Source organism: Lethenteron reissneri, chromosome 31 (genome assembly GCF_015708825.2).
Source record: "Lethenteron reissneri isolate LAM-NWPU_2019-01 chromosome 31, ASM1570882v1, whole genome shotgun sequence".
NCBI lineage: Eukaryota > Metazoa > Chordata > Hyperoartia > Petromyzontiformes > Petromyzontidae > Lethenteron > Lethenteron reissneri.
Window position 1 is genome coordinate 13,401,584 of NC_083809.1, and position 144,179 is coordinate 13,545,762.

General features: G+C 50.0%; 1 protein-coding gene across 1 annotated transcript; it reads right to left on the reverse strand.

Moving 5' to 3' along the window:
- Nucleotides 1-11,282: 11,282 nt before the first annotated feature.
- LOC133349825 (beta-1,4-galactosyltransferase 2-like) lies at nt 11,283-85,212 on the reverse strand. The gene is made up of 5 exons (XM_061563621.1): nt 84,912-85,212; nt 83,045-83,232; nt 54,534-54,656; nt 30,688-30,792; nt 11,283-12,825 (listed from the first exon to the last, which is right to left on the reverse strand). Exons 1-5 carry the CDS (start codon nt 85,137-85,139, stop codon nt 12,681-12,683), a joined length of 789 nt encoding a protein of 262 aa, XP_061419605.1. The 5' UTR covers nt 85,140-85,212; the 3' UTR covers nt 11,283-12,680.
- Between the last annotated feature and the right edge of the window lie 58,967 nt (nt 85,213-144,179).

The window sequence follows — 144,179 nt, forward strand, 5'->3', positions numbered from 1 at the left end:
CTATACACTCACATCAAAGCCTTTGGAACCAAACTGCAACTTTTCCAAATACACTTGTCCCAAACAGAACCCTGCATCGCGCACTTCCCAGCTTTGACAGAGGTCATTGACAGTTTCCCACAGGACATCGGTGCGGAAATGAAGAGTTATGCAACAGCTATCGCATCTCTTTCTGTGGAAATTAACAAACGCTTTCTGGACTTTGCAGTTATTGAAAAGGACATTTTGCTTTTCTCTTCTCCCTTCTCCGTGGACCCTGATGATGCTCCTCCACAACTGCAGCTGGAGCTCATTGAGCTGCAGTGTGACAATGAGTGCCGCGGAAAACACCAGCAGTGTTCTCTTGTTGACTTTTACCGGCAGCTGGACAAAAGCAGGTTTCCAGAAATGCGGTCATTCGCTAAGAAAATGCTGAGCTTATTCGGCTCCACATATTTGTGTGAGCAAACATTCTCAGTCATGAACTTAAACCAGAACCAATTGAGGTCAAGAATGAGTGACTCCCACTTGCATGACATTTTACGCATCTCAACCACTGCCCTCAAGCCAGACCTGGTCTCTTTACTGAAATCTACATCTCAGTATCACCCTTCTCATTAGTGTCAGCAAGTTATCTATTCCTTGATCAATCTGAAATTGAGTGTTTTGAACGGTAACATCTGTCACTATTAACAGTGAAAAGCCTAACGCAATGCACTTCGACTTATGGCACTTGTTTTATTAAACTCTTGAATAAGATTTGGTTATAACTGTTGATGTTAAGTACCTGTAGATGTGACACAAACTATTGCTTTCTGAAAGATCTTGTAAAAGACAAGGGCAAATTCACTTGTTTTAAAGTTAATGATAACATACCACTTTGCATTACTTATAGCTCCTGTTTAAAATGTTCATGAGGCACAGATATTTAACTCATGGAAATTTAAGGTATTCTATACAGTTTGTTCAATGTTATCTGACTGAATGAAAGGCAGAATTTAGTTTTTAGAGTTGTTCACGTCTGCCTGAGTGGCTTATATTTAGTTACATTGTCATTTGAAAAATAAAGGTAATTGTGACAATGAAAATTGTTTCATGACGGTGTGTATTTTCATGTAACTTTTGTGGTTAAAAAAATGTCAGAAGGAACTATTGGCCCCCGGGCATTTTCACTTTATCAAATTTGGCCCTCTTTGCAAAATGTTTGGACACCCCTGACTTACAGCATGGTGCCATCCATCGAAGTCACTCCACGCACACCGTGCCCCTCTAGGGCTGGTAATGCACCCACAGCATGGTGACATCCAGCGATGTCACTACACAAGGTACAGTTAAAAATAGTGAGTGTAAAGCTAATGTTCCTCCTTTCTTTTTTTTAAATATACTTCAAGTCCCACAACGATGTATAGAATAGCAGGGTTGGTCCACAGCTGCAGTGCGATCGTGGCCCCGCTGTCCGCTGCTCACTGCTCCTTCATGCTCGATCCACACTGGAGGGTGCTCGGGGCTCCCAAGTCAGCACGCTCGTGGTCAGCCATTAGCTGCTGCGCTGCACGTTTGCAGGTGATCTGCACGCCAGGCTCGATCTGCAGTTGGAATACTCTGTGGCCATGCTGCTCAACACATTGCCTATCAGCAGCTGCCTGCTTCGCGCGAGCACCCTTGGTGCCACCCCTCCCTCGGGAGGTCTCCTGCTGTGTGCAGGCCCCGCTGTTCCTCACTCACTCTCTAAAACTCATAGAACATCAGTTACTTAGACGACATAACTTTCCAGCCTATAGCTTGGACAACATTTCATGCACACTCGATATTGGTGTATAACTCAAATCTCCACTTAACTTCTCACACGTCTTAGCTGATAATAGTGTAATGCGGTTGTAAACGGCCCTTCTGAGGTGCCGTCAGGGGGGGAGGAGTTAGGTCACGTGGGGGGCAGAGGGGTTGAGTATAGAAGGAGGGGAACCGGAAGAGCAGGGGGAGTGACTGGGAGCCAGGAACAGAGGAAGGCCACGTAGGGCGAAGCGGGGTGTGGCGAGATCGCCACGAACACGGGGGAAGCGAGGATCGGCACCGTTGGCCAGCGGTGACCGACCCGAAGCAGCAAGGAGGCTGCAGTCAGCAGCGGGGCTGCACAGAGAGGGTGGGCAGCGGGTCTGCATACAGTGACAGCCAGAGGGTCTGCACATAGGGGTAGCAGCGAGTCTGCAGGGAGGAGGTTACAGTAGATGAAGCAGAGAGTCAGAGGGGTGAGGAAGCTATAATAGCAGTGAATAGCCGGGGGCTACAAATACAGGAGTTATAACAGAGTGCCGTGTGGGTAAAGACGTGAACCTGAATAAAGACACGAAGACAGAAAGAAGTGTTCGAGTCCTTTTATTACACTGGAGTCAGAAGTGAAACGGCATGGCGAAACAACTGAGGAAGAAGAATATCCCATCTCCGGCGTCGGCTTCATCATCGGACGACGACGATCTTCCTCCTGAGGTCGGCTTCACTTCGGCGGAGGGAGAGATCCGTGAGGGCCCGGGTGTGGAGGAGGTTGCCGCTGCGCCCGACCCATCTGCGTTGAAGGACGAAGATTTAAGATGGACCCGGATGGCGGAGCAACTGGCGACCCTAAAAACCGTCATCACGGAGTTGTGTGACCTTGTCACGCCAAGGGCGGCGTTGGAAGGTGATGGTGGTGATCGGCAGGAGCCCGGGTCGTCTTCGATGGCGCCGCCATCGACCACGCGGCGTGAAGACGCCATCTTGGGCGTGGCGCACCACGGAAGGCGGGAAGCCGCCATCTTGGGGCCGCCACGAAGATCGTCCGCCATCTTGGCGACACCGCGTTGCGACGCCTTGCTGAACTTGCCGCCGGAAGAGTCGGTGACGGACGGAAGCAGGCCAAGGAGCCGCAGTCGTCACCTTACAACTGTTAAGGAGTTCTCCATCGGGGGCGATTGGAGTGCGTTCGCTTGTCGATTTTTGGCGGCGGTACGAACGGCAAGGTGGACGGACGCCGAGGCGCTGGAGGTGCTTCCGACTCTCCTTGACGATGAGTCTGTTCGTTTTTTTCGCTCTATAAAAGCTGCGAAGAAGAAAACATTGCGTGGAGTGTTCGACGAAATGGCGGACGCGTACGAGCCACCGGATGACGCCCATCGCCGCTTCGTGCAGCGGCAACGCGCACCGGAGGAGTCGCCTGTAGCGTACAGGGGCGCCGTGCTGGAACTCGCGATGGCCGCTTACCCGGAGACGGAGCCTGACCTGCTGGAACCTCTCATCTTGGGGAAGATGTTGGAGTTATCCCGGGATCTGGGCATTCCTATGCCGGCTTGCGGTCACGAGAAACTCACGTCCCGGACCGCGGCTAAGTGTTTGGACGCCCAGTTCAATCTCCGCCGCTGGAAACAAGTCACGGCGTGGACGGGCGGTCCTGTCGTCGATGGGGGGGCCGTAGGGTGGGACCCTACAAAGGCCGTGTACGTGCCGGATGCGACCGGCCCAAAGGAGCTGTCGGCCGCCTCCACTCTGTGGCCGGCTCGAAGCGAGCCGGGGCCGCGGGCTCCGCCGCCGGCGCGGCCACGTCGGGACGGGGTGCCTGCTGCGCGCCGACCCGACGTCGACTGTTTCCGCTGCGGCCGTCGGGGCCACTATGCCAGGGACTGCTGGGCCCGGGTTCCGGGGCCGCCCCAGCAGGAGGCCTCGATCGCGGACGTCCCAAAGAAAGACCCTCCGGCACAGACAAGCCGGCCGTGACAGCGCAGGGAGGAGGACCTTCCGCTTGTGGGACGCCGACCGGAGCCGCAGAACCCACGGGACCTGCAGCTCTTCCTATCCCTCCGCGGACGCGAGTACGGGATGTTTCTGGACGCGAGCGGGACAGTGGCGGGCCTCCAATGGCGACGGAAGAACTTGCGCCCGTCGCCCCTAAAACCCTTCCACGTTCCCGCTCGGCGGGTGGGCCGCCGACCGTCCGGGACGGCCCGGCTACCCGTACTCGCTCGAAATCCCTCACGTTTCGTTAGATTGTGTTGTGTTGTGTTATTGTTATAATGTTCTTCAATGCTTCGTGTCTTTTTGCGTGTTGGCCCTTTACACCCGCATTGCTTTTCAGGTTGCAATTCAGCCGAGGTCGGCTGGATTTTCTTTAGGGGGGAGGGTGATGTAATGCGGTTGTAAACGGCCCTTCTGAGGTGCCGTCAGGGGGGGAGGAGTTAGGTCACGTGGGGGGCAGAGGGGTTGAGTATAGAAGGAGGGGAACCGGAAGAGCAGGGGGAGTGACTGGGAGCCAGGAACAGAGGAAGGCCACGTAGGGCGAAGCGGGGTGTGGCGAGATCGCCACGAACACGGGGGAAGCGAGGATCGGCACCGTTGGCCAGCGGTGACCGACCCGAAGCAGCAAGGAGGCTGCAGTCAGCAGCGGGGCTGCACAGAGAGGGTGGGCAGCGGGTCTGCATACAGTGACAGCCAGAGGGTCTGCACATAGGGGTAGCAGCGAGTCTGCAGGGAGGAGGTTACAGTAGATGAAGCAGAGAGTCAGAGGGGTGAGGAAGCTATAATAGCAGTGAATAGCCGGGGGCTACAAATACAGGAGTTATAACAGAGTGCCGTGTGGGTAAAGACGTGAACCTGAATAAAGACACGAAGACAGAAAGAAGTGTTCGAGTCCTTTTATTACAATAGTATTATATGAAAATGCATTCGCACACCTCTTAGCATCTGACAACTCTTAGCTTAGTACAGTACAACTTCTCAAAGTCCATAATTTTGCAAGTGACTAAAAACATAAGGAAAACGTAGAATAAAAACTTTTAGCAATACTCAACACTTGACACAGAGCCTTTGCCTCTGGAAGACTCAACACTTGGCTGATTACGGGTGCCAGTCCCGGAATTTGCCGTTGCAAGACTCAATACTTGGCTGATTATATCACTGGTCTACAGCCAAAATGCTTCCGAAATAAATGTAGTCAAACTTTACTAATTCTGGGTCACCGAAAATGAAAATGCTTAAAATTGTTTATTGGCTCTGGTTTTCAAAAAATGCTACTGGGTCAGTATATACGACCCTTGATTTGGGAATGGCGGAGGATAAGTGAGTTCATCTTCTTGGTTCTTTCGGTAAAGTCACGTAGAAGGGAAATAATAAAATAATAAAAATAAAACCTAATAAAATACAATTCTCACGACGTTTCGGCCACAACACAAGCAGCCGTCCTTAGGTGAAGAACAGGTCTGTCGGAAAGACAGCGTCTGAATTAACACCACCAAGCTTGGCAGCGTATATTTAAGCTGGGTTAGAGGAGGAAGGGCGCCTTAACAAATGAATGTGCATATCAACAGTGGAATTTAGCATATTTATGAAAAATGCAGATATGGGATTAGTCACTACTTGTGGAATGCATAGGAGCGTTTTGAATTAGCTCAATTAAAAGAGGGATGACATTGTCATCCTCTCAGCCAACAAAGGCAATGCCACTGTCATCATGAACAAAATAGAATACAACAACAAAATTCAAGAACTACTCAACGATGACAGCTATACAAAAATAAAAAGAGACCCCACCAACAGCCTCGTCATTAAAACCAACAAAATCATTTCTGATTCAACCACACTAATTGATCAAACTAAACAGTTCTCGTTGAAATCTTCTGCAGCCAGGCCAACAAGATTATATGGCTTGCCAAATATACATAAAGAAGATACACTCCTTCGTCCCATTGTCTCTACTATCAACTCCCCCACCTACAAACTGGCTCTAATTTCCCTGTCCCCAGACGACCTGCTTGTCAGTTTTGATGTGGTTTCCTTATTCACCAAAGTTCCTGTACCTGAAACCATCGCAATCATTGAAGACTTGGTTCATCAAGGACTGAATACTGAGGTAGCCCCCCTGGTAAGACACTGCTTAACCAATACATATGCAATATGAGGATATATCCGGCTCACTGACGTATCACAACTTGTCATGGTGATTTGCTCTGCCGGTCCTGGTTTACAGCCAATGGGGGGAAGCCTGGGGGCATGGCCCTGACGTGATGGAAAGGTGACAGCTATAAGGATTGGTTCTGCTGGCTTTGGCCTCAGCCAATGGGGAGATGAGTCAGGGGCGTGGTGCCGGGAGCTGACGAGGGAGCCTGGAAGATTCGATGCAGGCTAACGAGGATTGGCGGAAACGTACCACGTGACCCGGGTATTAAATAGGGGTGGAGACGAACAACACGTGGTCAGAACGGGAACGAACAGAGGAAGAGGGCCACGCGGGAGCGGGTCTCCGAGTTGCCACGTGGCAGTGCGTCTCTCTCTGTCTATCTGTCCCTCTCATGCTGCCTATCAGCAGCGTGAAGTAACTAACATAGGTTGAATAAAAGACGGATTCCAGAAGTCGTCTCAACGAGCTTTATTACACATACTTCACCTGGAATGGAACTTTCTACAAACAAACTGAGGGCACCCCAATGGGCTCCCACCTATCTCCGGTTGTAGCCAAACTTTTCATGGAGAAATTTGAGACTAACGCGATCCAGACTGCCACTCTATGCTCGACCTTATGGAAGAGGTACGTAGATGACACTTTTGTCATCTGGCCACATGGCCGGCCTGCTCTAGACCAATTCCTCGACCACATCAATTCCATACACCCAGCCATCAGATTCACCATGGAAGTCAAAAAGATGGCAAGCTACCCTTTTTGGATGTCCTAATTAAAAGGAGGCCTGATGGTTCAATGAGCCACTCTGTCTACAGGAAAGCTACCCATACGGATGCTTACCTAAAACCGGATTCCCACCACCATCCATCCCAGAAGAATTCCCTCATGAAGACTCTACACCATAGAGCCCAATGCATCTCCGACCAGGAACACATTGCCAGTGAACTCAAGCATGTACGCCAAGCTCTTAAGGCTAATGGTTACTCCGACTGCACAATCCGCAAATCCATCACTCCAACCATCAAGAAGGATCCTGGTGAGGAGCCATTCAAAACCATCACCTTACCCTACATTGCGGGGGTCACAAAAACGATCTCCAAAATCCTGAATAAACACAAGATCCAGGTCCGATTCAACACAGTACATAAAATCCGTGATCTGGTCCCGTCTGTTAAAGATGTGGTTCCAGACATACAGTACCCTGGCGTCTACAAACTAAGTTGCTTCTGTGGCAGCAGTTACATTGTAGAAACCAAACGACATGTCTCGGACCGCATCCGTGAACATAAAGCAGACCTGAAACACGGTAGGACAAACACCTCAGCCGTGGCAGATCACTGTTACAATTCAGTGGGCTCACATGACATTGACTTCTCCAAGACAGAGGTTCTCTGCAAGGCATCTGGCTACCATGAGAGATTCGTTCATGAGACGATCCACATATACAAACATGGAGACAATTTCAACCGAGAAGATGGATTCTGGCTCAGCAATCATTGGAAGGACGTAATAAACCATTTCGGATCTTAACTGATTGTGTTCACGTTTACGGTGACTTTCAGACTGCAGTCCACTCACTGGCATTGACTATATATCTTTTGTATTCTCTGCAGGGAATGGAGTCTTTGCTCCACTGCAAGTCTCCCCACACCACTCTCCCATTGACATATTTCGTTGCTTCCTCTTAGTACCTTTCACGCGACGGTCAATGGTATAGTGTATAGCAGATTGTATAATAATAAATAGTATTAAAGTGTAATGTTTAATATAATGTATAAGGTAATATATAGTATCGTAATTGTATAGTGAATATACAGCAGTGTGGTATACATTAGGATGGATAGAATAATACATAGTGTAATATTACAATGTATAGTCTAAGGTATAGGGTGGTGTATAGTAATGCAGTATATAATTTAATGTTAGGTTTGTCTATGGCAGTATATAGTACGGGGTAGATCCGTGTGATGTAAGGAAAAGGTTTAGCTGGAGGCATATTATATTTTTTGCGACGTAGAATTGTAATGTATGACATACTCTTAGTAGCTCAGCTTATTGGAGAGTATATTTAGTATATTGATGATATTGATGTAGTTTATATTTTAGTTTTTTACGTGGTGGTTTAGCTGCAGCAGCTCCTTACTATTAAAATTCCTTCCCTTTATTACTGCTAACCCTACTTCCTCCCTTTGTTGCTGCGTATCCTACATAATGCACGGGCATAATATTACTTTGAGACCCCGCCCACCTCCTACACATTCCACAAGTAGTGACCAATCCCATATCTGCATTTTCCATAAATATGCTAAATTCCTCTGTTGATATGCAAATTCCTTTGTCAAGGTGCCCGTCCTCCTCTAACCCAGCTTAAATATATGCTGCCAAGCTTAGTGGTGTTCATTCAGACGCTGTCTTTCCGACAGACCTGTTCTTCATCTGAGGACGGCTGCTTGCGTTGTGGCCGAAACGTCGTGAGAATTGTATTTTATTATGTTTTATTTTTAATATTTTATTATTTCCCTTCTACGTGACTTTACCGAAAGAACCAAGAAGATGAATCCCTGCAGTCACGAAAGCTTTCAATCGAAAGATAAGTGAGTTATAAAGTGAAGGAATCTCAATTTAAACTATAAACGACTAAATACATATTTGACTGGATCCATGCATACATCTATTACTGGGTTTGGACAATACTTGCTTTTTGAGCAGCACAATAAATGATGCAATCTGAACCTGGTATTGTGTCATACATGATATGAATTGCAACATCTTATTTTGTTGTATATGTAGTGGGTTCCATGGAGACTTGAGACTTGACTTTAAAGGCAACACATTTATTTGAAGGCTCTCTAGGGAGGTATAGCCTCCGGGCTAACGTGCCGTATTACTGGGACTAACTCAGAGCCCTCTGGCTAAGGGTGACCTAGGGGAGGGTAAATGACCCGACCCAGCCAAGGTGCGGGTCTCGACCACTGGTCCGTGCTCGGCCCCGGCCCTTAAAAGGACGTCAGTCCCTAGGTCCCAGGGTCCTAGCTAGGGAGGCTATGCTGACCCGACCCAGCCAAGGTGCGGGTCTCGACCACTGGTCCGTGCTCGGCCCCGGCCCTTAAAAGGACGTCAGTCCCTAGGTCCCAGGGTCCTAGCTAGGGAGGCTATGCTGACCCGACCCAGCCAAGGTGCGGGTCCGACCACTGGTCCGCGCTCGACCCCGGCCCTTAAAGGGGTTCCAGGGTCCTAGCCTAGCTGGCCTTCTGTCTTCATCTTCAGAGCACTGCCAAGAGCCGACCTGAGAGACGTCTTTTATACACACCTCGGGGACTCTCCACCCCCGGTACCGCCCCTCTCTGGAACCTTCCAGGGGCCTCTGGAAAGACCCCACCAACCCCTCACCTGGGGTCGAGAAAGGGAACCCGGGCCTCTCCATGGTCCAGTTCTCTATCCCTTTGTGCAGGGTGGCACCCCCTACAGACCCCTGCTCGTAACTGCAGGTAAGTAAGCATAGGGCGGTGTGCGCATATGTATTTCCCACGCTACATCACCCCCCCCCCTCCGCTCGTAGCACCCAGCTGTCCCAGCTGTCAAATAACAATAAAAAAAGACTGGCGAGAACGAAAACGAGTATGTGTGCCTCAATAAAACCATTATCAACAAGAAAAACGAACATCCCTCATATAAATAACCCAACCCGCCTGTACAAATATACACTATATACACCAATATACAAAACTCACAGCAACACGACGCACCCCCCCTCCCCCCCCACATACGACGCGACCCATGTGAACCAGCCGAAAAACAGCGGAGGCCGGATGAGCATGGCAGTGTTCATGAAAAAGTTTTCGATTTGGATCGGGTTTTGGTCGATGGACCACCGTAAGCAGTGGGGGGAAGACGTGGCCGCGGGGTTGCATGAAGTGGAGGATGGCAGTCCTGCAGTGATGTGTCAGCTGAGCGGGAGGTGTCCAAAGTGTCGGTGCAGTGCACCGCCGAGGCGCTACTCCCGAGGCATCTGAGGGAGCAACAACATGGCTGGGCTGAAGGTTAGGCTCGGCGATCGCACGACTCGGCTCGTCGGACACGTCACGCCCTCGGCCCCCGCGTAGAGTTGGTGTAGTGTGATGAGGAAAGAAGGGTTTGAGATGTGATGGGTGCACAAACCAGCACCACTTCCCATGGCGGATCTTCACACACTGCGGTCGAACGACCCGCACAATTTCGACCGGGCCCTGGTGATGTTGACAGGGGCACTTGGGGGCAATGGAGCCACGCCCTGTTACCCACAGACCACTTGTGAGTGGAAACCTCGAGGTTCTGCAGTCGCTTGTTGGCCAATTAGCGGGCCTCCAAATTGTACTTCACCGCCTCTCGCGCCTCTACCAACTTTTGGACATTGGACCGAATATGTTGGGCGATCTTGGAATTTGGGGAGGCCTGCGTGACACGCAATTGAACATCCACTGGGGGATTGGCCTCTCTGCCATACATCAAATAAAATGGGGAAAACCCCGTGGACGCATGGGGTGCCATTTGGTAGGCAGCCAAAACCACGTGGATATGGAGATCCCAATCCTCTTGCAATTCGGACACCTGGTGGCTTGACATGGCGGTGAGCATCCTGTTTAGCCGCTCAACCATGCCGTGAGTTTGTGGGTGGTAAGGCGAGGTGCGAACTTTGTGTGTGCCCTACAGATTGCAAACCTCCCGTAGGAAGGTGGACCAAAAATTATTCCCTTGATCGGTCAGCAGCCGCTCCAAAGTGCCCTTATCCAGGACATAGCCCTGGAGAAAGGCCAGGCCATAGGCCACCGGGTGAAGTACTCTACCCTGTACCAATAGGTACTTATTACCGCGGGGAGTGACAGGAAAAGGCCCCAAGATATCAAGGGAAACCAGCTCATTCACGCTATAACTTGATTTGAAGCTTTCGTGACTGCAGGAATTACTCTTTGGTTCTTTCGGTAAAGTCACATAAAAAGAAAAGAAAAGAAGTAATAAAAAACAACGTTTCAATTGCAACACAAGCAACCGTCATCAGGTAGAACTAAATTTGAGAGAGAGACAAAACACAGACACGGAGTCACACAGACAGACACTCCAGAGACCAGGTTTACTTGATGGAACTTGAAATGAGACTGCCTCCCCCCGTCCCCCCACTTTTCCCCCATTCTTTCCCCAAAGAGAAAGCATCTGCCACACGTACCACATAACGTTATGGTCCTACACATCCACGTTGGTTTTCTGTCCGAGCAGCCTATCCCGCTATACACCACTCACCTGTCACTGAAGTTGTACACCGTGGTTGGATGAATCAAATGTTACAAAACACAATCTAGAATGAAAACTCTTTTATTTGAAACAAATATTTGTGTTTAGGTTGTTGTCTTTCTCTCGCACCTCCGTTTAGCGCGTTTGGCTACATATGGTGCGAAAGAAGTTCAAGATTCATAAACTACAACCCGTGGCCAGTCGACACCAACTACCACTTAGAAACGGGCTCAGGACAGCTGGGTAATAACGATGATGTAAACCCGTGCGTTATCATCACACAGGAGCAGCTCATTGCTCGCGTAGAGAGAGAGGAGAGGACTCAGAGGCACCAGGAGGAGGAACTTCTGATGAGCAGGATGGCAGCAGCACCAGTGATAGTTTTAGGCCCCTGTTTTTTTTTTTTCTGGTAAGTTTTAATCCCTCTGAGTTTATGTAATTAAAACAAATACTTTACAAGCAGTCTTTTCAATATTGTGGATCTTTAAATGTGTATGTTTTATTTTAACTTGCGTGGTGAAGTAGCATTGAACTCGTTACCGTACAAGTCAACAAAGCAAGTTGCACCAAAACACACGCACGCCATAAGCACTGCCTAGGAACCCTACGATCATGATCAAATATCGAACTCTTGATGGTGACTGCTTGCAGCAAAATGCGGTCTCGGGAGTAAATTGTGAGAGAAGTGGCATCATTGGGTCTTAGAAAAGCTGTTTGGTACAGACCCTACTGCAAGAAGAAGGAAGCAGAATGAGAATTCCAAGAGAGTTCATTAAACGGTTTTGAGATATCGATTGCTCTACTATGTTAATGAACACCTATTAAGTCCGGCATGGCAAACAAGGGGGTCGGTTGGCCAACACCCCGCCCGGCCACCTTTGTCTCCTAAGTTGCAATACTTACATATAATATAGGTTACTCATTTAAGACGGTCAATTTATTTGAGGCCCAGGATCAGCTCGGATAATTGTCACTGGTGTTGGCCGTGAACAGGAATAAAACTCGTGTTGCCGGGTTCGTCGAGCAGGATAGTAACCATGCACCACCGTTCCCCACTCGCGAACAAACACATACACACGAACCCACTTTGGAGCTACTACAATGTCTTTGAAGGATAGTTTCGACTAATCACCAGCTCCATGCTCAAATAACCATTTGACAATGTGAAGTCCAAGAAACCTGTTCCCTGCAGATCCACAATTGGATTGTAAATGAGTTTTTTTTCTGTAACAAGTTGCTGTTGTTCTTTGCGTGAAATGTTCTTAGCCCTCAGACGCGTTGACCAATGAACTCGTGCTTAGTGACTGATCGATAACGAACATCGTCTCACGTCCTGTGACCAACGATGGCCATTCTCAAATTCCGGCCTCAACATTCCAAACCAGCTGCTCGGTGAAGTCTCACGCAAGAGCGTGTGTCGTTAGAACGTTGGTTAATGGACAATAATCAAGGAACACGTCGGTACAGCGTCGTTAAGATGCTTGACTGGGTGGGAAGCACGACCTGGGGGATTGTTTCAAAGCCGGCTTCCCTGCGGCCCGCCGATGTTCACGGTGAGGTTGGTGTAGAGGGGGCTCATCGTCCGTTTCACCAGCAAGTAGTGCAAAGAATTCAGCCCGTCCCACTTCATCCGTAAAACCGCCCGCCGGATCAGGTTAAACCTGTGGAATAAAAAAAACAAAGATCCCCCCGTATAGCTTTTAACAGATTGTTCGGGTAAGTGCTGTTAGTGAGCAACGCCTATGAAGGCCGGCACGGCACACCTATGAGGGTGGCCACCACCACGCCCGGCCACCTTTGTCGTCCCAGTGGTCATGGGTCATGTTTGCGATGTTTACACAGCACACCTGGTAATAAATTGAGGCTGAGTCGACCAAGGTAGGCTCAGGACCACTTCAGATAATCGTCACAGGTGTTGGCCATGAGCAAAACCTAAACTCTGGTCACTGCTTTCATAGCACAGCATGCTAACCGCTATATTACTGCTCTGCACACAATCACGTTCACACACTAACTTTCACATTGGTTCACACACACACAAACACTCCCAGCACGATGCCGACTCATTACATCTAGCGGAGGATTGTTCCGCTGAAAAAAAGAGTTTTTGCGCTTGAGTTTGCAAGTGCGAGTTAGCATTTTAATCAATGTTAAAACATATTTCATGTAAACTGGTTCGTAAGTATACTCTTTCGTTCTGCTGGATATTTTTTTTCCGCCTGAGGACGACTGCTTGTGTTGCGATCGAAACGTCGTGATATATTATTTTTTTATTATTACTTTTTTCTACCTACGTGACTTTACCAAAGAACCAAAGAGTATCTTTCTTCTTTCTTCTTCTTATATATAAAAATCTCCGCACGCTTGCGCTTGCGGGGGATTTTGCTCTCGGACGGTGGGATTTAAGACCGAAATAATTTGCCAGCCGGCACGCCCTAAGCCCCGTGGTGGGAATAGGCTATTCCGTTTTCACGTCCGTAAATTTTAAAGTCGTTTAATGAACGAATTAGTAGCATTCTTATTTTAATTATTTACTTATTGCACGACATCGACCGTACCAACTCACGACAATTGCCTGGGGGGGGGGGCGGACTCTGCCAAGTGATGTGCGTTCGCTCCAGCTCACGGGGGACATTTTATTTTACGCCTTTAACATGCATTAAATATACAAATCACGCTGCCGATTTCTCTTCACAGTGTGATGTCCTCTTCCCCACCCCACCCCAATGCGTGCAGTCACTGCTATAAAGTCCTTAGATATGAATTTAATATTATTAAAGCGCTTACATAGTACTGTATTATTCTGCCTCAGGCGGGGATGGTGAGGGGGGCGGGAGTAGCGGCACAGCCAGCAGCCTGGCAATGTCTCACCTCCTCCGGCTTGCCAATCTAGGCGAGGCCGCGGGCTCTGCACGGGACGAGGCGTCACCACGCCAATGTAAAGTACAATTTTATGCATCTTTCGCTAAGAATTGAAGGTTTATTGTTTACTATTATTAAACAAATAAGTTTACAAATATTACAATGATAATGTTTGTGTGCATGTGAGTCGATGGGTTTCTATGTGCGTGGCTCCATGTCTGTGTGTAAGTCCATGTGTGTGTCTGTCTTTTTCAAACGGACAACACCCCATGTGTACGTACGTACAAGTGTTTGTGTGTGTGTGTCAGTCCATTTGTGCGCGTATCAATCGCTGTGTGTGTTAGTCCACATGTGTGTGTAAGTCCATACCTGTGTGTTTCACTCGATGTGTGTGTGTCTAAGTGAATGCGTGTGTATGAGTCGATGTGCGTGCATGGCTCCATCTGATTGTGTAAGTCAATGTGCGTTTGTGTGTCTATGTGTGTCAGTCGATGTGTGTGTGTTAATCCATGTGTGTGTATCTAAAGTAGATGTCTGTGTGTCACAGTCCATATGTCTATGTGTGTGTAGGGCAATGTGTGTGTAAGTCCATGTGTGTGTGTCTAAAGTGCATGTCTATGCGTGTGTGAGTCCATATGTGTGTGTGTGTGTAAGTCCATGTGTTTGTGTGTGTCAGTCGATATGTCTGTGTGTGTCAGTCCACGGGCGTCTGTGTTGTCGCTTTGTGTGCATGGCTCCATGTCAGTCAGTGTAAGTCCATTTCTTTGCGTGTCTGTAGGTCCATGTGTGCGTGTGACTGAATGTGCTTTATTGACCTGCTCAAGGCCTATGATACCATCAGTAGGCGTGGTCTCTGGGTTGTTCTTCATGCTTTCGGAGTCCCTGACCAGCTGCTCATGATCATCAAAGATCTTCATGATGGTGAACGGACCCGGGTAAAACTACCTGCCCAGGAGTCAGAGCCATTCCCTGTACACCTTGGGGTGTGACAGGGATGTCCTCTGGCTCCCTCATTGTTTAACATATCTTTCGACCACGTAGTTCGTGAAGCCTTCAATGGCTGTACCTGAGGAATTACCATATGGTACAGAAACAATGGGAGGCTGATCGATGCCCGGGTGCGGTCAAGGGATGGCTACCTATTGCTCAACCATGTTAGGTATGCCGATTCTCTGGTCATTGCTGCTCACTCAGAAGAGGAGTTGGAGGCACTGCTGCTGAACTTGGAGCTTGCCACTAAGAGGTGGGACCTTACCATCAGCCCCACCAAAACTAAGCACCTGCTTGGGTATTTTGTACCATCGGACAATTCACCCCCATAACTCACAATTGCTGATGCGGCAGTTGTGGAGAGATTGGAGAGATTCCCATACCTGGCCAGTGTGCTCATAACCGGCTCCGGTTTAACAGCAGAGGTTTCACTCCAAATCAGTCGAGCGCCATATCTTTTCATCGGCTGCGTTACGCTGTGTGGAAGCTACCTGGTCTCTCGCTCCGCATGAAGCTCCAGGTCTTTTCGGCCACGGTAATTCCCTCCCTTCTCTACGCTTGCAAAACATGCACCCCCCTAATGGAACAACTTCATCGGTTAGAAACATTTAGGCTGGCCTGCTAACGATCCATCCTGGGTTTCACCATATGTGTGTGTGTGCGTCTAAGTCATTGTGTTTCTACGTGTGGGTCAATGTCTGTGTGTAAGTCCATGTGTGTGTCTGTCTTTTTCGCCCGGGCAACGCCGGGTACTTACCACTAGTGGATTCATAAGTGTGGGTGTTCATATGTCAGGTATTAGTAAGTTCAGGACTGCCTGTATTAATTGACAGCAACTCATGTTATGTAATCTACCACGCACCAAAACCTTAATTTTGTGAGCTGTCAAAGAGCTAAAGCAACTTGGTCTTCTTGGAAATTACTGGGTTTTGTTAATAAAAAAAAAAATAATATGAATAACGATGACGTCTTCTTGTAACTCTGCGTCACCACCACACAGGATTCTAATCTTTACAGAGCACCTTCACACTCAAGGCGCCTAATAGAGTAAAAAAAACGGTTACAGAATATAATTTTTATACTGCAGCGGCATGCAAGGGTTGAGGAATTAATAAGTATAACCCGTAAAAACAAGTTTTTCACTATAAATCCTTTATATGCGTGGCAGCGAACTTAATATAAAGGATTTAAAAATATATTCGCCTGTGGAGGACGCGGGGATCGATCCCGCGACCTTTGGCATGGGAAGCGAGGGCGCTACCAACTGCGCTACTCCGCCACGGCCTGTGGAGGGGTTACGCTCTGGGCTCTTATACTGTGATGTTCAGCCAAAGCCATGAATGAGTTATATTTGAATATATGTAAAATACAAATTTTTTGCCTAAAAAGTGTAAAATTTTGGGAATTTTTTTTCACGAACATTAATTGTCTGGCACAACGAGTCTGTGTGGAAAATGTCAGTTCGATTGGATCACGGGAAGTGGGTTAAAAAACGACCGAAAGATTTGCACAGTCGTAAGCAAGCAAGCAAGCACGCAAGCAAGCAAGCACGCAAGCAAGCAAGCAAGCGAACTTAATATAAAGGATTTAAAAAGGATACAGGTGTAGGGGTGTTAAAGAGAGGGCCCGTTATGCATGGCAGCCTATGGAAAACAAACACAGTGGGCGGGGCTACGTAAGTGCACGAGCAAGTGCCCTCTACGACGTCCGAGCCAGACACCCTGGGGGGGGCTGGTTCGAACGTTATGATCCCCCGGGGCCCCACCCCTCAGGGAGGGGTTGGGTATAAAAGGGGATGTTTCAAAGGGCTCGGCAGTTATGTTTAAGCTAAGGGAAGAAGATTGAAGACGTCTTAGATAGAGCCCTGGACTCCCCTGGTTCGATGTCCTTTTCAGGGCCGGACAGGATTGAGCCAGCGGCGTGGTCCCGGAAGCCAGAGCCGGTGCTCTTGTAAGAGCTGGTCTGGAACTCCGGGTACCGGGCCCAACTTACCAGTGTTGGGCCAGTTAGCCTCCCCTAGCCCATTAGTGGAGGATTCGGGGCTAGGACAGAGTTAGCTAGGGGTGTATCCCGAGTTATACGGGTGAGGGGGCCGATACCCCCTCGAGTGTGTATATGCCCACTGTCATATTGTGAATAAACATACGTGTGCCTCAACCTCGGCGTCAAGCGTCCTCACCGGTACTTCAACTGGTGTCAGAAGTAATTCGAACATGGACACGCGGAAAACAGCGCGGGCCAAAGTACCGCAGGAGGAAGACACTGCCGAGATCGTCGAGCCCGAGACGGCTCCACAAGACAAGGTGCAGCCGGGGCCTGACGCCTCCTTACCGGGGCATCGAAATGAAGAGGGGCCGCAGCCAGACGCGTTACGGCTGGCTCACGGGAGGCTGGCGGAGCTGCTGTATGCCGCTGCCGCCACGCTGGAGACCATCACGCGACTAGGGGCCGGTGATCCAACACGGGGCGAGGCGAGCCAACGACCAGGGCGCCTTCCCGCCATTTCGGAGCAGTCCGAATTTGAAATTCCCGCCATCGACGCTACAGCTGTTCGGGGCGTGGCCAGCCTAGACATCCGCTCCGACATCGCCTTCGCTGAAGCTGCAACGTCATCACAAGCGCGACAGGCGATCCCATCGGCCGTTCGCACCGACGCACAGCCGAGTGGTGTTGACATCAGCCTGCGGGAGTCCACAACGACCGCTGCGCTTCATCAGAGACTGCCCCCGCTGAAGGAGTTCATCGGCGCGGAGGGGGACTGGGCCGGTTTTCGCTGACGTTTCCTCGCCCATCAGGAGATGGCGAAATGGTCCGATGAGGAGGCTCTCTGCGCGCTGCCGGCGCTCCTCGACGGCGACGCGCTCGCCGCCCTCACATCGGCGCCGAGAGAGAAGCGGTCTACGTTACCGATGGCACTACAGCTGCTGGGCGGGGTCTATGGACCATCGGCTGAATGCCGACAGCAATTTTACGACCGCAAGCGGGGTGAGAAGGAGTCGCCCCTAGCATATCGGACGAGCCTCCTGGCGATGGCTAAGTCGGCCTTCCCTCGTATGGACGACGACGGCGTGGACGCGATGGTCACGGAGAAGATCCTCCTCCTGGCAGACGACCTTGACATCGCGGTCGTCGCCCGGGAGGACGAGGAGATGACATTGCTCCAGGTGGCGCGGCTCCTCCACGCCAACCTCCTGTCACTGCGGCGGAAAGCCAGCAGGGCATCGGTGGGGCGTGCGGTGGCTGCAGCCACCATTCCGACGGAGGAGCTCTACGCCGTCGACCACCGACCGCAACAGGCGACAGGAGCACGGTTGGGCCGGGACGGGCCGGGCCGTTTCAACCGTCCGTCTCCTCCAACGGCGCTCCCGCGGTGTTTCAACTGCGGCGTCCGGGGCCACGTCGCCTCGGGGTGCCGTGCTCCTCGATAGCGCGGGACGACACCTCAACGGGACGACGGGCCTCATCACAAGCTCCACCATCATAACCCGGCGAGTCGCGGCACCCCACATGTTTGGCCCACGCACACACCCGTCACGCACTCAAACACCGCAACGAGAGGGGGGCCGATATCGCGCACCATCGCACCATCACGCACCACCCCGGGTACTCATATCGAACCCGGCCAGTGGTCCGTGCTGGCCGATCGTGTGGTAGCCGCATCGTCGGGGTCGTCGGCCGTTGTGGGGCACATCGACGGGGTTGAAGTGCGCATCCTGGTCGATACGGGAGCATCGGCGACCATTATTTCGGAGTTGATTTACAATATTCTCCCTGTCCGGAGTCGTCCTTTGATGCCTGTTAACGTACCATTCTATGCGGCTAACGGGGGCTCACTTGGCATCATCGGACAAATTCGTGCCCAAATTTGTATTGGGGAAATTAAATTGTCTGGGCCGATTTTTGTTTCCTCCTCGCTGGCGGTTCCGTGCCTGCTGGGGACGGACTTCCTGGCCAAAATGCCGATTAGGATATTGATCGACCAGGGATGTATTGAGCTCCCGTCGGGCAGACGCATGGCGTTTCTGCCATCGCCTGTTACGACTCGGACGGCGTTCGCGACGGTGCCGGCATTCGTAGAGAGAACGGTGCGCGTCCCTCCGGGGGCGCAAATGTTGATTCCCTTGAAACTTCAGCGGCCCTTCGCTAAGGGTGTTGGGGCCCAAGGGGTTCTGCTGGGGCCGTCTAGGGCCGGGGTTAGTGGACCTCATTTACTTCCGGCCCAGACCATAGTAAGAGGGGACGGTGAACCCTTCATCGCGGTCCTCAATGTGGGCTCGCAGACGGTGGTGGTCCCACAGGGGACCGTGCTTGCTCACGCAACGCCGGTGCCATGTGAGGAACCCGTCACAAATCACGTCAGCGTTGTCCCTGCGCCGCGACCGCATTCGGACAGCGATGAAGGGTGGCTCGAGGCGCTTTGTGCGGGATCGACGGACCTGTCAGATTCAGAGCGTCAACAACTTAAAACACTACTGCGGGAATTTTCCGACGTCTTTAGTCGGAATAAATACGATTTGGGTTGTACTCACCTGCTGCGTCACCATATTGACACGGGTGACAGCGCGCCAATTCGCCAAAATCCGTTTCGGTTGAGTCCCGCCGAAAAGGACCATGTCAAATCGGCTGTTGATGACATGTTGGCCGCCGACATCATTTCTCCTTCCACCAGCCCTTGGGGAGCGCCGATCGTCCTGGTTAAAAAGCAGGACGGTTCGTTGCGGTTTTGCGTTGATTTCCGGCGTCTTAACAAAATTTCGGTTGCCGACGCATACCCGCTCCCTCGGATGGATGAATCGCTGGACGCCTTGGCGGGAGCGCGATTCTTTTCCACACTGGATTTACTTTCGGGATTCTGGCAGCTTCCTCTGGACGATGATTCAAAGCCTAAAACTGCTTTCCGTACACCGCACGGCCTGTTCCAATTCAACCGGTTGCCGATGGGCTTACACTCAGCGCCGGCAACTTTCCAGCGTTTGATGGAATTGGTTTTGGCTGGATTGCAATGGGAGTCGTGCCTCATTTATTTGGATGACGTTATCGTCTTTAGTAAAACTTTTGACGAACATCTCCAGAGGTTGCGGGCGGTTTTCCTAAAGATGCGGGCTGCTAATTTGAAATTCAAGCCCCAAAAATGTCATTTGTTGCGCGATTCGGTGCGTTATTTGGGGCACATCGTGGGACGCTCAGGTATTGCTACCGATCCCGTCAAAACGCAGTGTGTCAGCTCCTGGCCGACTCCCACCTCGGTGGGAGAGGTCAGGAGTTTCATTGGGTTCGCGTCGTATTACCGACGGTTCGTCGCTGATTTTGCGACAATTGCAAAACCCCTGCACGCTTTAACATCTAAAGGGGTTCGGTTCCACTGGGGTCAAGAGGAGGAGGCTGCTTTCTGCTCCCTTCGGGACGCCCTGGTAAAAGCCCCTCCCTTGATTTACCCAGATTTTTCTAAGCCCTTTTTGCTCGACACCGATGCGAGCAACACGGGTATTGGGGGTGTGCTTTCCCAGGTGGTTGATGGCGTGGAACGGGTGGTCGCGTACGGTAGTCGGGTGTTGTCTCCTGCGGAGCAAAGATATTGTGTCACCCGTAGGGAACTGTTGGCAATTGTCTATTTCATCCAACAGTATCGCCCATATCTGTACGGTCGGCATTTCACCGTCCGCACAGATCATGCGGCACTACAGTATGCCCTGCGAGTTCAACAACCATCGGGACAGTTGTCTCGATGGTTGGAGGTTCTCCAGGACTTTGATTTTGAAACCACCTACCGTAAGGGCGTTCGCCATACGAATGCGGACGCTCTGTCGCGCATGCCAACCACCTCCGAATGTGCATGCCTCCTGGGGTCGGGACGTTGCAGGCCTTCAGGGGACGCATCGGTTCCGATCTTGGCAGCCACCGACGACGACGAACCATTGGTTACTAATTCGATCGAACAACAGGGAAGAGATTCCCTGTTGGGGTTGCCCGTCACTGAATGGGGGCGCCTCCAAATGGAGGATACCTCCCTCCTCGGGTGGCGTCGTCGCGTCGGGGGTGCTGGGCGGGTGAAGGGGGATTCGGATGCATGGGGAATGGTGCAAGGTCTGCTGATGCATTGGGACGGCAAATCCCAGCGACATCGGCTGGTGGTCCCTTCTGAGTTGCGAGGCAAGGTGGTGTGGGCCGCGCATGAGCGCCTATTACACCTGGGGACCCAAAAGACTCTTGCACTGCTACAACTTGATTATTTTTGGCCTGGTATGACGAGGGATGTTGGGGATCTATTGGGATCATGCCCTCGGTGTGCGCAACGGAAACCGCCGGCGCGGGAGTCTAACCCGCCCTTGCAATCGATCAAAGTATCCAGAATAAATGAGCTTGTCGCGCTGGACATTTTGGGCCCATTTCCCGCCACCCCCAGGGGCAATAGGTATTTGTTGACAGGTGTCGAGTATTTTACGCGCTGGCCTATGGCCTGGCCCCTTGCCAACCAGTCGGCAGCAGCCATCGTGGAGGCCTTTGTTCAGGGATACGTCCTGGACAAAGGTGCTCCGGAGCGGCTGCTGACCGACCAGGGCAGAAATTTTTCCGGTAAATTACTCAAACAAGTCTGTGACCTCTTAGGCACGAAGAAAATTCGTACCTCCCCGTATCACCCGCAAACTGACGGAATGGTCGAGCGCCTGCATCGCACCATTACGTCAATGATGTCACAGCAGGTCTCGGACTCGCAGACTGACTGGGACCTGCATATTCAAGGGGTCTTGGCGGCATACCGGATGGCACCCCATGCAGCTACGGGATTTTCCCCCTTTTACCTCATGTACTGGTCGCGAACCCGACCCGCCTGTTCGCGCCCAGCTGCACATCCCCGACCCGCAAGGGAAAACTAAATTGGCTGACCACGTCAAATTTAATCTGGCCAAATTAACAGAGGCGCGGGATGCTGCTATGCTAAACTCGGACCTCCGTCAAAAGGCGAATGAGCGCCTCAGGCTGGGTCGGGCGCACGTAATACAGTGGAAGCCGGGGGACAAGGCATGGTTGCACTGTCCCCAAGTGCCCCTGGCTACCTCCCCTAAGCTGGCGCGGCCGTGGCGGGGCCCTGTGGAGGTGGTCGAGGTTTTGCGACCACAGTGCGTGCGCATTAAATGGGGGAAGCGGCGATGGTTCGTGCACCCCTCTAGGTTAAAACCCTTCGTTGCGGTACACAAACCCACTTCACACATGCGTGGCCAAACGTGTGGGGGGTCGACCGACTCACTGGGTCCGTCTCCGTCGTTCTCACCTAATGCCTTGCCGGCCGTGCCACCTCCAGGTGCATCAGGACTGACGGGCTCACGCCCGACCACCCCTCCTGGGGATACCGACGGTCGCGCGGCATCGGATGAGGTCTCACTCCGGGACGGACAATTGCCACCTGACGGTCCGCCACCCAGGGTTACCCCGTGTGAGGGGCCCGCTGCAAGGACGCGCGCAAAAATGCGCAGACTGTTATGAGGCCGGAAGATGTGTACATAGGTTGTGTTCATCGTGTGTTGTGTGGGTGGTGTGTTCCCTGCCCATTGAAATGTACATAGGTTGTGTTCATTGTGTGTTGTGTGGGTGGTGTGTTCCCTGCCCATTGAAATGTACATACGTTGGGTTCACCTGGTGTTGTGTGTATGGTGGGTTCCCTGCAAATTGTATATAGGTTGTTTTTTTTACGGAATTCGTATTTATTCAAGGGGGGGTGCGTCGGGTTGTTTTCTCTTCTTGCTGTTGCATTTTGTTGTGTTCTTGTTGCTGTTCTTGTTATTGTTGAAAAATAGTGAGGCACACGCGCGGTCAAGGTGTAAATGCACTTTTATTGTCACTTTTGTATGTTGGCAGCCGGGACGGCTGCAAGCTATGCGGGGGGGGGGGGGGGGGGGGGGGGTGATGTAGGGGTGTTAAAGAGAGGGCCCGTTATGCATGGCAGCCTATGGAAAACAAACACAGTGGGCGGGGCTACGTAAGTGCACGAGGCAAGTGCCCTCTACGACGTCCGAGCCAGACACCCTGGGGGGGGCTGGTTCGAACGTTATGATCCCCCGGGGCCCCACCCCTCAGGGAGGGGTTGGGTATAAAAGGGGATGTTCAAAGGGCTCGAGTCAGTTATGTTTAAGCTAAGGGAAGAAGATTGAAGACGTCTTAGATAGAGCCCTGGACTCCCCTAGTTCGATGTCCTTTTCAGGGCCGGACAGGATTGAGCCAGCGGCGTGGTCCCGAAGCCAGAGCCGGTGCTCTTGTAAGAGCTGGTCTGGAACTCCGGGTACCGGGCCCGACTTACCAGTGTCGGGCCAGTTAGCCTCCCCTAGCCCATTAGTGGAGGATTCGGGGCTAGGACAGAGTTAGCTAGGGGTGTATCCCGAGTTATACGGGTGAGGGGGCCGATACCCCCTCGAGTGTGTATATGCCCACTGTCGTATTGTGAAATAAATATACGTGTGCCTCAACCTCGGCGTCAAGCGTCCTTCACCGGTACTTCAACTGGTGTCAGAAGTAATTCGAACATGGACACGCGGAAAACAGCGCGGGCAAAAGTACCGCAGGAGGAAGACACTGCCGAGATCGTCGAGCCCGAGACGGCTCCACAAGACATGGTGCAGCCGGGGCCTGACGCCTCCTTACCGGGGCATCGAAATGAAGAGGGGCCGCAGTTAGACGCGTTACGGCTGGCTCACGGGAGGCTGGCGGAGCTGCTGTATGCCGCTGCCGCCACGCTGGAGACCATCACGCGATTGGGGGCCGGTGATCCAACACGGGGCGAGGCGAGCCAACGACCAGGGCGCCTTCCCGCCATTTCGGAGCAGTCCGAATTTGAAATTCCCGCCATCGACGCTACAGCTGTTCAGGGCGTGGCCAGCCTGAACATCCGCTCCGACATCGCCGTCGCTGGAGCTGCAGCGTCATCACCGCCGGAGGGTGCGTCATCACAACCGCGACAGGCGATCCCATCGGCCGTTCGCACCGACGCACAGCCGAGTGGTGGTGACATCATGCCTGCGGGAGTCCACAACGACCGCTGCGCTTCATCAGAGACTGCCCCCGCTGAAGGAGTTCATCGGCGCGGAGGGGGACTGGGCCGGTTTTCGCCTGACGTTTCCTCGCCCATCAGGAGATGGCGAAATGGTCCGATGAGGAGGCTCTCTGCGCGCTGCCGGCGCTCCTCGACGGCGACGCGCTCGCCGCCCTCACATCGGCGTCCGAGAGAGAAGCGGTCTACGTTACCGATGGCACTACAGCTGCTGGGCGGGGTCTATGGACCATCAGGCTGAATGCCGACAGCAATTTTACGACCGCAAGCGGGGTGAGAAGGAGTCGCCCCTAGCATATCGGACGAGCCTCCTGGCGATGGCTAAGTCGGCCTTCCCTCGTATGGACGACGACGGCGTGGACGCGATGGTCACGGAGAAGATCCTCCTCCTGGCAGACGACCTTGACATCGCGGTCGTCGCCCGGGAGGACGAGGAGATGACATCGCTCCAGGCGGCGCGGCTCCTCCACGCCAACCTCCTGTCACTGCGGCGGAAAGCCAGCAGGGCATCGGTGGGGCGTGCGGTGGCTGCAGCCACCATTCCGACGGAGGAGCTCTACGCCGTCGACCACCGACCGCAACAGGCGACAGGAGCACGGTTGGGCCGGGACGGGCCGGGCCGTTTCAACCGTCCGTCTCCTCCAACGGCGCTCCCGCGGTGTTTCAACTGCGGCGTCCGGGGCCACGTCGCCTCGGGGTGCCGTGCTCCTCGATAGCGCGGGACGACACCTCAACGGGACGACGGGCCTCATCACAAGCTCCACCATCATAACCCGGCGAGTCGCGGCACCCCACATGTTTGGCCCACGCACACACCCGTCACGCACTCAAACACCGCAACGAGAGGGGGGCCGATATCGCGCACCATCGCACCATCACGCACCACCCCGGGTACTCATATCGAACCCGGCCAGTGGTCCGTGCTGGCCGATCGTGTGGTAGCCGCATCGTCGGGGTCGTCGGCCGTTGTGGGGCACATCGACGGGGTTGAAGTGCGCATCCTGGTCGATACGGGAGCATCGGCGACCATTATTTCGGAGTTATATTACAATATTCTCCCTGTCCGGAGTCCGTCCTTTGATGCCTGTTAACGTACCATTCTATGCGGCTAACGGGGGCTCACTTGGCATCATCGGACAAATTCGTGCCCAAATTTGTATTGGGGAAATTAAATTGTCTGGGCCGATTTTTGTTTCCTCCTCGCTGGCGGTTCCGTGCCTGCTGGGGACGGACTTCCTGGCCAAAATGCCGATTAGGATATTGATCGACCAGGGATGTATTGAGCTCCCGTCGGGCAGACGCATGGCGTTTCTGCCATCGCCTGTTACGACTCGGACGGCGTTCGCGACGGTGCCGGCATTCGTAGAGAGAACGGTGCGCGTCCCTCCGGGGGCGCAAATGTTGATTCCCTTGAAACTTCAGCGGCCCTTCGCTAAGGGTGTTGGGGCCCAAGGGGTTCTGCTGGGGCCGTCTAGGGCCGGGGTTAGTGGACCTCATTTACTTCCGGCCCAGACCATAGTAAGAGGGGACGGTGAACCCTTCATCGCGGTCCTCAATGTGGGCTCGCAGACGGTGGTGGTCCCACAGGGGACCGTGCTTGCTCACGCAACGCCGGTGCCATGTGAGGAACCCGTCACAAATCACGTCAGCGTTGTCCCTGCGCCGCGACCGCATTCGGACAGCGATGAAGGGTGGCTCGAGGCGCTTTGTGCGGGATCGACGGACCTGTCAGATTCAGAGCGTCAACAACTTAAAACACTACTGCGGGAATTTTCCGACGTCTTTAGTCGGAATAAATACGATTTGGGTTGTACTCACCTGCTGCGTCACCATATTGACACGGGTGACAGCGCGCCAATTCGCCAAAATCCGTTTCGGTTGAGTCCCGCCGAAAAGGACCATGTCAAATCGGCTGTTGATGACATGTTGGCCGCCGACATCATTTCTCCTTCCACCAGCCCTTGGGGAGCGCCGATCGTCCTGGTTAAAAAGCAGGACGGTTCGTTGCGGTTTTGCGTTGATTTCCGGCGTCTTAACAAAATTTCGGTTGCCGACGCATACCCGCTCCCTCGGATGGATGAATCGCTGGACGCCTTGGCGGGAGCGCGATTCTTTTCCACACTGGATTTACTTTCGGGATTCTGGCAGCTTCCTCTGGACGATGATTCAAAGCCTAAAACTGCTTTCCGTACACCGCACGGCCTGTTCCAATTCAACCGGTTGCCGATGGGCTTACACTCAGCGCCGGCAACTTTCCAGCGTTTGATGGAATTGGTTTTGGCTGGATTGCAATGGGAGTCGTGCCTCATTTATTTGGATGACGTTATCGTCTTTAGTAAAACTTTTGACGAACATCTCCAGAGGTTGCGGGCGGTTTTCCTAAAGATGCGGGCTGCTAATTTGAAATTCAAGCCCCAAAAATGTCATTTGTTGCGCGATTCGGTGCGTTATTTGGGGCACATCGTGGGACGCTCAGGTATTGCTACCGATCCCGTCCAAAACGCAGTGTGTCAGCTCCTGGCCGACTCCCACCTCGGTGGGAGAGGTCAGGAGTTTCATTGGGTTCGCGTCGTATTACCGACGGTTCGTCGCTGATTTTGCGACAATTGCCAAACCCCTGCACGCTTTAACATCTAAAGGGGTTCGGTTCCACTGGGGTCAAGAGGAGGAGGCTGCTTTCTGCTCCCTTCGGGACGCCCTGGTAAAAGCCCCTCCCTTGATTTACCCAGATTTTTCTAAGCCCTTTTTGCTCGACACCGATGCGAGCAACACGGGTATTGGGGGTGTGCTTTCCCAGGTGGTTGATGGCGTGGAACGGGTGGTCGCGTACGGTAGTCGGGTGTTGTCTCCTGCGGAGCAAAGATATTGTGTCACCCGTAGGGAACTGTTGGCAATTGTCTATTTCATCCAACAGTATCGCCCATATCTGTACGGTCGGCATTTCACCGTCCGCACAGATCATGCGGCACTACAGTATGCCCTGCGAGTTCAACAACCATCGGGACAGTTGTCTCGATGGTTGGAGGTTCTCCAGGACTTTGATTTTGAAACCACCTACCGTAAGGGCGTTCGCCATACGAATGCGGACGCTCTGTCGCGCATGCCAACCACCTCCGAATGTGCATGCCTCCTGGGGTCGGGACGTTGCAGGCCTTCAGGGGACGCATCGGTTCCGATCTTGGCAGCCACCGACGACGACGAACCATTGGTTACTAATTCGATCGAACAACAGGGAAGAGATTCCCTGTTGGGGTTGCCCGTCACTGAATGGGGGCGCCTCCAAATGGAGGATACCTCCCTCCTCGGGTGGCGTCGTCGCGTCGGGGGTGCTGGGCGGGTGAAGGGGGATTCGGATGCATGGGGAATGGTGCAAGGTCTGCTGATGCATTGGGACGGCAAATCCCAGCGACATCGGCTGGTGGTCCCTTCTGAGTTGCGAGGCAAGGTGGTGTGGGCCGCGCATGAGCGCCTATTACACCTGGGGACCCAAAAGACTCTTGCACTGCTACAACTTGATTATTTTTGGCCTGGTATGACGAGGGATGTTGGGGATCTATTGGGATCATGCCCTCGGTGTGCGCAACGGAAACCGCCGGCGCGGGAGTCTAACCCGCCCTTGCAATCGATCAAAGTATCCAGAATAAATGAGCTTGTCGCGCTGGACATTTTGGGCCCATTTCCCGCCACCCCCAGGGGCAATAGGTATTTGTTGACAGGTGTCGAGTATTTTACGCGCTGGCCTATGGCCTGGCCCCTTGCCAACCAGTCGGCAGCAGCCATCGTGGAGGCCTTTGTTCAGGGATACGTCCTGGACAAAGGTGCTCCGGAGCGGCTGCTGACCGACCAGGGCAGAAATTTTTCCGGTAAATTACTCAAACAAGTCTGTGACCTCTTAGGCACGAAGAAAATTCGTACCTCCCCGTATCACCCGCAAACTGACGGAATGGTCGAGCGCCTGCATCGCACCATTACGTCAATGATGTCACAGCAGGTCTCGGACTCGCAGACTGACTGGGACCTGCATATTCAAGGGGTCTTGGCGGCATACCGGATGGCACCCCATGCAGCTACGGGATTTTCCCCCTTTTACCTCATGTATGGTCGCGAACCCGACCCGCCTGTTCGCGCCCAGCTGCACATCCCCGACCCGCAAGGGAAAACTAAATTGGCTGACCACGTCAAATTTAATCTGGCCAAATTAACAGAGGCGCGGGATGCTGCTATGCTAAACTCGGACCTCCGTCAAAAGGCGAATGAGCGCCTCAGGCTGGGTCGGGCGCACGTAATACAGTGGAAGCCGGGGGACAAGGCATGGTTGCACTGTCCCCAAGTGCCCCTGGCTACCTCCCCTAAGCTGGCGCGGCCGTGGCGGGGCCCTGTGGAGGTGGTCGAGGTTTTGCGACCACAGTGCGTGCGCATTAAATGGGGGAAGCGGCGATGGTTCGTGCACCCCTCTAGGTTAAAACCCTTCGTTGCGGTACACAAACCCACTTCACACATGCGTGGCCAAACGTGTGGGGGGTCGACCGACTCACTGGGTCCGTCTCCGTCGTTCTCACCTAATGCCTTGCCGGCCGTGCCACCTCCAGGTGCATCAGGACTGACGGGCTCACGCCCGACCACCCCTCCTGGGGATACCGACGGTCGCGCGGCATCGGATGAGGTCTCACTCCGGGACGGACAATTGCCACCTGACGGTCCGCCACCCAGGGTTACCCCGTGTGAGGGGCCCGCTGCAAGGACGCGCGCAAAAATGCGCAGACTGTTATGAGGCCGGAAGATGTGTACATAGGTTGTGTTCATCGTGTGTTGTGTGGGTGGTGTGTTCCCTGCCCATTGAAATGTACATAGGTTGTGTTCATTGTGTGTTGTGTGGGTGGTGTGTTCCCTGCCCATTGAAATGTACATACGTTGGGTTCACCTGGTGTTGTGTGTATGGTGGGTTCCCTGCAAATTGTATATAGGTTGTTTTTTTTACGGAATTCGTATTTATTCAAGGGGGGGTGCGTCGGGTTGTTTTCTCTTCTTGCTGTTGCATTTTGTTGTGTTCTTGTTGCTGTTCTTGTTATTGTTGAAAAATAGTGAGGCACACGCGCGGTCAAGGTGTAAATGCACTTTTATTGTCACTTTTGTATGTTGGCAGCCGGGACGGCTGCAAGCTATGCGGGGGGGGGGGGGGGGGGGTGATGTAGGGGTGTTAAAGAGAGGGCCCGTTATGCATGGCAGCCTATGGAAAACAAACACAGTGGGCGGGGCTACGTAAGTGCACGAGCAAGTGCCCTCTACGACGTCTGAGCCAGACACCCTGGGGGGGGCTGGTTCGAACGTTATGATCCCCCGGGGCCCCACCCCTCAGGGAGGGGTTGGGTATAAAAGGGGATGTTTCAAAGGGCTCGGCAGTTATGTTTAAGCTAAGGGAAGAAGATTGAAGACGTCTTAGATAGAGCCCTGGACTCCCCTGGTTCGATGTCCTTTTCAGGGCCGGACAGGATTGAGCCAGCGGCGTGGTCCCGGAAGCCAGAGCCGGTGCTCTTGTAAGAGCTGGTCTGGAACTCCGGGTACCGGGCCCGACTTACCAGTGTCGGGCCAGTTAGCCTCCCCTAGCCCATTAGTGGAGGATTCGGGGCTAGGACAGAGTTAGCTAGGGGTGTATCCCGAGTTATACGGGTGAGGGGGCCGATACCCCCTCGAGTGTGTATATGCCCACTGTCATATTGTGAATAAACATACGTGTGCCTCAACCTCGGCGTCAAGCGTCCTCACCGGTACTTCACAGGGATCAAAGAGCATAAACCATCAAGTGAACTCCGGTCATTCTCGAAGCAGTGGCTTTTGGCTGGCCATTGAACAAAGATGGTCACTGCATCGCACGCATCGCACGCTGTCAGATGTGCTTTCGATATTAAGTAGCCGCTAGAGTTATGCACTTGCAAAGCATTTAGATTGAAAATATATATTTTTTACTATTTGTGTTTGGTTTGTTGTCCTTCCCCCGCACCTCTGATTAGCACGGTTGGCTACGTACTATGCGAAATAAGTTCAACACACATACATCACGAAAGGAAAGGTGATGGACGGGAAAGGAGTGGATGGGCGAGAGGAGGGATGAGGAAGATAATGGACGCACTCTCGCAGAAGGCAATTCAGAGGCGTGAGGAGGAGCAACTACAGACAAGTGGAGAGGCAGCAGCAATGATGTGGTGATGAACTAGGGGTACCAACAATTTCCGAAGCTTTGCGTCCCTTTATAAATGAAAGTGTTATCTGCCAATTTATCATGAGAGTTTATACATATGGGAGGAAACCAGAATACGCTGATAAACTGTGTATTGGCATATGGGTAAACACTCTATCCCGTACAGATGAAACAGGTGTGGTTAACATTTTTTGCTGTACCGCCTACTGCTAGAGTGAGGGAATGGCTCCTCCACGCCGCCCACCCACGGGGATGGGACTTTCACAGCCCATCCATGCGTGATCCATCAACCCTCGGCAATGCTGCCTCCGCAGTGCTGGATTACCCTGCTGACACTTGGAACACAGCCAGCACCACTACCACTGCGCATACTTTGAGGACACAGAGTCATGTTGATTGCGATTCATGATCAGTCCGAGCGACCTCTATACTGACCGTTGGGGGTTGGGCTCGTTGTGTGCATCGGCCTTGTGTTTGACCATCGTGTACCTCCCGATCCCCGCTCTGGGCCGGGCGACGTGCATGCCACTCGCCACTGTCCTGCAAAGGGGATTTCAGACAACGGTCGTGAGATGTTAACTCCCTTGCCTGGTATACAGGAGGTCGTGGGTTCTATCCCGACGCCTGTATATTTGGAGTTTGCATGTTCTTCCCATGGCGGCATAGATTTTCCCTGGGTCCTCCGGTTTGTCCCTCGACAGTTAGACATGTCTGTTTATATTATTTGGCTGCTGCTATACATTTGCTAATGTTTATAAGCTATAATTTGTGATCGCCAGTTTGCTTTTGAAAAAGAGCAACATAGCTCAGTCGGCCTTACCTGCTAAATAAAAAAAATATTTTAGTTTAGTTTTTAGAACAGGTAACACCCACTTAGCTTGGTTCTTTTTCAGAGGCGACCTGTCCACGTGTCTTGATAGCTCATCATCATCGCAGTCATTGATGTAATGTGATTTGGTTGTGGAGCGACTGCATAGGAAAACGCGCTGCGAGAGTGGACGCGGAGCCGCGGCACGGGCGCGCGGTGAGATAATCGCTCGCAGGTGTGGCCGCTCGTGTGCCGCTGTGGACTGCGTTAACGATATATGCGGTGTGCACGGACGATCGTTGAGATAATACCTCGCAGGTGCGGTTGTACCGCTATGCGCCGCGTTCGCGTGAGTGGTGGTATGCACAGAAGAGTGAACGCGGAGCCGCAGCGTGTGCGCGCGTGCTAGGAGATAATCGCCCGCAGGTGCGAAGGTGGTCGCGGCCCTGCATTAGCGTTGGCTGTGGTGTACACGGGTGAGTGTGGGTTAACTCCGTGCAGCGGTGAACCAGCAATTTAGTTATGTCCCTCAGAGAGGGCGCTAGCGCAGGGGGGCCGATCACCCGGTGGAGGAGGGAGCGGACGTCGCGCCCCACCTGCCCAGCGAGGGCGGTGGGGTGTATGTCGGCCCTCACACATCTCCTCGCCACCGGCCACCTCCTATCACAGTAATCATCCCAAGAGGCAGTCGTTGTGAATATCATCAAACTATACAGGCAGATCAACACGTCTCATCCTTCACAGCCCGTCTTTGCGCATGAAAAAAGTTTCACGTGCACATCCCGTCAGCCACACGCACGGCCTGAACGTGCATACAGTACTATCATCTCTAATGAGCATTTGAGGCAACGCTAGTTACAGCCTTGCACACAAAGGCCAGTTAGTGGAAATTCCATATTTTTATGGCAGAAGGGAGGCGGGGTGATTCTCTTCGATTTGACGTCTGTTGATTTCCCTACCACAAAGTGCGGCTCATTATCTTTATTCATACCTGATTTTTTCGTAAAATTGCGCAAGTAAAATGTTGTGTTGTACACCCTCCTCCACCCGAGGCAGACAATTTAATAAAGTTTCAACGTGAAGTACTATTAATTACTGCTTGCGTAGCATCGGCTCAGCACGGGCGCGATGCTGTTTAGCGATCCACATGGACACCATGTTTAACGAATACGTTATAAGGTCGGACTCATTATAAACAAAGTGCTTGCCACAAATTAACCAAATATCTTATTCATCTGGTCAAGAATAATAAACCATCACGTAAACTCCGGTCATCCTTGCAGCAGCGGATTTTGGTTAACCATTGAATAAAGATGGTTACCGCATCCCGCACTTGCAGATGTGCTTTTTTGGCTGCCTGGAATGCTCTTCCTTCTGATATTAGGAAGCTACTGGAGCTATGCAATTTTAAATATAAATTGAAAACTAATTTCTTTAGAACTGCTTTTTGCTATTTGTTTGTTGTCCTTCTCCCACACCTCCGATTAGTACAGTTGGCTACATATTGTGCAAAAAAGTTCAACATACATATGAAAGAAGACGCTGGGCCTCTTTGTCCATGAGGTAAGTCTTTTTTTCTACGGGAGGGATTTGTGATGCCACAGCCGCGAAGCCGCTCTGCGGGCGCCCCACCTACGATCTCACCAGCAAGCGACGGGACCGACACTGCTTCCCCCTCACCACCCCCCACATAAACACACACACACACCCCCACATAGAGCCCCGAGGGGAGGTCACCTGGCCGACAGGTTTTCACCCAGAAGCCCTCTCATGAGGATAATCTTCACGGTTTCTTGCGGCCAGGGAATTGGGCGATCTCCCCCGATGCTAACTCGCACCGCGGCGCCGTGACTTGGGTTGAAATTACATGGTCACGACGGGGCTGCCCAGCCACCGTGGTTAAGACACACATCACACACACGGGTTGGCAGGCAGGAAGGGGGGCGGAGCCACGAACAGCGGGGAAAAAAGGGCAGGCCCTCTGATTAGTCAGGAGCGTAGCGACAAATCTGGATGCGGACGTCGCTGAGAGCAACGGCCCAGGACTGGAAATCCGAGCGATCTGATTGGCCGGGAAGGCCAGCGGATCAGCGGCGAAGTTTCTTTGATGTAGGTAACAATAAAGGTGAGAGAAGGTAAAGATGAGTCAGTCGTGCTCTTCTGAAGTCGGAGATCGGAGTAATCATCGAGCCAGCCACTGGATCATCCGTGAGACGCTTCCCAGCGCAGCCAGGCACCATGAGAACTTCGTGCAGCCTCGCCTCTCCACGGCTTCCCGCACATCCGAGCTTAACCGACCCGACAACTCGTGGTGCCGCATCATGGGGAGGGGAGCCGGAGAGCGGCAACCCTCTCTCCGAGAACGAGGAGTCAAGCAGCAGCGGCTCTCACATGAGTGAGGAGTCCGGTGCCCACAGCCTTCCCGATATCAGCCCTCCGCCGGGGGAGGACTCTGGGGCCAGCAGCCTCAACAGATTCACACGTTTACTCGCTTTCTCTTGCAACGTCTCGAACTCCACCTCCCCTCTCTTAACCTTTTCCTGGCTCCGGCCTTCGATCCACTGTTTCCACCAATCCTCATCTCTTCCCCTCTCATGAACTAACCATCCCCCCATCTCAATCACCGACTTTCCTGCTATTTTCTCTTTTGAACGTCCCAGCCAATCCACTTGTTCCCCGTGCCGCACTATCCGCCAAGCTGTTTCTCCCACAACACAAACAAACGCTCTGAACTCGCGGACCTAAAAAAAAGAGATGATATAGTCATCCTCTCGGCAGAAAAGGGCAATGCCACGGTCATCATGGATAAAGATTCATACAACAACAAAATCCTGGACCTTCTTAATGATGGGAGTTACTCCAAAATAAAAAAAGATCCTACTTAAAGCCTAACGACAAAAACCAACAGTATCATTACGAGTTCGACTTCCCTAATCGAACCAAGCAAACGTGCCTCTCTAAAACCATCGGCGGCTAGACCTCCCAGACTCTATGGTCTTCCCAAAATCCATAAAGAAGGCACCCTGCTACGACCCATCGTGTCGACGATAAATTATCCTACGTACAAACTAGCCCGTTTTCTATCAGATACTCTGCTTCCCTTCACAGGCAAGACCTCTTCGGCAGTACCCAACTCAACCCAATTAGTCTCTATGGTTAAGGACATGGTACAATCTCCTGATGACATCCTCGTCAGCTTTGATGTAGTATCTCTGTTTACCAAAGTCCCAGTACCGGACACCCTAACAATAATTGAGGACTTAGTCCAACATGGATTGAATTCTGATGGCATTGCCTCACCAACACCTATTTTACCTGGAATGGCACCTTCTACAAACAGAATGAGGGTACCCCTATGGGCTCCCCCTTGTCACCAGTTATAGCCAACATGTTCATGGAAAAGTTTGAATCAGACGCCATCCAGACATCCACCCTGCGTCCTTCCCTGTGGAAGAGGTATGTGGATGACACTTTCGTCATCTGGCCACATGGCCTACCAGCATTGAACCACTTCTTGGACCACATCAATTCTAGACACCCATCCATCAGATTCACCATGGAAGTGGAGAAAGACGGTAAACTACCATTCTTCGATATTCTGTTTGAGAGGAGGCCTGACGGATCCTTGGGACATTCCGTCTATAGGAAAGCCACCCACACAGATTCCTACTTGAAACCGGATTCCCACCACCACCCATCTCAAAAGAATTCTCTCATCAAAACGCTATACCACAGAGCCCATGGCATTTCTGACCAACACCACCTGACCGGTGAATTAAGACATGTACATCGGGCCCTCAGGATGAACGGATACTTTGACCGCACTATCCGCCAAGCTGTTTCTCCCACCACACAGAAACAGCCACATGAAACTCCGACCAAAACTATCACGCTACCATACATAGCAGGCGTGACCAAAAAGATTTCCAAAATTCTAAACAAACATAAGATCCAAGTCCGATTCAGTACAGTGCATAAAATCCGTGATCTGATTCCATCTGTGAAGAATGTCGTTCCTGACTTAAAGTATCCTGGAGTCTACAAATTGAGTTGCATTTGTGGTGATTGCTACATTAGAGAAACGAAACGTCATGTTTCTGATCGTGTCCGCGAGCACAAGTCAGATCTGAAACACGGCAGAACTGATTCTTCGGCCGTTGCCGATCATTGCTACAACTCGGTGGGCTCTCCTGAAATTGTCTTTTCCGAGACCAAGGTTCTCTGCAAACCTCCTGGCTACCATCAAAGGTTTGTACACGAAGCCATACAAATATACAAACACAGACATCATTTCAACTGTGATGATGGGTACAAACTTAGTAATCATTGGAAAGATGTTATCAACCACGCAAAAAAGACTTAATTACACATTTTTGTACCATCTTATCTGACAGGCACTATTTTACTTTACTTTACCTAGTGTTAAAATCCCCAGTGTTTAACAGTACTCTCTTTATTGTTCAGCCAGCACTGGTATAAACATGGGCATTTTCGTTCTTTTCTATCATGTGTATCAACAGGTGCTTGTACACACACATGTCCACTTACACTTGCACCCCACACTCTCTTTTGGCCTCCCCTCCCCCTCTCTGTCCAATACGTTGGCGTGTGCAACAATAGTTGCTTGCGCACAACCACGTCCACGCCGCCGACACTCGTGTACCACGTCGCCCATCCTTTTGGCCCCGCCCCCCTCCCCCTCCTGATACGTTCTACGTAGCACTTCGTGCCTTCTTTGAGCCCCGCCCCCCTCCCTCCCGATACGTTCCATTCATTGGCTACCACATTCTGATGAGCTCCCCCCCCCTCTCCTCTCCCCCCTCAACTTGCATTTAAGGGATTACATCTTGAATCCTTGCCTCACTTGATGCAGCAAATCTGGCTGTGACGGTCCCACCTGATGACGGAGACTTGTGTTGCCTCCGAAACGTCGTGATTTTTATTTTATTTTACTTTTATTAATTTTAATGTTTTACCTACGTGACTTTACCGAAAAAACCTAAGAATATGAATATCATAGCAGGTACCACCACAGTCAGTATGCACTGCTGCAATCATAGCAAGTACCACCGCACGGGACTAGGCCTCACAACGCCACTCTGTCAGGGGAGTACTTTGTGCTATACAGTCGATAAATACTGCTATAGAGTCAGCATGTACTACTGTAGTGATAGCAGGTACCACCACAGTCGCTATGCACTGCTGTAATCATTGCAGGTACCACCACAGTATGCACTGCTGTAATCATAGCAGGTACCACCAGTCAGTACGCACTGCTGTTAGACTTTAAAGAGTAGTTTTAAATTATTTTGAAGACCCGGGCAACGTCGGATACTTCCCGCTAGTTATTTTATACAACACAGATATGCGTTCCGGACAGTATAGTGCTATGCCACTACATGTATTAAGTCATGGCTATATGATTACTTAATAGTAGCCAAATGTGTTGTAGAGCCCTGACATGAACATTGCAGGACCTGACAATATTTTGCACGTGGTGATCAAACGACATATTCTTGATAATTGGTTCTTTACCCTTCAATCTGGCAACAAAACTGACACCTTTTTGCAAGTTTTGTTGCCAGATAGAAGGGTAAAGAACCAATTATCATATTTTTACTGGCAAATGAGGTCCCCATAGTGTCGACATATTCTTGTCGAGTAAGGTGCCGATGCTCTTTAGTGGAGTAGAAAACTGAATCCTGAAGTCTGCAACTGCCACACCTAATCTTCCCACACTTATTTTCACCTGAGCCAAGAGGGACAACCAACAGTACTTTCTATTTTCTTGGATTAAGCAGCATTTACTTTCGTGCAAACCATACAAACACCACTTGTGTGCAATCTTCGAGATATTGCTGAGGCTCTCCATATCTAACTTTGACTTCACTGTGGTGTATAATTTTGTATAATCAGCATATCTATGGAACTGGATGTCATGTGATGAGATGCCATCGGCGATCAAAGAAACGTAAAAAATAGGAAGGGCCTGAGGGCGGTTCCCTGTTTTATGACAACTAGGAATGGCATAGGAGATGACTGTTCATCACCCAGCTTGACGAACTGTGATTGACCATGCAGGTAGAACTCAATCCATCCCAGTGCAGTACACAATACACGAACCTTTAACTTAGCCCCAGGATGAGTATCTCATGGTCACTGGTGTCGAAGGTGGCTGAGAAATCGAGGCCAACCAATGCTGCGGTAGACTGGTCATTCATGACCTTGTAGAGTTCATAATCGATCTTTAGTAGAGCTGTCTTAGTGCTGTGGAACTTCCGGTACGCCGAATGCAACCTGTTGAATCTGCCCATTGCAAGAATGTGGAGAAGTAACTGCTGCCGCTAAATGCACTCTGTTACTTTTTGAAAGTTTGCAGATTTGAGATTGGGTGATAATTGCGGGGTGACTAAGGATCAAACAAACCTTTTTCAGGAGTGGTGTTAGCTGTGCAATTTTAAACCAGTCTGGGAAACAGCCCTCGCTGAATGAAAGATTTCCGAGGTTAACAATCAGCAGTGCAAGCACGTCCAAGCATGATGTGAGAATCGACGTGTGGATGTAGTCAAGCGGCGATGTCTTATTTGGCAGCCATGCGATGAACTTCTACACCTCAGCCACTGACATTGGTGCCAGGGTCTCGGGTTTTGCATGGGTTCCAGGTTGATCAAGCTCATATAGCTGACTGTGTAGCCTTCAAGTTTGAAAATGCCGTCTTGAACGTCGCACGTACTGTGCACAAATCGGGGTGACTGTTTGATGGGTGGTTGGAGTGCACTTCACGACACGGCACAGAGCACGGAGGTTCTGTAAGTAAGTAATACTGTCTTGAAACTAGTTTTCTTCCAAGGATGCTCTAGCCTCCTCCGGGTCTGCTTCGGTGTGATCGCTTCCGATGAAAGTGACCATGCACTTTCCCCATTTTATTTGTGCTTGTTCAGATGGGCACGAGTTCACTAAAAACAGCAGTTATGTAAATTTAAATTAAGCTGCAAATTAATCGACCATCGATGGAGGATTAGACACACTGATAATGACTTGGATGTTCTGACCGAAAGTATGGTGGGGTCAAAACGTTTGCAGTCTCTGTATGATATCGTTGTCATCAACTGTGATCTCAAACACCCACACCTCCAATAACATTGGTCACAATTACGACATTGGTGGATGTGAAGATGTAATCCATTATATTAGGCCGCTGTACATGAGCTGTATCGTTCAGTTTCGTTCCGACAATCGGGGCACTACTTTTTCTTTTGTTCAATATGTTCAACGTTAATAAAAGGTATCCAAGCAAAAAGTTCTCCACGCATTATCCTGCAGTTAATGAGAAAAGTGTAATTTATTGGCGCACTATATTGACTGCGTATTGAGACATATAAAACTGTTGAGCTAGATTTTCAACCAATCAGCATCGAAAATGTTAGTAGGTCAGAGCCAAAATCAAGCCAATATCACTACGCACATGTAAACATGGAGGAGGACGTAAGCAGCGCAGCTTCATCTGATAGCGGCGATCAAGCTCGATTAACACCCGTAAAGTGTATTCTTCATGTCGGAAAAGATGGTGGGAAAGGTCCGCAGCCCTTTACTGAAGTCCGATGGAAAAAAATCAAGCAATGTGCGAAAGAATGGCTCAAAACGTCGGACACTACGGAGCTAGCTATTGCTAATAAACATGTTGCCCTCCTGGACAAACCGGTCTCTGATGTCCCAACAAACTACGGGTTTCACCCGGCCTGCTATCGGCGTTTTATAGTCAAAAAACGCTTGACTTGTGCACTAAAGCGTCAAGATAAGACTGAACGGTTGAAAAGACTTGTAACCCCGGTTGAAAGCTCTGAAACAGTTTCGCCAAAGAGGCTGCGTTCCAAGTACAGCTTGATGAAGGTTACCCCTACCACAACAACCACTTCTTCAAAGCCATCAACAAGCCAGCACGTTCTGCCTAAATTATGCATAATTTGCAAAATGTTTGATCGGTTTATTACAATCAACAGAAAGCACCAGCTTGACAAGTTCGGTGCAGTCTGAGACAGAAAATGCAGGTATGTTTACTCACTTGAATTGAATGTTACGCAAGCTAATATTTTGCCAACTGGGTTTATAATTAATTCTTCATATCTTTAATATAGGACTTCTTCGTGAGGCAGCTCAAATGAAATCAGATGAGAGCATTCTGACACACATTCGTGGGAAAGACTGCATTGAATTCGAGGTCCGATACCACAAATCCTGCTATATAGATTACACAAGATTTCTCAGCAAAACTGAAAAAACAGATAGGTAGGTACAAAAAAATGTTTGTTCACAAATCTGTGGGGTCACTCCAATTACATTTACATATTGCGTGTGAATGCAATGTAATTCCATAATCAAATTATTTCTCTATAGAAGGTAGGGCTTTAAATATACATGTCCTATCTAATGCTCTTGGTGCCCTTCACATTTTTCTATACATATGTAGTAAGTTCGAGGAGACGATGTCGAAGTTGAGGCACACTCTGTTTATTAACCCAGGGACAGGCACAATAGTTGAAGGGGTATCGGCCCCTTCACCCGTACTATGGGAAACCCACCCTAGTACTAAGCCCTCTGTCCTGTTCCCCAGTCCTCCTCTACTGGGCTACGGGAGGCTGACTGATCTGGCCCTGGCAAGCACAGATCTCGGCACCAGCTAACCAGCCTTGCCCTGATAAAGGCAGCGGTCTGGAAGCTTTTGGGCCGCGCCGCTGGCTTACCCGGCTCGGCCCTTATAAGGACGGCGAGACCGGGGAGTCCCAGGGCCTAATCTCCGAGTCTTGGATCTTCACTGGTCAGCTTCGTGTCGAACTGCCTCGAGCTCTTTGGGTCTCCACCTTTTGTAGGGATCACCTCCGAGGGCTGGGGGCGTGGGCAATAACGGATGCGGACGTCGGTGTGACCATCCGTGTATGTGAGTGCCGACACCCCTGTGTTTGTTGTCCGCCGTTTCTCCCGTAATAATCCCTACATCACCCCCCCCTGTACAGCTCGCAGCTGTCCCGGCTGCAACGATCCCTCAACCCCCAAGAATAAAGATTAACACAGTCAACACACGTGTGCCTCGTAACAGTAACAATAACAAGAACAAGTGTAACAACAACCGATGGTCCCTTATAAAAAAAAAAACCCCTCCCCAAAATGCAACACATATACAGAACGCGGTTCGCCATCCCCTACGCACAAGAAGCATCCATACACACACACACACACAACAAAAAATATATATAATGAGCGGGTTCCGCAGCAACGGAACACGCGCGGAAAGCTATTCATAACAACCGGCGCGTTTTGGCGCGTGTCCGTGCAGCGGGCCCGTCACAAGGGGCCGGCTTGGTAGAGTCGGCGGCAGGTGTCGCATCTGCAGGTGCCTGGTCGTCCGGCTTCCCGGACGTGCCAGCGCCGACCCCCACGGGGGAGGCTGGCAGCCAAGAGGGCTTCAGTCCTGGGGCTCCTGAAGACGGGACAGTCATTAGCGGATCAGAGGCTGGCGGTGACCCCGCCCTCCCGGAGTCAGTGGACTCCCCACATGTTCGGCCATTTTCGTGAGAGGAAGCGTGCGGAGCAAAAAATGGCTTTAACCGTGAAGGGTGCACAAACCACCGACGCTTCCCCCACTTAATGCGCACACATTGAGGCCGCATAACCTGCACAATTTCTACGGGGCCCCTCCATGGTCGCAACAACTTAGCCGAGGTGGCCAATGGCACCTGGGGGCAGTGCAACCATGCTCGGTCGCCCGGGTGCCATTCGTGCGTGTGTGTCCGGCGCGATCGCAATCTCTCGTTTTATTTCTGGCGAGAGTCAGAGTTTTGCATGGCCGCCTGCCGTGCCTCCGCCAACCGAAGGATCTTAAATTTAACATGGTCCGCGAGTTTGGACTTAGCATGAGGCGCGGCAATCGTCAGCTGAGTCACGACAGGCGGGTCAACCTCGCGGCCATACATAAAAAAAAATGGCGAGAATCCGGTCGCCGCGTGAGGAGCCATCCTGTATGCTGCCAGGACTCCCCCGATCCGTAGATCCCAATCGGTTTGGGACTCAGATACCTGGTGGGATAGCATGGACGTAAGAGTCCTATGCAGGCGTTCCACCATCCCATCCGTTTGTGGATGGTAAGGTGAGGTACGAATTTTCTTTGTACCCAGAAGGCCACATACCTCGTGTAAAAGGGTACTAGTGAAATTCTTTCCCTGATCGGTCAACAACCGTTCCGGAGCGCCCTTTTCGAGGACGTAGCCCTGAACAAAAGCCTCCGCAACGGCTGCTGCGGACTGGTTGGCGAGGGGCCAAGCCATAGGCCATCGCGTGAAATATTCCACGCCAACCAGCAGGTACTTATTACCCCTCGGCGTGGAAGGAAACGGTCCCAAAATATCAAGGGCGACAAGCTCATTAACCCGGGTGACCGAAATAGACTGGAGCGGTGGACTGGCTCCCTTTGCTGGCGGCTTCCGTTGTGCACACTGGGTACAGGACTGCAGCAGATCGTCCACGTCTCTTGCCATGCCCGGTCAAAAGTAATTAAGCTGGAGCATGGCAAGTGTTTTGAGGGTACCCAGGTGCAGGAGCCGTTCATGAGCAGCCCATACAGCCCTACCCCTCAACGTGGAAGGCACCACCAGCCTGTGACGGCGGATCGTCCCGTCCCAATGCATGAGTAGGCCCTGGCACCACCCCCATGAGTCAACACCCGACTTCCCTTGACCTGATCCTTCCGCGCGACGTCGTAGCGCCAGGAGGGTCGCATCCTCCATTTGGAGGCGACCCCACTCAGCACTTGACAAGCCTAGTAGGGAATCTTTCCCTCCCCCCGAAATAGGACCAGCGTCCGAAGGGGTATCAACTGCGGCCGCAAGAACCCGATCCCAGCTGTCACTTGCCGATTTGCAACGGCCCGAACCCAAGAAACAAGTGCAATCCGGAGCGATCGGCAGGCGTGATAGGGCATCGGCATTGGTGTGGCGAATCCCCTTTCGGTAAGTTGTCTCGAAATCGAAATCATGCATGACCTCCAGCCATCGGGACAACTGCCCCGATGGCTGGTTAATTCGTAGGGCATACTGCAACGCCGCATGATCTGTACGGACGGTGAAATGCCGGCCGTACAGATATGGCCGGTACTGTTGGATAAAGAACACGATAGCCAACAGTTCGCGGCGGGTGACGCAGTACCGCTGCTCGGCCGGAGACAATACTCTACTACCATAAGCCACAACGCGCTCCACGCCACCCACAATTTGTGACAGCACGCCTCCAATCCCGGTATTGCTTGCGTCCGTGTCGAGCACGAAGGGCATGGAAAAATCGGGGTAGCTTAACGGCGGGGCCCCCACCAGGGCATCCCGAAGAGAGATAAAAGCGGTGTCCTCCTCCGGCCCCCAATGAAATTTGACCCCTTTTGACGTTAAGGCATGTAGTGGCTTAGCGATGGAAGCAAAGTCCGCGACAAACCGGCGGTAATATGAAGCAAATCCGATGAAGCTTCTAACCTCCCCCACCGAGGTGGGAGTAGGCCAGGAGCTGACACAACGCGTTTTGGCGGGATCGGTTGAGATGCCTGACCGGCCGACGATGTGACCCAAATATTTAACAGATTCGCGCAGCAAATGGCACTTTTGTGGCTTGAATTTCAAATTAGCAGCGCGCATCTTGAGAAAGACGGCCCGAAGCCTATCAAGATGTTCCTCGAACGTCTTACTGAATACGATAACGTCATCCAGGTAAATCAAACACACCTCCCATTGCAAGCCAGCGAGGACCAATTCCATCAGGCGCTGGAACGTCGCGGGAGCAGAGTGTAATCCCATGGGTAAGCGATTGAATTGGAAGAGGCCGTGCGGCGTTCGGAAAGCTGTTTTGGGCTTAGATTCGTCGTCCAAGAGAAGTTGCCAAAATCCTGAGAGCAAATCCAAAGTGGAAAAGAATCGCGATCCCGCGAGGGCATCCAGCGATTCGTCCATTCGAGGAAGCGGATAAGCATCGGCCACCGAGATCTTATTTAATCGCCGGAAATCAACACAGAACCTTAGGGACCCGTCGTGCTTTTTAACCAACACTATGGGTGCACCCCAAGGGCTGGTCGAGGGAGAAATGATGTCAGATTTCAACATGTCATCTACAGCCGATTTGACATGATCCTTTTCGGCGGGACTTAACCGAAAAGGATTTTGGCGGATAGGAGCGTTGTCACCGGTGTCAATATGGTGGCGTAGCAATTTGGTACATCCGATATCGTATTTATGTTTACTGAAGACGTCGGAAAATTCTCGCAATAAGGCGCGTAATTTAGCACGTTGTGCGTCGGACAGGTCAGGTGACTCAGCACACAACGCCTCCAGCCAACCCTCGTCAGTGTCTGAGGCTAATCGCGTTTGAGAATCGGTGGCCACCTGGCCAATGATCGGCGTTTCCGCAGGTACCGGAACCGCATGTGCGAACACGGTACCCTGCGAAACCACTGCCGTCCGTGTCCCGACATTGAGGACCGCGATAAACGGGTCCCCATCCCCTTTAACAATAGTCTGGGCCGTCACCAGATCTGGCCCACTCACCCCGGCTCTAGATGGTCCCAACATAATGTCCCGGTCAGAGACCCCTTTATCGAACGGTCGACGCAACCGCAGGGGTACTAACATCTGTGCCCCCGGGGGTACACGCACCGTTCGAGCAACGAGCGCCTGTACCGTAGCACAGGCAGTATGCAAGGCAGGGGTGGAAGGCAGGAACGTAATACGTCGGCCCGATGGAAGCTCGATGCATCGCTGGTCAATCAGAATTTTGATGGGCAATTTGGCCAAAAAGTCTGTCCCCAACAGGCACGGAATAGCCAGCGAGGAGGAGACGAACACCGGGCCAGATAGTTTAATGTCCCCTATAGAAATTTGCGCTCGAAATTGGCCGATAATACCCAACGAGCCCCCATTCGCAGCGTAAAACGGTATGTCGACAGGGAGCAACGGGCGACTCTGAACGTGCAGGATATTATAAATCAAATCCGAAATGATAGTTGCCGAAGCTCCCGTATCGACCAGTAGCCGTACCTCCACCCCGTCAATATGCCCCGTGACAACGGACGACCCCGCCGATGCAGCCACAACCCGGTGAGCCAACTCGGACCATTAGCCCGGTTAGAGCGCCCTCCCCGACATGCCGCGACCCGACGCACCAGCACCCAAACCCCGAGAATCGTGTGTCGGACCTTGTGAGAGGAAAGTGGGTGTGTGTGCAGGCCGAACATGTGGGGTGCCATGACTTGCCCGAGGATGTTGCGAAGGCTTGTGGGGAGGGCCGTCCGCAGCTCCAGGTCTCGCTCCGCGCTGTCGAGGAGCCCGGCATCCGGACGCCACATGGCCCCGGAGGCCACAATTGTAGCAGACGACGAGCGCTCCAGAGGACTTGGGCTGATCTCGGTGGCTCGGAACGTCCCGAGCCGGTCGCTCGGCAGATCGCCATCCTGCAGAACGGTCCGCAGCGAAGGCCCCCTCCATTCCGGAAGAGGTCGCCGCCACGGTGTGTCGTGCAGCTGCCTTGTTTGCCTTCCTCCGCTGGGAGATGAGATTGGCGTGAATGTGCCTTGCAGCCCGCAATGATGACATGTCCGCATCATCCTGTGCTAGGATGATGAAGTTCAAGTCGTCGGCCAGCAGCAAAATTTTCTCGGCCACCATCGCATCGATCCCTTCTTCGTCCATACGCAGGAAAGCGTCTTTCGCCAATGACAGCAGGGCCGTGCGATAAGCAAGTGGCGATTCCTTGTCGCCCTTCTGCCGTTCATAGAAGAGCTGGCGACAATCGGAAGGCGGCCCATAAACTGTGGCCAGCAGCTGCAGCGCCGACTGAATCGTGGAGCGTGCCGACTTGGGTGCAGCGGTGAGGGTGCACAGGGCGTCGCCATCCAGCATCGCCGGGAGAGCACACAGCGCCTCGTTGTCCGACCAGCCCGCCATTTCTTGGTGGGCAAGGAACCGGCGCTGGAACCCCCCCCAATCGCCGTCGCTTGCTACGAATACCTGCAGGGCCGGCAGGCGTTGCTGGAATGTCGGCTCCGTCTCCGAACCTCTTGCAGCATCCGTATCGCGTCCCCGTACTGTACGAGTAATGGCGGACTCTAATGGGTGTCGCGCCGTCAGTGACGTGCTGGTTGGGGCTTGGTCGGTGCTGGCGTCCGATGATGGTGACGTTGCAGCCCCTGATAGGCAGCCACTGCGACCCGCCTCCGCCGATGACGTGGCGGCTGCTGGCTGGGCTCCGTCCCCCGCGTGACGAGCTGGGGCTCCTCCCTCTGCCCCTACTGTCTTTGTGGCGGGAATTTCGAGTCTCCCCTCTGTTGTAAAGGCGGGAGTTTCTGGCGGGCGTTGTCCATCTTCCCGCCGCGTCGCTCCTCCCGGCCCCAGGCGAGTTATTTGTTCCAGCATGACGGCCGCTGCATACAGGAGTTCCGCCAGCCGCGAGTGAGCCAACGCCAACTCGTCAGTCGACGTCCCGGCCCTCTCCGACGACCCCGCCGATGTCGGAGCCGGCAGCAGTTGTGCAGGTACGTCGGCGGTGATGTCTTGCACCGCCCCTCCCTCGTCGTCATCCTCTCCTGGGTCTTGGGCACGAGTCGTCCGTCTCGTATCCATGCTTGGACCACTTCCAACACCAGATGTAGTAAGTTCGAGGAGACGATGTCGAAGTTGAGGCACACTCTGTTTATTAACCCAGGGACAGGCACAATAGTTGAAGGGGTATCGGCCCCTTCACCCGTACTATGGGAAACCCACCCTAGTACTAAGCCCTCTGTCCTGTTCCCCAGTCCTCCTCTACTGGGCTATGGGAGGCTGACTGATCTGGCCCTGGCAAGCACAGATCTCGGCACCAGCTAACCAGCCTTGCCCTGATAAAGGCAGCGGTCTGGAAGCTTTTGGGCCGCGCCGCTGGCTTACCGGGCTCGGCCCTTATAAGGACGGCGAGACCGGGGAGTCCCAGGGCCTAATCTCCGAGTCTTGGATCTTCACTGGTCAGCTTCGTGTCGAACTGCCTCGAGCTCTTTGGGTCTCCACCTTTTATAGGGATCACCTCCGAGGGCTGGGGGCGTGGGCAATAACGGATGCGGACGTCGGTGTGACCACCCGTGTATGTGAGTGCCGACACCCCTGTGTTTGTTGTCCGCCGTTTCTCCCGTAATAATCCCTACACATACAAAAGGACCAAGACTATTTAAAATTAAATTTTAGTGACATCTGATATTCAAATTTTATTAATTAGTTGTTTATTTGGTCGTGACAATGCATGTTAATTAATCTCTTACCCCCTGCCTAAACCGAGTGCATTTTTTCCATTTTGGCTTTACCCAAATCTAAAATCTTCTCAACTGGAGAGCAACAGTGTAATGCCTCAAAAAACATAGAAACCAAGGCACTCTCAGCGTAATGCCTCATTTGAAAGCTATGACCTACTAAAGTGATTGTAACTTTGTTGTCACATTGTTGCCTGAGTTTTAGTCACATTTTTGTTGCGTTTTCGTCACGTTTTTGTGTCACTTTTTTATGGCTTTTTGTCATGTTTTTGTCGTTTTTTTGTTGCTTTTTCATTGCTTATTTTCATTGATTTTTTGTCATGTTTTCGCCTTGTTTTTGTCACTTTTTTGCTGTGTTTTCATCCTGTTTTTCGTTGTTATTTTGATGCTTTTTTTTAAGCTTTTATGTTTTGGGTTGCCAAACTGGAGAAAATGTGCTCGGTTCAAGTGGGGGTTAAGAGGTTAACATACATCAGACTCATGCATGTAAACACGCCACACGGATTGTATTCATGGACTAATTTGTATCTGTTTACCCGCACTCACACTCTAAAACACACAAACTCATTCATCCTGACATATTTTACATGTTTTCATTTGCCTATCAGAGAATAGTTGCTTTTCAGATGACTCATTATGACTTTCTGTTTTCCTATTTCAGAGCACGTTACTCAAATGTCCTGCAGTATCAGAGAGGCTACAAAGCATTCTGCAAAACAGTGATTGAGGATCGCCTAATCGAGAAGCAAGAAATTCTCCGGATGACGAGGCTTGTGCAGTTGTTTTGTAAGGCTATAAAAGAAGAAGAAGGATATGACGTTAGATCATACAGGTAATAATTATACAATTGTGAAGTTTGTGTTCCCACATAAATGTTGGCTATAAAAACCCAAGTTAGAACAGTGATTTGTTTTCTGTGAAATTATGAATCGTTGTATTGTTTTCTTCTATGACAAATATCTCTTATACCTCGTATCTCGTGCTCCTGGTTAAATGTGAAATTGAAACATTTTATTCACCCACAATTAAGTCACTATAAAGGTATCTCTATTTTACAGGTCCGATCTGCTGAAGCCTTTCCTACAGCGAGACTATCCACAACTACTCTTCCATAAACCTGTGAGACGGAATCTCAGCGAGATGGTGTTTTGTGAAGGACTGTCAGCTACAGACTTTATGGAGCCAATGTCGACCTCAAGTACTGAGACTAAAAAAGATAGTGACAGTGCAGAAGATCACTCTTTGGTTCTTTCGGTAAAGTCACGTATAAAGATAAAATAATAAATTAAATAATAGCATACTACGACGTTTCGATTGCAACACAAGCAATCATCATCAGGTATAAAAGAAAGAAATAGCAACAAAAATCTAACCAGAAAACTATAGACAGACATATACGCAGACAGATATCACAAAGATACACAGAGAGAGGACACGCATCGGCACAAAGAGAGAGATCGTCTCTGTGACAGGGCCTTAAATAGAGAGAGGGGGGGCGGGGTCGGAGAGAGGGAGGGGGCAGAGGAAAAATTTGCATGTCAATGAGTAGGGCGACGTGTGGTACGGTACGCAAGCTTGAAAATTAGGAGAAAGGGAGAAAGGCACACTAAAATTAAATAACCTAGCAAAATATCGAAATGTAATGTAATGCAACACAGAGAGTCGGTCAACACACAATTAACGCATAGCCTGGTCGATTACGTATTTCAAAGATTGCTAAGTTAGAATTTAAGTGTGAAAATTCCAAAGAGAGGACACAGGCAGAGAGAGAAAACAAAAAACCCAGAGAGAGAGAAAAAAAAATCGAAACGTCGTAGTATGCTATTATTTAATGTATTATTTAATCTTTATACGTGACTTTACCGAAAGAACCAAAGAGTTATTCCTGCAGTCACGAAAGCTTCAAATTAAGATTGAACCACTTCTACGGGGAAGTTTTAAGTTTGTTTTTTTCTTTTTTTCTCTCTCTCCTCTCTCTCTGGGTTTTTTTTTTCTCTCTCTGCCTGTGTCCTCTCTTTGGAATTTTCACACTTAAATCTAACTTAGCAATCTTTGAAATACGTAATCGACCAGGCTATGCGTTAATTGTGTGTTGACCGACTCTGTGTTGCATTACATTACATTTCGATATTTTGCTAGGTTATTTAATTTTAGTGTGTCTTTCTCCCTTTCTCCTAATTTTCAAGCTTGCGTACCGTACCACACGTCGCCCTACTCATTGACATGCAAATTTTTCCTCTGCCCCCTCCCTCTCTCCGACCCCGCCCCCCTCTCTGTATTTAAGGCCCCGTCACAGAGACGATCTCTCTCTTTGTGCCGATGCGTGTCCTCTCTCTGTGTATCTTTGTGATATCTGTCTGCTTATATGTCTGTCTATAGTTTTCTGGTTAGATTTTTGTTGCTATTTCTTTCTTTTATACCTGATGATGATTGCTTGTGTTGCAATCGAAACGTCGTAGTATGCTATTATTTAATTTGTTATTTTATCTTTATACGTGACTTTACCGAAAGAACCAAAGAGTAATTCCTGCAGTCACGAAAGCTTCAAATTAAGAGTGCAGAAGATATCGGTGAACTCTCTCGTGACACTGCAACTTACACAACACATGAGGTCTACAGTTCAGACAGAAAGCATACTTTGTTCTCTGCTGGCATCATAGTGCAACAAGCTACGCGAGGTACTTCTGGTATGACAATGCCATGGCCACCAATGTCAACAGATCTGAATATTGATGCAGCAGATACCATGGTACATGTGGAGCTGTACAATCTGATTGGCTGGTGTACTGGAGCATCAGATGAACCTATGTTTGATAAGAAAGTACAGTTGCCTGAGGATACCAACAGCAGATTACTGTCCATCTGCCAAGACATAGTATACCTGGCATCAAGTGGTAAAAAGCCTACACCTAAATCCCTTGCATTAGGACTGAACGTTAGGCACTTAACCGGCTCTTCCCAATTGTTAGATATTCTGAGCAGACTTGGACACTGCATATCAACATCAAGTACCATTGGTTTTGAGACAGCCTTAGCCGAATATCAGCTGGCTACCGGAACAGATATACCAAAGTGTATGTCAAAGCAGCATCCAACCGTTTTGGTGTGGGATAACATTGACTTTGGGGAGGAGACCCTGTCTGGACGAGGTACTACCCACCACACCAATGGTATAATGGTTCAGAGTAAAATGAAAAGCGAAGACCATAGGAGAACTGTGTTCATCAGAAAAGGTGTAAGGACACTGCAACCACAAAAGAGTGTTCTGGACCTATACATTCATACCAAGAGACAGGGCCCTCAAGAGCTAAATGTTCCTCTGCTGGAGTATAATACTGTCCCATCTATGGAGCTGGCACAAAAACTGATACAATCTATGTACTGCTAAAATATAGCTGGCATGCAGTATCAGACACTTCTCTTCCAGGATGGACCGGGTTTAATTGTTCTACTCAGACTAGCTCACTGCCAAAATCTGCTTTCTACTATCTACCAGTTATAGAGGCTTCCCCTACAGAAATGACCACTGTAAACACCATACTCACTAGAAGTGTGGAAATTGCTGATTGACTAGATTTGGAGAGTATTGTCACTGTGTATGACCAGGCTATATACGCTAAAGCACAGCAAATAAGGTGGAAAGACCAAAATCTGATGCAGCGTATCATCCCAAGACTAGGTTAGTTCCACACAGCCATGTCCTTAATGGCAGTGATAGGCAAACGTTTCAAAGAAGCAGGACTACAGGATATGCTGATTTAATCAAATGTGGTAGCTGTTGGTTCAATAAATGGAGTCATTAGTGGACATCACTACAACCGTAGCATTCGTGCACACAAACTCCTATTTGAGGCAATGCATATCTTGCGGTTGAGGTCATTTCTTCAGTCCCTTTCTGAGCAACAGCACACTCGTTACATATCAGCCATGGAAGATCTAGTACGAGAGTACAAGTCTGAGGCAGGATTTTCATCTAACTCAGTGTCTGACATATTATCAGATATTCTGTCCTGCTATGATAGATATGTACATGAGATGAACTCTGTTAATCCCACCTTTGGACTTTGGAGCTCATACATTTAAATGGTTCAACTGTTACTGAGTTTCATTAGAGCAACCAGAGACTCTGACTGGAGCCTTCACTTAGCAACAGTGAGACGTATGCTGGCATGGTATTTTGCATATAACCGCCAAAATTATGCAAGGTACCTATCAGCATATTGGGTCGAGAGGATCAATCTTCCAAAGACTCATCCACACTGCTATGAAGAAGTTACTGCAAAAAGAAACTGGACAGTACAGCGTAAGGATGCTAACAGGTTCTCATCCATAGCTTGTGCCCAAGCAATAGAACAAACCTGCAACCGTGATTCAAAGACCAAAGGCGGCATAACTGGGATAACATTGAACAGAGGTGCCATCCAGCGATGGATACTGTCTCATCCTGAACGTTCTGCAATCACAAGGCAGTGTGAAATGATGGCTGGAATGCAACATGAAGAGAAGGGTCATAAAGAGTTGGATGCAACAAGAATTGCAAAAGACAATGCTGCTGTTATATCTTTGGTTTCAGCGGTTGAGTCTATGATCAATCCATTCCTGCCTCGTGAAGATATTGTATGTATTAGCTCTGGTGTTGTTGCTACAAAGACTGTCAGAGATGACATACAAAGTGCTTGTGATAAAGGTGAAACAGCTCTGAAAATTTTCATCCAAGATCGAGTCAATTAATAAAAAACAGACTCTCCAATAAAGTCCTTGAAGCTCACTACGTTTGGGGATCAAATGAAGAAATCATCCAAGACAAAAGATGGAAATCAAGTCATTCTAAAAAATGACAGGAGACTCTTTGCACGACTGTTAGTGATAAGTCAATCCCGGTCTGTAAACTAGAAAGAGATTCTGACATATTCACTTGGCAATATCTCATCCCCGCTAGCAAGCACTGATGGTTCATTAGCCAAAACAAATAAGGCTGCTCTTCTAGCTTGTTTAGAATCAAAGAACAAGGACTGTCATGTGAACAAGACTGTTGGTGATAATGGTGTCCTACTGATAGATGGCATGGCATTGATCAGGAGTCTCAAGAATATACCAGACACATTCGGTGAGCTTGCTGATGATCTTCTTCAACTTATGATTAAGATGGGTACAAAGTTGAGTTGTCCAAGGGTCGATTTTGTCATTGATCGCTACCCGGCAGTAAGCATCAAAAATGCTGAACGATCAAGACGTGCTGTTGTTGGACAACAATTACTGCAAATATACAGCATCAAGCAGAATACTCCAAGTCAGTGGACCAAGTTTCTAGCCAGTGGTGAAAATAAAGAAGCATTGACAGACTTTCTCTTTGAGACATGGAGAACTGTGCCTTTACAAGCAGCTGGAAAAGACATAGCTATCTTTGTGGCACACAGAAATGTATGTCATCAACTCACTCTTAAAGATGGCATTATGTCTGTCAAAGAGGTAGAATATTTGACTTGTGACCATGAAGAAGCTGACACGAGGCTCCTACTTCATGCAAAACATGCCTGCAGTGAACGTTATAATAAGATAATCATCCAGAGTCCTGACACTGATGTTGCTATCATTTCACTTTCAATAATGGCTAAGCTTCCCTCAGCAAAGATGTACTTTCTGACAGGAACAAAAGACAGGCAAAGAATGTTAGATCTCCAGGCTATTGGTTCTGCTTTGGGTCCTTCACTAACAGAGGCACTGATAGGACGACACACATTCACTGGCTGTGACTCAACTAGTTCCTTTTATGGGAAAGGAAAAGAGAAACCACTAAATATAGTGTCTGGAAATGCAGAGTACATCAGTGCATTTGTTGCTCTTGGGAGGCAATTTGAATTGGACAGCACCACATTTGTGACCATAGAACGTTTTGTGTCTGAGCTGTATGGAGAAAAGGTATCAGATGTTAATTTGGCCAGATACAATAGGTTCTGTGTCCAGGCCTCTTCCGAACAGGCATTACCTCCAACAAAAGATGCACTTACAGAGCACTTCAAGCGTGCTAACTACCAAGCTGCAATCCACAGGAGAGCATTGGATCCTTTTATAAATGCTCCCAGTCCAGACGGCTTTGGATGGATTGTCAAGGATGGTGATCTCATCATATCATGGATGACTAAAGATCCAGCTCCTCAACAGATTTTGGGGTCACTCCACTGTGGGTGTAAGTCTGGTACATGCCACAAGGCTGACCTGGCCTGCACTGACCTATGTAAATGTGTTCATTGTGACAATGTGAGATTAACTGAGGATATTGTTTCATGTGAATCTGATAGTGAGGACAGTGATCTTGATATTTAGTGATGTGTATATGATAATAATATAAAATAATAAAAATAAAACATAATAAAACAATGTTATGTTTTATTTTTATTATTTTTATTATTTTATTACTTCCCTTCTACGTGACTTTACCGAAAGAACCAAGAAGATGAATCCCTGCAGTCACGAAAGCTTTAAATCGAAATATAATAATATAAATCAATCAAAATTAAATCTTGTTTACAATAATCATTCCTGTGAATATGTACATGTAGTGCAGTTACTGCTCGTGTATGCGAATTGACAATTCACCATTAAATGTGTTATTTTAAAAAGTGTTTTTTATATATTATATTTTGGCTTAATTCTATTTGTTATTCAGATTTTACCTCAAATATTACCTTTGAATTGGAACAACATAATGAGAAGTAATTGGGATGTTAATGCTACAGTAGAAGTTTTCTTGATAATCTTATCATGTTTACTGTGCATAGATAGCAACTTCAGGTATATCACACATTTCAAACTGGTTTATTTTGTAATTCAAGTGGTAATTCTGCATTTTTGGGTTTATATGATAAACAGGTTTGAAAGTGCAAAATTCCCTATGGTTTCCCTTTTTTTCAAAATGGGCACCTTTAGCATCATTTTTCTCAAAAACTGCAAGGTTGTGTGCGGAGAACTTTTTCCTAAGGAATCTCTATATATTTCTGATGTTAAATATAAAAAAGTAGGTAGTGCCCACATTGGTGGAACGAAACCCTATTTCTAGGCCTCTTTTAGGTTACCGACAGCGGCCTATATTTCCCGAGCGACATGTTGCGTTACTTACATCATGGGTTAAACTATCTGTCGATAATATAATCTAAGCGAGATCACTGTTGATTTTACCACAAGAACGGGTCGGTCTGGGACAGTTCAGGTAACCTACAGTCTAGCAGACTGGAAAGCTCGGAAAATAATTCCTACAGAGGTAAAGACAGAGGTCGATAGATGACAGTGGTCATAAGCGACCGTATTCTGTTTGTTATTTTCATAAGCAGCAGCTCAAATGACGTGATTGTTGATTAATCTCTCAGGATTTTCACGCAGATTTCTTCACAGTGAATTGGTGCTATCCCTCCAACATGCGAGCTACCAGTGACAGGCTTCCTGCAATTGTGCTGATGTACAATAGCGTATCCATTCGGTGCAGCCTCATGGTCATATACCCAGGTTTCAGGAACGACCAATATGTACTGTCCACAATCGTTAATCAAATCGTGGATCAGCGCCGTACCATTGACTATAGAGCATGCATTGGCCAATCCAAATTTGAGGAGCCCTGTTCCAGGGCTTGTATCGATATCTGACATCAGCAGCAGTATGGCTATGAAGTTGCTCTTCCATGATTGCGTGGATGTAGGGCGGAAGAAGAACCGACTAGATCTGCAGCACAACCATGTGCGAAGCATTGCAACAAGTGACAAACACATTCGGTTAGGGGTCAGCATTTCCATAGCAGATCGTAGCACATTGGGTGCAGAACTCGAGTAGTTTGAATTGGAAAGTGGGCCAGCACTTCCTTTAGCACGTTGGAAGCTGGGCTGAGTCTGTTGGCGAGTCCCACTGAATTATAGGCGACGTTTGGATGAGATAGAATTGGTTTGTCGATATAAGCCAAGATAAATTCCCGGTATGGCCCCCATTCTCCCCGGAAGATATGAGGCATTACTTGACCAGACCGCTCGGCTCGCTCAGCGGGAATCCCACAAGAGCAGGGCCCAGCTGCAAGCAGCCAGAAAGCAGAAGTCATCACAAGGTGTTGTTGCTGTTATTGCTGCTGTTATTCCTGCGGGGGGGGGGGGGGGTGCAGGGGGGGGGGGGCGCAGAGGGGTAGTCTCTCACCGTCTAAAGAAGTCATCATCCTCCCCTCCCCAGCCCCAGTAGAGATTCGAGAAGCCGTTGATTGTCTTGAACTGGGCCCTGGACAGGGCAGAGACCCCTCCGAAGGACTGCAGGTACGGCAGCCTGGGAATGCACAAATGAACACCAAGGACATAGATCCCCATAAAAAGTACCATAAATATTAAACATCTGTTTTGTTTTCCTGATGGTGGCTGGCTTGTCTAAGAAAGAGCGCAATAAGTAACCCCAATTGCATACACGGGCACGCGCGTACTGTTCCAAAATTGATATTAAGAATAATTATTCCAATATTTTTTTGTATAATTGATCGGGGCGAGCATGGGACATGAAAGGGTAAGGCACAACGCTCCCCACACAGCAGCTGCCCTTCACACCCGACCGCGAAGGAAGGAGCCAGGCCTTGAGGAAACAACTTTTCACCCCAATAAAGTAGAACAAACACACACACATACCCAAAACAGTGGGGGACACAACTCTCCCCGGACGAGAGATGACGAAACAGACAACGTTTTGTTTTGGTTAACTGATTTTTTGTTTCTTCTAACAACAAGTAAAAGTGTAAAACTTAGCGACAAGAATAAGTGAACATCATAGACCCACACACTCCGATTAAAAACCAGGCTACAATCTACATTAGTGGGTTATTATTTTTCATTTATTATTTTAATACTAATGTTATTCATCTTTTTTATTATTCTTCTTCTATCTACGCAACCTTACCAAAGCACCAAAGAATGAATTCTGGCAGTCAGGGATGTTTTAAGCCAAAACGTAGTTACATCTCCAACCTCTGGATATCAAAAAAATTAATAATCATAATAACTCGAAAATAAACAGCACAAATCCCTGGATACAGACGGGGGAACAAATGTTAATACAATCCTAGGAATATACGTGGTAATAACAATGATAAATCACAAATCTTGGATAAACATAAACTAAATAATAATTATGAAGTATTAGACCAAGTGTCATCGAAAAGAAAAAAAAGGCGAAATAGGTCAATCACGCGCAACCAAGATGAAATGTATTCCATAGAGAAAGCCTCCCAGCCGCCATTGTCTTCCAGAAACATGTGGTAGCAATAAAATCACAACGGGAAAAGGGGGTAGAGCAGGAGAATAGCACTCACAAGGAGAAACTCCCTCAAAGAGAGTTTATTGCAATAATGAATTGGGGTGTAGCAATTTGGGACATCTGTTTTCCACGGATAAAAATATAGTTTGAAGAGGGGGACAGGAACCAGGCCAGGGTGATACTTAACAGATTGCTTAATAAATCAGAACACACACACACGGACACACGTACAGCTGTTCCCACAGGCTGAGAGCGAAATCAAAGGGATTCCGGTCCTTTGTGAGAAGGCGAGCCGAGGGGAGAGAATTTTGCAGATAAAAACAGAGACACGACCCATACATTGCTGCTACTGCGAGAGACAGAAGACTACACAATACAGAAGAGTTCTGCAAGCGGCAAGCTCCGGGGTAGGCTCTGCAATCAACCAAGGATGGCGAGACTTGCTGAGTAGTGACGGGTCACCGGGTACGAGTTCAGCGCTGACAGAAGAAGTATCACTCAAAGTAATTCTACACTGAGTGCCAGCTCCCACCCAGAAGCTGCACGATCAAGGAGAGCAACGACAAGCAATCAACCTCGAGAAAGGGCAGAAAGCGCCAAGCATCGTCCAAGTCAGCATCGCAGAGAACCAGCTGCACGCGCAATCGTGCACCACCAGAGAGGACGGAGTAAGAGAGAGAGCACGCAGCAGCGCCACCGAGCGCCACCGAGCAAGGGTGTCAGCTGCCAGCAGACAAACGACAAGCGTTGTGCAGACTCAGCTCATCCAGCAGGGGAAAGAGCCTGACCAGCCGCCCGTGAGGAAGAGGAGAGCGTCGGTGAGAGCGCCGTGGGTTAAACCCACACACATACCGACCAGCACCAGCTGGGAACCAAGACAAGAGTGAGGAACGGCAACCAGCGCCCACACTCACACACTACCACGCATCGCCTGGCGTCTGCCTGACGCGAAGAATTGATCAAGGAGACCAAACCACACACACATAAACATACCCGGACTAATAATAAGGATCAAGGAGACAAATCACCACACACACATGAAACACATTCCCGGACTGATAATAAGAAGACTAATGATAAGGATGCGTCAACTATTAGCTGATAACGAAGAAAATTTCTGCCCATTGAGTTACGTGGATACAGTCGTTTATAAGTATTTTAGTCGTTATTTTTCTTTTCAATTGCATAAATATTACCAATGAATTCAATGATGTAAACTAAACGTTTGAAACCTACGTTACGAATCTACACGCACACAGGGAGAATAGTGTTAAAATCTTTCTTTTGCTCACAGAATCCTGCCAGCGAATTTATTGAAGCCGTAGCCAATTGATAAGCATCTGCTGAAGCAGGCACACTGCCGCACACCTTTGTTTCAAGACATTTCGTTAAATGCATAATCTTACCGATGAATTCATTGCCGTATACTTTTGCCTTCGGAATATGTTTCTTTTTTGCCATTCGTATGAATATCGTCGCATGCATGTTTAAGGACGTTTTCCTATCGCCGTATATGCTCACGTTACTCTGAGGAATTAATCGATTGTTCTGCTACCCAGTTTAACAACGTAATCATCGAGGGTTAAATGTACAGATCAATGAGGAGAATATCTCCAGGAGTACTGTGTTGACAATTCCAAGCATAAGAGTTCGCATATTAGAGTGTTATGTTTGTGTTTAGAAATTAAAGTTGCTTAACACAAAAGTGTCTGAGTGGTACCTTCCTAAGTTCATGCGTAATAATCTTAATTATAAGAACTGTATTCTGCAGTGAGGTTTGAAATTGGAGACCTGACATAAACACACTAAAACATAATCAGTAAATCTTCTTGGTTCTTTCGGTAAAGTCACGTAGAAGGGAAGTAATAAAATATTAAAAATAAAACATAATAAAACAATTCTCACGACGTTTCGGCCACAACGCAAGCAGCCGTCCTCAGGTGAAAACCAGGTCCATCGAGGCGACAGAGTCTGTCGCCTCGATGGACCTGGTTTTCACCTGTTTTATTTTTAATATTTTATTACTTCCCTTCTACGTGACTTTACCGAAAGAACCAAGAAGATGAATCCCTGCAGTCACGAAAGCTTTAAATCGAAATATAATCAGTAAATGTTAAAGTGAGAATCATTGTATTATCCCAATTGATAATACAACCCTAGACAACGAAGCCGAGCTTAATTTAGTATTCTTGCATCACACTTGTATAACTTCATACAATGCATTGCATCATCCCGATTGATAATACGACCCTAGACAACAAAGCTAATCCTAATTATCATAACTGCATACATTAGCATAATCGCATACATTCGCATAACTTAATACACTTACACCTCCATAATTAGCATAAGTACGTGCATCATTATATAACTTAGCATAATTTAGGATAATTACGTAATTTGCCATTTCCATTAAATTTTTATTATAAATTTTAGTTTTTCAAGATCCGGCATATACAATATAATGGGTGGCTTGCCCGGAATCTCTCACAGACAGTTTAATTAAGGAATGAATCCCTGTTGTGTTAACCAGAGTATTGTGAACTAACATTGCCTTGTAAACAGGGCGTAAAACAAACACACAAAAACGCACTCTGAGGTGAAATACCAGAGTAGCAGAGTATAACGAAGACAGTTGGATTAAGAAGATTTTCTCGAGTCGAATTGACTGCATCCTGTGATATAATTGTTTTCATATGCACTCTGAAGTGAAATACCAGAGTAGCTTACACTATACATGAGATGCTAGGATTAAGAGGAATTTTTGAGTGGATTGCGGAATATTGGGAACTCGTATTCAAACACACAGGCCGGTCTGCTAAAGAGCAGAACAATCAGAGAGACACATGGGAGGAGAGCCGTATCGATGACATTAAGACACATCGAGGGAAACTACTTAAAGACTTGATAAAATGTGACAAAAGTTAGCACGATGTAAAAACTGCAGAAATAGCAAGACTAGATTCATACCTTCTCACACAGGCAGACAGACAGAGACTGTGGAATGAGGAAAAATTCGAAAAGGAAACGGGCGAGAAACTGTCTCTGATAGACGAGGTAATATGTCTTCACACCCTCGTAAGAGAAAAGGAATAGGTTCTAGCGACACCAGCAAAACTCACAGACACTCATTCACAGAACAAATACGAAGGTAGCAGTACACCACAGTCACGTGACTGTAGTCCAGGAACAGACCACACAAAAGTATGGTTATCAATCAAAGTAGCTTTGACAAAGAAACCCCATCGCAACTCGAGAGAAGGGATGGAGAAATACAGACGCAACAGGAAAGCCGAGCTCAAAGACACTCACCACATAAGCACAGGCTAAGAGGACAACGCACACCAACCCATAAACAAGGATCACAAGACCAACATAGGAAACCTAAGGAACACAAGCCACGGGACAGGCAGGAATTACCAAGCAAAGTTGACCCACGTTACAGGCGCAAAATACACTACAGAAGGTATGTTAAGCAGCGCCACAGTTGGAGTAATAGCTGACACTGGCTCCTCTGACGACGACCAACTTTCCGAATACTCATTCAGTAGTAAGACTCTGAAATTGATGGACAAAGTTCTTGTCAGAATTCCCTATTTTGATCCACACAATAGAAACAGAAACATATACACTAATATCGCAACAGTATAAGTGGAGGCAATGATCAGAGGTCTGAGGAAAAGGGACGAGAAAGCGAGTCCGCTGAAATGAAGTTTACATGAACAATCTATACCATTGGCAAAGCCACTACCATACAAGGTTCGCAATGATTTCAAACAACTGAGCCTGGCAGTGATTCGAAAGTTTGGAAAATATTCAACACTGTCTGAGGGGTTTAATGTGCCAAATCTATGACCCAATGCGTAGACGAGGATCCGCGAGATTACCTCCTACGATTTACGCAGGTGATGTTGATCAATACCACGAAGGTGACAAAATGTTCAAGATTATGTTTTTTTAATCATTGAGTCCAGAGATTACAGAAATTGTGGGAATGGTTTTGGACCCAGAGACGGCCTCCTTACACAGCATAGAGAATAGGGCTCACATGGCATGACTATATAGAACTAGGAGCCATTATTCGGATCCAACACACAGGGAGAGGGATAATGAACCAAGCCTTTCAGAGGGAAGTAAAATCACGTGAGCAGCTACAGCACCCCACATGTGAGGCATTTCATACACCAAGCCCCACAATGCAGAGAAGAGCAAGCACCCACGAACTACCAACGTAATTAAATACACAGATGGCAAAGTAACGAGAGAGTGGCACACAAATTGGAGGCGACCACAGCGCACAAAGACAAGTATTTACGGGAATCGCAGGGCATGGAGGCCAAGAGTGGATTCATACCAGCACCCAATGCGACGGCACACAGAAGGTCAAACACAATATGCCCATTTCCGATCGATACCTCCACCGGCTCTACCAGGAGGGAGTAGAGAAACAGGAAATACGGAAAAACAAATGGGCTCAACTGAGATACAAAATGTGGCACAAACATGTAATGAATCACCCACATTGATTGAGAATGAGCTGTCAGTGAGAGCACTACCCGCTGAATTACAGCAAAATCACAGCCCCGTTGAAAAATACAAGCGGGCTAATAGTGGCAAAAAAAAATAATTAATGGTCTTCCCAAGATCCATAAAGAAGGCACCCCGCTACGACCCATCGAGTCGATGATCAACTCTCCTACCTACAAACTAGCCCGGTTTCTATCAGATACTCTGCTTCCCTTCACAGGCAAGACCTCTTCGGCAGTACTCAACTCAACCCAATTAGCCTCTATGGTCAAGGACATGGTACTATCTCGTGATGATATCCTCGTCAGTTTTGATGTAGTATCTCTGTTTACCAAAGTCCCAGTACCTGACACCCTAACAATAATTGAGGACTTGGTCCAACATGGATTTAATTCGGATGTACCTGCGCCGGTTAGCCATTGCCTCACCAACACTTATTTTACCTGGAATGGCACCTTCTACAAACAGAATGAGGGTACCCCTATGGGTTCCCCCTTGTCACCAGTGATAGCCAACATGTTCATGCAAAAGTTTGAATCAGACGCCATCCAGACATCCACCCTGCGTCCTTCCCTGTGGAAGAGGTATGTGGATGACACTTTCGTCATTTGGCCACATTGCCTCCCAGCATTGAACCACTTATTGGACCACATCAATTCCAGACACCCATCCATCAGATTCACCATAGAAGTGGAGAAAGATGGTAAACTACCATTCTTAAATATTCTGTTTGAGAGGAGACCTGACGGATCCTTGAGACATTCTGTCTACAGGAAAGCCACCCACACAGATTCCTACTTGAAACCTGATTCCCACCACCACCCATCTAAAAAGAATTCTCTCATCAAAACGCTATACCACAGAGCTCATGGCATTTCTGACCAACACCACCTGGCCAGTGAATTAAGACATGTACATCGGGCCCTCAGGATGAATGGATACTCTGACCGCACCATCCGCCAAGCTGTTTCTCCCACCATACAGAAATAGCCACATGAAACGCTGATCAAAACTATCACGTTGCCATACATAGCAGGCGTGACCAAAAATATCTCCAAAATTCTAAACAAACATAAGAACCAAGTCTGATTCAGTACAGTACATTAAATCCGTGATCTAATTCCATCTGTGAAAGATGGCATTCCTGACTTACAATACCCTGGAGTCTGCAAACTGAGTTGCAGTTGTGGTGATTGCTACATTGGAGAAACGAAACGTCATATCTCTGATCGTGTCTGCGAGCACAAGTCAGATCTGAAACATGGCAAAACTGATTCTTCTGCCGTTGCCGATCATTGCTACAACACTGGGCTCTCATGAAATTGTCTTTTCCGAGACCAAGGTGCTCTGCAAACCTCCTGGCTACCATCAAAAGTTTGTACACGAAGCCATCCAAATATATAAACACAGACATAATTTCAACCGTGATGATGGGTACAAATTTAGTAATCATTGGAAAGATGTTATTAACCATGCAAAAAATATTTAACTACACATATTTGGACCATCTTATTTGACAGGCACTATTCTTCAGTTACCGTATAGTTTCTTCTTCTTTTTTCAAACACTGGTTTTTCTACTTTAAGTTTTACCACACATATTTGGCAAATCTAGAATTAATCCCAGCAACGTAGCAAAAGTGATGTTTCATCTACATGTAATAAAAGACTTCGGCAGGCACTGCTGGTCTCCGTTGGTCTTTTATTTAGTTTCTTTCTCCGCACCCCGCTGGTCCTGAACACGGACCAGCGTCTCCTTGCGCGCGCCCCGCACGTGCTCCCTCGTCAACTCCTCCACTCTTCCTCGCACCCCGCTGGTCCTGACTGCGGACCAGCGTCTCCTCGCGCGCTCTCACGCGCGCTCCTCCAATAGCTCCCCCACGCCCTCACTCCGCACACCGCTGGCCGACGGCGTGCCGAAGGTCCTTCGGCCACGTGGCCGATGGCGCGGATCCCCTCTCGCCACCCAACGTGGCTCAGCCTTCTTACTCCCGCAACTGACCCCGATCCCTTCCGGGCTCCCCCCTATATCCTGTTTACCACGTGATCCTGACTCCTCCTCTTCCGGATCATCAGATCCGGCCTTCCCATACTGGCTCCGCCCCCCAATACCCCGGGCCAGAGCCCAGCAGCAAACCCCATTTACACTCTCATTACATACATAACAAAGGCTCAGTCCCATTCACAGCAGCCGCACCTTTACATCAACCGCACCTTAACAACTCTTAGAACCTTCCAGTTCAACCAGTCTACACAACAAAGACTCATTCCTGGCAGCGGTTTCAGCCGCACCACCTCTACATAACACAAGGCTCAGTCCCATTTACACGCACGTTTACATCAGCCGCACCTTAACAACTCTTGGAACCTCCGAGTTCAACCAGTCTACACAACAAAGGCTCATTCCTAACAGCGTGCTTCAGAGGCACCGAACCTCACAACAATAATATCCAGGTCCTACCTTGGCTCCTCCCACCCTCAACCAGTATATATATGTGGTGGTCAAGATTGACACACGGCCCACAACCTAGGGGAGAGGTAGGTACCGGTCTGAACCGGTCCGAACCGGTCGGGCAAGAGGCGGTTGGAACCGATCTGAGAGGAGGGGGCTGGCGAGAGCTGGGGGCCCCCAGAACCCCCGCCCCTCAGAGAGGGAGTATATAAGACGGCTCCCGGAGAGCAGGAGTTAGTTCATGTCATCTCAAACTGAAGCAAGAAGCCGCCCGAAGACCCTGGACCCCAAGCCGCCGATGTCCTCCGACAGGGCCGGGCTGAGTGGGGTGCCAGTGTGGGTTAGCCTCCCCTAGGCTAAAGAGCCGTATGGCTTGAGTAGGGAGTGTGGTTAGAATAGCCCGGAGGCTGTACCTCCCTAGGTTTGGGTAAAGGGGCCATTCCCCAGTGTGTCAAGATGTCGTAACTGTTAGTGAATAAAAGCGTGTGGCATCTAAGAAGTCTCCGTCTCCTTCGAGAACATTACATATACAAGGACTGTTTTATTGGAATTTATCTTACTTGATACAGCTATCGTGCTGTGACGGTTCCACCTGAAGACGTAGCTTGTGTTGCCTCCGAAACGTCGTGATTTTTATTTTTATTTTACTTAATTAATTATAATTTTTTACCTACGTGACTTTACCGAAAAAAAACCTAAGAATATGCATCCTTGCAGTCACGAAAGCTTCAAATCTAGAATTAATAGTGGCAAGGCAAACCAGAAGGGTAACAATGATCGGAAAACACTAAAAGCGTCCAATACCAATTCTGATAATGTGGTAGAGAACGCAAGCATCGCTCCCATAATTGACACACCTATTGAACATAAAAACATAACTGCATTCAGGTGTGATCCGACAGGAGATGATAACAAACCACAGGGAGCGAGAGAAAAACCTGATCGCCAGGTAATGGGAAAAGCAGCCCATTGTGTCGCGGATTTGCGTGATTATACTATGGATGGGGCAGAGAAATGTACTACAGGGACACGCCCTGAGGAATGCAGGTGTAATATCTTTAATAATGGTGGGAGACGAGTTGACGGGGCAGCACTCTTTATTCACAGCGGTTGCACACGTAACAGTCCCAACCGAGATAACACCTATGTCACACGTGCCTGACTCGGCCACGCACTCTGTCTTCCCCGTGGGGTATGCGCACCTAACTCTGCCTCGACTCAGGCTCTCCGGCTACGCTCTCCCCACGGGGGAACTATCAGACCCCTACGCGCAGTCGGCTCGGGCCGCACTCAGTCTCTCCCGTAGGGTACGCGTGCCTATCTCTGCCTCGACTCAGGCTCTCCGGCTACGCTCTCCCCACGGGGAACTATCAGACCCCTCTTGCCAGACCACGGGTCTCGACCACTGGGCTACACAGCCCGAGCCCTTACAAGGGCGTCAGACCGTGAATCCCAAGGCCTCGCTTCTGAGCCTCACAGAACCCTGGCCCTTACAAGGGCAGCGGGCTAGGGGTCCCAGGGCCTATCTCTTCCTCCGTCTTCTGTCTTCACCAGTTACCAACTCCCCGAGTGCCCGCGCGCATCGCCTTACATAGCCCTCCGCTCCCGAGGGGGCGGAGCCTATGCGGACCGCGATGTGAGCACCCACTCGATGTAACCAATCACCACGCACTGCCTCACGATCCCTCCTGCCAGCGCGTATCACCACTACATCACCCCCTCCCACATAGCTCGCAGCCGGCCCGGCTGCCAAAAAAAACCCCACTCCACATGTGCGCCCCGTAACATGAACACAACGTAACACAACACAACGTAACACAACACAACACAATAACCGCGAACATTAATCAGTAATAACAAGGAACCCATATACAAACCGACGAGTAACTTAATAAAACATTTTTATAAGACCGACGTGTCCAGAGTCTCCTTGACCCCCTGGTTCTCCCCCCCCGCTCGCCTCTTGAACGGAACAATAGAGCGGTCGGACGGACAGGGAACGCTGTGACGAGACGATCCGGCTGAACCGTCCCTCACCCCCCCTCATTTATTCAGTCATGAAAAGTGACGCGACCTAGCGCGAGTCCGCCTGGCCGGTCCGTCGTACGGGACGGGACGTTGTCGATCGTCCGGTGGCTCCGGTAGCCCCGGGAGGCATGGAGCCGGCCTGGAAGAGCCGCCCGTGACTTGGGGATCCGGTCGCCGCCGGTCGACAGCCGTCAGTTCCGAGACACCTGGGAGCGGATCAGGCGAAGACATGTGAGGATCAGGCGGAGACATTTCCCTCCCCGAGTCGCCGGTCACATCACATGCTCGGTCCTCATGACATAAAGGAAGGCCATATGGTGGCGAGAATGGTTTCAGCTGGGAGGGGTGAACGTACCAACGGCGCTTTCCCCATTTTATCTGAACACACTGGGGTCGTGCAACCCGCACGACCTCCACGGGTCCCCGCCACGGCCTCAGTAATTTAGGAGACGTAGCCAACGGCGCATGAGGGCAGTGCAGCCAGGCCCTATCGCCCGGTTTCCAATCGTGCACGTACACCTTCCGTGCACGCAAGCGCTCGTTAGCGATTTGGCGAGACCTTAAATTCAGCCGTGCAGCCTCCCGTGCCTCGGCCAGTTTTGCAATGTTAAATTTAATATAGTCGGCCAACTTGGAATTAGGCCGCGGCACGGAAAGCCCCAGCTGGGTCTCCATGGGCGGATCGGCCTCCCGACCGTACATCAGATAAAATGGGGAAAATCCCGTAGCTGCATGGGGGGCCATCCTGTACGCGGCGAGGACACCCGGGACCTGCAAGTCCCAGTCAACCTGTGCCTCGCACACCTGCTGGCACAACATGGAAGTTATAGTTCTGTGGAGTCGCTCCACCATCCCATCAGTCTGTGGGTGGTACGGGGAGGTACGCACCTTTTTAGTACCCAAAAGGTCGCACACCTCATGCAGCAATTTGCTCGAAAAATTCTTCCCCTGGTCGGTCAGCAAGCGTTCGGGAGCACCTTTGTCCAGGACGTAGCCCTGGACAAAGGCGTCCGCCACGGCCGCCGCCGACTGGTTGGCAAGTGGCCACGCCATAGGCCATCGAGTGAAGTATTCCACCCCAACCAGCAGGTACTTGTTACCCCTAGGCGTCACCGGAAAAGGCCCCAAGATATCCAGCGCAACGAGCTCGTTCGTGCGCGAGACCTGAATGGACTGTAGCGGCGGATTATGCGCAACGGGCGGTGGTTTCCGTTGAGCGCAGCCCACACACCCCTTCAGTATGTTGACCACATCGCTCCCCATCCCCGGCCAATAATAGTCCCGCTGGAGCAGAGCGAGCATTTTGTTTACTCCCAGATGCAAGAGGCGTTCGTGTGTGGCCAGAACAACTTTGCCCCGCATAGCGGAGGGCACGACGAGTGCGTGCCGCCGGGACATATTGTCCCATCTCATTAGCAGGCCCTGTTTAAGCAGCCAGGAGCCGGCTCTCTTCTGACCCTCCTCGGGACCCCCCACCCTACGACGCAACGCAAGTAGGGAGCTGTCAGCCATCTGGAGTCGGCCCCACTCAACGAGAGACAGTGAAAGTAGCGAGTCCCCGCCCGCAAGAGTAGCGGGAACATCGACCAGCGGTGCATTGGCGGCCGCGACCAACTCACCCTCGGGAACAGCGACATGCGGTTTACAGCGTGCCGACCCCATAAAACATGCACATTCGGAACGAGGCGACAATCGGGACAGGGCATCCGCGTTGGTGTGGTGCAACCCCTTACGGTAAGTGGTCGTAAATTGATAGTCCTGGAGGACCTCCAACCACCGTGACAATTGGCCCGAGGGTTGGGCGACCCGCAATGCGCACTGAAGTGCCGCATGGTCAGTACGGACCGTAAAATGACGGTCGTAGAGATACGGTCTAAATTGTTGTACAAAAAAAACAATAGCCAGTAACTCGCGACGGGTCACACAGTAGCGCTGTTCAGCTGGCGATAAAACCCTGCTACTGTAGGCGACCACCCGTTCGACTCCCCCGACCACCTGTGAGAGCACCCCCCCAATGCCTGTGTTACTGGCATCCGTATCCAGCAGGAAGGGTCTCGTAAAATCAGGGTAACACAAGGGCGGGGCACCCACCAAGGTGTCCCGAAGGGAGCAGAACGCGGCCTCCTCCTCTGGCCCCCAGCGAAACCTGACCCCTTTGGCCGTCAGAGCATGCAAGGGTTTGGCTATGGTGGCGAAATGCTCAACGAATCGACGGTAGTAGGAAGCAAACCCAATGAAACTGCGGACCTCAGTAACCGACGTGGGCGTCGGCCATGAACTGACGCAGTTCGTCTTCGCGGAATCGGTGGAGATCCCCGAAGAGTCGACAATGTGGCCTAAGTACCGTACGGTTTCCCGAAGCAGGTGGCATTTAGCCAGTTTAAACTTTAACTTAGCCGACCGCATCCTCAGAAACACCCCCCTTAATCGTTGGAGGTGTTCCTCGAAAGTCCTACTGAAAACGATGACGTCGTCAAGGTAAATTAAGCAGGTATCCCATTGCAGACCTGACAGAACCAATTCCATAAGGCACTGAAACGTCGCGGGAGCAGAATGGAGTCCCATGGGCAACCGATTAAACTGGAACAGGCCCACAGGAGTCCGGAATGCGGTCTTAGGTTTTGACTCATCGTCGAGTGGTAATTTCCAGAATCCCGACAGTAAGTCTAGCGTCGAAAAATACCGCGTCCCAGCTAACGCATCCAGAGACTCATCCATTCTGGGGAGCGGATACGCATCAGCCACGGAGATCTTATTAAGGCGACGGAAATCAACGCAAAACCGCAAGGACCCATCTTGTTTTTTAACCAGAACGATGGGTGCTCCCCACGGACCGGATGAGGGCGAAATGATGTCGGCGGTTAGCATGTCATTGACGGCCGATTGAACGTGTTCCTTTTCAGTAGGACTCAACCGGAAGGGATTCTGCTGAACTGGTGCCGCGTCACCCGTTTCAATGTGGTGGCGTAACAGGTCCGTGCACCCAATATCATATTTGTGCCTGCTGAACACATCTGAGAATTCGATCAGCAGAGCGCGCAGTGCACCCAATTGCACACTCGACAAATGACTGGAGCCCGCACACAGCGAGTCCAACCACTGCAGGTCATCCCCTGATTGAAGTTTCTGCGCCGGGACGGGATCAACGTGCGCAATAAGCCGCTCTTCCGTAGGGAGCGGTGCCGCGTGAGCAAGCACGGTGCCCTGCGGAATAACGGCCGGCCGCGACCCCGCGTTCAAAACCATGACAAACGGGTCCCCGTCAGCCCGTACCAACGTCTAAGCCACCGCCAAGTCCAGACCCCCCACAGCTCTGTTCGACGGACCCAAAAGCACGCCCTGCCCCGCAGTCTCCCCACCCAACGGCTTCCGCAACCGGAGGGGTACCAACATCTGCGAACCCGGGGGTACGTGCACTGTATGGGTCGCTAGCGCTTGGACCGTCGTACAAGCTGTCCGCAATTTAGTAGGGTTAGACAAAAAGGAAATACGGCGACCCGATGGCAGCTCTATACAACCTTGATCAACAAGAATTTTAATGGGCATCTTAGCCAAAAAGTCTGTACCCAACAGACATTGAACCGCTAGGGAAGAAGAGACCAAAACAGGTCCCGATAATTTAATATCCCCTATGCAAATGCTCGCCCGAATCTGGCCGACAATGCCCAACGAGCCTCCATTCGCCGCGTAACATGGCACGTCTACCGGGAGCAGAGGCCGACATTGGACGGGGAGAATGTTGTAAATAAGGTCAGAGATGATTGTTGCTGACGCGCCCGTGTCCACCAGCACCCTGACTTCGATACCGTCTATAAATCCCGTAACCACAGACGCCCCGGCCGACGCAGCCACCATCCTGTGGCCCAGCTCGGACCATTCAATTTCTCCCGGCCCGCGTACGAACCCTCCTTTCCGAACCGAACCCCCAGCCCCCATGCGCACCTCCTCAGCCGCGAAGCGGCGGCCTATGTGTGACGTGTATGCGGACCGAGCATGTGTAGTGCCGCGACTTGCCGGGGGTAGTTGGGACGACTTGGAGCCTTGGTCGTCGTCCAGTCGAGGTCCGGCGGTGCGCTGACGTGGAGCGCGGCACCCGGACGCCACATGGCCGCGAAGGCCGCAGTTGTAGCACGTGACGAGGGACGTCGCAGGTCTCGGTTGCTCCAGCTTGCGGGTCGATCGCAGAGGCGAACGACCCCCCGACCTCCAATCCCCCGGTCGCGCTGTAGCGAATGCCTCCTCCTGTGGGCGGCTGACTTGAGGTTCGGTGTCCACCGGGGCAGGAGCTGAGACTGCGGCAGAAGCGCAGACGACCGCCTGTTTTCGTTTTAGGACCTCATGCGCCTGGATGCTCGTTGCAACTCGCAACGAACAAACGTCCACCTCGTCCGCCGTGTTGATGGGGACCCCCAGGTCCTGAGCCAGCGTCAGCAGCTGTTCCAATACCATGGCGTCCTGCCCCTCCTTGTCCATGCGAGGGAAGGCGGCGTCCGCGAGAGCCAGCAGCGCTGTGCAGTATGCGAGCGCTGTCTCCGTGTCCCCCTTCCGTCGCCCGTAGAATTGGTGGCGGCAGGCGGAGGGTGGACCATACACCTTGGCCATGAGGCCCAGTGCGGCCTTGAGCGTGGAGCGGGCCGACCTCGGGGCGGACCTGAAGGCCGCGAGCGTGTTGTCGTCCAGCACCGCAGGCAGTGCCCGTAGCGCCGTAGCGTCGGACCACCCCGACATTTCCTGATGGGCGAGGAATCTCCGCTGGAAGGCGCCTCAGTCACCCCCTTCGGCTTTGAAGGCCGTCAGCGCGGGAAGTCGCTGCTGAACAACCATGTCGTCATCCGACAGGTGATTTTCCCGCGCCACGCCGTCGGTATGGGAAATGGCGGCCCCTATCACGGGCGGTTGATGGCCGCCCATAGCGCACGCTGATGACGTGAGCGGCAGAGAGTGGAGGTCCCCGGTCACGTGTTGCTCGCGATTCCCGCCAAATGACGGCCGCTCGGTAAAAATGGCGCCATTTTCAAAGTCCTTGGCGCGCAGCACATTTTGGCGGGAATCTCCCACGCGACCCCTCTCGACGTCCGTCGACGTCCTTCCTCCTCCTGACGCGGTGATCTCCGCCAGGATGGACGCCGCGGCAAGTAGCAGCTCCGCCAGACGAGAGTGTGCATCGCGGAGCCCGGTGTCGGACCCCAGCGGATCGTCGGGCGCCCGTGAAGGGTCCTGCGGCGTCGGCATCTCCTCCTCCTCTCCTCCCGATGCTCGCTGCCCCGAATCGTCGTAGTCGTCCTCCCGGTCACGCTCATGAATCCGATGAGTCTTCCTTGTATCCATGACTTGAAGACAGGTTCACTTCTGACGCCAGTTGTAATATCTTCAATAATGGTGGGAAACGAGTTGACGGGGCAGCACTCTTTATTCACAGCGGTTGCACACGTAACAGTCCCAACCGAGATAACACCTATGTCACACGTGCCTGACTCGGCCACGCACTCCGTCTTCCCCGTGGGGTACGCGCACCTAACTCTGCCTCGACTCAGGCTCTCCGGCTACGCTCTCCCCACGGGGGAACTATCAGACCCCTACGCGCACTCGGCTCGGGCCGCACTCAGTCTCTCCCGTAGGGTACGCGTGCCTATCTCTGCCTCGACTCAGGCTCTCCGGCTACGCTTTCCCCACGGGGAACTATCAGACCCCTCTTGCCAGACCACGGGTCTCGACCACTGGGCTACACAGCCCGAGCCCTTACAAGGGCGTCAGACCGTGAATCCCAAGGCCTCGCCTCTGAGCCTCACAGAACCCCGGCCCTTACAAGGGCAGCGGGGCTAGGGGTCCCAGGGCCTATCTCTTCCTCCGTCTTCTGTCTTCACCGGTTACCAACTCCCCGAGTGCCCGCGCGCATCGCCTTACATAACCCTCCGCTCCCGAGGGGGCGGAGCCTATGCGGACCGCGATGTGAGCACCCACTCGATGTAACCAATCACCACGCGCTGCCTCACGATCCCTCCTGCCAGCGCGTATCACCACTACACAGGCATCACCCTTTGGATGAAAAATTGTGCATTGACACATTGAGGATGGATGGAGATCGGAGTGCTGGAATGGAGGAGATGAAGATCCATGACGGATCTGGAATTATGTTGAAACCCACCACACTCACAAGTACAAAAATGGAGATGCAACGGGGCACAGAATCTAATCGACTTACTGAGTCGACAAATGCACATATTGCTGCGGGGATGGCAATTGCTACCGACAGTCGAGCACAGAAACTCGTGGTGTGTGCTGATTCTGGTTATGTGCAACACAACTTCACGCCACACAGTCCCACATGTAAAGAGAGTGACATAAGAAACTACAAAACAAACAAGCAAACCGTGCTAAATTGACCAAAGCCATGAAAACGATGAACCAGGAGGATGATGGTGTGATGTTGCGTGAAAAGGTAAATGGTTACTCCAAAGTACCTGGCCATGAGAAAATTGATAACGATCATGAAAATACCATAAACGAACCAAGTCTGAAAGACATTGCGTGGAAATCAGCATGTCAAATTAAAACCACTGAGGAAGGAAAGAAAGATTCCAAACAGACAGCACTCTTAATCAAAAGTGGCAAAGCAGCCAACACTCATAACTTGGTAAACATGTGGCAAGGAGGTAACATGAAAAAGACAATGCACAACCGTGTTCGAAACCGCTGCCTAGCATTTCCCAGGAACCAAAACAAAAATCACAGTAACGATAATTGATAAGAACCGATGTAACATGTTGCCCTGATATATATTTTTTCTTATTTCAGATGTAACCATGCTAAGTTCGTGACACGTATGCGCACGTTGTAAGGAAAATAGCAGCCGAAACTTGAGGACAGTTGATGGTTCATGATGGAAAAAGGCATTTATTTTGTTTTAAAATAACCCGTGGCCAATCGACCACTGATAATTTTTAAAATGGTGGAATGTTGTAGATATAGGCCTCTTTCCAAAACTGATATTAAGAATAATTCTTCCAATATTTTTTTTTATAATTGATCGGGGCGAGCATGGGACATGAAAGGGTGAGGCACAACCTTCCCCACACAGCAGCTGCCCTTCACACCCGACCGCGAAGGAAGGAGCCAGGCCTTGAGGAAACAACTTATCACCCCAATAAAGTAGAACAAACACACACGTAACCAAAAGAGCGGGGGACACAAATCTCCCCGGACAAGGAATGACGAAACAGACAACGTTTTTTTTGGTGAACTGATTTTTTTTTTCTTGTAACAACGGTAAAAGTTCAAAAACTTAGCGACAAGAATAAGTGAACATCATAGACCCACACACTCGGACACACGTACAGCTGTTCCCACAGGCTGAGAGCAAAATCAAAGGGATTCCGTTCTTTTGTGAGAAGGCGAGCCGAGGGGAGAGAATTTTGCAGATAAAAACAGAGACACGGCCCATACATTGCTGCTACTGCAAGAGACATAAGACTGCATAATACACAAGAGAGCTGCAAGCGGCAAGCTCCGGGGTGGGCTCTGCAATCAACCAAGGATGGCGAGGCTTGTTGAGTAGCGACGGGTCACCGGGTACGAGTTCAGCGCTGACAGAAGAAGTATCGCTCAAAGTCATTCTACACTGAGTGCCAGCTCCCACCCAGCAGCTGCACGATCAAGGAGAGCAACGACAAGCAATCAACCTCGAGAAAGGGCGGAAAGCGCCAAGCATCGTCCAAGCCAGCATCGCAGAGAACCAGCTGCACGCGCAATCGTGCACCGCCAGAGAGCAGGGAGCAGGAGAGAGAGCACGCAGCAGCGCCACCAAGCGCCACCGAGCAAGGGTGATAGCTGCCAGCGGACAAGCGACAGGCGTTGTGCACTCAGCTCATCCAGCAGGGGAAAGAGCCTGACCAGCCGCCCGTGAGGAAGAGGAGAGCACTGGCGAGAGCGCCGTAGGTTCGACCCACAGACACACCGACCAGCACCAGCTAGGAACCAAGACAAGAGTGAGGAACTGCAATCAGTGAACGAGCTGCGGGTGCTATCTGACGACGGAATCATCGCGCACCTCCGACGACAAGCATCGTGCCAACGCAGCTTATCCAGCAGTGGAAGGAGCCTGAAGCGGCAGCAGCTGCTGCTTCAAAGAGAATGAACAAGGAAGCTGTTCGTATGACACGCCCACACTCACACACTACCACGCATCGCCCGGCGTCTGCCTGACGCGAAGAATTAATCAAGGAGACCAAACCACACACACATAAATATTCCCGGACTAATAATAAGGATCAAGGAGACAAATCACCACACACACACATTTAACACATACCCGGACTGATAATAAGAAGACTAATGATAAGGGTGCATCAACTATTAGCTGATAACGAAGAACATTTCTGCCCATTGAGTTACGTGGATACGGTCGTTTAGAAGTATTTTAGTCGTTATTTTTATTTTTAATTGCAGAAATATTACCAATGAATTCAATTATGTAAACTAAACGTTTGAAACCTACGTTACGAATCTACACGCTCACAGGGAGAATATTGTGTTAAAATCTTTCTTTTGATCACAGAATCTTGCCAGCGAATTTATTGAAGCCTTAGCCAATTGATAAGTATCTGCTGAAGCAGGCACACTGCCGCACACCATTGTTCCAATACATTTCGTTAAACGCATAATCTTACCGATGAATTCATTGACGTATACTTGTGCCTTCGGGATATGTTTCTTTATTACCGATTCATATGAATATCTTCGCATGCATGTTTAAGGACGTTTTCCTATCGCCGTATATGCTCGCGTTACTCTGAGGAATTAATCGATTGTTCTGCTACCCAGTTTAACAACGTAATCATTGAGGGTTAAATGTACGAATCAATGAGGAGAACATCTCCAGGAGTACTGTGTTGACAATTCCAAGCATAAGAGTTCGCATATTAGAGTGTTATGTTTTTGTTTAGAAATTTAAGTTGCTTAACACAGACGTGTCTGAGTGGTGCCTTCCTAAGTTCATGCATAATAATATTAATTATAAGAACTGTATCCTGCGGTGAGATTTGAAATTGGAGGCATTACATAAACACACTAAGACATAATCAGTAAATGTTAAAGCGAGAATCATTGTATTATCCTGATTGATAATACAACTCTAGACAACGAAGCCAAGCGAGATTTAGCATACTTACATCACACTTGTGTAGTGACAGAACGGTCACTACTGTGTCGGCCCGTACGAGGGCTGGGGGCCCCAAGGGGGTGCCTGGGGGGTCACGTGGTGGAGGGATCCGGACCTTCCCAGAGGTGGGGGAAGCGAGGCGTGTCCTGGGAAGGGAGGCGTGGCCTGGAGAGAGCCAGCCACGCCTGGGCGGAGCCGGCCACGCCAAAGCAGATATAAGCGTGGTGTGAACGCAGAGCGAGGCTGTTGTACTGTACTCCGAAGAGAAGACACCATCGGTCGTCAAGTCCCGAGTCGTCGTCCTGGGCCAGGCAGGCCGTTGCCTGCCTGGTCCAGTGTGTGACGCGTTCCAGAGTGTTAGTGAGTTGAGGGAGGTGGTCACCACCTCATGTACAGTGTTATATTACTTACCGTTTAATAAATAGTGTTGCCTCCAAGATGCGTGTGTGTGCACTTAATTCGAACCTACTACATTTGGCGTCAGAAGTTGTGGAAAAATAAATATTGCTAGGTGTTATCCTAGGGAAGTAAAATGGGCACACGAAAAACAAATATAAAACTCACCTGGACGCCTTCGTACGACGGGGACGGTGTGACAACCATCCTTCGGACAGCCCCGGGGATGGCAGCCCTGGTGAGAGAGAGAGAGAGATGGCGCTGCACGTGGAGCGGCGGGACTGGCATCGCACTGCTGCTTCACCGCCATCGGGAACGGAGCCACTGGGAGAGGACACCATCGTCGCTGCGGGGGCTGGCGGGGGAGGCCCGGGCATGCGGGCCACGCGGTGGGCCCGCCATTTCGGCGGCGGGTCGGGGCGCTGTTCCCGCCAAAACGCTGTTCCCACCATTTTGGCGGCGGGTCGGGCGCTGTTCCCGCCAAAACGCCGCTCCTGCTGCCGAAATGCCGCTCCCGCCGACATCAACGCCTGCGGAGGGGGAGTTCCACACGTGCGGGTGGCGCCCCCGTCTTGTAGATGGGGGTTCGCAAGAGCAGGCCGTGTTCACCATGCAAGATTCTTCGGGGCGTCCCAGTGCTCCACCTTGCCGCCCTCCGCTATTCACAGTTTGCCAGGCGAGTCGTGACATGACAAGCACCCGGCCTCAAGAAAAATAATAATATCTTCACCCATCTTACGTGTGCCGGGTTGCGATCGCATGTGTATTTTTTAACTCGCTGGTTTGCGGAGCGTGTTCGTCCGGTTGTGTGCGTGATAAATTGACGCGGCGACCATGCGGGTTTCTGCTTGTAACAGTGTTGTTGTTAATTACGGCGTCGAGATCGGTATCTTCTGGGTGTAGTTAATGATTAATTCGTTGTTGGGTGTCCCGAGCTCTGTTGATATCCTGTAGGTTGCCGTGTTAATGACTCGTGTTGTTACATCGTTTTGTTGCGAAATCGCCATTGTTATTGTGTATACTGTATGGAGTTTTGCTCGCGATTGTCACGTGTAACTGTCAGAAACTTTGATCGTCATTGTTGCCAAGGTACAGACCGAATGGAGCTTTGCTTCTAATTGTTAACATTGTATGGACTGTTGGGTACTTGCTTGTAATTATTTACTATGTACAGATTGTCTGGAGTATTGATTGTGTGAGTTGCCATGTGGGGACTGGAGGCAGCATTACTCCAAATGATTGACTGTACTGCATATACTGTATTAATTCGGCGATTCTTGGGGTTTATGTCTAGTTTTTTTTGCTCTCAATTCGAATGCCCTGAGTCCCATGGTTAATGTTCAAGGGGATTTTGAAATGACAGGTTCGGTGTGGTTCAAACTCACTGGTTGGTTCCTGTCCGTTGTTGCACAGATGATGTCTTTTGTGCGGGAATGCCCCTTGTGTTCTACATGGATCGGGGGTGCGTTTCCGTTAATTGCCGTCAAATTGCGTTACTCGTCTCAACTCGGTTGGTACAGCTTCATGCTGCAATGCGAGTCTCGGAGATGATGTGTACAGATATGGGATGTGAGGTGTATTGTTGTGACCATTGAATATTCGGGATCATCACAAATTGTGCGTACCTGTTCGCCATGGGATCAGTTCAGTGGGGGATCATAATTCAAATTGTATGTGTTGTGATGGTGTTAAATTGCGATGGTGACATGCTGCCAGGGATTTGGAAATGTGGTGCTGGCTGTCACCTATCTTGGGGCGCAGATCCTGACCAGGATGGCCCAGTGAGTGTTGCGTGTCTAACATGAACGTTGTGGTCCCGTCATGCTATGGCTGACGGCTTGACCTGACAGCCGGAGATTGAAACACTCCGTGGTATGTCTAGCCTAGTGGGCTGTGCGCTCACAGGGCTCGGAGAGTGTGGTGCCGTCATGCAATGGCTGACGGCTTGACCTGACAGCGCGGAGATTGAAACACTCCGTGGTATGTCTAGCCTAGTGGGCTGTGCGCTCACAGGGCTCGGAGAGTGTGGTCCCGTCATGCAATGGCTGACGGCTTGACCTGACAGCCCGGAGATTGAAACACTCCGTGGCATGTCTAGCCTAGTGGGCTGTGCGCTCACATGGCTCGGAGAGTGTGGTCCCGTCATGCAATGGCTGACGGCTTGACCTGACAGCCCGGAGATCGAGACACTCCGTGGCATGTCTAGCCTAGTGGGCTGTGCGCTCACATGGCTCAGAAAGTGTGGTCCCGTCATGCTGTGTCTGACGGCTTGACCTGACAGCCCGGAGATCGAGACACTCTGTGGCTTGTCTCGCCTAGTGGGCTGTGCGCTCACATGGCTCAGAGTGTGGTCCTGTCATGCTATGGCTGACAGCTTGACCTGACGGCTCGGAGGTTGAGACCCTCCGAGGCGCGTTGAAACAGTGGGCTGGAGATTCGTAAGGTTCAGGTGGAGTTGTCCTGTTACGTTGGGACTGTATCCCTCAGTTGTTAGGGTGCATGTTGTGCAGTGAGTGAACGATGGGTCGTCTCAGCTCGGTCGGTACAGCTATATGCTGCGATACGAGTCTTGGAGAGAGACTGGGTCGTCTCAGCTCGGTCGGTACAGCTATATGCTGCGATGTGAGTCTTGGAGAGAGACTGGGTCGTCTCAGCTCGGTCGGTACAGCTATATGCTGCGATGCGAGTCTTGGAGAGAGACTGGGTCTCAGCTCGGTCGGTACAGCTATATGCTGCGATGCGAGTCTTGGAGAGAGACTGGGTCTCAGCTCGGTCGGTACAGCTATATGCTGCGATGCGAGTCTTGGAGAGAGACTCGGTTAAAATCCCCCCGATATGGCCGACGCGTGCTACTAGTTGTGACGCCGCGTCGGAAAGGCGGTGGGGTGGTAACATGGAAATTCCCCCCCGATATGGCCGACGTGCACGGTTTTAGGATGGAGACGCCACGTCGGAAAGGCGGGGGGGGTGCTAATGGGTGACTGTCATGTCCGAAGAGCGGAGGCGAATGTTCGTTGAGTGATGCCTCAGGAGGGTTTGTTTCTCGTCACAGGAGGCAGTATCTACCTGGCACCTTGGAGTTGCCGGTTATGCCGACCGGCTATGGACTGGGGGGGGGGGAGTGAAGCATGCGTCAGCTACTCCTGCTCCTCCTGTTCTTGACTCCTGGGGGGAGGGGCCGTGCCCTTTGGGCCGCTTCTGGTTCCCCAGGCCCGGCCACATGGACTCGTTGATGACTGGCTGCTCTACATACCTCTCAGACTCCTTGCTCATTGCCTACGCCGTCGTTCCAATGGCCACACTCACATGCCAGTGCATGCGTGATTCTCACGGGGGGGGCTGTGCTGGAGCGTAAGTGGGTTAGCCAGTTTTCATGTATATTTGTTGTTAATTCCCCGTTTTCTATGCGGTTCCCTTTTACCCTCGTCGATTCTGTATATATTACGTGATTGTATTTCTTATCGGTCGCCGGTCATTTATTGATGTTGCTGGTTCGGAGGCACACCTTTTCGATGTTTCACAGTTGTGTTACAGCCGGGGACGGATGTGTGTTTATACAGGGGGGGTGATGTAGTGACAGAACGGTCACTACTGTGTCGGCCCGTACGAGGGCTGGGGGCCCCAAGGGGGTGCCTGGGGGGTCACGTGGTGGAGGGATCCGGACCTTCCCAGAAGTGGGGGAAGCGAGGGGTGTCCTGGGAAGGGAGGCGTGGCCTGGAGAGAGCCAGCCACGCCTGGGCAGAGCCGGCCACGCCAAAGCAGATATAAGCGTGGTGTGAACGCAGAGCGAGGCTGTTGTACTGTACTCCGAAGAGAAGACACCATCGGTCGTCAAGTCCCGAGTCGTCGTCCTGGGCCAGGCAGGCCGTTGCCTGCCTGGTCCAGTGTGTGTCGCGTTCCAGAGTGTTAGTGAGTTGAGGGAGGTGGTCACCACCTCATGTACAGTGTTATATTACTTACCGTTTAATAAATAGTGTTGCCTCCAAGCTGCGTGTGTGTGCACCTAATTCGAACCTACTACACTTGTATAACTTCATACAATTCATTGTATTATCCTGATTGATAATACGACCCTAGACAATGAAGCTAAGAACAATTATCATAACTGCATACATTAGCATAATCGCATACATTTGCATAACTTAAGAAACGTACACCTCCCTAAATAGCGTAATTATGTGCATAATTACATAAATTCGCATAATTGCGGATGATTATGTAATTATTTCCTTTTTATTACATTTTTATTATTTTTAAATCAAGACCCGACACATACAACAGTACGCACCGGCACGTGCGTACGCACACAATGACCCCCCCCACCCATCCCCATATAGCCTTAACAGACTGTTGGGGCAAGTGCTCTTAGCGAGTAGCACCGATGAAGGCCGGCAAAGCACATGAGGGGGGTGGGGTGGCCAACAAAATGCCCGGAAGCCTTTGTCTCCATAATGGCGATGTTTACACAACGCACCAGGCTGAGTCGACCTCACATAGACCCACTACTGATTCAGATAATCAGCACTGGTGTTAGCCTTTAAGTGGAGATTGAACTCGGGTCACTGTGTTAGAAGCGAAGGACACTAATTGCAACACCATCTCTCTCCACAGCAACACCACCAACAACAACTACACCATCCAGGATCGCACAAGAGCTGGGTTCACTATCTCTGGCTCGGCCACTATAACGAGTTCTGCTTGTAACACAACTCCTCCTCTCTTTTTGCTGCAGCAAATGACTCACTCTTCACTTCTAGATTTGAAGCTTTCGTGACTGCAATGATTCATATCCTTAGGTTTTTTCGGTAAAGTCACGTAGGTAAAAACATTAAAAAGTAAAATAAAATAAAAATCACGACGTTTCGGAGGCAACACAAGCTTCCGTCTTCAGGTGGTACCGTCACAGCCACGACAGCTGTATCAAGTAAATGAGAGATTTCAGGAGTTACCACTGCGTTTATATAATGGTTGGAGAAGGTGGTGGGGCATGGGCCGCATCTTTATTATTAATATGGTAAGGTGAGGCTTGAGACTAAGAATAGACTGCATAACAAAGGCTGAGCCTTATGGAGAGGTGCGGTTTGTGACTCAACCTGTAACAGGGAGACCACCACTAAACATGGTAAAACAGTAATGGTTGTCTGTCAAATAAGATTGGCAAATAAATGTAGTTAATCACATCTTTACAATGATTACTCAGTTTGTAACCGTCATCACGGTTGAAATTATGTCTGTGTTTGTATATTTGTATGGCTTCGTGTACAAACCTGTGATGGTAGCCAGGAGGTTTGCAGAGAACCTTGGTCTCGGAAAATACAATTTCATGAGAGCCCACCGAGTTGTAGCAATGATCGGCAACGGCCGAAGAATCAGTTCTGCCGTGTTTCAGATCTGACTTGTGCTCGCGGACACGATCAGAAACATGACGTTTCGTTTCTCCAATGTAGCAATCACCACAAATGCAACTCAATTTGTAGACTCCAGGATACTGTAAGTCAGGAACGACATCCTTCACAGATGGAATCAAATCACGGATTTTATGCACTGTACTGAATCGGACTTGGATCTTATGTTTGTTTAGAATTTTGGAGATCTTTTTGGTCATGCCTGCTATGTATAGACAAGACTCTCTTACAAACACATTTAATGTTAACACAAAAAATGTCACCTTCTGATTGGAACCACGTTGATTACATGACTTCTGCTTCTGCTGACTCAATGTCATCCAAATGCAAAGCTAACCTGATTTCTAAATTCAACCTCCTATCTAAGAAGAAACCAGAGCCACACATCGCAAAGCTGGATGTCAACAAGACCGTGATTAATCAGAGTAACATCCCAATTTCTGACAATCTAAAAACGGTACTGGCCAAAGGACTAAATTTCGCCGTCACCCCTAAATATATACCAGTAGAGGATATGATTTCTCAGATTGATGTAGCCCTCAGAGGCATAGGACACATCCATGCGGATGTAGCATGAGCTGAAATAACTACTATTCTTAAGAATGCTAAGAAACCCACAAGTAACATCAGCAAAAACGAACGCTCTAAACTCGCGGACCTAAAAAAGAGAGATGATATAGTCATCCTCTCGGCAGACAAGGGCAATGCCACGGTCATCATGGATAAAGATTCATACAACAACAAAATCCTGGACCTTCTTAATGATGGGAATTACTCCAAAATTAAAAACGATCCCACTAAAAACCTAACGATAAAAACCAACAGTATCATCACGAGTTCGACTTCCCTAACCGAACCAAGCAAACGTCCTTCTCTAAAACCATTGGAGGCTAGACCTCCCAGACTCTATGGTCTTCCCAAAATCCATAAAGAAGGCACCCCGCTACGACCCATCGTGTCGACGATAAACTCTCCTACGTACAAACTAGCCCGTTTTCTATCAGATACTCTGCTCCCCTTCACAGGCAAGACCTCTTCGGCAGTACTCAACTCAACCCAATTAGTCTCTATGGTTAAGGACATGGTACTATCTCCTGATGACATCCTCGTCAGCTTTGATGTAGTATCTTTGTTCACCAAAGTCCCAGTACCGGACACCCTAACAATAATTTAGGACTTAGTCCAACATGGATTGAATTCTGATGTACCTGCGCTGGTTAGGCATTGCCTCACCAACACTTATTTTACCTGGAATGGCACCTTCTACAAACAGAATGAGGGTACCCCTATGGGCTCCCCCTTGTCACCAGTTATAGCCAACATGTTCATGGAAAAGTTTGAATCAGACGCCATCCAGACATCCACCCTGCGTCCTTCCTTGTGGAAGAGGTATGTGGACGACACTTTCGTCATCTGGCCACATGGCCTCCCAGCATTGAACCACTTCTTGGACCACATCAATTCTAGACACCCATCCATCAGATTCACCATGGAAGTGGAGAAAGACCGTAAACTACCATTCTTGGATATTCTGCTTGAGAGGAGGCCTGACGGATCCTTGGGACATTCTGTCTACAGGAAAGCCACCCACACAGATTCCTACTTGAAACCGGATTCCCACCACCACCCATCTCAAAAGAATTCTCTCATCAAAACGCTATACCACAGAGCCCATAGCATTGCTGACCAACACCAACTAGCCGGTGAATTAAGACATGTACATCGGGCCCTCAGGATGAACGGATACTCTGACCGCACTATCCGCCAAGCTGTCTCTCCCACCATACAGAAACAGCCACATGAAACGCTGATCAAAACTATCACGTTGCCATACATAGCAGGCGTGACCAAAAAGATCTCCAAAATTCTAAACAAACATAAGATCCAAGTCCGATTCAGTACAGTGCATAAAATCCGTGATTTGATTCCATCTGTGAAGGATGTCGTTCCTGACTTACAGTATCCTGGAGTCTACAAATTGAGTTGCATTTGTGGTGATTGCTACATTGGAGAAACGAAACGTCATGTTTCTGATCATGTCCGCGAGCACAAGTCAGATCTGAAACACGGCAGAACTGATTCTTTGGCCGTTGCCGATCATTGCTACAACTCGGTGGGCTCTCATGAAATTGTATTTTCCGAGACCAAGGTTCTCTGCAAACCTCCTGGCTACCATCAAAGATTTGTACACGAAGCCATACAAATATACAAACACAGACATAATTTCAACCGTGATGACGGTTACAAACTGAGTAATCATTGGAAAGATGTGATTAACCATGCAAAAAAGATTTAACTACACTTATTTGCCAATCTTATTTGACAGACAACCATTACTGTTTTACCATGTTTAGTGGTGGTCTCCCTGTTACAGGTTGAGTCACAAACCGCACCTCTCCATAAGGCTCAGCCTTTGTTATGCAGTCTATTCTTAGTCTCAAGCCTCACCTTACCATATTAATAATAAAGATGCGGCCCATGCCCCACCACCTTCTCCAACCATTATATAAACGCAGTGGTAACTCCTGAAATCTCTCATTTACTTGATACAGCTGTCGTGGCTGTGACGGTACCACCTGAAGACGGAAGCTTGTGTTGCCTCCGAAACGTCGTGATTTTTATTTTATTTTACTTTTTAATGTTTTTACCTACGTGACTTTACCGAAAAAACCTAAGGATATCACTCTTCACTCTCTAAGAAAGAGAGAGAGACAGGGGACAACTCAGAGGTGGCAGGCGAAGGAGGTACTGCAGAGGAGTGGTAAGGCAGCAGCAGCCATTCGGTGAAGACTTGGTGCTCACAACAATTGCCCAAGCTATGTGGTCTTCTATATATTAAGGTGTTATTGGCCAATTACTGACGAGTGTTTGTAACTGGGATAAAATGGAGAAAACCCATGTGTCCAAACAAGGGGGAAACAGTCTATCCTATTCGGGCCAAACACATGGAGTCCACATTTGTGCTGTACTGCCTTTTCCTAGCAGAGCCTGAGTATGGATCTTCCTCGATGCCCACTCACAGGAAGATAGATTACGCTGTCTCCACACTCCCATTATGAACCTCTGAGGAACGATGCATTCAGTCCCTTTGTGAGAGGGAGAGAGACGGACCCAGAGCAAGGGATCTAACGCAGGGTCTCATCTGCACTGGCGCTATGTTTCTGACATGGCCATTATGAACACCCACTCCACCCACCCACCCCATGACACCTCACCCTTCCCGACTGCACCTCACCCAACCACTGCACCTCACCCAACCACCGTACCTCACCCACCCCACCCTACCCCACCCCATCCCACCCCACTCACTCACTCACTCATCCTCATACCCACTCAACCACCTACCTATTCAGTCACTCAATCACCCACACACTCATTCATTCAGTCACCTACCCACTCAGTCACCCACCCATACTACCCACCCAGCCACCCCCATAGTCGCCCACCACCTGAAATCGAACTTGTCTACGGCCACTGTGAGGTGTTGCGGCTGCTCCCCGCATCGGTAGAGGTTGCGGTCATCCAGGGGGATGAGGTCGACGTCAGAGAAGATGAAGCAGTCGAAGGGTGCGTCTCTGAGCGCCTCCACGTAGCCCACGTTCATCAGCTTGGCGCGGTTGAATATCCCGTTACCAGCCTAGAAGGTGGAGGAGGAGTTGGAAAACACGAGGTGGGCATGGTGGGATTGGCAGGGGGGGGGCAAAGGTGGGTATCAAGGGCAGCATCATCAGTAGCAGTTTCAGGTGGATGATTGATGGTGGTCTAGAGTAGAGGTATCATCATCAGCTCAGTGTGGTTAAACGTCCAGCTACCCGCCTGGCAGGTGGGCACAGGGTGGCATGGGGTGGCAAGCGGTGGAAAAGGGTGGCAAGGGGTGGGGGCACAAGGTACACGGGATGAGCACGGTTGGGTTGGCAAGGAACGGGGGGGGGCAAGGGGGGGGGCAAGGGTGGGCATCAAGGGCAGCATCATCAGTAGCAGTGTCAGGAGGATGATTGATGGTAATCTAGAGTAGAGCCATCATTTGCATAGCTCACGTTCATCATCTTAGGGTGGTTGAAACATCCCTCTGCCAGCCACTTTGGGGAAGGGTTCAGGGAGTAGGGTATGGGGTGTGCACGATGGGGTGTGCACGGTGGGGTTGGAAAGGAGGGTAAGGGGTAGGCAGCATCATTAGTAGCAGTGTCAGGAGGGTGATTGATGGGGATCTGGAGTAGAGGCATCATCATCAGCTCAACGCGGTTAAACGTCCCGCTACCCGTGCTTGGCAGGTAGGCACAGGGTGACACGGGGTTGCAAGGGGTGGTAAGGTGTGGGGGCACATGGGGCACAGAGTGGGCAGCAAGGGCAGCATCATCAGTATCAGGATGATCTGAAGTAGAGCCATCATCGTCATAGATGATGGGGGAAGGGGGCACGGGTGGAGGGGCGGTGGAGTGGGGGGGGGGGTAGCGATTGACATTATCATTGTCTTTGGCAGTGGCAGTAGCAGCAATATCATCAATACGATGGCCAGCATGATCCTCGTCAGCAGCAGCAGGAGCATCACCATCAACTAGGGTGAAGCTGCTGCAGCAGCAGCAACGCCAGGTGGCGCTCTAGAGCTCGGCACGCAATCACCACGGCGACCTCCATCACCACATCCATCACCTCTATCACCATCACCAACACCTCCATCACCTACCACGTCCAAAACGACCACCACCGCCACCTCTGTCACCACTGATACCAATTCCTACTATTCGCCACTAAGTGACAGCTGCTTGAGTAACAGCGCCAGGTGGCGCGCTCGAGCTCGGAACAGGATCACCAGCGACCTCCATCACCACCTCCATCACCGCCTACATCACCACCTCCATCGCCACCACCGCCTACATCACCACCCCCATCATCATCATCTACATTACCTCCATCGCCATCATTACCTCTACCGCCATAAAAAAATATACAAAGACAAAGGTACCCCGTTTAGCCTTCAACATACTGTTGGGGTAAGTGCTGTTAGCGAGCACCTATAAAAGCCGGCACGGCAAACGAAGGGGTGGATGGCCAACACCCCGCACGGCCTCCTTCGTCTCCCTAGTAGCGATATTTACACACCGCATCAGGTACTCATTTGAGGCCGAGTCAACCTAGGGAAGGTCCAGGACCAGTTCAAATAATCGTGGCTGGTGTTGGCCGCGAGAGGGAATCGAACTCAGGCCGCCGGGTTCGTAGTGCAGCACGCTAACCGTTACAATACCGCCATCACCAACATCACCACCTCCATCACCACTTCAACCATCACCACCATCTCAACCACCGCCCATCGCTCACCTGGGTGACCACGTAGACCGAGTAGTGCGCCTGCTGTCTCTGGAGCATGGGGTGCAGCTGCTTGAGTAGCAACGCTAGGTGGCGCTCCCGAGCTCGGAACGGAATCACCACGGCCACGCGCTGCTGGGCCAGACAGCCGTCAGGGCGGTAGCTGCCCCCAGGGCTCACCAGGGGGTTGGACTGGGACACCGACTCCAGGCTAGGAGTCGAGGAGACCTGGACGTCCATGGGACCCACTGTGTGGGTGTGTGGGTGTGTTACAGGATATATGGGTATCTTTGTTGTGTAGGTGTGTCTAGGTGTGTGTTGTGGGGAGCGGTAGTGGAGCGGTTAGCACGCTGCACTACGAACCTGGCGACCCGAGTTCGATTCCCGCTCACGGCCAAAATCAGTGACGATTATCTGAACCGGTCCTGGGCCTCCCCGAGGTCGAGTCAGCCTCAAATGAGTACATGGTGCGGTGTGTAAAGATCGCCACTGGGGAGACAAATGGCGGCCGGGCGTGATGCTGGCTACCCACCCCCTCGTGTGCCGTCTGGCCTTCATAGGCGATCGTTAACAACAGTTGCCCCAACATTCTTTTAAAGTTGTATGGGGGATCTTTTGTGTTTGTAGTTTGTACAACGGAGGGCACAGGTCGTGCATCTGCCAGTCATCTCAGTCTACCAATGGCACCTGGGCCGGTCCCGTGTTCTCCTGCCAGTCGGGAGCCTTCAACACGTCATGTGGTCTCAAGGTGCACCTTGCCTGGCACATACACTGTGGTGACATCACCACCGCTTAGTACTTAGTAGCAAACGTAGGCTGTTGTTTGTGTGTCAGTTTCGATGCATGTCGGTGTGTGGTGTTGATGATGTTGTCAGTGATGGTGCTGGTGATAATGCTGATGTTGATACTCATGATGATGCTGCTGCTGACAATGGTGATGCAGATGATGGTACTGCTGATGATGCTGCTCACGCAAGGCGGGTGGAGAGTCCGGGCACATTTCGCTTGCTGCGCTCGTCCCATTGCGCCTCTCTGTACCGCCTCCCTCGCTGTTCATCCGCGCCAGGGCACGAACCGGTTCAGCAGAAGTCCTAGGCCAATTCGTCATCAGCATCGTGGTCCAAGCCTCGCCCTCTCTTCTCCCTTCTCCAGGCGCCTCCTGCGCCCCGCCCACTCGCTGAGATCTAAGGATCAAGGAGGAGGCGGCTCCTCTGAACCAAGGAACCCGACGGTTCACAACCAGGAGCCATCCCAGCTGCAGCACGCAGAGCACTGCGAAGAGTTTTGCGATGAACCTGAGCAGCGAGGAGGCGACGACAGTCATGGTCCTGAGTGCAGGAGACAGAGGGGGATGGGTGGTGGTGGTGGCTGAGTGGGTGGGTGCGAGTGGGTGTGGGAAGCTGTATATATATGGATATTTCTCGACATATTAACATATGTTGTTCCTGAGACCCGTTTGTAAGTGGAACGGTTCGTTAGTCGGAACACAAAATGTCCTGTATTTAAATGCCCATAGGTAAGTGTTATAAAATTGGTTACGGTTCAATGAAAAGGAAGCATTGTTAAAGTCGTAAAAAGGAAGAAATAATGTACATTAGCATGTAAAACTGTTAAATAAATACTGTATAGTAAACAACAAATAAAATAACATAATTATAGTTTTTTTTAAATCCGTTTTATTTTATTGATGCTGCCTGGCATGTCTCGGAAAGGGCGTAATGAGTAGCCACAGTTGCGCACACGGGGCACGTGCGCATTCACACAAAGACTCCCGTATAGACAATACAGACTGTTAGGGCAAGTGCACCTATGAAAGCCGGCACGGCACACGAGGGGTGAATGGCCAGCACCACGCCCTGCTGCATTTTCCCCCCAGTGGCGATGTTTACACACCGCACCACGTACTCGTTTGAGGATAAATCGACCTTGGGGAGGCCCAAGACCTATTCAGATAATCGTCACTGGTGTTGGCTGTGAGCGGGAATTTTACTCGGGTCGCCGCTTTTGTAGCGCAACGCGCTAACAATTACACTACCACTCCCCACACACTCACTTCCACACACTCACTTTCATACATACTCACTTTCACACACACGTGGCCGCTTGCACATACACTCCCAGCGTACGACTGACTCATGACATCTCGAGGAGGATTGCTCAGTTGAACAAAATAGTTCTGCAAATGCGAGTTCGTGTTTTAAGTCAATGTAAAAAAAATCATGGTCTGTAATTGTGGGTGTTCATAAGTCGGTTGTTGGTGAGTCGAGGACTGCCTGTATGTTAAACTTCTTTCGCACCCTACGGAGCCAACTATGCTAATAGGAGGTGCGGGGGTAGGACAACAAACCAAACACAAAAATGGGAAACAATGATTACCGCTCACAGCCACAAACACCACTGCCAATAATCTGAATCGATCTTGGACCTCTCATAGTTCGACTCAGCCCCAAATTAGTATCTGGTGCGGTGTGTAAACATCGTCACAATAGAGATAAAGGGAGTCTGGCGTGGTTCTGGCCACCCAACCCCTCGTGAATTGTGCCGCCTTCATAGTGCTCGCTTACAGAACTTGCTCCAATAGTCTGTTAAGGCTATACGGAGGATCTTTGTCTCTGGGAAACTGTGAAGGGGGCACAGTTGGTGCATCTGACAGATGTGCCAGTCGTCTCAGTCAATCAACCCATGGCATCTGGGTCTGTTACATGACCTGTCAGCAGTGAGCCTTCGACAGAGGTCGCAAACGGGTTTTGATTCCTTACCCGTACCCGTACCCGGTCGCACCAGGGTCGCAAATGGGTACCCGTACCCGGCCGGGTACGGGTATACGGTACCCGTTCCCTACCCGTACCCGTACCCTACCCGAAATGAGTGACAAACGGTTACTCACCAGTGACTCACGGCCTACCCGTACCCGTACCCGGCCGCACCAGGGTCTCAAACGGGTACCCGTACCTGGCCGGGTACGGGTAGCCGGGTATCGGGTAGGGTACGGGTATCGGGTACCCGGTTGCGACCTCTGGCCTTCGATACCTAACGTGATAGCCTCAAAGTGCACATAGCTTGGTACAAGCGCCGTGGTGATGTCACTGCCTCTTCGTAACGGTTTTTGTTGAAGTTGTCCCAGGTTGCTGCGGGCTCGCCTCCCCATCAATAGAAGGCCAGGAATGGTGGTTGTGGTGGTGGTGGGTTACCTCTAACTTATTTTGCACTCTACGTAAAAAGCCTTCAGATGCAGGCAAGGCTGCTGAGTAATATGCCTTCTCTAACTTCATGTCCTAGGTTCTATCTAAAGTGACCCCTTGGGATAGAATCATCCGGTTTTCTTTGAACACGTAGTTCAAAGAGGTTCCCATTAGTGTACCGAAGGAATTTCCATCTGACAGAGACCAATAGACTCACACATAGACCCATAGATTCGTCACACAGAAACGCATAAACTCACACAGAGACTCATATACTCACAAAGAGAACCATATACTTGCATAGAGACCCATATACTCACAGAGACCCAGAGTCTTCACCAGAGACTCATAGATTTGCACACAGAACCTTAGACTCACATATAGACCCAGAGACTCACGCAGAGACCCATCTATAGAATCACGGCTTCCACATCCGTAGAGAACAGACGTGCACATGTACGACTGGAAGGGTATACACGTGTACTCACTTGTGGGTGGAACTGGAATATTGGAAGACTGTTGCTCCTGTTACACACAGAGCAATGTGGGAGCAGGGTTCCTCCTCTTCTTCTTACACACAGGGCGATGATGCAGCAGGATTCCTCCTCTTACACACAGGGCGATGTTGGAGCAGTGTTCCTCCTGTTACACAGTGTGATGATGGAGCAGGGTTCCTCTTGTTACATGCAGGGCGATTTTGGAGCAGGGTTCCTCCTCTTACACACAGAGAGCGATGTGGGAGCAGGGTTCTCCATGTTACACACACACGGGACGATGTTGGAGCTGGGTTCCTCCTGTTACACACGGTGCAAAGTCGAAACAGGATTGCCTCCTGTTACACAGGGTATGATGTGGGAACACAAGGGAGTGGTTGAGTGAGCGGAGGAGGAGCCCAGCGATGACAGTGTGGAGAGTGAGTGACGTCTCTTCTCGGAGTCGCGCAGCCTGCCCTTAATTGACTTATTTGTATTCCTAAGGAAAGAGAGAGAGCATGGAGTGTATAATATATTAATTTAGTGTGTCTTTGTGTAAGTGTCTTTTCGAGGCACAGTGGTTAGAGTACTAAGCTAAGGACAGCTGAGCATAAAGGACTTTACAACTGCGAGAGGGGGCATCACTCACTCGGAGAGAACCACACCTTGTGTTCCAACATAGCCCTGTGTAATGTATGTATGTATAAACTCTTTCGCACCATACGTAGCCAACCGTGCTAATCGGAGAAACCCTGCTCCAACATCGTTCTGTCTAGATTGAAAACTTGATTTTTTAAAATCTATATTAAAAGCAAATGTCTTGATAACTGCGTTTTGTGTTTAGTTTGTTGTAATTACCCAGAATCTCCAATTAGCGTAGGTTGGCTACGTACGCTGCGAAATGCGTTCAACACACATACAACTCTACATAGTCCCGAGTTCGATTCACCCTCTCAGCCAACACAAACACCAGTGACAGCGATTATCTGAACCGGTCCTGGGCATCCTCCCTAGGTGGACTCATCCTTAAAACGAGAACCTGGTGTGGTGTGTAAACATTGCCACGAAGGAGACAAAGGTAGTGGGGCGTGGTTTTAGTCGCCCACCCTCTCGTGTACTGTGCCAACCTTAATAGGTGGTACTCACTGGCCCCCAAAGTCTGTTTAAGACCATGAGGGTGATATTTGTTATGCAAGAGGATCCGATGCGCTACGAACCGGGCGACGGGAGTTGTTCGATTCCCACCGGACTTGGTCGTCCCCTAAGTCGATTTAGCCTTAACATGACTACCTGGTGCGAGGGGTAAACCCACTTTAAACGTTAAACTTCCCCTCCGGGCCGAGACTCCCCTGATAGATGCTGCTGCTGAAGATCAAACCCGGGCCGGTTTCTAAACCGGTTCAGCTCATTTCAGCGATTTAATGCCAGAAGCCATACCCGCAGAATTTCTCACAGCTACCTGGCCCTGTCCCCCTCTGGTGTGGCTGGTTAACCAACATCAATTGGAAGCAGCAAATATGTTCGGGAGCCCAATTCCAACGTTAATAAACTCTAAAAGTATTTCTTATTTTAGCAAGTAAGGCCCACTGAGCTATATAACTCTTATTCAAAAGCGACCTGGCTATCACAAATGATAGCTCAATGAAGTGGCTTATCATCGTTTGGAAATGTATAGCAGCCAAATACTCTAAAAGCGTGACGTTAATTATAAATGTGGAGGGAAAACCCGGAGTTACGTGCAGAAAAATCCACGGGGAGAGAGGGAGAGAAAAACACGTAACACTATATACAGGCATCAGGATCGAGATAACACCTCCTGTATACCAGGCGAGGTAGTTAACATCTCGCCACCGTGGCAAAATATCTGCTGATAGCCACGACAAGTGGGGCTTCAGCAGTAGTTCAGCGCAGACTATAGTGGTTCCCAAAATGGATCTATGTATATCTATGGGTTCACTATGTGGTCCAGAGTTTTATTTGCATGCCAATAATCGCACTACTTTGGTTTATCTTTAATGTATCTCTATGTATATCTATGCATTATGGGGCTCTATGTATCCGTATGAGTCTGTATGAGTCTCCACATATCTGTGTAGTGGCATAGAGCTGGCCGCCGGCGATAAAGGGGATCTGCGGCATACAGCAGTTCTGACGTCAGCAGGCCATGATATACACGAGAGAGGGATCTAGGGGAAAGGTCACAGAAGGGGCCCGTCGAGAAGCCTCGGGAACCCGCAAGTATGTTCCAGAAAGGGGGTGTGGCTGGGGCGGAGCGAGGCCACACTGAAGAGTATAAGAGGGGCCCCTTAGGGAGCCCTTGTGGCTGTTGCTGGAAGTGGGATCCCCGTCGTGCTGCTCAAGTCCATCGCCACCATTATTCTCGTCGTCATCACCATTCTTCTCGTCGTCATCTCTGTCTTCACCATCCCAGGGCACCACTAGTCAGACAGCGTACTAACTGTTCTAACAAAGTAGTGCCACCGACAATAGGCGGCCTTAATAAATAGTGTGTTATCCCGATGGTGCTTGTTAAATAAAGAAGTGTCCCCAAGTCTTACTGTCTCCGAGTTAGTCACTACATCTGTATGAGTCTCTATGTGTCTCTATGAGTTTACTATTTGGTCCATAGCTTGTATTGTATGGCTACAATCGTGTGCAGCTACAACCTGCTGTTGCTGCTATTGCTACTATTGATGACGTATTGATGTGGCTGATGGCTCCGATTAACACGGTTGGCTCCCTCTGGTGCGAAATATGTTCAACGTGCATTGCGTTTCGGTGCAATTAATATAGAAGTACTGTTATTATAATTATTATGTTGGAGTGCAAGATGAAAGCGTTCACATGGCCCACTCTGTTAAGTGAGAAATCACGAAGAATGCCATCAACGTGGCGACTGAATATCTATCATCGATATCCGGGTCTCCAGAGCAACAACACAATAACACACATACATTCGGGTTCCACCATGCAGTGCACGCGAGTAGTAGCAACAATTTCAAAGCCAGGAGGAGCAGGATGAGGTTCGAGGATGTTTGGGTTTCGAATATGTATGTTGAACTTCTTTCGCAATGTATGTAGCCAGCCGTGCTAATCAGATGTGCGTGAGGACACGAAGACCACCAACCGTACTAATATGAGGTGAATATAAGGAGGTGTTTATGATTCCGGACATCCGTCGTTGTACCACTCTGCTTGTACAGCAGCATCTGCAAGCACCGTTTCTCTGGACCTGGCTGGTAAGATTCTAGGCCGGTGACAACAGCCGCAGCAGACGTTCAAACACGTAGTAGTAGTAGACTTTTAAAATAAAAAAATGGATTATAGAACATAAATAATAACCTTTCGTTAACCCACAAACACCACCCGACACAGCCAATTAGTAAGTTCAAGTTCATTTATTAGGTATAGCCCTGTGAGCCATTCGGCTCTTGAATCGGGTGCAACCGCAACAAACAAAAAACAAAAACATGAACAAGAAAACATCTTAAAGTGACTATATGCAAACAGAAAATCCAAGAAAACACAGCAAAATATTGCAGAAAAAGCACCGTACTCCAACACTGTGTGCAAAAATCCCAGTGGGATGCAAGTCAAACAACAACAACAACAACAACCACAAGACAACTTAGATTAAGGCCATCAGTCTAACTCTGTACTACAACAAACAAACATGGCCAAGCCAAATTTTTTTTTGAAAATCACCAAAATAAAGCCATAAAAGCAATGAAATAGTGGTCATAGGAACTGTGACCGAATTTTCACAATAAACGACGTAAACAACATATACTACCAAACTCTGCAGCCATAGCTGGCTGCATGAGTCACTCCACAACAGCAGGAGCATCAATCGGAGTATTAACATTTTTCAATGCACCTTTAAGATCAGCACACTAAATCAAAATACAGATCATACTTTGCAGCGATCATCCGGAGCGAAACATTGTATTTTAGGCCACTAAATTGCAGTGGCAGCTAGGGGTGTACAACTCCTCTAGAGCAGTTTTGAGTGAAGATCTCATAGGTAGTGATTCAAGTTGCAATTTATTGGCAATAGCATTCCAGACCATGGGGGCATCAATAGCAAAAGCCCTTCCTCCAGTATTTGTAAGGCAATAGGGAATGTGAAGCTGGTAAATGAGCGAAGACCTTAGGTCAAATTTGTTCTTTGAAACAGAGAGGAGATCCAGCAGGTAATCTGCGGATTTTTTTGTAAGTACATCATGAATAAATAAGATCTGATGCACAAGCCGTCGAACATTGAGAGATGTTAAGTTTGACCCAATGTAGAGATCACAGTGGTGAGTCCTATATGGGCAGTTCAATGCAAATCTTAAGGCCGAGTGATACATTGAGTCAAGCTTCTTCAGTACAGTACTTGGGGCTGATTTATACACAATGTCACAGTAATCAAGTAGAGGCAGTATGGTAGCTTTTATCAATTCCAAACGGAACATAGGGGGGAAGCAGTGCTTGTGTCGATACAGAAAACCAATTTTTATTTTTGTCTTTTTACCAATATAATCAATGTGAATTCAAAATTCAGTTTTGAATCAAGAATGACCCCAAGATACTTATAGATCTTGACTTGCTCTATTTGATAATTATTTAAGGAATGTAATTGGGGAAAAATAACTTCCTGCTTTAGTCCTGGTGAGAAGCATAGCATCTTGGTTTTGGAGGTATTCAGGACTAGTTTAAGAGCAACTAGCTGATGTTGTAGTTTGTTGAAATCACCCTGGAGCTTAGCAATTACGTCATCCGGAGAGCGGCCAGCAGTAATCAGTATCGTGTCATCTGCAAAAAGATTTACCCTGAAATAATCCAGGTCAGTGCCCAATTCATTGACATAAAGAGAGAACAAGAGAGGCCGAGGATTGAACCCTGTGAAACCCCTTTTGTTATCTTAACACTGTTTGACCTCCAACCATCTGTGAGTACAGTTTGGGTGCGAAAAGAGAGGTAATTTTTTAACCATTCTACTGCGTGTTTGGAGAAACGGAGGCAACTTAGTTTACTAACGAACTGAAGGATTGAACTCGACCCTGCGGCACTGCTGAAGAGCAAGAAGGAAGCGAGGCTTCGCGCACCGGCTCCAAGACCTGGCCTCGCAGACCCCTCCCTACTGCCTCGGTCTCAGGTACGCATCCTCGAATCAATCTGTGCACAGCGTGAACTACTCACGAACGGCAGAAAGGCACGACTTCCATCCATATGCCACAGAGCGCAACGGTGGTGAGATATTAACTACCTCGTCTGGCATGCAGGAGGTCGTGGGTTCGATCCTGACCCTGACGTGAACAAAACGTGCAATTTAGTTACTACTTTAGCACACCGGTGGAAATACAAAGGTGGTCTGGCGTGGTAGGGCTGGCCACCCTCTCAACAGTCTGTGTGGGTTACACAGGGAAATCTGTCTCTGGGTGTGTCCACACCATGATGGTATGATTTGGCGGCATCATCATCATGTCCCCGAATCCATCAGTGGCTAATCTCAAATGCACACACACACACAACACAAATCCTCTGCCAATTCTATGTTTGGCTTAGGGATTAGACTGGGAACATATTACTGTGACACATCGCTGAGGCTTGTTGCAACTCAAGTTCAATTATAACTTCTGACATGAACTTGCTACAACTGGAGGAAGCAACTGGGAGCTATGCAGTTTTAAATCATTTAGGTTGAAAACTAATTTATTCCCCTGCACGATTGGCTCAGTTGCCTACATACGGTGCGAAAGAAGTTCAAAATACATAAAAAGACAACGATATCCCGTATGGCCTTAACAGACTGTTGGAGCAAATGCTATTAGCGAGCATAGTGCAGCGTGCTAACCGCTGCACTTCCGCTCCCCAAAACGTACGTAGATAAACATACCTACAACGCCCACTGAAGAATACTCAGATGAGTTCTACTCTTGCGGTTGATGGCATTAGCAGCAGCGATGATGTTCAAGAGCTCAATGCCAATGTCTTGGTCTGCTGCTCGCCCGAATGAGACTGTGGTGCCACGACCGCGTAGAAACTCTGCAAGCGCCGCGACTCCCCCCTGCCCCCCACCCTGAACACACGTGCACACGCAGCACACACACGTAGCGTCCCGGCGGGGGATCGCCTGGCACAACGGGTTTTCATTTGAAGGGCCCCTATGTAGGAAGTCCCACGGTTTCCCGGTGCCAGGAGAATGGCCGACCTTCCCAGGACAAATCACATTGCGGTGCCCCTAAATTGCCTTAAAAATTGTATGGGCGCACAAAGGTTCACCGGGCCAGCCGCAAGGAGTCATGCACGACATCGGGGAGAGGGCTGGGGTGAAATTTTAAGCGAGCAAAGCAGATGATGAGATCAGGGGATCCCAGCGCCACAGACTCTGTACAAACGGGTATGTATTCGCCAGCCAGTCGCCCATCCAAATTAAACAGGCTGAGTCAGGGATTCATGAGCACGGGTGCAGAGGCAATGGGTCGAAAAATAACGTAACGTTCCATGTTAGGGCAGAGAAACGGTTGATAATCACAGATAGGCGCACGATTGGCTGCGCAGGATGACGTAACTCTGGATTTCAAAAGTAAAGGTGGTAAAATGGGGAGCAAAAACACAGTTCAAGAGATCTGATCTTCAACAGCTTGGTCGCCAACCCCCCCCCCCCCCGGCCGTCCTGTCTCATTGAGCCACACGCAGCATCCATGGGATGCCAACGAGTGCTGCTACAAGGCAGTGATAGGCAAGGTTTTTTCATCATCCTCCCTTCGACTCTCACAGCGTCCATGCGACGCCGTGAGTACAGCTGTGAGGTACGTGATTGGGCGTGTAAGTATCTGGGGAATTGGATAGTTGTAGGATAGGCTCTGCTTGCAGAATATTCCCTCCGGCAGTGCAGGGTTTTGCTCCTTGAATAAACGTTAGCACAGCGCATCGGTGCAGTGTGATGTGTGTGGAGCGGCTGCGTGGTCAGACGCGCAGCGACAGTGATGACAGATCCGCAACACGAGCGCTCGTTGAGATAATCGCCTGCAGGTGTACGCGCGTTCTTAGAATATAACCGCCCGCAGGCATGCGTGTGTTCGGGCAGCCACTGTAGCGTTAGCTGTGGTGCATGCGCATGTTAGGAGATAATCGCCTGCAGGTGTGCGCGCGTTCGCGCCGCCGCGTTGGCATTAGTGGTGGTGTACGCCAGGGGTGTCCAAACTTTTTGCAAAGAGGGCCAAATTTGATCAAGTGAAGATGCCCGGGGGCCAATAGTTCCTTCTGACATTTTTTTAACCACAAAAGTTACATGAAAATACACACTGTTATAAAAAAAAAATCATTGCCACAATTACCTTCATTTTTAAAATAACAATGTAACCAAATATAAGCCACTCAGGCAGACGTGAACAACTCTAAAAACACAATTCTGCCTTTCATTCAGTCAGATAACATTGAACAAACTGTATAGAATACCTTAAATTTCCATGAGTTAAATATCTTTGCCTCATGAACATTTTAAACAAGAGTTATAAGTAATGCAAAGTGGTCTGTTATCATTAAACTTAAAAAAAAGTTAATTTTGCCCTTGTCTTTTACAAGATCTTTCAGAAAGCAATAGTTTGTGTCACATCTACAGGTACATAACATCAACAGTTATAACAAAATCTTATTCAAGAGTTTAATAAAAACAAGTGCGATAAGTCCAAGTGCATTAGTGTGCTTTAGGCTTTTCACTGTTAATAGTGACAGATGTTACCGTTCAAAACACTCAATTTCAGATTGATCACGGAACGGATAACTTGCTGACACTAATGAGAAGGGTGATACTGAGATCTAGATTTCAGTAAAGAGACCAGGTCTGGCTTGAGGGCAGTGGTTGAGATGCGTAAAATGTCACGCAAGTGGGAGTCACTCATCCTTGACCTCAATCGGTTCTTGTTTAAGTTCATGACTGAGAATGTTTGCTCACACAAATATGTGGAGCCGAATAAGCTCAGCATTTTCTTGGCGAATGACCGCATTTCTGGAAACCTGCTTTTGTCCAGCTGCCGGTAAAAGTCAACAAGAGAACACTGCTGGTGTTTTCCATGGCACTCATCGTCACACTGCAGCTCAATGAGCTCCAGCTGCAGCTGTGGAGGAGCATCATCAGGGTCCACGGAGAAGGGAGAAGAGAAAAGCAACATGTCCTTTTCAATAATTGCAACGTCCCGAAAGCGTTTGTTAAATTCCACAGAAAGAGATGCGATAGCTGTTGCATAACTCTTCATTTGCGCACCAATGTTGTCCTGTGGGAAACTGTCAATGACCTCTTTCAAAGCTGGGAAGTGCGCGGTGCAGGGCTCTGTTTGGGACCAAGTGTCTTTGGAAAATTTGCAGTTTGGTTCCAAAGGCCTTGATGTGAGCGTATAGATGGCTCACCACTGCATCTTTTCGTTGAAGATTAACATTCAGCGCATTCAGATGCTTCGTTATGTCAACCAAAAAAGCCAGATTTGCCAGCCATACAGGATCGGACAGTTCTTCCATTGGTTGTCCCTTGTCACCCAAAAAATGTTCAATTTCCTCTTTGAGAGAGAAAAATCGCTGCAGTGCGGATCCCCGACTTAGCCACCTCACATCGTTGTGATATATTACGTCACCGTATTCAGCCTGGATGTCACGCAAGAACTGCTGAAACTGTCGGTGGTATAGAGCTTTAGAGCGAATAGAATTGATTGCCTTTGCCACTGGTTTCATAACATCGTCAAATTTGAGATGTTTGGCGCAGAGAGACTGCTGGTGAATGATACAGTGAAGTTAAATAGCGTTACCTGCTTCTTCGCTGACTTTATTGCAGATCAGTGTGGACAATCCACTTCGCTCACCAGCCATGGCAGGCGCACCATCGGTAATGATCCCAGAAACTTTACTCCATGGTAGTTTCAAATCATCAACAGCTTCACAAACAGAAACGAGTAAATCTGTTCCTCTGGTTTGCCCTTTAAGGCTTTTGAGGTCAAGCAGCTCCTCTGTCACGTTCATGTTGTCATCAACTCCTCTTAAAAAAATAAGTAGTTGTGCAGTGTCAGATGCATCGGTGCTTTCATCGCAGGCTAATGAGAAATAATCAAAAGCCACTCCCCTGTCCCCCAGTTGTCTCTGAATATCTGACGATATGTTCTCAACTCTCCGTGCCACAGTGTTGCGTGCCAGGCAAACATTAATAAATTCTTGCTTCTTCTCGGGGCAAATGTTCTCCACCATTTTCATGACACAGTCTTTGATAAACGCACCTTCAGTAAAAGGTTTGCCATGTTTAGCTATTAACATGGCCACTTCATAGCTGGCTTTGGTGATGTTTTCCTTTGTCTCACAGGCTCGCGTGAAGAATCGCTGTTGCAATGCCAGAGCAGCCTGGAGTTGCTTCAGCGCGGTCACTCCATGTTAGCTTGTCGTATGTTGTAGCATGTTTAGTCTCGTAGTGTATCTTTACGTTGAAATCCTTAGACAAGGCAACTGTCTCTTTACAAATTAGACAAACACAATTGCCTCGATTTTCAGTGAAGAAGTATTGTAATTCCCACCGCTCCTGAAAGCGGCGGCCCTCACTGTCAACTTTTCTCTTTTTTTGCAGTCGCCATGGCAGAAATTACTCGAGAAGGGTTCGCGGCACGGATCCAGAGCCAGATAGCATTAGAATGGTGCTGCCACCGCGTGGTGAAAGGAGGAAATGTTATGATTGATTTATTCTGACAGAGCTAGCGAGCCATAAATAACACATTATAAGACAGAAACTGCGGGCTGTATGAAATCTGACCGCGGGCCGTGTTTGGCCCGCGGGCCGGACTTTGGACATGCCTGGTGTACGCGGTCATGTGTGGAATAACCCCATGCGGCGGTGAGCTAGCAATTTAGCTATGTCCCTCAGAGAGGGCGCTGGCGCGGGGGGGAGGGGGGCGATCATCTGGTTGGCGGGGGCCCGGCAGGAGCCAATCGACGCGGTGGAGGAAAGAGTGGAGGGGGCGGACGTTGCGCCCCACCTGTCCGGCGAGGGCGGTGGGGTGGAAGCCGGCCCCCAAAAGATGGCTTCAGCAAAGAGTTTGTGTTGCTTTGCTGTTCCTCCTCCGTTTAAAGAGGACTGCAGTAGTTTACTACATGCGTCTATATGAGTCTCTATGGCTCTCTATGTTTCTCTAGAGGTTTACTATGTGGTCCATAGTTTGGGTTGTATGGCCACAATCACATTTCTGTTGCTTGCCTGTGTAGTGTGTCGAACGAGGCACACACAGAAATCTGGAGGCACCACAATTTATTATAACATCTAGCCTAGGGATAACACAACACTTGAACACAACACTAGAACGCAACACTTGAACCCAACACTTGGGGGAATCTATACTAGACCCCTTGGAAGGGGTCCCCTTATCCCTCAGCCCCTATAGCCGATCTCCCGGGCTCCCCGCGCAGCCGCCCCGATCGCTTCCCACGCTGGACTGAATTCTCCGCTCTGCCCCCGTTCCTCTTCCCTCCCCCGAGCCTCGTCTCGTGCAGCCCCGGCCACGCCTCCTGTTCGGTCTCTAGATAAGAACCAGAGCCAGCGTCACATGTCCTCGGGCCCTCTCATCCGGGCCCCTTTTAATTCCCCTGAGCCGGTCCATCCCCTCTCTCTTCCAGCGACGGGACCCCGCCAAGCAGGTCCCACTTTCTGCAATGTCTCCATCGACTCCCTGCAGAGATACGTGCCCTCACACAAATCGTGGGTGCTTACAGCATACACCCCGTAGGGACACTACTTATGTCCCTACACCTGTAACGTATCTCTATGTATCTCTGTATCTCTTGAGCCTCTCTGGGTTTGCTATGTGGTCTAAATCTTGGGTTGCATGGCCACAACCGCAGTATTGTGGCTGTGCCTGTAATGTCCTATCTGTACAGGAGATGTGGTGCAGCATCGGCCTGTTGCTGCTGATATTTTGATGCAGTTTATAATTCTACCAGTGTCTTCGAGGAGTGGATGACGTGCTTCGCTGATGTTTGGTTAGTAAGTTGCTCAATTACAGCTCTCTTGACTGTTACTGCTGCTGATGCCGTTACTGTGACATTTACACAAAGCCAAGTGCTGGCATAATCGGCTCAGGTTGTGAGCTCATTGTCAATACAGTGTAATGCTGTCACGCTTTGTTTACCCCAAGTGGGATATTACGGCCGTGGGGTATGTATGTGTGAGTCATGGTTAAGCGTTATGATGGACTGGTTCATCCAGAGCTCGCGGGTTCGATATTCCCATCTTTAAAAGGCAGTCACGACAAGTCCGTTACATCCCAACCCCTACTTCCGATGTGATGTTATCTTCCTCGCCTGGTATGCAGGAGATCGGGGGTTCGATACCGAGCATAATGCCTGTATATTTTGAGTTTGCATGCTCTCTCCGTGGTCGCGTGGATTTCTTATCCGGGTCCTCTGGTTTATTTTTCTGCAATAAATGTACACGTGATAAGCCAAGCAATGGACCATATATTAAACTCATAAAGAAACATAAAGACTCATAGAGATACATGGATATTCATAGAGACTCATACAGATACATAGAGCCCCATAATGAATAGATATACCGAGAGATGCATTAAAGACAAGCCACAGTAATGCGATTGTTGACATTAAAATCAAGCTATGGACCACATAGTGAACCCATAGATATACATAGAGAGCCATACAGACACAGAGACTCATAGAGATCGGTATAGTGAACCACTATAGTCTGCTCTTCTTCAATGGAGGAGGAACAGCAGAACTACACGAACTCTCTCACTCTCTGCTGAATGTTTCTTGTTGTGAATATCAGCAAATATCTTGCCACGGTGGCGAAATGTTAACTACCTCGCCTGGTATACAGGAGGTTGATCCCGACCATGATGCCTATATATTTATAAAACATAAGAAGATGAATCCCTGCAGTCACGAAAGCTTTAAATCGAAATATATATTTATAGTTTGCGTGTTTCTCTCCCCGTGGATTTTTCTGCGGGTACCTTCTGTTTCCCCCTCTACATCTAGAATTAACGTCACGCTTTAAGAGTATTTGGCTGCTATACATTTCCAAACGATGAAAATCCACTTCATTGAGATATAATTTGTGATAGCCAGGTCGCTTCTGAAAAATAAGCTAATAGCTCAGTGGGCCTTACCTGGTAAAATTAAAAGAGTTTATTTCGATTTAAAGCTTTCGTGACTGCAGGGATTCATCTTCTTATTATGTTTTATTTTTATTATTTTATTACTTCCCTTCTACGTGACTTTACCGAAAGAACCAAGAAGATAAACGAGTTTAGTTTTACTTGTCTACATATATATTTTAAGTGATTTTTTACATTTCCTATACTTTGCACTTCTATCGTGCTGTGGTATTGTTTGTTGTTGTAACGTTCTGACCTCCGTGCCCTTACTGGACATCTGTGAAAAAAGAGCTTTAATGCTCATCACATTCCTCCAGTATACATACACATTCTGATTCTGTCCACCCAGCAGTGTAGATAGGTACATCTTCACGGTACGCAATGGGCACGTCGCCTTCTGTGGTGGGGTATAGTGTGGGTACTAACAACCTCTTTCCAAGGGCATCAGGCCAATTTGGAAGAAGAGGCCTAGATGGTCCTCTCTCTTAGAGGGGCTTTCTGTCTGGAACTTCCTTTACTGGTGAACCTCTTCCATGGTGGCGAGATGTTATCTCTCTCGCCTGATATGCAGGGAGTCGGGAGTTCGATCCTGACCCTGAAATCTGCTATATATTTGGAGTCTGCGTCTCCCGCGTGGGGTTTTTTTTCTCTGGGCTCTCCCTGCGGTCGCATTGTTTTTTTTCTTCGGTTCCTCCGGTTTTCCCCTCCACATTTAGAATCAAAGTCATGCGTTTAGAGTATTTAGATTTTTTTGGCTGCCATAAATTTTCACGTGATGAGTGGCTCCGTTTGGCTATCATTTGTGGCCAGGTCTCTTCTAAAAAATAGCTAATAACTCAGTGGGCTTTACCTGGCAAAATACAATTGTTTCTTTTCATTTGTATATTATTTAGTGATTTGCTTAACTTTCCTATACTGTACTTTGCACTCCGATTGTGTGTTGTGTTGTTTGTTGTTGTAACGTTCTGACCCCGTGCCCCTAGTGGATATCTGTGAAAAAGAACTTCATAGCTCATCGGATTCCTGAAGTATAAATACATGCTGTATTCTGATTCACCATGCAGTGCCGTGAGTGGGAAATTGCAGGGCTGCAATAATTATTACCATGTCGGTGAATCACCGTATTCTTCTAAAAAGGAAAGATGAACCAAGTTGTCAACTTGCAATGTGCACAGGAGTCGCTCACTCTTGTAGAGAGAGAAGACAATTCCGAGGGAAAAAGGAGGAGGGGGAACAAAAGACAGGTGGGAAGGCAGCAGCAGCAACCCCCTGGCAATGAGCCGGTGCTACCAACAATTGCCCAAGCTCTATGGTCCACTATGTACATCGGTACGTTGACCTTCTTTCGCACAGTATGCAGCCAACTGTGCTAATCGGAGGTGCGTGACATACCAAGGAAGAAGAAAGAAGTTCAACGTACATACATACAGAGATTGAGAAAAAAACTCAACACGAAGCCTGAACTTCATGGGAGGATGTTCCCAAGGATGCTGGCGTGTGCCTCGGTTGCACAGAGGGACACCACAGTGGCTAGGAAATGTTACCTGCATCACCTGGCATGCAAGAGGTTGTGAGTTCCTGACCATGGCGCTTGCTGCATATTTGGAGTTTTTTTATGTTCTCCCCGTGGTTGCGTGGCCTCTGGTTTTTCCCTCCACATGTGTAGTGACATCGGGGATGTCACTGTATGGTGCCGGCCCGGAAGGGCCGTGCCATGCGATGTTCCTAAATCGTGGACAGCACCGTGTGGGTGGCTGTGTGTAGTTCTAGCCCTAGCGGGGCATGGTGAGCGCTGGAATAGCACGGGCACCACGCATCGCGTGCAGTGCGGTCTCCCACAAGGGGGAGTGGGAGAGTGTCAGCCCAGGGACAGTGTTGCCCCGGGCCATGGCACTCTGTTTGACCCCGTAGACACGTGCTCTGGAGTGTCCACAGAGAGGGCCCCAGGTGGGGGGGGGGGGGGGGGGCTAAGGGGTAATCACGTGTCCGGGGAGAGCTCTCGAGAGGGATTGAGAGGGAGCTAGAACGCTCGCGAAGGCAGGCGGGGCCGAGGGCGGAGCCGGCCCCGACCCGGGAGCATATAAGGCGGGTCCCGGAGAGGGACCGGGGGCTATTCTACAAGCTGGAAGCTCTACGTCTCAAGCTGGAAGCTCTACGTCCTACAAGGCAAACACGTGGTCGCGGACCCGAGTGAGGGTCCGACCCTTCGTAGCTGTAACTCCTCTGTATAGTGTAGTTAGCTGGGTGGTCACCAACCTAGGCTGTATCTGGTACAGGGGCAGTTACCCCTTTGTGTTATGGTGTTACAAATAAATGTGTTGCCTCTAAAAGGAACGTCTGCTCTGCGACTCAGTTGGACTCACTACACATGTATAAACGTGCCTTTAGAGAATTTGGCTGCTACCTCGTTGAGCTATCATTTGTGATAGCCAGGTCACTTCTAAAACATAGCTGTATAGCTCAGTGGGCTATGCAGCTCTTTGATGGATTGGAGCATTGCGTAGTTATACATTGTCCGGTTTGTTTTGGATTACCACAGTCACAGCAATTGCCCGGGGGGGGGGGGGAGGGGGGGCGTATCCACCACATACACAATTACGAACGCCTCCACGATGGCTTTTGCCATCTGATCTGGGAGAGGCCACTCTATTGGCCACAACGGGGTTAGGTTGGGTTAGGAGAGGTTAGGGAAGGGGTAGGGTTAGGTTAGGGATCAGAGGGGTTAGGGAAGGGGTAGGGTTAAGTTAGGGTTTGGTTAGGGGTTGGATAGGGTTAGGGAAGGGGTAGGGTTAGGTTAGGGTTTGGTTAGGGTTTGGTTAGGGTTAGTTTAGGGTTAGGTTAGGGTTAGCTTAGGTGAGGGGTAGGATTAGGTTAGGGTTAGGTTAGGGTTAGGTTAGAGTTTGGGTTAGATTAGGGTTAGGTTAGGGTTAGGATAGATTAAGGTGAGGTTAAGGTTAGGTCAGGTTTAGGTTACAGTTAAGTTAAGGTTAGGGGAAGTTTAGGTTAGATTATAGTTTGGTTATGGTTAGGGATAGGTTAAGATTAGGTTAGGTTATTGTTAAGTTAGGTATAGGTTAGGGTTAAAGCTAGGTTATGGTTAGGTTAAGGTTGGGTTAGGGGTAGCTTACGTTTAGGTTACAGTTAGGGTTAGGTTTGGGTTAGGTTAGGCTTCGGGATAGGGATAGGTAAGGGTTAGGTTAGTGTTAGGTTAGGGGTAATTTTTAGGGTTAGGCTAGGGTTCGGTTAGGGTTATGTTATGGTTAGGTTACGGTTAGGTTAGGGTTATGTTAGGGATAAAATATAGTTAGGGTTAGTGTTAGTGTTAGGTAAGGGTTAGGTTATGGTTAGGTTAGCGTGAGGTTGGTGTTAGGTTCGGATCAAGTTAGGGTTAGGTTAGGGATAGAGTTATATTAGGGCTAAGTTAGGGTTAGGTTAGAATTAGGGGTACGTTAGGGTTAGGATTAGGTTAGGGTTAGGTTAGGTTAGGGTTAGGTTTAGGTTAGGGTTTGGGTTAGGATATGATTAGGTTAGGGTTAGGTTAGAGCTAGGGTTAGTTTAGGGTTAGGTTAGGGTATGGATATGTTAGGTTAGGGTTATGTTAGGGTTAGGTTAGGGTTACGTTAGGGCTAGGTTAGCGTTAGGGTTAGAGATAGGTTAGGAGAAGGCTAAGGGTAGGTTAGGGTGAGGTTACCATTAGGGTTACATTACATTACGGTTAGGTTAGGGCTAGGTTAGCGATAAGGTTAGGTTAGGTTTGGGTAAGTTTTGGGTTAAGTTATGGTTATGTATGGTTAAGTTAGGTTAGGAAAGGGGTAGGTGTATGGTTAGGGTTAGGTTAGGTTATATTTAAATGTAGGTTTGGGTTAGGGTAGGTGAGGGTTAGGTGAGGGTTAGGTGAGGGTTAGGTTAGGTTATGGTTACATATGGGATAGGGTAGACTTAGATTTAGGTTAGGGTTGGGTTAGGTTAGTGTTCGGGTTAGGTTAGTGTTGGCTTAGAGTTAGGGTTAGGTTAGGGGTAGGTTAGAATTAGGGTAAGGTTAGGGTTAAATTAGGTTTAGGTTAGGGTTAGATTACGGTCAGGTTATGGTTAGGATTAGTTAAGGGGTATATAGAGGTTATGGTTATCTTAGAATTTTGGTTAAGTCAGGGTTAGATTTAGGTTAGGATTAGGTTAGGTTAGAATTACGTTAAGGTTAGGTTAGGGTTTGGTTTAGGTTAGGTTAGGGTAAGGGTTAGGTTAGGTTAGGTTAGGGTTAAGTAAGATATAGGGTTAGGTTAGGGTGAGGTCAGAGATATTTAGAGTTAGGTTAGGGTTAGGTCAGAGATATGTAGGGTTAGGTTAGGGTTATGTGAGGTTAGCATAGAGGTAGGTTTATGGTTAGGGTTAGGTAAGAGTTTGGTTATGGTTTTGTTTTGGTTAGGGTCAAGTTAGGTTAGAATTAGTTTAATGTTCGGATTAGGTTAGGGTTAAGTTAGGGTTAGGTTATGGATAGGGTTAGGTTGGGTTAGGGTTATCTTAGGGTTAGGTTAGGGTTGTGTTAGTGTGGTGGGTGGTAGAATGGTGGGTGGTTCGACCACCTGAGCCACTTTAGTAACCATGAAGGCCTGGCCGGACTCACCTCAATTATTGCGGTCGAAGCAATAATATATATAACCTACACATTGGATCCTGGAACGTCAGGACCCTCACAAACAACCCAAACATTTATATTAAGATTTATTCTGCCAATATTTTTTGTTGTTGTAATAATTTTGATCAGGGTCTTGTGCGGGGGCGCGAATAGGGGTTGTCACCCCCCCTCCCCCCCGCTGCCTCCTGCCTCGCAACACAAAAGGCAATTTTAAAAAAACACGGGTGCAGGGGGGGGGGGCTAATGAAATTTTGTGGGAAATTCCAAATGGACTCCAAAAAAAAAGGGCCAAAAGGAACCACCAACCCCCTTCCAGATTAATTATGGCAAGAGGTAGTAAAGCCAGTCAGCTATACCGAGGGACAAACAGCTCTTCCCACAGGATGAGAGCAAAATCAAAGAGTATTCTGGTCCTTTGTGAGGAGGCGAGCCGAGGTGGAAGATTTTCGAATATAACGACGAGCAGAATAGACCATGATGTCGACTATGGATGACGACGCTTGCAGAGGAGCAATGTGTGCTGAGTGTGAGTTCGGCGCTGACAGACAAAGTATCGCTAAAAGTTGTATTCTACATTGAGTGTCAGCTCCCACCAGCAGCTGAAGCAAGAGGGAGAGAGAGCGCGCGAAGCAAGCAGCTGCAGCCAAGGGAAAGAGTGTCGGCACTGGCGATAGCGCAGTGTGTTTAACACACACCAACCCAGCGCCCCAGCTGAGAACCGAGACAAGAGTGACGAGCAACCTGGAGAAAGGGCAGAGAGCACCAAGCATCGACCAAGTTAGCATCACACAGGATCAGCAGCAGCTGCTAATGACTCACCATGAGCGTGCGGACTTGGAAGCCGAGCACACTCCTGTAACTGGTCGAGTCTACAAGGATGAAACGTGCCTGGTGTCAAAGGGGAGTGGACGCGCGGTGACCTAGTGGACGAGCTGCGAGCACTGTCTGACGACTGGACCATCGCGCATGAGCACCACCGACAGCGATTATCGTGCCGACTCAACAACCACCACCCCAGCAGGGGATAGAGCCTGGCGCAGCCATGAGAGTGCCGGTGCCAGTGAGAGTGCCGTGGGTTCCACACGCACACAACGCGCATATCGGGACTAATAAGATTGCTCCAAAATATATTTTTGCGTTTCGAAAAGGGTGGCCATCCTAAGGTGGTGCGATAACTACACTGTGTAACAATTTTTTTTCTGTTCCTGGGTAGTAAGTGTTATTTCCTAATTGCTCATGCCTAAAAAGTAGAGAAAATGGCTATTATTCCCGACAAGCTTTGCTTTTGTTACCAAGACATTGATATTTCTTAATTAACCATATTTTCCAGAACATTCCTGATAGATTCAGTGCTGAGAAAAACTTGTAGTAACTTCTAGAACATTCTAAAACTTTCCAGTAATATAAATAGTAGTATAAATACAGGGAACTTCATCCCACCAGTTCAGTTTAGTTCCAGCTGCCTAAGTGGATATATATCTGCATTTTTCTGAGATGGCATCAGGAGGCTGCAAGCATCCGGCAGACGCATTTTGCTATGTCTGCGGCCAATTTATCAAGAGAAGAGCGAAAAAGTATCTTCTTGGTTCCTTCGGTAAAGTCACATAGAAGGGAAGTAATAAAAGAATAAAATAAAACATAATAAAATAATTCTCACGACGTTTCGGCCACAACGCATGCAGCCGTCCTCAAGTGAAAACCAGGTCTGTCGAGGCGACAGCGTCTGAATGAAACAGCACCATGCTTGGAGCTTATATTTAAGCTGGGTTGGAAGGGGGGGAAAGGGCGCCTTGACAAAAGAAATTGCATATCAAGAGGAATTTAGCATATTTATGGGAAATGCAGGTATGTGATTAGTACTACTTATGCCCGTGCATTATGCAGGATTTGCAGCATCAAAGGGAGAGGATATGGGAAATGCAGGTATGTGATTAGTACTACTTATGCCCGTGCATTATGCAGGATTAGCAGCATCAAAGGGAGGGGATATGGGAAATGCAGGTATGTGATTAGTACTACTTATGCCCGTGCATTATGCAGGATTAGCAGCATCAAAGGGAGGGGATATGGGACATGCAGGTATGTGATTAGTACTACTTATGCCCGTGCATTATGCAGGATTAGCAGCATCAAAGGGAGGGGATATGGGAAATGCAGGTATGTGATTAGTACTACTGTAGTGAGTTCCAGGGAGACTGACGACGGAGTCGAGGCACACTCTTTTATTCAACTCAAGGGCAGTAACAATACTTGAAGGGGTAACGGCCCCTTCACCCGTACAAGATGGGAAAACACCCCTAGCACTATTTCCCCTGTCCTATTCCCAGTCCTCCTCTAATAGTGCTATGGGAGGCTATCTGATCCGGCCCTGGTAAAGCACGGATCCCGGCACCCAGCTAACCCGGCCTTGCTCTTACAAGAGCAGAGGTCCAGAAGCTCTTTGGGCCGCGCCACTGGCTTGCCATGCTCGGCCCTGACAAGGGCAGCGAGACAGGGGAGTCCCAGGGCCTATTCTGCCGGTCTTCAGACTTCACTGGTAAGCTTCTTCCACTCTGGCCCCGAGCTCTCTGGCTCCCCGCCTTTTATAGGAATCCCCTCCGAGGGGTGGAGTTATGGGGGATCACAGCGCCCCCATGGCCCCGCAGGGTTAACGGATGCGGACGTGGATGTAGACACCCGTGTGTGGGTGCAGACACCCTTGTGTTTTCTGTCCGCCCTTCTCCCTGTAATAACCCCTACATCACCCCCCCCCCCCATACAGCCCACAGCCGTCTCGGCTGCAACAAAACCCCTCAAAAGCCAACAACAATAAAGACTTAACACAGTCAACATGTGTGTGCCCTGTAACAATAACAAGGGTAACAAACAACCGACGGTCCCCTATAAATACCCCAGCCCTAACATGCAAACATATGTACAGTGTGTGATTCCCCACCCCCTCCCAAAATTTTAAAAAAAAAAAGGTGAGCGAGCCCCACGGCAGCGGAACACGCGCGGGAAGCAACTCACAACAACCGGCGCGTCTTGGCGCGTGTCCATGCAACGGGCCCGTCACAAGGGCCCGACCTGGTCGGGCCGGCGGCGGGTGTTGACAGTTCAGGCGCATGGCCCTCTAGCTTCTCAGACGAGCCTGCGCTGACCCCCTCGGGGGAGGCTGGTGGCCGAGAGGGCGTTAATCCTTGGACCCCTGAAGGCGGAACAGTTAGCAGCAGATCAGAGGCTGGTGGTGAACCCGCCCTCCAGGAGTCAGTGGACCCCCCACATGTTCGGCCATAGTTGTGAGAGGAAGCATGTGGCGCAAAGAACGGCTTCAACCGTGAAGGGTGGACGAACCACCGATGCTTCCCCCATTTAATGCGAACACATTGGGGTCGCACAACCTGCACAATTTCCACGGGGCCCCTCCATGGTCGCAACAGCTTAGACGAGGTAGCCAATGGCACATGGGGACAGTGTAGCCACGCTCTGTCGCCCGGGTGCCATTCGTGCGTGTGTGACCGGCGCAATCGCAACCTTTCATTCGCCTTCTGGCGAGAGTCAGAGTTTTGAATAGCCGCCTCCCGTGCCTCAGCCAACTTGAGGATATTAAATTTAACATGGTCAGCCAATTTGGACTTAGCGTGTGGTGTGGAAATTCTCAGCTGGGTCGCGACAGGCAGGTCAACTTCGCGGCCATACATTAAAAAAAATGGCGAGAATCCGGTCGCCGCGTGAGGAGCCATCCTGTAAGCTGCCAGCACTCCCGGGATCTGAAGGTCCCAATCGGTTTGGGACTCAGATACCTGGTGGGACAGCATGGACGTAATAGTCCTATGCAGGCATTCTACCATCCCATCCGTTTGTGGGTGGTAAGGGGAAGTACTAATTTTCTTCGTACCGAGAAGCTCACACACCTCGTGTAAAAGGGAACTAGTGAAGTTCTTTCCCTGATCGGTCAACAATCGTTCCGGAGCGCCCTTGTCGAGGAAATAGCCCTGGACAAAAGCCTCCGCAACGGCCGCTGCCGACTGGTTGGCGAGGGGCCAAGCCATAGGCCATCACGTGAAATATTCCACGCCAACCAGTAGGTACGTATTACCCCTAGGCGTGGAAGGATACGGCCCCAAAATATCAAGAGCGACAAGCTCATTAACCCGAGTGACCGAAATAGACTGGAGCGGTGGGCTGGCTCCCCTTGCTGGCGGCTTCCGTTGAGCACACTGGGTACAAGACTGCAAGAGATCGTCCACATCCCTTGCCATGCCCGGCCAAAAGAAATTAAGCTGGAGCATGGCAAGGGTTTTGTGGGTGCCCAGGTGCAGGAGCCGCTCATGAGCAGCCCATACAGCCCTACCCCTCAACGTGGAAGGCACCACCAGCCTGTGGCGGCGGATCCTCCCGTCCCAATGCATGAGGAGGCACTGGCACAACCCCCATGAGACAACACCCGACCTCCCCTGACCGGATCCTCCTGCGCGACGCCATAGCGCCAGGAGGGCAGTATCCTCCATTTGGAGGTGCCCCCACTCCACACCTGACAACCCCAGTAGGGAATCCTTCCCTCCCATTTCAATAGGGCCAACACTCGAAGGAGCCTCAACGGCGGCCGCAAGGACCCGATCCTGGCCGTCGCTCGCAGATTTGCAACGCCCCGAGCCCAAGAAACAAGTGCAATCCGAAGTGGCCGGAAGGCGCGACAGGGCATCGGCATTAGTGTGGCGAATCCCCTTGCGATATGTTGTTTCGAAATCGAAATCCTGAATGATCTCAAGCCATCGGGATAATTGCCCCAATGGCTGGTGAATACGCAGGGCATACTGCAATTCCGCATGATCTGTACGGACGGTGAAATGCCAGCCGTACAGATATGGCCGGTACTGTTAAATAAAGAAAACAATAGCCAACAGTTCACGGCGGGTGACGCAGTATCTTTGCTCGGCAGGAGACAATACTCTACTACCGTAAGCCACTACGCGCTCCATGCCACCAACAACTTGGGAAAGCACGCCCCCAATCCCCGTATTGCTCGCGTCCGTGTCGAGCACGAAAGGTACAGAAAAATCAGGGTAAATCAACGGCGGGACCCCCACCAAGGCAGTCACGAAGAGAGTTAAAGGCGGCCTCTTCTTCTGGCCCCCAATGAAACTTCACCCCCTTTGCCGTTAAGGCATGTAACGGCTTAGCGATGGAAGCGAACTCCGCAACAAACCGCCGGTAAAATGAAGCAAAACCGATGAAGCTCCTAACCTCCCCCACCGAGGTGGGAGTCGGCCAGGAGCTGACACAACGCGTTTTGGCGGGATCGGTTGAGATACCTGACCGTCCGACGATGTGACCCAAATATCTCACAGATTCGCGGAGAAAATGGCACTTTTGTGGTTTAAACTTCAAATTAGCTGGACGCATTTTGAGAAAGACGGCCCGAAGCCTATCAAGATGTTCCTCGAATGTCCTACTAAATACGATCACGTCGTCCAGGTAAATCAAACAGACCTCCCATTTCAAGCCAGCGAGAACTAATTCCATTAGGCGCTGGAACGTTGCGGGAGCTGAGTGGAGCCCCATAGGCAAACAATTAAATTGGAAGAGGCCGTGCGGCGTTCGAAAAGCCGTTTTGGGCTTCGATTCGTCATCCAAAGGAAGTTGCCAAAGGCCTGACAGCAAATCCAAGGTGGAGAAGAATCGTGATCCAGCCAGGGCATCCAGAGATTCGTCCATTCGAGGAAGCGGGTAAGCATCGGCCACCGAGATTTTATTCAAACGCCGAAAATCAAGGCAGAACCTTAGGGACCCATCCTGCTTTTTAACCAACACTATGGGTGCATCCCAAGGGCTGGTTGAGGGAGAAATAATGTCAGAAGCCAGCATGTCATCTACAGCCGATTTGACATGATCCTTTTCGGCGGGACTTAACCGAAAAGGATTTTGGCGGATATGAGCGTTGTCACCGGTGTCAATATGGTGGCGCAGCAATTTTGTACATCCGATATCATATTTGTGCTTACTAAAGACGTCGGAAAATTCTCGCAAAAGGGTACGCAATTTAGCACGTTGTGAGTCAGATAGGTCAGGTGTCTCAGCACAAAGCGCCTCCAGCCAACCCTCGTCATGGTCTGACTGCAGTTGCGGCTGAGAAGCGGTGGCCACCTGGCCAATGATCGGCGTTTCCGCAGGTTCCGGAATCGCGTGTGCGAACACGGTTCCTTGGGAAACCACAGCCGTCCGTGTCCCGACATTGAGGACCGCGATGAACGGGTCCTCATCCCCTTTAACAATTGTCTGGGCCGTCACCAAATCTGGCCCATTCACCCCGGCTCTAGACGGCCCCAGCAAAATGACCTGGTCCAAGACCCCTTTAGCGAACGGTCAACGCAACTGCAGGGGCACGAGCATCTGTGCCCCCGGGGGTATGCGCACCGTTCGAGCAACGAGCGCCTGTACCGTTGTACGCAAGGCAGGGGTGGAGGGCAAGAACGTCATACATCGGCCCGATGGAAGTTCGATGCATCCCTGGTCAATTAAAATTTTGGCAGGCATTTTGGCCAAAAAGTCTGTCCCCAACAGGCCCAGATAATTTAATATCCCCGATAGAAATTTGCGCTCGAATTTGGCCGATGATACCTAACGAGCCCCCGTTTGCAGCGTAACACGGTATGTCGACAGGGAGCAACGTGCGACTCTGAACGGGCAGGATATTATAAATCAAATCGGAAACAATAGTCGCCAATGCTCCCGTGTCGATCAATACCCGTACTTCCACCCCATCAATGTGCCCCGTGACAACGGACGACCCCGCCGACGCAGCCACGACACGGTGAGCCAACTCGGATCATTGGCCCGGTTGGAGAGCCCTCCCCATCAAGCCGCGACCCGACGCACCAGCACCCGAACCCCGAGAATCGTGTGTCGGGGCATGTGAGAAAGAAGTGGGTGTGCGTGCAGGCCGAACATGTGGGGTGCCACGACTTGCCAGAGGATGTTGTGGAGGCTTTTGAAGAGGGCCGTCCTCAGCCCCAGTTCTTGCCCCGCGCTGTCGAGGAGCCCGGCATCCCGAAGCCACGTGGCCCCGGAGGCCACAGTTGTAGCACACGACGAGTGCTCCAGAAGACTCGGGCTGCTCTCGGTGGCTCGGTGCGTCCCGAGCCGGTCGCCCGCCAGACCGCCATCCCGCAGAACGGCCCGCAGCGAAGACCCCCTCGGATTCGGAGGTGGTTGCCGCCATGGTGTGTCCCGCAGCTGTCTTGTTGGCCTTCTTCCGTTGGGAAATCAGGTTGGCATGGATGTGCCTTGCAGCCCGCAATGAAGACATGTCCGCATCATCCTGCGCCAGGATGACGAAGTTTAAGTCGTCGGCCAAAAGCAGAATTTTTTCGGCCACCATCGCGTCCACCCCTTCCTCGTCCATGCGCGGGAAGGCCGCCTTCGCCAACGCCAACAGGACCGTGCGGTACGCGAGTGGTGACTCCTTGTCGCCCCTCTGCCGCTCGTAGAAAAGCTGGCGACAGTCGGAAGGCGGCTCATAAACTGTGGCCAGCACTTGAAGCGCTGACCGCAGTGTGGGACGTGCCGACCTGGGTGCAGCAGTGAGGGTGCCAAGGGCGTCGCTATCCAGCATCGCCGGAAGAGCACGCAGAGCCTCGTTGTCCGTCCACCCAGCCATCTCTTGGTGGGCGAGGAAGCGGCGCTGAAACCCACCCCAATCGCCGCCGCTTGATACGAACTCCTGCAGGCGTTGCTGAAATGTCGGCTCCGTCTCCGACGATCGCCCAGCACCCGTACCGTCTCCATGGACAGTATGGAGAGCAATGGCGGACCCCAATGGAGGTCGCGCCGTCGGTGACGCGCTGGTTTCGGCTTGGTCGGTGCTGTTGTCCGCTGTTGATGACCTGGCGATTGCTGATAGGTAGCCAATGCGACCCGCCCCCGCCGATGATGGGGTGCTTGCTGTTTGGGCCCCGTCGCACGCGTGACGTGCTGGGGCCCCTCCCTCGGCTCCTACTGTACCCGTGGCGGGAAGTTCAAGCCTCCGGCCCATCGCAAAGGCGGGAGTTTCGGGCGGGCGCTGTCCATCTTCACGCCGCGCCGCTCCCCCCGGCCCCAGGCAGGTTATCTGCTCCAGCGTGGCGGCCGCTGCATATAGGAGCTCCGCCAATCGGGAGTGGGCCAATGCCAACTCATCAGCCGACGTCCCGGCTCTCTCCGACTGCCCTGCTGGTGGTGGAGCCGGCAGCGGTTAGCCAGGTACGTCAGCGGCGATATCTTGCACCGCCTCTCCCAAGCTGTCGTCCTCTCCGGGGTGTTGGGTACGAGTTGTCCGTCTCCTATACATTCTTTCGACCACTTTTGACGCCAGATGTAGTGAGTTCCAGGGAGACTGACGACGGAGTCGAGGCACACTGTTTAATTCAACTCAAGGGCAGTAACAATACTTGAAGGGGTAACGGCCCTTTCACCCGTACAAGATGGGAAAACACCCCTAGCACTATTTCCCCTGTCCTATTCCCAGTCCTCCTCTAATAGTGCTATGGGAGGCTATCTGATCCGGCCCTGGTAAAGCACGGATCCCGGCACCCAGATAACCCAGCCTTGCTCTTACAAGAGCAGAGGTCCAGAAGCTCTTGGGGCCGCGCCACTGGCTTGCCCTGCTCGGCCCTGACAAGGGCAGCGAGACAGGGGAGTCCCAGGGCCTATTCTGCCGGCCTTCAGACTTCACTGGTAAGCTTCTTCCACTCTGGCCCCGAGCTCTCTGGCTCCCCGCCTTTTATAGGAATCCCCTCCGAGGGGTGGAGTTATGGGAGATCACAGCGCCCCCATGGCCCCCAAGGGTTAACGGATGCGGACGTGGATGTAGACACTCGTGTGTGGGTGCAGACACCCTTGTGTTTTCTGTCCGCCCTTCTCCCCGTAATAACCCCTACACTACTTATGCCCGTGCATTATGCAGGATTAGCAGCATCAAAGGGAGGGGATAGGGGTAGCATTAATAAAGGGAAGGAATGTTAATAGTATGTAGCTGCAGTAACTAAAACCACCACGTAAACAACTCAAGTATAAACTACATAGTATCATCAGTATACTAAATATACTCTACAATAAGCTGAGTTACTAACAGTAAGTAATACATTACAATTCTAGGTCGTAAAAAATATAATATGCTTCCATCTAAACTTTATTCTCTTACATCACACAAGTCTACACCGTACTATATACTACCATAGACAAACCCAACATTAAATTATATACTGTATTGCTATAAACCACCTTATACATTGTAATATTGCACTATGTATTATTCTACCCACCCTAATGTATATCACACTGCTGTATATTCACTATACAATTACGATACTATATATTACTTTGTACATTGTATTAAGCATATAAATTGTATACTATTTGTTATTATACACTGTACCATTGACCGTCGTGTGAAAGATACTGAGAGGAAGCAACGAAATATGTCAATGGGAGAGTAGTGGAAGGAAACTTGCAGCGGAGCAAATAATCCATTCCCTGCAGCTACATACTATTGACACTCCTTCCCTTTATTAATGCTACCCCTATCCCCTCCCTTTGATGCTGCTAATCCTGCACAATACACGGGCATAAGTAGTACTAATCACATACCTGCATTTCCCATATCCCCTCCCTTTGATGCTGATAATCCTGCATAATGCACGGGCATATGTAGTACTAATCACATACCTGCATTTCCCATAAATATGCTAAATTCCTCTTGATATGCAACCCAGCGTAAATATATGCTCCGAGCATGGTGCTGTTTCATTCAGACGCTGTCGCCTCGACAGATCTGGTTTTCACCTGAGGACGGCTGCTTGCGTTGTGGCCGAAACGTCGTGAGAATTATTTTATTATGTTTTATTTTTATTATTTTATGACTTCCCTTCTACGTGACTTTACCGAAAGAACCAAGAAGATGAATCCCTGCAGTCACAAAAGCTTTAAATCGAAATTTAAGGGTTTGTGTTTAAGGGTTGGCGTTTAAGGGTTGGTGTTTAAGGGTTGGCGTTTAAGGGTTGGCGTTAAAAGTTTTGATATTAAGGGTTGACGTTTAAAGGGTTTGCGTTTTAGGGTTGGTGTTTAAGGTTTTGCATTTAAGAGTTGGCGTTTAAGGGTTGGTGTTATATGGGTTTGCGTTTAAGGGTGGGTCCTGAAACACAAACCCTGAAACAAAATGGTTGACGTTTAAGGGTTGGCGATTAAGGGTTGGCGTCAAAGGTTTGATATTTAAGGGTTGGTGTTTAGAAGGGTTGGCGGTAAAGGGTTGGTGTTTAAAGGGTTGGTGTTTTAGGGTTGGTGTTTAATGGTTTGCGTTTAAGAGTTGACGTTTAAGGGTTGTGTTTAATTGTTTGCGTTTATGGTGGGCCCTTAAACGCAAACCCTTAAACAAAACGGTTTGCGATTAAGGGTTGGCGTTTAAGGATTGGTGTTTAAGGGTTGGCGTTTAAGGGTTGGCGTTTAAGGGTTGGCGTTTAAGGGTTGGCATGTAACGGTTGGCGTTTAAGGGTTGGTGTTTAAGGGTTGGCGTTTAAGCGTTGGCGTTTAAGGGTTGCCGTTTAAGGGTTGGCATTTAAGGGTTGGCATTTAAGGGTTGGCGTTAAAGGTTTGGCATTTAAGGGTTGGCGTTTTAGGGTTGGCATGTAACGGTTGGCGTTTAATGGTTGGTGTTTAAGGGTTGACGTTAAAAGGTTGGTGTTTAAGGGTTGACGTTAAAAGGTTGGTGTTTAAGGGTTAGCGTTTTAAGGTTATCGATTATGGGTTTGTGTTTTAGGATTGGTGTTTAAGGGTTTGCGTTTAAGAGTTGACGTTTAAGGGTTGTTTCGGTAAAGTCACGTAGGTGAAAAAATAAAATAAAAATACAAAACAAATTAAAATAAATAGCTGTTTAAAGCTCTAACAGATAAGTGGAATCCCTGCCCGTAGAGGTGGTCCATTCTAGATTTGAAGTTTTCGTGACTGCAAAGATCCATACTTTTTGGTTCTATTGGTAAAGTCGCGTAGGTGAGAACCTAAAATAAAATTTAAGAATAAAAAGATAACATTTTTAAATGAAAAATAAAATAAATAAAATAGCTGTTAAAAGCTCTAACAGATGAGTGGAATCCCTCCCCGTAGACGTGGTTCATTCTAGATTTTAAGTTTTCGTGACTGCAACGATCCATACTCTTTGGTTCTTTCGGTAAAGTCACGTAGGTGAAATAATTAAATAAATAAAAATTGCTGTTGAAAGCTCTAACTGATAAGTGGAATCACTCCGCGTAGAGGTGGTTCATTCTAGATTTGAAGATTTCGTGACTGCAAGGATCCATACTCTTTGGTTCTTTCGGTAAAATCACGTAGAAAGAAAATAAATAAAGTAATAGAGTACGATGTTTCAATTGCAACACAAGCAACCGTCATCAGGTAGAACTAAATTTGAGAGAGAGACAAAACACAGACACGGAGACACACAGACAGACACAAAAGCAGAGAGAGACAACACAGACACAGAGAGAGACACACAACATAAACACACAGAGATCCAATGCCTCTGTGTCGAGGCCTTAAATAGAGAGAGGGGGGGGGGTTGGGCAGAGAGAGAGGTGGGTCTGCTGGTGGCTGCTGCTGGAGCAGAGAAATTAGCATGTTAATTAATCCACCCCGAAGTGACCGAGAGAAAGAATAAGATCGAATGGCCCTATGAGAGCCTGGTAAATTTGTAGAGAGAGAAATAGTTTGAGAAAACTAAATTTAGCAAATGGTGGAAATGTAATGTAATGCAGCACAGTCGGCTAACACGTAGTTAACGCATAGCTTGGTTAAATACGATCTCAAAAGATTACTAAAATTAGAAGTTAAGTGTGAAATTTGACAAACAGACACACAAAGAGATGTGTGGAAATCCACCCCGAAGCGGCCGGGGGAGAGAAAGAGCGAATGGACTTATGAGAGCCTGGTACAGTTTAGAGAGAGAAATAGGCCGTTTGAGAAAACAAACTTAGAAAAAGTTTTGGAAATGTAATGCAATGCAGCACAGAGAGTCGGCTAACATACAGTTAACGCATAGCCTGGTTGATTACGATCTCCAAAGATTGCTAAATTTGAAATTAAGTGTGAAATTTAACAAACAGACACAGAGAGAGAGAGAGAAAACAACTTACATCCTCCCCGTAGAGGTGGTTCAAACTTGATTTGAAGCTTTCGTGACTGCAGGAATTACTCTTTGGTTCTTTCGGGAAAGTCACATAGGTGAAAAAAATTTAATAAAAATAGGAAAGAAATTTTTTTAATAAAAAAAAGAATAGCTGTTAAAAGCTCTAACAGATAAGTGGAATCCCTCCCCATAGAGGTGGTACATTCTAGATTTGAAGTTTTCGTGACTGCAGGGATCCATACTCTTTGGTTATTTCGGTAAAGTCACGTAGGTGAAAAAAAGAAGAAAGAAAGAAAAAAGAAAAATAGCTGTTGAAAGCTCTAACAGATAAGTGGAATCCCTCCGCGTAGAGGTAGTTCATTCTAGATTTGACGTTTTCGTGACTGCAAGGATCCATACTCTTTGGTTCTTTCGGTAAAGTCACATAGAAAGAAAATAAATAAAGTAATAGAGTACGATGTTTCAATTGCAACACAAGCAACCGTAAGTTTGAGAGAGAGACAGAACACAGACACGGAGACACACAGACAGACACAAAAGCAGAGAGAGACAACACAGACACAGAGAGAGACACACAACATAGACACACAGAGATCCAATGCCTCTGTGTCGAGGCCTTAAATAGAGAGAGGGGGGGGGGGTGGGCAGAGAGAGAGGTGGGTCTGCTGGTGGCTGCTGCTGGAGCAGAGAAATTAGAATGTTAATTAATCCACCCGGAAGTGACCGAGAGAAAGAATAAGATTGAATGGCCCTATGAGAGCCTGGTAAATTTGTAGAGAGAGAAATAGTTTGAGAAAACTAAATTTAGCAAATCTTTTGGAAATGTAATGTAATGCAGCACAGTCGGCTAACACGTAGTTAACGCATAGCTTGGTTAAATACGATCTCAAAAGATTACTAAAATTAGAAGTTAAGTGTGAAATTTGACAAACAGACACACAAAGAGATGTGTGGAAATCCACCCCGAAGCGGCCGGGGGAGAGAAAGAGCGAATGGACTTATGAGAGCCTGGTACAGTTTAGAGAGAGAAATAGGCCGTTTGAGAAAACAAACTTAGAAAAAGTTTTGGAAATGTAATGCAATGCAGCACAGAGAGTCGGCTAACATACAGTTAACGCATAGCCTGGTTGATTACGATCTCCAAAGATTGCTAAATTTGAAATTAAGTGTGAAATTTAACAAACAGACACAGAGAGGGAGAGAGAAAACAACTTACATCCTCCCCGTAGAGGTGGTTCAAACTTGATTTGAAGCTTTCGTGACTGCAGGAATTACTCTTTGGTTCTTTCGGGAAAGTCACATAGGTGAAAAAAATTTAATAAAAATAGGAAAGAAATTTTTTTTAATAAAAAAAAGAATAGCTGTTAAAAGCTCTACCAGATAAGTGGAATCTCTCCCCACAGAGGTGGTACATTCTAGATTTGAAGTTTTCGTGACTGCAGGGATCCATACTCTTTGGTTATTTCGGTAAAGTCACGTAGGTGAAAAAAAGAAGAAAGAAAGAAAAAAGAAAAATAGCTGTTGAAAGCTCTAACAGATAAGTGGAATCCCTCCGCGTAGAGGTAGTTCATTCTAGATTTGACGTTTTCGTGACTGCAAGGATCCATACTCTTTGGTTCTTTCGGTAAAGTCACATAGAAAGAAAATAAATAAAGTAATAGAGTACGATGTTTCAATTGCAACACAAGCAACCGTAAGTTTGAGAGAGAGACAGAACACAGACACGGAGACACACAGACAGACACAAAAGCAGAGAGAGACAACACAGACACAGAGAGAGACACACAACATAGACACACAGAGATCCAATGCCTCTGTGTCGAGGCCTTAAATAGAGAGAGGGGGGGGGGGTGGGCAGAGAGAGAGGTGGGTCTGCTGGTGGCTGCTGCTGGAGCAGAGAAATTAGCATGTTAATTAATCCACCCGGAAGTGACCGAGAGAAAGAATAAGATTGAATGGCCCTATGAGAGCCTGGTAAATTTGTAGAGAGAGAAATAGTTTGAGAAAACAAAATTTAGCAAATCTTTTGGAAATGTAATGTAATGCAGCACAGAGTCGGCTAACACGTAGTTAATGCAAAGCCTGGTTAAATACGATCTCAAAAGATTGCTAAAATTAGAAGTTATGTGTGAAATTTGACAAACAAACACACAGAGAGAAGTGTGGAAATCCAGCCCGAAGCGGCTGGGGGAGAGAAAGAGCGAATGGACCTATGAGAGCCTGGTACATTTTAGAGAGAGAAATAGGCCGTTTGAGAAAACAAACTAAAAAAAATTTTGGAAATGTAATGCAATGCAGCACAGAGAGTCGTCTAACATACAGTTAACGCATAGCCTGGTTGATTAAGATCTCCAAGTTAAATGTGAAATTTAACAAGACACACAATAACTTACATCCTCCCCGGAGAGGTGGTTCAAACTTTATTTGGAGCTTTCGTGACTGCAGGAATTACTCTTTGGTTCTTTCTTACCCCGAAGTGACCGAGAGAAAGAAGAAGATCGAATGGCCCTGTGTGCCTCTGTTTGTCAAATTTCACACCTAACTTCTAATTTTAGCAATCTTTGGAGATCGTAATTAACCAGGCTATGCGTTAACTGTGTGTTAGCCGACTCTGTGTTGCATTACATTTCCAAAAGATTTGCTAAATTTAGTTTTCTCAAACTATTTCTCTCTAAAAAATTACCAGGCTCTCATTGGGCCATTCGACCTTCTTCTTTCTCTCAGTCACTTCGGGGTGGATTCATTGACATGTTAATTTCTCTTCTCCAGCAGCAGCCACCAGCAGACTCACCTTTCTGTCTGCCCCCTCCCCCCTCTCTATTTAAGGCCTCGACACAGAGGCATTGGATCTCCGTGTGCCTATGTTGTGTGTCTCTCTCTGTGTCTGTGTTGCCTCTCTCTGCTTGTCTGTCTGTGTGTCTCCGTGTCTGTGTTTTGTCTCTCTCTCAAATTTAGTTCTACCTGATGACGGTTGATTGTGTTGCAATCAAAACGTCGTACTCCATTACTTAATATATTTTCTTTCTACGTGACTTTACCGAAAGAACCAAAAAGCTGTTAAAAGCTCTAACAGATAAGTGACTGCAAGGATCCATACTCTTTGGTTCTTTCGGTGAAGTCACGTAGGTGAAAAAATTTAACAAAAAATAATAAAAATAAAAAGTAGCTGTTAAAAGCTCTAACAGATAGGTGGAATCCCTCCCCATATATGTGGTTCATTATAGATTTGAAGTTTTCATGACTGCAAGGATCCATACTCTTTGGTTATTTCAGTAAAGTCACGTAAATATAATTTTTTTCATATATATAAAATACTAATTTTTATTTTTAAATAAATATAATGAATTGCTTTTATTATTTTCAATTTGTCTTATTTTGTATTTTTATTTTATTTTTATTTTGTTTTTAAAAGATATTTTTTTTTCTTTATATTTACGTGACTTTACCGAAAGAACCACGAATATGAATTCCTGCAGTCAAGTCAAAACTTGAAACGAATGTTTCTAAATGTGGAGGGCTCGGAGAAAAATCCACGCGACCAAGGGGAGAGACAGAGACACGCAAACTCCAAATATACAGCAGACATCAGGGTCGGGATCGAACCCACAAACTCCTGTATACTAGGCGAGGTAGTTATGGGGGAAAGCAGAGACAGCGATAGGGAGAGGGGGGAGAATTAGTCAAACTCACTCAGTATTACTCACTAACCATGATACACTCACCGATACACTCACCATCACACTCACCATGATACTGACCATCATACTCACGCATTCCCCATCATACTCACACACAAGCCCACACACAAGCCCACACACATCAAAAGTCGCCATGCACTACTACGTGGCGGTGACGTCACCACAATAACTCAGGTGCCATGGTTTGACGGCTGTGCCAGGCTAAGGGCAGGAGGAGGTCACGGGCCAGACTCAGGTGCCATGGGTTGACTGCTCTGCCTGGCTAGGTACAAGAGGGCTAGACCCTGGTGCTATGGGTTAACTCGTGTGCCACCACCTGCACAACCACCACAATAACCACACAATTATAATCACGACAATAACCACGACCAACAACTATAACCACAACTATAATTTAACCGCAACTATAATCTAACCACAACTATAATTCCCATCAGCCACATGGCCGTCTGGGAATGCCTCTCAACAGCAGCAGGGCCGAGCTCTGCTTGAAGCAGCGCCGTGAACTCAGCAGAACGTGACGGCTGTGGGCCAGGCGCCTCCTCTGTCTCCCCCCACCGCCGCCGCCACTGCTGATGTGGACACACCGCGCGAGGTTCTAACCTTCAGGCTGAGTCGACGTAGAGGAGGCCCAGTGAGCCGCCGCCTCAGAAGCTTTCGCGAGCCACTGACGGTGGCCGTGAGCGGGAATCCAAATCAGCCGCTCGCCACCCACAATCCACAGCGCGCGCCGCCTCCACTCGCCCCCGGCCTCAGCGGAAGTAGCAGCGGGGGGAGGGGGGTGGGGTAAGGGGGGGCAAGCGGGGGTCGTGAGGGGGGGCAGGGGGGCGCGGGGGTCGTGAGGGGGGGCAGGGGGGGCATGAGGGGGGCCGCGAGGGGGAGGGCGGGGGGCATGGGGGGTCACGAAGGGGAGGAGCAGGGGGGTCGTGAGGGGGGCATGGTGGGAGTCACGAGGGGCTGGGGGGGCATGGTTGGAGTTGTGAGGGGGGAGGGGCAGGGGGCATGGGGGGTCGCGTGGGGGAGGGTATGTGGGCATGGGGGGTTGAGGGGGAGCATGGCGGGGGGGGTCTAGGCCGATAGTTGGTCGTCGTCAGAGGAGTCATCGTCAGACGAGCTGTCACTTTGATGTGTGCTGTGTCGGGCGTATTGCCAATTCCCTGCAGTTTTTGCTTCTGCTCTTAGTGGAGTATATTCTGGCAACTTTATTTTAAGATTTTGCCTCCCTCTAGCATCGGGGTTGTTAGTCCCTCCTTTTTTATTTTCATCTGTATCTCCCCATCCCTTCTCTCGAATTGTGAGGGATTTTCTTTGTCAAATATATTTTGATCGATACCCATAATTTGTGTGCGATCTGTCCCTGGACTATGTCCACGTACCCAAGAGTGTGGTGTACCGCTACTTTCATATTTATTCTGTGGATCAACGTCTGTGAGTTTCGCTGGTGTCGCGAGCACTGATTTATCCTCCCTTGCGAGGGTGTGGGGACATTTTACCTCGTTGATTAGAGACGGTTTCTCTCCCGTTTCCTATCCGCATTTTTCCTCATTCCACAATCTCTGTCTGTATGCCTGTGTGAGAAGGCACGAGTCCTGTCCTGCTTTTTCTGCAGTTTTTACATCGTGTTCGCCTTCGTCACATTTTATCCAGTCAAGTAGTTTCCCTCGAAGTGTCTTAGTGTCATAGATACAGCTCCCTTCCCATATATCTCTTTGCCTTGTCTGTTCTGTAGCAGTATTCCGCAATCCATCCCAGTATTCCGCAATCCATTCAAAAATTCCTCCTAATCCTAGCATCTCATGTGTGGCAGAGCTACTCTGACATTCCCCTTCAGAGTGCATATAAAAACAATTGTGTCACAGAACGTAGTCAGTTTGACTCGTGTTACTCTGGTATTTTTCACTTCAGAGTGCATATAAAACACAATTTTATCACAGGATGCAATCGGTTCGATATATTATCTTATTCCCACTGTCTTTGTTCCAACCTGCTATTCTGGAGTTTCGCCTCAGAGTGCGTTTTTTTTTAGTTTTACGCCCGTTTACAATCACAAGGCAATGTTGGATCACGATACTCTGGTTAACACGTAGTGATTCGTTCCTTCATCCATGCAAAACACTGTCTGCGAGAGATCCCGGACGAGCTCCCATTATGTTGTATATGTCGGATTATGAAATTTTTTATAAAAATAATAAAAATTAATACAATTTGGAAAAATGCGTAAGGCCCGGAAATTATGCTAATGTATGTAATTATATGCATAAATTATGATAATCACGGAGATAATCGTATAAATGTATGCGAATGCTTGCAATTATGTTAATGTGTGCAGTTATGATAATAAGGCTTAGCTTCGTAATCCAGAATTGTATCAATCAGGATAAAACGATTATCTTTGATTAAACATTTATCGATTATCTAGTGTGTTTATGTTATGTTAGGTCTCCAAATTCATCTCTCAACGCAGGATACAGTTCTTATAAATAAGAGTTTTGTATGGACTTGGAAAGAAACAATAAACCACTTTGTGTTAATTCTAAACAAACATATGACATCTTCTTGGTTCTTTCGGTAAAGTCACGTAGAAGGGAAGTAATAAAATAATAAAAATAGAACATAATAAAATAATTCTCACGACGTTTCGGCCACCACGCAAGCAGCCGTCATCAGGTGGAGAACTGGTCCGTCAAGTAGACAGAGTCTGAATGGCACGCTCCAGGCTTGGAGCGACTATTTATGCTGGGATGGAGGGGCGAAGAGCGTCTTGACAAACTAATTTGCATATCAATAGGAATTTAGCATATTTATGGGAAATGCAGATATGCGATTAGCATTACTTGTGAAATGCATAGGAGGTTTGGCGAGCGGTTTAAAGTCATTATCCCATGCATTATGCAGGATTAGCAACATCAAAAAGAGGGAGTAAGGTCAGAATTAATAAAGGGAAGGAATGTTAATAATATGGCGCCGCAGCAACTAATATGCTTATTGGCTATACCTTGTCATATTACACTATGTTTTATTCTACCCACTCAACTGTATAGCACACTGCTATATATTCACTATAAAATTACGATACCATATATTACTTTATACATTGTATTAAACATTACACTTTAATACTATTTATTATTATATAATATGCTATGCACTATACCATAAACCGTCGCGTGAAAGGTACTAAGAGGAAGCAACGAAATATGTCAATGGGAGAATGGTGGTAGGAAGCTTGAAGCGGAGCAAAGAATCCATTCCCTGCGGAGTGCATATCAAGAGGAATTTAGCATATTTATGGGAAATGCAGATATGCGATTAGGAGGATTGGCGAGGGGTTTAAAGTCATTATGCCCATGCATTATGCAGAATTAGCAGTATCAAAAGGAGGGAGTAAGGTTAGAATTAATAAAGGGAAAGAATGTTAATAATATGGCGCCGCAGCAACTAATATGTTTTTAGACTATACATTGTAATATTACACTATGTATTATTCTACCCACCCAACTGTATACCACACTACTGTATATTCACTATACAATTACGATACTATATATTACCTTAAACATTGTATTAAACATTACACTTTAATACTATTTATTATTATACAATATGCTATACACTATACCATTGACCGTCGCGTGAAAGGTACTAAGAGGAAGCAACGAAATATGTCAATGGGAGAGTGGTGGTAGGAAGCTTGCAGCGGAGCAAAGAATCCATTCCCTGCGGAGAATACAGGATATATAGTCAATGTCAGTGAGTGGAACGCGGTCTGAAAGTCACCGTAAACGTGGACACAATCAGTTAAGATCCGAAATGGTTTATTACGTCCTTCCAAAGATTGCTAAGCCGGAATCCATCTTCTCGGTTGAAATTATCTCTGTGTTTGTATATGTGGATCGCCTCATGCACGAATCTCTCATGGTAGCCAGATGGCTTGCAGAGAACCTCTGTCTTGGAGAAGTCAATATCATGTGAACCCACTGAATTGTAACAGTGATCTGCCACGGCTGAGGTGTTTGTCCTACCGTGTTTCAAGTCTGCTTTATGTTCATGGATGCGGTCCGAGACATGTCGTTTGGTTTCTTCAATGTAACTGCTACCACAGAGGAAACTTAGTTTGTAGACGCCAGGGTACTGTATGTCTGGAACCACATCTTTTACAGACGGGACCAGATCACGGATTTTATGTACTGTGTTGAATCGGACCTGGATCTTGTGTTTAATCAGGATTTTGGAGATTTTTTTGTGACCCCAGCAATGTAGGGTAAGGTGATGGTCTTGAGAGGCTCCTCAACAGGATCCTTCTTGATGGTTGGAGTGATGGCTTTGCGGATTGTGTAGTCAGAGTAACCATTAGCCTTAAAAGCTTGGCGTACGTGTTTGAGTTCACTGGCAATGTGTTCCTGGTCGGAAATGCATTGGGCTCTATGGTATAGAGTCTTGATGAGGGAATTCTTCTGGGATGGATGGTGGTGGGAATCCGGTTTTAGGTAAGCATCCGTATGGGTGGCTTTCCTGTAGACAGAGTGGCTCATTGAACCATCAGGTCTCCTTTTAATTAGGACATCCAAAAAGGGTAGCTTGCCATCTTTTTCGACTTCCATGGTGAATCTGATGGCTGGGTGTATGGAATTGATGTGGTCGAGAAATTAGTCTAGAGCAGGTCGGCCATGTGGCCAGATGACAAAAGTGTCATCTACGTACCTCTTCCATAAGGTCGGGCGTAGAGTGGCAGTCTGGATGGCGTCAGTCTCAAATTTCTCCATGAAGACGTTGGCTACAACCTGAGATAGGGGGGAGCCCATTGGGGTGCCCTCAGTTTGCTTGTAGAAAGTTCCATTCCAGGTGAAGTATGTATTGGTTAAGCAGTGTCTCACCAGGGGGGGTACCCCAGCATTCAGTCCTTGATGAACCAAGTCTTCAATGATTGCGATGGTGTCAGGTACAGGAACTTTGGTGAATAAGGTAACCACATCAAAACTGACAAGCAGGTCGTCTGGGGACAGGGAAATCTCCTTGATTGTCGATACCAGGTCAGTAGAGTTTAGTACCGCAGAGGTGGTTTTTCCAGTGAAAGGCCGTAGGATTTCAGACAAAAAACGAGCCAGTTTGTATGTGGGGGAGTTGATCGTAGAGACAATGGGACGAAGAGGTGTATCTTCTTTATGTATCTTTGGCAAGCCATATAATCTTGGTGGCCTGGCTGCAGAAGGTTTCAACGAGAACTGTTTGGTCTGATCAATTAATGCGGTTGAATCAGAAATGATTTGGTTGGTTTTAGAGACGAGGCTGTTGGTGGGGTCTCTTTTTATTTTTGTGTAGAGGAGTAGAGGAGAGTGGTGACGTCGTGTGCGCTGTCCGGTGCGGTGACCTCACGGGACGTGGGGTCGCACGCGCTGGGCAGTGCACGTGACGTCACCCCTCCTAGGGTATTTAAGGGAGACCCGTAACGTAAGCGGGGTCACTGGAGGAACGGGGATAGTGGAAGGGGTAAAGAGGGAACCAGGGATAGTGATAAGTGTTAATAAACCCTGGCGGAAGCCCCTAACTCAACCTCCGTCTCCGAGTACCTCCGTCTACAACTCAACAACTGGTGTCAGAAGTTTACACCGTCGCCAACATGTATAAAGCGGGCGCACGGCGTAAGAACCCACTGGCACATGACTTGGAGGGTGCTGAAGGCAGTGACCCCGGAGCCCGGGACCCCGGTGACGGTCCCCATGGAGACAAGTGAGCCGGAGCGGGAGGAGTCGGCTGCGGGGAGTGCCAGCTCACCGCCGCCGCCAGAGACGGAGAGCGTCCCCGCAGCTCTGCTGCAGCAGCTCCTGCAGGTGGTGGGGCAGCTGACCGTCAGGTTGGCCGAGGTGGAGGCACGGACGCAGCCAACCGCCCCGCACTCGGGACGGGAGCAACTGTCAACTGCCAACGTTGAAAGCGCCGCCGTTTTCCCAGCGACCGCTCCACCGGAAATGGCCGCCATGTTGGCTGCGACGCAATCCGCGGCGGCCATGTTGGCTCGGGAGCCGTATGCGGCCGCTGCTACGGCTGCGACGCGGAGGCCGGCGGACATTGTTGCTGCGACGCCGCAAGTCGGCGCCATGGCTGCCATGGCGACCGCGACGCCGCGTCTCTCCACCGACGCGGCCGGGATTTCTCGGCACACCGCTCCTGCGGGACCAGCCGCCGGCGACGACGCGGCTCTACATCAAGCTGCGCCCGCCGGGGGGGCCCCGGGTAAGTACGCGCGTGCCGTCCTCGCCGGGCCGCCGGGGTGGGCAGCGGGTGCTGCCGCGGCTCAACCTGTCGCCGCGCTCACGGGACCGGCCACCGGCGATGCCGCGGCTCTGCACCTCGCCGTGCCTGCGTTGTCATGGATGACGCCGCGGCTGCGTGTTATACCGCCGCGTCTTCGGCGTGGCCCATGGAGGCTGCAACGCCGTGGTGCCTCGCCGCGTCGCGAGAGGTTGCCGCGGCTGCGGCCGCTGTCCCGCACCTCGCTGCGCCGGCGGGGTGGGCCGCGGGGGCCGCCGCGGCTCCGTGTTATACCGCCGCGTCTTCGGCGTGGCCCGGGGAGGCCGCAACGCCGTGGTGCCTCGCCGCGTCGCGAGAGGTTGCCGCGGCTACGGCCGCTGTCCCACACCTCGCTGCGCAGGCGGGGTGGGCCGCGGGGGCTGCTGCAGGCCCGAATTATACCGCCGCGTCTTCGGCGTGGCCCGTTGAGGCTGCAACGCCATGGTCCCTCGCCGCGTCGCGGGGCGACGCCGTGGCTTCGTACGCCACTGCTGACAGGTGGGTCGCGAAAGCGCAGGTGCCTTCACACCTCGCTGCATCTACGGCGTGGCCCATGGGGGCCGCAACTCAGCCACACTTCGCTGCATCTACGGCGTGGCCCATGGGGGCCGCAACTCAGCCACACTTCGCTGCACCTACGGCGTGGCCCATGGGGGCCGCAACTCAGCCACACTTCGCTGCGCCTACGGCGTGGCCCATGGGGGCCGCAACTCAGCCACAATTCGCTGCGCCTACGGCGTGGCCCATGGGGGCCGCAGCACCACCGCACCTTTCCGCGTCTTCGGCGTGGCCCGCGGGAGCCGCAATGCTGCCACCGCCGCACCACGTCGCATCCGCCGGGTGGCCCGCAGGTGCCGCTTGGCTTCCACACCTCGCGGCGCCGCGCGGCCAATGGCAGCGCCGGTTACCCGACGTTGCGCCGTTTGTCGCGCAAGGGGGCAACTGGTCGGCCTTCCAGGACCGGTTCGATGTGGCATACATGTCGGTCGGCTGGTCCATGGAGGAGGCCTTGCCGGCGCTTCCGACCTGCTTGGACGAAAGGGCTCTGCAGGCCTTCAAGTCCATCTATCCGGCCAATCGGGCTACACTCCCGGCGGCCTATATCCAAATGGCCAACGTATTTGAGCCGCCGTCCACCGCGCAGCTAAAGTTTTCATTGCGGCGGCGGGAGGAGGGGGAACTGCCGCTGGCCTTCCGCTGCTCGCTCCTGGCCCTGGCGCAGGCTGCATACCCTGACCTGTACGGCAGGGCACTTGATTCTATGGCCTTGGGGAAGCTGCTTGACCTGGCAAGAGAGCTAGGAATTGCTCTGTCGATCAACAATGATCGGCAGATCACATCCTTGGCGGTCGCCGAAAACATTCAGGCGCACCTCTCCCTCCGCCAACGGCCTCAGATGGCGGCGTGTGCGGGGGTCCCGGCGCCGGACGGGGGGGCCACCTCTCAGGGGGTGGACACCCTCGCGGCCCTGGCGATGCCCGATCGTCGAGGAAGGGGGGCGGGTGGTCGCCGTCCGGAGCAGCGGGGGCGGCCGGGACCTTCCCGTCCACAGGAGGCGGACACGGTGGCCTGCTTCCGCTGTGGTCAGCGGGGCCACATTGAGCGGGGCTGCCGGAATGCCCCGGGGGCCTTTGGAAAAGGGACTCCACCTTCTCCCAGACCCTCCTTGGCATCGGGTCCGGGGCCCCAGGCGAGTCGCGACGCATCATCTGCGCGGCCGCTCCCTTCACCTCATGCATCTAGCGGGGCTAGGGCCCATCGTCATGGGGTTGTCCTCGAAGGGTCGGGTGCACCATCGTCATCACCCCCTCAATGGCCCAGACAGACCCGCCACTGGGATGCGCTTGCGCATAGGATGGTGGCGGCAGCTGCCGGCTCCTCAGCGGTGGCAGGATATGTGCAAGGAGTGCACGTTCGCCTCCTGGTGGATACGGGGGCGTCGGCCACCATTATTTCTGAGGCCATTTTTGGGCTGCTACCCCGCAGCGTGGGTCCGTTAAGGCCGGTTCGCGGGGCTTGTGTCGCCGCGAACGGCGGCAATTTGGGCATCTTGGGCCACGTTGTAGCGTTGGTTCGGGTTGACGAGATTGAGTTGGCCGGGCCGATTTTGGTCTCCAGGACCTTGGCAGTGCCATGCCTCTTGGGGACCGACTTTTTGTCTAGGATGCCCATCCGAATTCTCGTTGACCAGGGCTGTGTGGAAATGCCGTCAGGGAAGCGGCTGCAATTCCTACAATCGCCTACCATCCTGTCTCCCTTGGTCGCCGGTGTACGGGCCTTGAATAAAGTGCCGGTGACCGTACCACCGGCGTCACAAATCCTGATACCCCTTAGGTTGCGCAAACCGCTCGAAATGGGCTCCACGGAGACGGGTATCCTCCTGTCCCCGTCAAGCTACTTTCAAGGACGAAGGGGTTGGTGGGCGCCTTGACAGCCGTGTCGGGGGGCCAGGACCTTTTTTTGCAGGTCCTCAATTCGGGACCCTTGCCGGTCATAGTCCCGGCCGGCGCCGTCCTGGCACACGCGACCCCGGCTCCTCCACCCGAGAGCGCTGCCCCGGATGGAGGGGTCGTGGCGGGCGTGATGCGCACGGGGGACCCCGACGCATCATGGATCGCCACGTTGTGCGACGAGAATGCCTCGTTGTCCTCCGGGGAACGTCGGCAACTCCGCGACCTCATCGAGCGGTTCACCGATGTGTTCAGCCAAAGTAAGTTTGATCTGGGTCGCACTACTCTTTTGGACCACCACATAGACACGGGCGACGCGGCCCCTATACGACTTAATTCCCACCGCTTTAGCCCAGCGGAAAAAGATCATGTCCGCTCGGCTGTCGAGGAAATGTTGGCGGCGGACATCATCTCCCCATCTACTAGCCCTTGGGGTGCCCCCATTGTGCTAGTCAAGAAACGGGACGGGAGTCTCCGGTTCTGCGTCAATTTTCGTAGATTGAACAAGATCTCGGTGGCTGATGCATATCCATTGCCTCGCATGGATGATTCCCTGGACGCCCTCTCGGGCGCGCGGTTCTTTTCGACTTTAGATTTGCTCTCCGGCTTCTGGCAATTGCCACTGGTTGAGGCCTCTAGACCCAAAACAGCGTTCCGCACGCCCCAGGGATTGTTCGAGTTCAATTGGCTTCCTATGGGTCTCCATTCGGCCCCGGCCACCTTCCAGCGTCTCATGGAGATGGTCTTGGCGGGGCTGCAGTGGGAGTCTTGTCTAATCTACTTGGATGACGTTATTGTTTTTGGCCGTACGTTTGGCGAGCACTTGCAACGCCTTGAGGCGGTGTTCGTCAAAGTGCGTGCTGCTGGCTTGAAATTCAAACCCCAGAAATGCCACTTGCTACAACCATCGGTGAGGTATTTGGGACACATTGTTAGCACGTCAGGTGTCGCCACGGACCCGGATAAAACGGCTTGTGTCCAGACGTGGCCGACTCCCACATCTGTCGCGGAGGTGCGTAGCTTCGTTGGCTTCGCATCGTACTATCGTCGGTTTGTCCGCGATTTTGCGACAATTGCGAAGCCACTGCACGCCCTTTCCGCCAAAGGCCAAAGGTTTCACTGGGGCGCGGAGGAGGAGGCGGCTTTTGCGGCGCTTCGCACGGCCTTGGCGGATGCGCCGCCCTTGGGGTACCCGGATTTTACGAAACCCTTCCTGCTCGATACCGATGCCAGCGACACGGGAATTGGGGTTGTCCTGGCCCAGGTGGTCGACGGGGTTGAGAGGGTGGTAGCCTATGGCAGTCGCGTTCTGTCTTCGACGGAACAGCAATATTGTGTGACCCGGAGGGAGCTTTTGGCCATAGTTTATTTTGTTCAGTTGTATAGACCATATTTGTACGGTAGGCTGTTTATGGTCCGAACCGACCACGCGGCCCTGCAATATTCGCTGAAGATTAGTCAGCCCTCGGGTCAGCTGTCTCGCTGGCTTGAAGTGCTCCAGGATTACCCTTTTGATGTAATCCACAGGAAGGGGACACAGCATGGAAATGCGGACGGTTTATCCCGATTGCCGGCAGGCGGCGGGTGTGCTTGCGCCCTGGGCTCTAGCCGTTGCAAGGCCCCAGGGGACGCCGCGGCCCAGTTGGTCGCGTCGGCCGAGGCGGACACCCCTCCAGGTGCGGCGCCACCCGCGGATTACGGCCTTGGACTTCCCCGGGAGGTATGGTCCGGCTTGCAGATGGAGGATTCCTCTCTGCTGAAGCTACGGCGCCGTGTCGGACATAAGGCCCGGAGCTCAGCTTCGTCGGCTGCCCCGGCGATCGCCGTGCATGACGGACTACTCATGCGTTGGGATGCCCAATTGGAACGCTATTGTGTGGTTGTGCCCACTAGCCTGCGTGGTAAATTAACCCGAGCCATTCACGAGAAGATTATGCACCTTGGCTACCACAAGACCTTATTGACCCTTAAGCGGGACTATTACTGGCCGGGTGTTGAGGGTGACGTGGCACTGATTTTGAAGGGTTGCCACGACTGCGCGCGGAGGAAGGCCCCAGTTGTCCGGGACCGGGCCCCGCTGCAGTCCATCCGGGTTTCTCGCGTTAATGAGCTCGTGGCGCTCGACATTTTGGGGCCATTCCCTGCATCCCAACGGGGCCACAAATACCTCTTGGTGGGCGTTGAGTACCTCACACGTTGGCCCATGGCATGGCCTTTGGTCGATCAGTTGGCCTCTTCTATCACCGAGGCCTTCATCCAGGGGTACGTGTTTGACAAGGGCGCGCCGGAACAATTGTTGACTGACCAGGGGCGGAATTTCTCGTCTAGGTTGCTCAAGGAGGTGTGTGACCTCCTTGGCACCACCCCCAGTCAGACGGGATGGTAGAGCGCTTGAACCGCACCCTTACGTCCATGCTGTGCTACCAGGTGAACACGTCCCAGTCAGACTGGGACCTGTTCGTCCCGGGGGTCTTGGCGGCGTATTTTCGCCTTTTTATTTGATGTACGGTAGGGAACCGGAGCCCCCGGTGCACGTCCAGATGGACGTTGGCTCCTCCAAGAAGGGGTCGGCGGTGCCGACCCCTTTGAAGGTCGCGCTTGACCGGCTGCGCGAGGTGCGACAGGCCGCTGCCGAGAATTCCGCAAGCCGGCAGGCGGCTAATGAGCGGCTGCCCAAACACCAGGCAGCTGGCCTCCCGTGGGTAGCGGGTCAAAAGCGTGGCTGCATTGTCCCCAGGTCCCCGTTGGCACATCGGCCAAATTGCATCGCCCTTGGCAGGGACCCGTGGAGGTTGTGGAGGTCCGCCGGCCGCAATGCGTCCGGATTCGATTCGGTCGCAGGCAGTGGATAGTGCACCCGTCCCGGCTCAAACGTTATGTTCCATCTACCCTGGGGGATCCACCCCCAATTCCGGAGCGGCCGGCTGATGATGTATCCGGCGTGCCTGACCGGCCGGGTCTCATTGACGGAGGTGACGTCCGACCTGTGTGTGTGCCCCAAGGCCCCTCCCGAGTGAGGCCAACAGAGACCCCCCGGTCACCGGAGGCCACGGCGGTGGGCCTGTTGCCCGCTGACGGGCCACCTGCATGGGTGGAGGACACCGCACGAGGGAGCGGGCCAGCAGCGCATACCCGTTTGAGGGGGATGCGGCTCCGGTGACGGCCCTGATGGCCGTTCAGCGGGCCCAGCCCCTGGCGCCCGTTCGGCGCTATCCGGCGGATGAGGCCTTCGGGCTCTATTTGTTTTGTTTTTTTGTTGTTGTGGTTGTTGTTACTGTTCTGCTTGAAGGGCCGTGCTGCCCTAAGGTTGAGTTTTCTAGCAGCCGGGTTTACCTTCAGGCACACGAACTCGTGATTATTCGGTATTCGGTCCGGTATGGGGCCCCGCTTGCGGGTTGATTGCAGCCGGGTCGGCTGTTTTTTTTTCACGGGGGGGGGGGTGATGTAGAGGAGTAGAGGAGAGTGGTGGCGTCGTGTGCGCTGTCCGGTGCGGTGACCTCACGGGACGTGGGGTCGCACGCGCTGGGCAGTGCACGTGACGTCACCCCTCCTAGGGTATTTAAGGGAGACCCCGTAACGTAAGCGGGGTCACTGGAGGAACGGGGATAGTGGAAGGGGTTAAGAGGGAACCAGGGATAGTGATAAGTGTTAATAAACCCTGGCGGAAGCCCCTAACTCAACCTCCGTCTCCGATGTGGTCGAGAAATTAGTCTAGAGCAGGTCGGCCATGTGGCCAGATGACAAAAGTGTCATCTACGTACCTCTTCCATAAGGTCGGGCGTAGAGTGGCAGTCTGGATGGCGTCAGTCTCAAATTTCTCCATGAAGACGTTGGCTACAACCTGAGATAGGGGGGAGCCCATTGGGGTGCCCTCAGTTTGCTTGTAGAAAGTTCCATTCCAGGTGAAGTATGTATTGGTTAAGCAGTGTCTCACCAGGGGGGGGGGGTACCCCAGCATTCAGTCCTTGATGAACCAAGTCTTCAATGATTGCGATGGTGTCAGGTACAGGAATAAGGAAACCATATCAAAACTGACAAGCAGGTCGTCTGGGGACAGGGAAATCTCCTTGATTGTCGATACCAGGTCAGTAGAGTTTAGTACCGCAGAGGTGTTTTTTCCAGTGAAAGGCCGTAGGATTTCAGACAATAAACGAGCCAGTTTGTATGTGGGGGAGTTGATCGTAGAGACAATGGGACGAAGAGGTGTATCTTCTTTATGTATCTTTGGCAAGCCGTATAATCTTGGTGGCCTGGCTGCAGAAGGTTTCAACGAGAACTGTTTGGTCTGATCAATTAATGCGGTTGAATCAGAAATGATTTGGTTGGTTTTAGAGACGAGGCTGTTGGTGGGGTCTCTTTTTATTTTTGTATAGCTGCCATCGTTGAGTAGTTCTTGAATTTTGTTGTTGTATTCTATTTTGTCCATGATGACAGTGGCATTGCCTTTGTCGGCTGAGAGGATGACAATGTCATCCCTCTTTTTTAATTGAGCTAATTCAAAACGCTCATCTTTGCTGATGTTGCTAGCTGGCATCTTAGCGTTTTTGAGGGTTGCAGAGATTTCAGATCTTGCTACGTCTGCAGAGATGTTACTCAGGCCCTTGAGAGCTATATCTACTCTAGCAATTATATCATTAACTGGTATGTATCTAGGTGTGACTGCAAAGTTTAGTCCTTTAGCTAAAACGGATTTCAGACCTTCAGAAATAGAACTGTTACTGCGATTTATTACGACTTTGTTAACGTCTAGCTTTTCAATGTGTGGGTCCGGTCTCTTGTTTGAGAGGCGGTTGAATTTGGAAATCAAGTTGTCCTTACATTTGGTCGACATAGCGGCAGCTGAAGAGGCAGTCATTTTGTCTACATGTTCCCAATCCGATGTGGACATTGTTGCACTCAAAGATACGTGTGATTTGTAGAGTGTCTTGTCTAACTGATTTAGAATGGTGCGCGTAAATCTGACTTTCTCTGAGATAAGAGCTAAGCTAGTTCTAGACAGAATTCGTTTAGCATTAGAAGAAGTTACAGCAGCAAAATCCTGATTAAAGACAAGATCCAGGTCCGATTCAACACAGTACATAAAATCCGTGATCTGGTCCCGTCTGTAAAAGATGTGGTTCCAGACATACAGTACCCTGGCGTCTACAAACTAAGTTGCCTCTGTGGTAGCAGTTACATTGGAGAAACCAAACGACATGTCTCGGACCGCATCCGTGAACATGAAGCAGACTTGAAACACGGCAGGACAAACACCTGAGCCGTGGCAGATCACTGTTACAATTCAGTGGGTTCACATGATATTGACTTCTCCAAGACAGAGGTTCTCTGCAAGCCATCTGGCTACCATGAGAGATTCGTTCATGAGGCGATCCACATATACAAACACAGAGACAATTTCAACCGAGAAGATGGATTCCGGCTTAGCAATCATTGGAAGGACGTAATAAACCATTTCGGATCTTAACTGATTGTGTCCACGTTTACGGTGACTTTCAGACCGCGTTCCACTCACTGACATTGACTATATATCCTGTATTCTCCGCAGGGAATGGATTCTTTGCTCCGCTGCAAGCTTCCTACTCCCACTCTCCCATTGACATATTTCGTTGCTTCCTCTTAGTACCTTTCACGCGACGGTCAATGGTATAGTGTATAACATATTGTATAATAATAAATAGTATTAAAGTGTAATGTTTAATACAATGTTTAAGGTAATATATAGTATCGTAATTGTATAGTGAATATACAGTAGTGTGGTATACAGTTGGGTGGGTAGAATAATACATAGTGTAATATTACAATGTATAGTCTAAAACATATTAGTTGCTGCGGCACCATATTATTAACATTCTTTCCCTTTATTAATTCTAACCTTACTCCCTCCCTTTGATACTGCTAATCCTGCATACTGCATAGGCATAATGACTTTAAACCCCTCGCCAATCCTCCTAATCGCATATCTGCATTTCCCATAAATATGCTAAATTCCTCTTGATATGCACTCCGCAGGGAATGGATTCTTTGCTCCGCTGCAAGCTTCCTACTACCACTCTCCCATTGACATATTTCGTTGCTTCCTCTTAGTACCTTTCACGCGACGGTCAATGGTATAGTGTATAGCATATTATATAATAATAAATAGTATTAAAGTGTAATGTTTAATACAATGTATAAGGTAATATATAGTATCGTAATTTTATAGTGAATATATAGCAGTGTGCTATACAGTTGAGTGGGTAGAATAAAACATAGTGTAATATGACAAGGTATAGTCATTCTTTGGTTTTTTCGGTAAAGTCACGTATAAAAATAAAATAATAAATTAAATAATTATTTAATTAAATTAAATAATTATTTAATTAAATAGTTTTTTTTTTATTATTTTATTTTTATACGTGACTTTACCGAAAAAACCAAAGAATAATTCCTGCAGTCACGAAAGCTCCAAAATTAAGAAAGGTATAGTCAATAAGCATATTAGTTGCTGCGGCGCCATATTATTAACATTCCTTCCCTTTATTAATTCTGACCTTACTCCCTCCCTTTGATGCTGCTAATCCTGCATAATGCATGGGCATAATGACTTTAAACCCCTCGCCAAACCTCCTACGCATTTCACAAGTAATGCTAATCGCATATCTGCATTTCCCATAAATATTCTAAATTCCTCTTGATATGCAAATTATTTTGTCAAGACGCTCTTCGCCCCTCCATCCCAGCATAAATAGTCGCTCCAAGCCTGGAGCGTGCCATTCAGACTCTGTCTATTTGACGGACCTGTTCTCCACCTGATGACGGCTGCTTGCGTTGTGGCCGAAACGTCGTGAGAATTATTTTATTATGTTTTATTTGTATTATTTTATTTCTTCCCCTCTACGTGACTTTACCGAAAGAACCAAGAAGATGAATCCCTGCAGTCACGAAAGCTTTAAATCGAAACATATGACACTCTAATATGCAAAGGCGAAAGCATACGTCAATAGATTCATCGGCAAGATTATGCAATTAACGAAAATAAATGACTAAAACACTTCATATTCACGTAACTCGATGGGCAGCAACTGCTTTTCACGATCAGTTGATATTGAACGCACCACCTTGATATTGGCAACCCTTTTCGAAACACAAAGATAACTTTTTGAAATAGTCTTATTCGTGTGCGTGTTGTGTGTGCGTTGTCCCCTTGTAAAATTATTATTTTTTAGAGCCGGGAGTTGTGTCGTTAGCTTGCGGGGGGTGGAGGAGGGGTATACCACCAGCACTTCAGAGAGGTTCCCTCTCGCTTGGACGTGGCCGCAGCGAGCCCGTAGCCGGCTTTCTCTCTCCGCAGCTAGATTGAGCGGCGTTAGCACGATGTCCTCGAAGAGGCTCGGTCGCTTGACGCTCGTGCACTCTCTCTCTCCACTGCTGGATGAGTGTCGTCGGCACGATGCTCGCCGTCGTGGTGCGCGATGATTCCGTCGTCGGATAGCGCGCAGCTCCTCCACTGCTGGATGACGAGTTGGCACGACACTCGCCGTCGTGGCACGCGATGATTCCATCCTCGGATAGCGCGCAGCTCCTCCACTGCTGGATGACGAGTTGGCACGACGCTCGCCGTCGTGGCGCGCGATGATTCCATCGTCGGATAGCGCGCAGCTCCTCCACTGCTGGATGACGAGTCGGCACGACGCTCGCCGTCGTGGTGTGCAATGATTCTGTCATCGGATAGCGTGCAGCTCCTCCACTGAGAGGGGACGAGTCGGTTCTCAGCGGATGTGTGTGTGTGTATTAAACACACGGCGGATTCGATGGCACTCTCCTCTTCCTCACGGGTGGCCGAACAGGCTCTTTCCACAGCTCCGTTCTCTCTGGCGATGCACGATGGCTCTCGTCGCTCATCCGCTGCTGCTGGTCCTCTGCGATGCTCGCTTGGTCGATGCTTGGCGATTTCCACCCTTTTCTCCAGGTTGATTGCTTGTTGTCGCAACTCTGTCGGCTCATACCAAACTCAGCCCCTAACGACCCCTCCTCGTCCCATCTCCCCTCGAGGCACGGCACCCATGGTTGGTGTTGATGCCTCGGCAAGCCTCCGCCCCAACTCCCTTGCGAGCCTCCCTCGCAACGCTGCATCGCAAGCCGAGTCACAAGACTGAGGATGACTCGAACCAGACTGAACTGCGTGATGTGCGTTTGTGCTTAAAACCCAAAAACGTGAAAAAAGCAGACGCCCCCGGAATGCCAGGCACAGACCCCCCCCTCGCGACCCTTTGACCCCTGAGTGGGTCATCCCTAGGCCAGACCCCGCCATACGTATTTCATGGCAGGCATGTGTTTGTGCCGAACCGTTGGAAGACAAAGGTGGTGGGGAGGTCCTGGCGTTTGCTGTTTTTGATGGCATTCCACGTTTTCCGCATGCCTGGCGTGGAATGTGACGAGTAGTGGGTTGTTTTCATTATTTAATTAATATATATATTTATTTGGCCTCTTCTTCTTCTTTAGTGCTGCCGAACGGCGTGTGCGACTTCACGATGATATTGGTCCAGGTCTAGCACGGCGTGTAGAGTTTGTGTTGTTGTTAATTGTAGCCATGTTTTGATGTTACTGAGCCATGTCGTTTTTGGCCGTCCTGGTCGTTTTTTCCCTTCGATTTTTCCTTCCAGTATTTGCTTTAATAGCTGGTATTTGTGGTCGTTTCGGGCAATGTGGCCTAGGTAGTAACACTTCCTGCTAATGATGGTCTTCAGCAGTTGCCTGTCAGTGCCCATATCTTGCAGAACTTGTGTATTGGTGGTTTTGGCTGTCCATGGGATTTTCAGCATTCTTCGATACAGCCACATCTCGAAAGCTTCGAGCCTTTTTGTTGCTGTTGTTGTTAGTGTCCACGTCTCTACTCCGTACAGCAAAATTGACCAGATGTAGCATTTCAGCGTGCGCAGTTTCAGTGATGTACTCAAGTTGCGGTCTGCATGGATGATTCCCTGGACGCCCTCTCGGGCGCGCGGTTCTTTTCGACTTTAGATTTGCTCTCCGGCTTCTGGCAATTGCCACTGGTTGAGGCCTCTAGACCCAAAACAGCGTTCCGCACGCCCCAGGGATTGTTCGAGTTCAATTGGCTTCCTATGGGTCTCCATTCGGCCCCGGCCACCTTCCAGCGTCTCATGGAGATGGTCTTGGCGGGGCTGCAGTGGGAGTCTTGTCTAATCTACTTGGATGACGTTATTGTTTTTGGCCGTACGTTTGGCGAGCACTTGCAACGCCTTGAGGCGGTGTTCGTCAAAGTGCGTGCTGCTGGCTTGAAATTCAAACCCCAGAAATGCCACTTGCTACAACCATCGGTGAGGTATTTGGGACACATTGTTAGCACGTCAGGTGTCGCCACGGACCCGGATAAAACGGCTTGTGTCCAGACGTGGCCGACTCCCACATCTGTCGCGGAGGTGCGTAGCTTCGTTGGCTTCGCATCGTACTATCGTCGGTTTGTCCGCGATTTTGCGACAATTGCGAAGCCACTGCACGCCCTTTCCGCCAAAGGCCAAAGGTTTCACTGGGGCGCGGAGGAGGAGGCGGCTTTTGCGGCGCTTCGCACGGCCTTGGCGGATGCGCCGCCCTTGGGGTACCCGGATTTTACGAAACCCTTCCTGCTCGATACCGATGCCAGCGACACGGGAATTGGGGTTGTCCTGGCCCAGGTGGTCGACGGGGTTGAGAGGGTGGTAGCCTATGGCAGTCGCGTTCTGTCTTCGACGGAACAGCAATATTGTGTGACCCGGAGGGAGCTTTTGGCCATAGTTTATTTTGTTCAGTTGTATAGACCATATTTGTACGGTAGGCTGTTTATGGTCCGAACCGACCACGCGGCCCTGCAATATTCGCTGAAGATTAGTCAGCCCTCGGGTCAGCTGTCTCGCTGGCTTGAAGTGCTCCAGGATTACCCTTTTGATGTAATCCACAGGAAGGGGACACAGCATGGAAATGCGGACGGTTTATCCCGATTGCCGGCAGGCGGCGGGTGTGCTTGCGCCCTGGGCTCTAGCCGTTGCAAGGCCCCAGGGGACGCCGCGGCCCAGTTGGTCGCGTCGGCCGAGGCGGACACCCCTCCAGGTGCGGCGCCACCCGCGGATTACGGCCTTGGACTTCCCCGGGAGGTATGGTCCGGCTTGCAGATGGAGGATTCCTCTCTGCTGAAGCTACGGCGCCGTGTCGGACATAAGGCCCGGAGCTCAGCTTCGTCGGCTGCCCCGGCGATCGCCGTGCATGACGGACTACTCATGCGTTGGGATGCCCAATTGGAACGCTATTGTGTGGTTGTGCCCACTAGCCTGCGTGGTAAATTAACCCGAGCCATTCACGAGAAGATTATGCACCTTGGCTACCACAAGACCTTATTGACCCTTAAGCGGGACTATTACTGGCCGGGTGTTGAGGGTGACGTGGCACTGATTTTGAAGGGTTGCCACGACTGCGCGCGGAGGAAGGCCCCAGTTGTCCGGGACCGGGCCCCGCTGCAGTCCATCCGGGTTTCTCGCGTTAATGAGCTCGTGGCGCTCGACATTTTGGGGCCATTCCCTGCATCCCAACGGGGCCACAAATACCTCTTGGTGGGCGTTGAGTACCTCACACGTTGGCCCATGGCATGGCCTTTGGTCGATCAGTTGGCCTCTTCTATCACCGAGGCCTTCATCCAGGGGTACGTGTTTGACAAGGGCGCGCCGGAACAATTGTTGACTGACCAGGGGCGGAATTTCTCGTCTAGGTTGCTCAAGGAGGTGTGTGACCTCCTTGGCACCACCCCCAGTCAGACGGGATGGTAGAGCGCTTGAACCGCACCCTTACGTCCATGCTGTGCTACCAGGTGAACACGTCCCAGTCAGACTGGGACCTGTTCGTCCCGGGGGTCTTGGCGGCGTATTTTCGCCTTTTTATTTGATGTACGGTAGGGAACCGGAGCCCCCGGTGCACGTCCAGATGGACGTTGGCTCCTCCAAGAAGGGGTCGGCGGTGCCGACCCCTTTGAAGGTCGCGCTTGACCGGCTGCGCGAGGTGCGACAGGCCGCTGCCGAGAATTCCGCAAGCCGGCAGGCGGCTAATGAGCGGCTGCCCAAACACCAGGCAGCTGGCCTCCCGTGGGTAGCGGGTCAAAAGCGTGGCTGCATTGTCCCCAGGTCCCCGTTGGCACATCGGCCAAATTGCATCGCCCTTGGCAGGGACCCGTGGAGGTTGTGGAGGTCCGCCGGCCGCAATGCGTCCGGATTCGATTCGGTCGCAGGCAGTGGATAGTGCACCCGTCCCGGCTCAAACGTTATGTTCCATCTACCCTGGGGGATCCACCCCCAATTCCGGAGCGGCCGGCTGATGATGTATCCGGCGTGCCTGACCGGCCGGGTCTCATTGACGGAGGTGACGTCCGACCTGTGTGTGTGCCCCAAGGCCCCTCCCGAGTGAGGCCAACAGAGACCCCCCGGTCACCGGAGGCCACGGCGGTGGGCCTGTTGCCCGCTGACGGGCCACCTGCATGGGTGGAGGACACCGCACGAGGGAGCGGGCCAGCAGCGCATACCCGTTTGAGGGGGATGCGGCTCCGGTGACGGCCCTGATGGCCGTTCAGCGGGCCCAGCCCCTGGCGCCCGTTCGGCGCTATCCGGCGGATGAGGCCTTCGGGCTCTATTTGTTTTGTTTTTTTGTTGTTGTGGTTGTTGTTACTGTTCTGCTTGAAGGGCCGTGCTGCCCTAAGGTTGAGTTTTCTAGCAGCCGGGTTTACCTTCAGGCACACGAACTCGTGATTATTCGGTATTCGGTCCGGTATGGGGCCCCGCTTGCGGGTTGATTGCAGCCGGGTCGGCTGTTTTTTTTTCACGGGGGGGGGGGTGATGTAGAGGAGTAGAGGAGAGTGGTGGCGTCGTGTGCGCTGTCCGGTGCGGTGACCTCACGGGACGTGGGGTCGCACGCGCTGGGCAGTGCACGTGACGTCACCCCTCCTAGGGTATTTAAGGGAGACCCCGTAACGTAAGCGGGGTCACTGGAGGAACGGGGATAGTGGAAGGGGTTAAGAGGGAACCAGGGATAGTGATAAGTGTTAATAAACCCTGGCGGAAGCCCCTAACTCAACCTCCGTCTCCGATGTGGTCGAGAAATTAGTCTAGAGCAGGTCGGCCATGTGGCCAGATGACAAAAGTGTCATCTACGTACCTCTTCCATAAGGTCGGGCGTAGAGTGGCAGTCTGGATGGCGTCAGTCTCAAATTTCTCCATGAAGACGTTGGCTACAACCTGAGATAGGGGGGAGCCCATTGGGGTGCCCTCAGTTTGCTTGTAGAAAGTTCCATTCCAGGTGAAGTATGTATTGGTTAAGCAGTGTCTCACCAGGGGGGGGGGGTACCCCAGCATTCAGTCCTTGATGAACCAAGTCTTCAATGATTGCGATGGTGTCAGGTACAGGAATAAGGAAACCATATCAAAACTGACAAGCAGGTCGTCTGGGGACAGGGAAATCTCCTTGATTGTCGATACCAGGTCAGTAGAGTTTAGTACCGCAGAGGTGTTTTTTCCAGTGAAAGGCCGTAGGATTTCAGACAATAAACGAGCCAGTTTGTATGTGGGGGAGTTGATCGTAGAGACAATGGGACGAAGAGGTGTATCTTCTTTATGTATCTTTGGCAAGCCGTATAATCTTGGTGGCCTGGCTGCAGAAGGTTTCAACGAGAACTGTTTGGTCTGATCAATTAATGCGGTTGAATCAGAAATGATTTGGTTGGTTTTAGAGACGAGGCTGTTGGTGGGGTCTCTTTTTATTTTTGTATAGCTGCCATCGTTGAGTAGTTCTTGAATTTTGTTGTTGTATTCTATTTTGTCCATGATGACAGTGGCATTGCCTTTGTCGGCTGAGAGGATGACAATGTCATCCCTCTTTTTTAATTGAGCTAATTCAAAACGCTCATCTTTGCTGATGTTGCTAGCTGGCATCTTAGCGTTTTTGAGGGTTGCAGAGATTTCAGATCTTGCTACGTCTGCAGAGATGTTACTCAGGCCCTTGAGAGCTATATCTACTCTAGCAATTATATCATTAACTGGTATGTATCTAGGTGTGACTGCAAAGTTTAGTCCTTTAGCTAAAACGGATTTCAGACCTTCAGAAATAGAACTGTTACTGCGATTTATTACGACTTTGTTAACGTCTAGCTTTTCAATGTGTGGGTCCGGTCTCTTGTTTGAGAGGCGGTTGAATTTGGAAATCAAGTTGTCCTTACATTTGGTCGACATAGCGGCAGCTGAAGAGGCAGTCATTTTGTCTACATGTTCCCAATCCGATGTGGACATTGTTGCACTCAAAGATACGTGTGATTTGTAGAGTGTCTTGTCTAACTGATTTAGAATGGTGCGCGTAAATCTGACTTTCTCTGAGATAAGAGCTAAGCTAGTTCTAGACAGAATTCGTTTAGCATTAGAAGAAGTTACAGCAGCAAAATCCTGATTAAAGACAAGATCCAGGTCCGATTCAACACAGTACATAAAATCCGTGATCTGGTCCCGTCTGTAAAAGATGTGGTTCCAGACATACAGTACCCTGGCGTCTACAAACTAAGTTGCCTCTGTGGTAGCAGTTACATTGGAGAAACCAAACGACATGTCTCGGACCGCATCCGTGAACATGAAGCAGACTTGAAACACGGCAGGACAAACACCTGAGCCGTGGCAGATCACTGTTACAATTCAGTGGGTTCACATGATATTGACTTCTCCAAGACAGAGGTTCTCTGCAAGCCATCTGGCTACCATGAGAGATTCGTTCATGAGGCGATCCACATATACAAACACAGAGACAATTTCAACCGAGAAGATGGATTCCGGCTTAGCAATCATTGGAAGGACGTAATAAACCATTTCGGATCTTAACTGATTGTGTCCACGTTTACGGTGACTTTCAGACCGCGTTCCACTCACTGACATTGACTATATATCCTGTATTCTCCGCAGGGAATGGATTCTTTGCTCCGCTGCAAGCTTCCTACTCCCACTCTCCCATTGACATATTTCGTTGCTTCCTCTTAGTACCTTTCACGCGACGGTCAATGGTATAGTGTATAACATATTGTATAATAATAAATAGTATTAAAGTGTAATGTTTAATACAATGTTTAAGGTAATATATAGTATCGTAATTGTATAGTGAATATACAGTAGTGTGGTATACAGTTGGGTGGGTAGAATAATACATAGTGTAATATTACAATGTATAGTCTAAAACATATTAGTTGCTGCGGCACCATATTATTAACATTCTTTCCCTTTATTAATTCTAACCTTACTCCCTCCCTTT

What these genes read in the sequence shown, in the direction of transcription:
- LOC133349825 (XM_061563621.1), bottom strand. Translation starts at nt 85,139, where the DNA reads ATGGACGTCCAGGTCTCCTCGACTCCTAGCCTGGAGTCGGTGTCCCAG. An exon ending in GTAGACAAGTTCGATTTCAG is followed by an intron (nt 54,657 to 83,044) that starts GTGGTGGGCGAC and finishes GTGCATTCCCAG; the next exon opens with GCTGCCGTACCTGCAGTCCT. An exon ending in AACGAGCCCAACCCCCAACG is followed by an intron (nt 12,826 to 30,687) that starts GTCAGTATAGAG and finishes TTTATTCCACAG; the next exon opens with GTTTAACCTGATCCGGCGGG.